At 32.7% G+C, this 144,179-nt stretch overlaps 11 protein-coding genes and 2 pseudogenes across 19 annotated transcripts; 7 read left to right on the top strand and 6 right to left on the bottom strand.

Moving 5' to 3' along the window:
- Positions 1 to 7,250: 7,250 nt before the first annotated feature.
- Positions 7,251 to 7,658, top strand: LOC123889371. The gene has a single exon (XM_045938675.1). It carries the CDS (start codon positions 7,251 to 7,253, stop codon positions 7,656 to 7,658), a length of 408 nt encoding a protein of 135 aa, XP_045794631.1.
- A 4,943-nt stretch (positions 7,659 to 12,601) lies between these two features.
- Positions 12,602 to 16,414, top strand: LOC123895777 (malate dehydrogenase). The gene is made up of 7 exons (XM_045946285.1): positions 12,602 to 12,806; positions 13,955 to 14,113; positions 14,244 to 14,419; positions 15,023 to 15,300; positions 15,423 to 15,558; positions 15,656 to 15,767; positions 16,055 to 16,414. Exons 1-7 carry the CDS (start codon positions 12,764 to 12,766, stop codon positions 16,147 to 16,149), a joined length of 999 nt encoding a protein of 332 aa, XP_045802241.1. The 5' UTR covers positions 12,602 to 12,763; the 3' UTR covers positions 16,150 to 16,414.
- Positions 16,415 to 20,018: 3,604 nt separating this feature from the next.
- Positions 20,019 to 23,398, bottom strand: LOC123895845 (transcription factor MYB15-like). Its single transcript, XM_045946342.1, has 3 exons — positions 23,022 to 23,398; positions 22,420 to 22,549; positions 20,019 to 21,191 (listed from the first exon to the last, which is right to left on the bottom strand). The coding sequence occupies exons 1-3, from the start codon at positions 23,152 to 23,154 to the stop codon at positions 20,657 to 20,659; spliced, it is 798 nt and encodes a 265-aa protein (XP_045802298.1). The 5' UTR covers positions 23,155 to 23,398; the 3' UTR covers positions 20,019 to 20,656.
- A 16,827-nt stretch (positions 23,399 to 40,225) lies between these two features.
- On the top strand, positions 40,226 to 44,343 carry LOC123897167 (actin-depolymerizing factor). The gene is made up of 3 exons (XM_045947694.1): positions 40,226 to 40,391; positions 41,632 to 41,897; positions 43,846 to 44,343. The coding sequence occupies exons 1-3, from the start codon at positions 40,365 to 40,367 to the stop codon at positions 43,994 to 43,996; spliced, it is 444 nt and encodes a 147-aa protein (XP_045803650.1). The 5' UTR covers positions 40,226 to 40,364; the 3' UTR covers positions 43,997 to 44,343.
- An 8,025-nt stretch (positions 44,344 to 52,368) lies between these two features.
- LOC123898475 (cryptochrome-1-like) lies at positions 52,369 to 57,403 on the top strand. Of its 4 annotated transcripts, none has more exons than XM_045949466.1 (5): positions 52,369 to 53,698; positions 53,909 to 54,130; positions 54,528 to 55,234; positions 56,123 to 56,771; positions 57,140 to 57,403. In XM_045949466.1, exons 1-5 carry the CDS (start codon positions 53,389 to 53,391, stop codon positions 57,148 to 57,150), a joined length of 1,899 nt encoding a protein of 632 aa, XP_045805422.1. In that variant the 5' UTR covers positions 52,369 to 53,388; the 3' UTR covers positions 57,151 to 57,403. The 4 variants fall into 4 exon arrangements, with proteins under 4 accessions (XP_045805422.1, XP_045805410.1, XP_045805418.1 ...); XM_045949462.1 differs by having other exon boundaries at positions 52,476 to 53,698; positions 54,525 to 55,234; XM_045949454.1 differs by having other exon boundaries at positions 52,371 to 53,698; positions 56,123 to 57,403.
- A 68-nt stretch (positions 57,404 to 57,471) lies between these two features.
- LOC123898499 (1-aminocyclopropane-1-carboxylate oxidase homolog 1-like) lies at positions 57,472 to 59,316 on the bottom strand. The gene is made up of 3 exons (XM_045949478.1): positions 58,665 to 59,316; positions 58,045 to 58,366; positions 57,472 to 57,934 (listed from the first exon to the last, which is right to left on the bottom strand). The coding sequence occupies exons 1-3, from the start codon at positions 59,198 to 59,200 to the stop codon at positions 57,677 to 57,679; spliced, it is 1,116 nt and encodes a 371-aa protein (XP_045805434.1). The 5' UTR covers positions 59,201 to 59,316; the 3' UTR covers positions 57,472 to 57,676.
- A 1,370-nt stretch (positions 59,317 to 60,686) lies between these two features.
- LOC123898525 (tRNA ligase 1-like) lies at positions 60,687 to 110,552 on the bottom strand. Of its 6 annotated transcripts, none has more exons than XR_006805335.1 (6): positions 110,270 to 110,552; positions 110,082 to 110,137; positions 109,606 to 109,755; positions 108,817 to 108,904; positions 108,447 to 108,568; positions 105,919 to 108,110 (listed from the first exon to the last, which is right to left on the bottom strand). XR_006805335.1 is itself a non-coding variant. In XM_045949528.1 (6 exons), exons 3-6 carry the CDS (start codon positions 109,642 to 109,644, stop codon positions 108,078 to 108,080), a joined length of 282 nt encoding a protein of 93 aa, XP_045805484.1. In that variant the 5' UTR covers positions 109,645 to 109,656; positions 110,082 to 110,137; positions 110,270 to 110,532; the 3' UTR covers positions 107,825 to 108,077. The 6 variants fall into 6 exon arrangements, 3 of the variants coding, with proteins under 3 accessions (XP_045805468.1, XP_045805477.1, XP_045805484.1); XR_006805336.1 differs by having other exon boundaries at positions 105,919 to 108,038; positions 110,270 to 110,542; XM_045949528.1 differs by having other exon boundaries at positions 107,825 to 108,110; positions 109,606 to 109,656; positions 110,270 to 110,532.
- Positions 88,183 to 91,535, bottom strand: LOC123898518 (serine/threonine-protein kinase Nek3-like). The gene is made up of 11 exons (XM_045949499.1): positions 91,174 to 91,535; positions 90,896 to 91,062; positions 90,100 to 90,166; positions 89,740 to 89,805; positions 89,507 to 89,553; positions 89,349 to 89,394; positions 89,153 to 89,233; positions 89,009 to 89,051; positions 88,883 to 88,932; positions 88,715 to 88,796; positions 88,183 to 88,416 (listed from the first exon to the last, which is right to left on the bottom strand). Exons 1-11 carry the CDS (start codon positions 91,339 to 91,341, stop codon positions 88,412 to 88,414), a joined length of 822 nt encoding a protein of 273 aa, XP_045805455.1. The 5' UTR covers positions 91,342 to 91,535; the 3' UTR covers positions 88,183 to 88,411.
- Positions 110,553 to 112,839: 2,287 nt separating the features above from the next.
- Positions 112,840 to 115,690, bottom strand: LOC123898509 (1-aminocyclopropane-1-carboxylate oxidase homolog 1-like). Its single transcript, XM_045949488.1, has 3 exons — positions 115,078 to 115,690; positions 114,058 to 114,379; positions 112,840 to 113,310 (listed from the first exon to the last, which is right to left on the bottom strand). The coding sequence occupies exons 1-3, from the start codon at positions 115,608 to 115,610 to the stop codon at positions 113,053 to 113,055; spliced, it is 1,113 nt and encodes a 370-aa protein (XP_045805444.1). The 5' UTR covers positions 115,611 to 115,690; the 3' UTR covers positions 112,840 to 113,052.
- Positions 115,691 to 116,513: 823 nt separating this feature from the next.
- LOC123902579 (probable aspartic proteinase GIP2) lies at positions 116,514 to 118,153 on the bottom strand. The gene has a single exon (XM_045952346.1). The coding sequence runs from the start codon at positions 118,000 to 118,002 to the stop codon at positions 116,683 to 116,685; it is 1,320 nt and encodes a 439-aa protein (XP_045808302.1). The 5' UTR covers positions 118,003 to 118,153; the 3' UTR covers positions 116,514 to 116,682.
- Positions 118,154 to 120,458: 2,305 nt separating this feature from the next.
- On the top strand, positions 120,459 to 121,500 carry LOC123889359 (annotated as a pseudogene).
- Positions 121,501 to 126,470: 4,970 nt separating this feature from the next.
- LOC123889356 lies at positions 126,471 to 127,510 on the top strand. Its single transcript, XM_045938646.1, has 2 exons — positions 126,471 to 127,007; positions 127,238 to 127,510. Exons 1-2 carry the CDS (start codon positions 126,471 to 126,473, stop codon positions 127,508 to 127,510), a joined length of 810 nt encoding a protein of 269 aa, XP_045794602.1.
- Positions 127,511 to 134,995: 7,485 nt separating this feature from the next.
- On the top strand, positions 134,996 to 137,945 carry LOC123889352 (annotated as a pseudogene).
- The last annotated feature ends 6,234 nt before the right edge of the window (positions 137,946 to 144,179 follow it).

Here is a 144,179-nt window from a genome sequence, read left to right as displayed (position 1 = left end):
AATAATTTTTACGGGACTATTTATACTCAAATATTTAATACGTGGACCTAAGTTTTTTTGGTGATTTTTATATGACCTATGTTTTTACTAATATATTAATAAGGTGGCCTATTTTTACATAATTTCTACATTATCTATATTTATATTCATACAATTTTTTACAAGATCTATGATTTTTGGTGATAGTTTTACCATTGTTTTTTTCTAATTTTTTAATCAAATAATTATAATATATCCTTTTTATTTTTTACTATTTTATGTTACCGAGGAGCGACAACGCCGCGACTCCCGTGCGAACGCACGGATGTCCTGCCAGTTATTATATTAAAAATAGCAAGCAGCAATGTAATGCTAAATTACACCTTTTTTTTTCGGCCCAATATTTCAACTTTTTTTATGTAAACAAAAGAGGGTAAACCCCAAGAAGAAAACTTTCTAGTCCCAATATGGATGACTTTTATTCTATTCAAAACTTATTGAAAGAATACTTACTTACATATGAAAAAAATCAATCTCTTAAATAATCATATATTATTACTTGAATTCTCTAACCATTTTTCAAATCTGTTGAGATTTGCAGGATTTTTTTTGAGTCTCTGATGGTGTCCAAATCTGTTGAGATTTGCAGGTTTCTTGTGTTTCTTGTTGACCTCTTCCGGGTCGGTGTTCACTGTTTTGAGGTGGTCTGCGAGCTGAGACTTGTCTGTCAGTTGCTGCCGCGTGTGTTAGCTCTGTCGTTGTATGGAATGTAGGGTGTCTTTGAGCGGGGACTTGTTGTCTGTCTAGGTTCTCATTCTACCGTCTTCTCATCAACATTTGCCTGAAGGAGCTGTTTTTTGGATTCTGATGGGCCGATCATTTTTTATTCGAGATTGGGAGTTAGAGTCGATCTAGTGGCAACTTTTGGGGCTGGGTTGGTGTCTTCCGGTGGCCTGAAATCTGAGGGGTGTCTTTCTGATTTTGGGTTTATGAGGTGGACCTCTATTAGGTAGTTACTTTTATGCCGGTCTTTGTTCGTGTTGTGCATAGACCTGGTTAATAATATATTTGCTGTTAAAAAAATTACTTGAATTTTGTTATGGAAGTGTAGTCCGGGAAAAAATACGACTGTAGGAAATTAAGTAAATATTCGGTTCAATCTCTGTTGCTAACATTTATCCTCGACCTCCTCTAATAATAAAGTAACATCTAAGGGTGGGTGTATTGGATTGGGATTTCATGGGATTTTAAAAGACTTTATTATGACAAAAAAATCTTGAGGTATTCAATCAAGACTTTTACAAAAGTTAAACAAATCTTGTGGTATTCAGTTAAGACAAACAATTTTTTTTTCAGGGCAACAAAATCCGTTGATATTCAATTGAGATTTTGTACTACTTTTAAAATGTCTACGGGTATTCAAAAGTCTACCAATTTTGATGAATTCTTCCTTGTAATGGATTTTGAGAGACTTTTTAGTTGAAAATACACTTGATAGACTTTTTCAACAATCTCACCAAAAGCCTTCAGACTTTTTTGAAGGCTCCAAGACTTTTTACTTTCATCATCACTATATCAAATTTCTTCTTCTTCTTTATTACTTTCTCGGTTCATCATCACTGGTTTTCTTCTTGTTTTCTTTTTGTTCACTTTTTCAACAATGTCACTAAAAGCCTTGAGACTTTTTAAACTCTCAAAAACTTTTTACTTTCATCATCATTGTACCAGTTTCTTCTTCTTCTTCTTCACCTATCAAATATGTTTTTTTGCAAAAAATATTTTAACAAATTCTACATCTTTTTTACAAACTTTTGATTCATTACAACTTTTTACAGCAAACGAATTTTTCGTCACATTCATCTGCTTCCGTCTCCCATCAATGGTAGTGGTGGTGACCTTTTTATTGGTGATTAAAAACATATACGTAAAAAAAAAAGGGTTTTTTATTTTTTTGTTTAAATATTTGCATTCCCAAAAAAATATAATTTGTTTTATTAAAATTTATTGATTCTTTTAAAATTTTCCAAATATATAAAAGTTTCCTAATATATAAAGTATTATGAAATCTTGATTGTAAAAAGTCTTTTGAAAAAAAATCTCTCAAAATTCATTCAAATCATGTGTTAAAAATCTTGATTGTAAAAAAGTCTTGTAAAAAAAATCTTTAAAATCTCACAAAATCAATATAGTCCAACAAAATATCATAAAATCATCAAGACTTTTTTTGCGAAAATTATCTCATAAAATCTCAATCCAATACACCCTCCTAACATTTGCCTATCAACGAAAAATATTTATTCAAATTTTATTCAAAAACATAAAATATATGGTGAGCACTCCGGTACACATATTATGTGGTCATGTACCGGTACACCGTTGAGGTGTATCATTTTAATTAGTCCACATGTAATAATAATTTAACATGTCATTTCAAGACTTATTTAATACAATTTTTTTAAATTACTCTTATAATTTAGAAAAATCTCAAAATAACACCCAAAATTATTGTATTTTTTTTTTTGACAAAAGGAATTATTGTAATTTAAAAATCTTAAAGAAACTTATTTCACTAATTTCAAAAGAAGGTCAAAACATTTCTTTGTCGTGTCTCTCTTCTCTGCTTTATGTTCTTCAAATTTGTCTCATTCCGATGGCGGCACCACCTTCTCCACGGCGTAGTTCTTATGCCATCATCTTCCGCCGCCGAAATAGTACTTTTTAGGGTTTGTCTTGTCTCTCTTCTCTGCTTTTTAATATTCTATTTTTAGGGTTTCAACATTTAGGAAAATTGATCTTCTTCTCTCTTCTTAGTTTCACTTGGAAGAGTGTGTAGTCCCCTCAAAGGTGTGTGCGGCGTGCGCTGGCTTAGCCGCTGTTTTTGAACAGAATTCCTACAAAGGACAATTTATGTCGGCGAAGAATTTTAAGCGCCGAAGATGCATTATGTCCAATTTTGAAGCAAACATGGAGATTCCTTTAAAAAAAAAAAACGGCTCAGAAACCTTTCTTTTTATGATATGAACCTTCTTCATCCTCCATTCGGTGTTGATTTCATGTGTTGCCTTAACTGCCGTATGGAAGCGGTTTTTTTTTTTTTTGGTGAAGGAAGGTTTTAATCATGAAGAGGGATCAGTTGACTCCAAGAATAAGTTACTCCAAATCATAATCCTAATTAATTGTAAATTATCCTCATGTGGGGGAGAAGTTCCTAATTTTATCTCTGTGCCGTCACTGAGAAAGAATAAAAGGGTTTGTTCCTTGATACAAGATGACATAGAATACATCAATAATTTTGTTTCAACTTTTAATCAAAAAGAAAATTTTCAAACTTTCTTTTAGTTGCATTTTTGTTTCGTGGAATTGAGATCGCAAGTATCACATAAAAGGAATTCAAGAACCCCCATCAAACTGCTTAGTTTTTCTTTTTTTTTTTGCGGAATAAAAATTGTACTCTCATAATGGTTAGTTTCAATTTAATATTTGCGAAAAAAAATTGTTGATATTATTATTTTTTTTTTTGTAGAGAGTTGATATTATTTATATTACACTTTAAAATTATATCGCAACAAATAAAGAAGGCACCGAACAAAAAATATGGAAGGTATGTGTAGCAGATTCTTATGGAGTTATGGTAGCAGTGCTTAACCCCTATTTTCATCTGGTTGACGACAAGAGAGAGAGAGAAGGAAAGAATAATTATCTAAGGTGAAAGAAAATAGTGACTATGTGAGGTAACTTTATAATTAATTAGAGTCATTAGATTAAAATGATATGAAAAGCTAGGATTTGGAGTAACTATTTAGAGTTACTTTTGTAGTCAATTAATCCCCCCTCTTTAATCATAGTTGAATGGAAGAAAATACACCAAACTTTGTTGTGTGAATTTTGTGGATTGATACATGATTATATATAGAAGGGTATTATTTTTTAAGAAAATTGAAAGTTGTTAATTTTTGTTTAGAAAGTTAGTATTTCTGAAGAAAATCAAAGTTGAGAGATCTTGTTGAATTTTGTTTACCGTGCCTGTGCGCGACGGCGGAATGGGGTTAGGTATGTTGTTTTAGGGTCTGTTTGGTTCGAAGTAGATGGAGGGGAGGTGAGGGGGTAATCTTGACAAAAAAATATTTCTTTTTATTAAATCATTTTTAAAAATTAAAAAAAAACGTTTTTTGTTCTTGAAAAAATTAATTAATTTTTTTAAAAAATATTCCCTCACAATTTAAAATATTCCCTTTACCAATTTAAATTTTTTTTTTAACCAATCAAATCTCTCTAATAATCGAGATTTGAGACTTTTTGTTTTTGTTTTTAAATTATTTTTTTTCAAGAATAAAAAACGTTTTTTTTTTTAAATGATTTAATAAAAAGAAAACTTTTTTGGTCAAAATTACTCCCTCCTCTCTCATCCATCTACTTCGAACCAAACAGGTTTACGCTCTTTCAGCTTTCTTTTTATTTTAACAAAATAAAAAAAAAGATTAATATAAAACAATAACCAACAGATTTATTTAACAAAATTACCATTTGTCTTGGTGGTCTAACGCCTCGATGACACACACATGATTCGATATCACTTAATTGGAATGACATATAGGATTCAAATTTTTGGCAATATAACAGCTCGATGTCAACTAGTTTGATCAAATTATCTCAAAAAACCTAATTATCAATAATAGATTATTAAGTCACTACCAATTCTATCGATAAGAACCAAAGAAATAAATTGACCAAATTGAAATGAAAAACGCTTAAAAATTTAAATGTTGACAATCTAATAGTTCAACATAGTTAGATTAACTATGACTCAAGAAACCTAGTTCATATGAAATGATTGTTAAGTCTCAACTAATAATGTTGATAGTGACTAAATAAATCAAAATTTCTAAATCAAACCATTCAACTTGAAACATAGTTCATATGTAAACTAAACCCAATAACACCTGAATGAGCCACTCACCCAAGAAACAGAAGGCCCAGAAAGACCAGACCAAAGCATTTGCCTGGTGCGTCAATGATACATCCTTACCTTAATCTTAAGTGAATGATGGCAAAAAATGTATCCACATGGGATATAAATTCCCTGAAAGGAGGAGCCATTAGCTCCATAGCATGAGATGAGAGTATTACGCCTATATATATCCCTCATTCTTTTCTAAAAAAATCATCACATTCTACTTACTTTCATTAATGAATTCAAATTTTCTCAACCAAGTCGTTCATATCACCTAATCGGACTAACAATAACCTATTAATTTAAATTTCGACAATCAAGCATGTCTAAAATAGAACAATATAAAAATTCGTTTACAAAACTTTTGTATTTTTTTGAACTCATTGTTTTTCGACAAACTTTTTATAATGTTTAATACGTATTTGTAAAATAATCATAAATACACATCAACACATGACTAAAATTGCATGCAAGAAAATTTATTAGGATGAAAACACGACTTTTTTATGAAGACAAAACATTAATTTAGTAATTTTGTATAGACTTAAAACTTATATAACCTTACAAAATGTTACGAATCACTGAAAATTAACAGTGTTAAAAAAATACACACACATATTAAAAATTAGTATAAGTTTTTTTTTGTACAAAAATAATTATTTTAATCAACCAATTTTTATTTTATTTTATATGCATTAATGATTAACCGGTAAATTAATATTAAACTTTATAAACCAATAATATTAATAAAAAAATTGAAAAAAACATAAGGATACACATTCAAATCCTATAAAAAAAAAAAGGATACACGTTCAAAAAATTGAAGGATACACGTTGAAAAAAAAACTTAATATGATTTAATATATTTAAATTTTAAATCTTGTTAAAAAAAAGTGAAAATATAGGTTGAAAGATTTGATACATGCTTTGATTTATTATGGAACATAATTGATGATTTTATTTATGTGAAGCATATATTTGCAAATATTAAAAAGTAGTGTTTAAAATAGAAAACTTAATAAAGAAATAAAATATGCATTAAATGCTTGCCATTTGTTAACCATCTCAGCAGTGTACCGGTACACGTCCACATAATATGTGTACCGAAGAATTCACCAAAATATATTACTTGTAATTTGCGTTGCAAGCATCAACTTTAGGGCGGGTTTTATCCAAAATAGCTTTCCTTAAAAAACTTAACTTGGCACACAAAGTTGTTTGCGTGCAGTCAATTATATATGCCAAAAAGCTTATATACATATGGATTATTACAAAACTGCATCGTTTAGATCATATCATATCATACTCGATATATAATGTTGATCATAGTATCATGATTCAATCAACAAATGATTGTGTTTAGTATTACTGAAATTGGAAGTGATTCAAAATGATTTGATCTGTTTAAATTTAAAAATCAATTCCCGTATTTGGATCGTTTCGTAAAAATTAGGATTTCAATCCATTGGCAAATTAACTTTTATAAACACCTTTTAAGATGGAGTATTTGTTTTATGATTTCAAAATTTATCTTTGGAATTATCTTTTCCAGGAATCCTATTATCGAGAATATCATTTCCATAGATTCGTCGGCTTATCGATTTGGATTGGGAAGTTGTAGTAAAATATTCGAATCGTGAAGCAAATGCGCGAATGCATTTTCAAACATTGGAAGTAGCATGAATAGATTGTTGTGTCTGTTTTGATACGTGTCCTATCGACATTAGACATATTTTCTTAGCGGATGTTGTGGGGATCACGATCCCTACACTAATTAATTTGTAATCTTTTTTTTTTGGGCCTAGCCCCTCTTTTTGCAAAAAAAAAAAAAAAATCATTTCCATAATTGCGTTTGGTAAATTTTTTATATTCATAGGAATCTTATTTTATTTTAAAGTGAATACGTACATGACCAATGTTCGAAGTCCGGTCTTCTATATTACATACTGAACTACGATCGCAGGGACAAATCGTGTAAATTTTATTCGTGGGAATAAATAACACATGAGAATAATTTTTTACCAAAAGAAAAATAACCGAAAATACCTAAATCAAATAGTCAAACTCATAATTGAGTATATTTCAAAAGGCATATAATTCACATTTAAAATGGTTTCATATTTCATATTGAAATCAATTTGTAATATAAACTTTCTAAATTTAAAAATATCATTTATAATTTCGTCAAAAAAAAAAAAAAAAGAAATCAAACTATATTATATAACTTTGGTATTTGGGAGCATCAAACCTTCTTTCACCATATCAACCATTTCAATTTTCAAGGCCTTCTCTTCTGCTTTCAATTGTTAATCTATCCCCTATGAGGCTAGCAAAGAACCTTCAACCTGCTAAGAAGGCGTTTAAAGCGACCTTTAAACGCCTTCTTGCAACCTTTCATTCCCTTCATCATCTAGTACCCTCTAAAGTTTCCAAAACATCACATGTTCATAGGCATAGCAAGAACACATCCGTCATAAACATCGATGACCTCTTTCCTGAGCATGCACAAATCGCTGACAAGGCTCGTGCACTAGACAAAACAAGCAGAAGCAATAGTGAAAACATAGATACTATTGAGGATGCATGGAAGATTGTTGTTGCTAAGACACCTCACCTTCAGGTGGATGATAGGGCAGAGGAGTTCATCAACAAGTTTTATGAAGATGTGAGGCTTCAGAAAGAGAGGTCCTTGATGGAGTATCAGGAAATGCTAGCAAGAAGTGCTTAAAAGGTTCACAGTGATTAATTAACATAGCATAGTTGTTTATGATTGCTTTTCTTGTCATTTATTGAGTGCAAGAATTTATAAATATTTTGGCTTTTGTAAGGGGATGATTTTTTTTCCCCTTTTATCCTTGTTTTTTATTTTCATTATATTTGCTCACAGGAAATATCTGATCAATTGTACATTAGTTATAATTTGATAAATAAAGTTTATACAAATTGGATTGAAAAGTAGAAGTCCACATTTTTTTTTGTTTCGGTTTCATGGCGGATGCCCTGCAACTCATCCAACCATTTGACCTTGCGCATCTGCTTAGACGCCGTACCATTCTTGTGTTCCAATGCAGCTTTGTTTAGAGGTAAGTTTGTAATAAGAGAAAGGAATTGTAGCTTTTCTACAGTCGGAGAAGTACAATTGAACGAACTTTGTTATCAAACGTTGTGTGTTCGTCGTTTACATTTATCATATCTTTATTCTTTTCAACTAGGGTTGCTGTCAGCTGTCCTAACAAGCTTTATGAGAAAAGCTGCAATTTCTAGGTAGAATTCAAATGCATAGTATCAAACAGACTCTTGATGAGTCGAGGAACCGATAATACAAAAGGAGTCATTGCAAATTGCAAATCAATATATACATTTACACATTATGAAACACCAACAACTAGTTGAAGAGCTAAACTAGTAATCTAGAAGTAGAACTATCATCATAGAAGTTTTGTTTTTCAACATTTTTTCAAACTCATTGCTACCACACCAAATGAAAAGAAACCTAATGCAGAAAATCTTGGGATCATCATGATGAATCTTTTTCATGTTATGGCTCGATCTCCTCAGGAGTGACCTGCAAAAACACGTGTCAAACAGAGAACACATGAGACTTTTTAAGGGCCTCGGCAAGTTTTTTCTGGTCCAGGGCCATGTCATCAGGTACATCAGTCCCCCAAGTAGCAAACCTTTTCTCCTCTGTTGCAGTTGGAGTATCTGCAATGCTGTTAGAACAGAAGCTCTAGTTCAAAAGAAAACAAATATGAAAAATACGAACAGAGAACACACGAGACTTGTTCAAGGAGTTCGGCCAATTGTGCCTACGTCTCTGACTGCAGAACATCAGCAATACCATTCTATTCTATTAATCAAGCTTAAGGTTTACAAATGACACTTTTTTTTAAATAATCTTGTGAGATATGAGAGCAGAGAAGAATGTTCTAAAAGTAGTTCAATAGGAAGACTTGCCTTCAGATGCTGCTTTACGATCGATATTTTGCCTACATTATATTTGTTGCCGCCTCAGCAGCTTCAATTCCTGCTGCACCAGTGCAGTAACTGTTTTTAATCGTTTGCGTACAACATTTGCAGCCTCATTGGTGATCCTTCCACCATGAACCCCATACACTTGTGTGATTATTAACGTACACATCCTCTTCATACTTGCTATTCCCCCATTTTGCTTATTATTTTTCTCCACAAGCTTCTTTAATTGCTGCTCTTTTAACTACTTCCTTCGAGCCTCGTTCCTTGCCTCATATCTTTCAATGACATGAGCATAGGTTTCTGTATCATATACTTGATGAGATTGACATTTGTTAAGTTGCATCCACCGACTTTCGGCTTTATTTGTTTTAAAGTTGTGGATCAGTGACACATAATGCAAAGTTATGCATGGAAGGCCTCGAAAGATAGGAGCGAAATGGACCAACAATCATATTGCTCCTGATGAGAAGATAGAAACATTTGAACTGGATTATGATGGTAAGCGAGATTGCTTCAAAGTTTAACAACAAAATCCACTTGCTTTTCACATGCTCCCTTCATAAGATGCATCAAATGCAAACCAGTAACAAAAGAATGTTGTAATCAATCGCAGCCGTCGGATTATAAACCAATGACCAAATATAAGTAAAATATAATACAAAAATTGTCCGTACATTAGAAACATAAGAATAGCATCCAGAGCATTACTCAACATACACAACTAACTTCAAAACACAAAATTAGACAAACAACAACACATGAAATATCAAAGGGTTCTTCAAATAGATGGTACATAAAAACTTTTTTGCATTAGACACTTATTCATGTTGATAGATGATAGCAACATTCAAGATTTCAGGTGGAAAATAGAATTTGAAACACTGAATGTGAACGGGAAAAAAATAGACGTGAAAACTACATTTAAGTCTATTTCAAAAAAGAGATTCCTAAAAAATATGAATTTTAGAAAATGGTTTCCAAAATTTATGAAAAAATTTGGAATTTCAGGGAGCTGATAGAAACATGGGGGGCAAAGAGAAAAATTCTAGTTGTAAGAATACGGATGAAATCATGATGATGATAATGCAACGGGCCTTAGACTTTTGGGTCTCTTCTAGGAGAGTACTATATGCACAATCTAATTTTGTAATGCACCCCATACGCATGTCATAAAATAATTTACATATTTGGGCATTCGGAGGAGTAGATACGCAGCCAACCATTTAACGGATTAGGATTTCCTACATTGAAATTCCCTATATTTTTTCTATAATTATACTATTATATTTAGAAAAATGCTACTTGTAGCGAAGGATAGCTTCACGAATGCACTGCGAAGGATGTGGCACCTGTTTTATGAGATAAAATTTCTTTGTCATGTTTCTCTCTCCTACGCTTTTCAATTTTTCAGTCTCTTCAATTACTTCAGTATTGCATACTTTCTAGTTTCTAGCGTAGAACATAGTTATGTATTTTTCTTTTACATAGTAGAACATAGGTTATCTTACTTACCAGGATAGCTTCACAATATATTTTTTAATTTTATAAAGTTATAAAATTTTGTTTTTTGTCTCTATAAAAAAAGACATGTTTTAGTCCTGCAAATTTTTTAGATATTTAGTTTTAGTCCCGGCAAAATTTTGTAGGACTAAAACATGTCATTTTTTTAGAGACCAAAAGATAAAGACAAAAGTGGTGAAAATCTCGACTTAAAAATTAAATTTTGTGTTACTTTTTTTTCTTCGAGAAACTTTTTATAATATTTTAAATATGTCTGCGATATAATAATTAAAAAATACGCATTGGTTTAACAATAAAGACTAAAACTGCGTGCATAATTTTGTAGGAACCAATAATATACTCCCTCCGTCCCAAAATATAAGAGCTAGTTTGATTAATGCACGTATGCCAACGCACAATTGTGATTGCTAATATCTTTAATTCCGTATTAGTAAAAATTATAAAAACTTGATATTTTGAAAATACTCGTCAAAACGAATCAAACAAGATCTTATATTCTAATATTTATATCTATATATTATTAAAAAAATACGGTTAAAACAAGATAAATGAATAGTGTCATTTAGTCAAATTAGCTCTTATAAAATAGGAAGGAGTATTTGATCCTAATTTTTATTTTCTATTTCCAACTTTTATTTTATTTTATTTTCAAAGTATACAGTGATAAGTTGATAGCAGTAGGGATGGTTCCTCTATTCTGGAAAATTTTGTTTTTTATTAAAAAACGTAATAATTCATGTAATTGTGTGTCTTTGTAAATAAAAGAATACTGACAAACAAAAAAAAGGCAACAATTCATGGTGCGCATTTAATTACTACGTTCGTGAAAATGTCGTGATGAAATTTTTTGCTGTATACAACACTACTGTTATATTTAGGGCATTGTTTTCTAGTAATAAGAGTGAATGAGGGAGAGGTGACATCCAACCAGACTTGGCCACACATGAGTATAAAATTTAAAGGATTTTTACTAATTTATTTATTTATAAAATATAATGTTTTACAAACTAAGTTAAATTCGTGTTAACATCCATCAACAATATCAATATATCAAAAAGTTATACAATATCAATGAACTAGAACTTCGACCCATGCGGTGCATGTGTCTAATTTTTTGCAGAGAGAGAAAATAATTAGGTTTAGGATTAGCTTATAGAAATAAACTTAGAATATAAGAGATATACACAAATTAATTATTTCTTAATAAGAGAAGATTTTTATAATTGCATAGGTTGATTACTTGTATATTTGTCAATAACAAATTTATCTGTTGACTCTTTATGTTTTTTATTTTTGATAATTTATCGGTTGACTCTTAGTTGCATTATAGAGCTAACTATAAATTAATGACACCAATCATTAGTTGATTCAGTGGTAATTGACGTTGAAATCACTCGATTTCAGAACTGACTTTCGAACCAGATTAAACTGGTGGCGAAAGAAAAAAAAATTAATGACATCCCAATAATATTATTATGACTATGATACACTGTGAAGCCTCGATACTCCAAAAATGGAAAAATATCGTGTCCGATACTTACTCGATACCGATATTCATCCGATATTTTCCGATACACGTATGGGAGAAGTATCGTATCAGAGAAGTATCGGCAATTAATATTATTTTTTAAAACAAAATATAACCAATACTTGTCGGATACTTATCCGATACGCGTATCGATCGAAAAAATATCAGGCAATTCGTATTTTCTCTTAAGTATTGAATGTTAGAGTATAATATTACCAATTATGTCTTTATTAGTTTTTTTCCTTGTCATGTCTTGAACTCTGGATCTCCAACTTTTTAACGCTTAATTCAACTAGTTTAACCAGTTGAGCTACCCATCCCACCCCTTTTTGGGTAGTACTTAACTTAATTAATATGTAATTGTAACTTTTTTTTTTATTTTGAGTAATTTGAATGTTAATTTTTATCATTATCAATTTGAGTTATGTTTATATATTGTGCATTTATATATTTAATTTTAAATTTAATTTTTAAATAACGTATCTCAGACGTATCGTATCGAGAATTTTAAAAAAAATTCCGTATCACCGTATCGATGTCGTATCGTATCCGTATATACATCCTAAAAGAATATTCTTTCTTGGCATGGTGGCACCCATCAGCAATCTCTATCTTATCTCCATTTAATAATACAGCAACCGAAAACGGTGTCGTTTCATGCCTTTCATGATGATGACTCACTCAACTAAGCGTAACATTGCATACTCCGTGAATATACTTATATTATTACTTTGTCTTCACACTTCTTCACCACACTAAACCTTTTCTCTTCAACCTTTGTTCTTCTTCATTTCTTCGATCTAAATCCAATGGCCAAAGACCCAGTTCGTGTTCTTGTCACTGGTGCTGCAGGTACTTTATTCATAAACAGCGCTCTTACTTCAAGTTTTCTGTTTTTTTTTTTTTTTTGTTTTTTATTTGCTTCCAGTTCTTATGTAACCGTTTTTTTTAATTGGTTTCATGATAACAAATTCTGGGTTTATCTCAAAATTATGTCTTTGTTTTGTTTTGAGGTTGTTTTATTCTGATATGCTCTCTGATCAGATCTGATACCATCATGTTTCATGTTTTAGATTGACTAGTTTTTATGTTTATTTTTTTTAATTGTTTTTGATTGGTTTTATTTAGAAATAGTAGAACTGTGTTTGGTTTATAATTGGATTAGGTACTAATAGCTTAAGTTGGTTTAACATTTGACAGTATTTCCTGATTTGATTTTCCCTATAGCTCTTGATTTCTTTTGTTATGTGCTAACTTTGTGATAAATTAAGAAATAACAAATTGTTGTAAGCAGTTCAAATATTTATAGAAAATTTAAATGCATTTCTTTTTCTATGGTTTTTGACCTCTTGTTTTGATGAGAGTTGTAGCAACTTGGAATCAAGATATTTCTTTGAAGTTGATATGCAAATGCATCTATTTGGCTTTCAATTGCACAATTCTTTCAAATTTTTGTTGTACTTGAAAATAAAAACTTTCTAAATTGAATCTCAGAACTTTTCGAATGCCTTTTTTGTTGAGTAGGGTATTCTCTTGAATGATGATTGGGTTTACAGATGATTTAATGCGATAACTGGGTTTACAAATGATTTAATGCGTGACATCCTATTTGATCTGTGTTTAGACACATAAATGACTTGTTTGGATTGACTTATTTGAATTTATCTACTAACATATACACTTGTAACTTGTAAGACTGTTTTAGAGAGCTTATAGAAACAACTTATGACATGTCATAAGTTTTTGGCAGGTTATTTCCATAAGCACTTTAGGATAGCTTATCAAAACAACTTATAACTAATATGAAAATAGTTTGACTTTACTTTCTTTTGATATAAAAATAGATTATAGTGCTTATGCTATAAGTGTTTAGTTAAGTTATTTATCCAATTACGGACATAATGTTGTTTTCTTTTCACAAAAGCAATTTTTGATTTCAATTTTCAACATAAAAATCCTTGGGGTACTTTTTGTATTGAAAAATGTTTTGCTAATTGTAGGACAAATTGGGTATGCTCTTGTCCCCATGATTGCTAGAGGAGTGATGCTGGGTGCTGACCAGCCTGTGATCCTCCACCTGCTTGATATTCAACCTGCAGCCGAATCACTGAACGGTGTTAAAATGGAGTTGGTGGATGCTGCATTTCCTCTTCTTAAAGGTTTGAGTTTTCCTCCTTGCTATTTGTTACATGAATTCTTGGACAACGATCTTTCTGGCTTGAAGTTGGTTTGTTTTGGTTGATGAATGCTTCCAAAGATTAAAGTTATTATGAAAATTATTTGTTTCAGGAGTTGTTGCGACAACTGATGTGGTTGAGGCATGCACTGGGGTCAATATTGCCGTTATGGTTGGTGGGTTCCCTAGAAAAGAAGGTATGGAGAGGAAAGATGTGATGTCAAAAAATGTCTCTATTTACAAGTCCCAGGCTTCTGCCCTTGAAAAACATGCTGCTGCAAATTTGAAGGTGATCTGTTAAATCTGAATCCTCAGGCTTTTCTAGTTCTGCCACATTTTATGTCAAAATAATGTTCCATTGTATATCCCCCACCCTTTTCATATTGTCATGATTTCCGTCATATGTGGCACTGACACTCCAGGTTATGTATGACATGTGTCTGCGTATGACACCAATAAGATACCGACACATGTGGTTATATTAAATCACTTAAATTTTCTCAAACTATTATCGGCGTCTACGTGTCAGTGTTGTTGTCGTGTCTGGTATCTTTGTTTGTCGTGTCTGGTATCACTGATTTTATTTTAATGCTAATGAAAAAGTGATTTGGGTTTAAAAGCATTCGGAAAACCTATGGGATTTGGTTGAGTTTATCATGTGCTAGAGGTTGAAATTACACTTAAATAAGCTGGCATCTTGTTTGATAGGTTCCACCTAGTTCATTTGTGTATTTGAATCGTGTATGTTGAAGTCCTTGTGATTCCATTCTGATGAAATCTGTTTCTTTTCTTTACAGAAAATGAGTAGTTCTTTTTTACATATTTCTCGAAACATGAATCACACCTTATGTATTTCCTGGAATATTTACATTTCTTTGGTCTCATGATGCAGGTTCTTGTTGTTGCCAACCCAGCAAACACCAATGCATTGATCTTGAAGGAATATGCTCCATCCATTCCTGAGAAAAACATTTCTGCTTTGACTAGATTGGACCATAACAGGGCACTCGGTCAAATTTCAGAAAGACTGAACGTTGAAGTTTCTGATGTGAAAAATGTTATAATCTGGGGAAATCATTCATCAACTCAGTACCCTGATGTCAACCATGCAACCGTTAAAACCTCTTCTGCGGAAAAGCCTGTCCGTGAACTCGTAGCTGATGATGCCTGGTAAGCATGTCGAAGAACAAACACCAAACTGGCAATTTAAACTAGTTTTAAGTATCTTTTTTCTTTTTTTTTTCCTTTCATTTTGCATTTACTGAAGTATTGATGTAATTTTCATCGACAAGGTTGAATGGGGAATTCATAACTACCGTCCAACAACGAGGTGCTGCAATCATTAAAGCTAGAAAGCTTTCAAGTGCACTATCTGCCGCTAGTGCTGCTTGTGACCACATTAGAGATTGGGTTCTTGGAACTCCTGAGGTTGGTTATGTCTTGTTCAATCTTTCATTCAAATTCTTTACGATAATTTTCTTCAACTAAGGTTTATGTTTATCTTTTCATTGCAATACATCGTCAGGGAACTTGGGTGTCGATGGGAGTTTATTCTGATGGATCTTACAATGTACCAGCTGGACTGATCTATTCATTCCCTGTCACAACTCGCAATGGCGAATGGCAAATAGTTCAAGGTAAAGATTTTGATAAATTATTACGGACCTTGATTGGGTGCAGTCAACCCATGACTGCACATGCAGTCAGTGAGATCAAGACCGTTCGATTGAGATCGGGCGATTTATATTTAAAGATCAGAATTTTTATATTTTAAAATATTTAAATTGCATTTAAATCTGAGCCGTTTAATTTTAATCAGACGGCTCTAATGCACTGACTGCATCATAGCGACTGCACTGAATCCCCATTTCTGTGCGGGGTATGTATGATGTATCTAATGTAATTTCTCTAATGCTTTACGCAGGACTTTCAATTGATGAGTTTTCAAGGAAAAAATTGGACTTGACAGCAGAAGAGCTTTCTGAGGAGAAGGCTTTGGCTTACTCATGCCTCTCTTAGACTGCTTGTTTCCTTATGCAGTGTCAATGGAGGTTCCATTGTTTGTCAATTCTCAATTTTGAATAATGTTGCTCTAAGATATTGAGAAACTATTGATGGATGGTTTTGCCTTTTATGCAAATCATCACTTGTATTGTAATTTCTATCTCTAGTCATTTTATTAGGATGTTTGAGCATATGTCATTTGAGTCAGAATTCATGACATCATTTGTTAAGTTTTTCTTATGGATAAAGATTATAAAATCTCATTCACTTGAGGTGTCAATTCAGTGGTAAGAGCTTAGCTTTTTAACCTCAAGGTACCAAGTTCGAATTTCTTCCGAAATAGTCGCAAAATGGTTATTTGTGTCACTAGAGTTAATAAAAATTTCCCACTTCTCCAGTTTAATTATTATTTTTTTTATAATCAAATCTAATGCAATTTATAGGCTATTTGATATTTTATCATGCTATTTTATTTTTACATATAAAATAGTTAAGACACAAATTGATAAATATGTAAATTGTGCATACATTTTTATCAAGTCAGTATATACTGTTATGTCAAGAAAAAAGATCATATGATATACAGTGCATAATATTATATACACTTTAGTTGTATTATTACTTCATAAAGTCACAAGATTAGTCAACAACATGAATATGAGAGTTCATAAACTGTGAACTCCACTTCTTCGAACAATTGAGGTGTATGTCACTCCTTTAAAGACTTTTTTTTTTAAGCACTCCTTTATAAAGACTTATGCATTGTATATGTGTGCATAATATTCAATGAAAAGTGACATCTCTTGGCGATATATCACTCATTCGTAGGAAAACTAAAACTAGCAACATATTTAATGGTTGGGTTGTTGTGATATTTGTGTGACTTTGCAAGGGAATGGGTTTTCAAGCAGTGTTTAGGTCGACTCATGCGTACTCTTGCCAAAGGAAAATTCTATGGTACAAAAATATTTGAACAGTACACATGAATCAACTTAAAAAGTAGAGATAAAAAATCATAACGAAAAAATATTTGAAAGTTTAAAATTTGCTAAAACAATTTAAAAGTATTAAAAAAATTAAAATATTTATAGAAACAAAAACTTAAACTACAGTTTTGTTTTAAGAGCAAACTAGCACAAGATGTGCAAAGTGAAATTTTCTCATCCCACCCACTCACTTTCTCCCCTACCCCCCTAAAAATTTGGAAAACGTTTTCTGAATTTTTTATAGTGTAAATTTTACACTAAAAAACAGTTCGGAACGTATTTTCCGAATTTTTTTAGTTGAGCTAGGAGGTAGGGGAGAAATATTGAGGTGAGTTGAGAAATTTTCGTGCAAAGTTGCTCCAAAAGCAACATACAATTAGAAGGATACGCTTTGATGTACACCTTTGCTAGTAACCTATGTTCTTTTTGGTTGAAAGAAAGAGGGCTACCCCAAAAATGAAAAAGAACTATAAAGTAATATAAATATTTTTAGGCATATAATGTAAGTTCTGAAAATATTATTAAAAAGAATTTAAAAAGAAGCTAAAATTTGTTAACCAATCAATAATTTTATTTTTAGTAAACTGTCAAATATCACCCTGAAATTTCAAAATTCGTCAAATACCCTCCCGAAATTTGAAAATAGGCAAATACCCTCCTGAAATTATAAAACGTCAATCAAATTACCCCCCTGACGTGGACTCTAACTGGTAATGTCAGGGGGCAATTTGATTGACTTTTTATAATTTCAGGAGGGTATTTGCCTATTTTCAAATTTCAGGGGGGGTATTTGATGAATTTTAAAATTTGAGGGGGGTATTTGATAGTTTACTCATTTTATTTCCTTACCAAGGTGGACGAATTACCACTGCTTTTTACTTTCCTAGTGATTGTCGTCTACCGAAGTTTTTGAGTCGCTTTCCACTTGAAGATGATGGAAAATGAAAACCTTGTCTCCAAGCAAGTTGCATTATCAAGTAGATTCCCCATATTTTAGATTAAAAAGATCACAAGATCCAATTTTGTGAGAGTTCTCATCTATCATGAGTCCCAAAGACACCACAACAACCAACTAGACCCAAAGAATTCTTGTATAATTTGCCACAATTAAGCTTAACCCACCCCCTCTTAAGGTTTTTCTTGCCAATAAAAAATTATGTCGCAACAATGAGTGTAATTGACTAATTGTTTATGTCTTCAGCCATCTTGAAAAGGATATAAGTTATCTGAGTCTGATGCTAAAAGAAAAGTATGTAATAAAAAATAAGAAAATTATAATCTCAATCTCTTGAGAAAGTAACCTAGAATTTTTTATTTTTTTTGAAAGTTTAGTTGTAAAAATTTATTTTTCATACATATCTCGCCGTAAAAAAAGTAAATATCTACACAATTAATTTTACGGTATTAAAATAAAGTTTTGAAAAATTTAATGTATAATCCGACAACAAGCTAGATCTAACATAAGGGGTGTGTTTGATTTGTTAAAGGGTAAGTACTGGATAGAACAGTACAAGACAGAACAGCACAACACATGACAGAACAGCACAGAACAAACTTTTGGGATATTGAACATTTTTTTGTCTTATACGATATTTTGTTAATAAAATGGTATTTTGACATTTTAGACAACTTGTACTGCGGATAAAAAGTTGAGTTATGGTTTAGTGAGGGACAAAAAATTCTGTTTTTGTCCTGTCCATTGCCTCCCAGTTTGTCCAGTTCCTGAAACAGTTTTACAATCAAACACAGGACAACAGGACAACTACAGTTATCCTGTCTAGTCCTTTATTTTTTAGCAGATCAAACGGACCCAAGGATTATAAGCATTTCACAGTCACTAGAGATCTTAACATGACTCGGGTTTGTCACATAACTCATTAGAGATAATTTAATTTTACTTGGAATATCTTGGTTGTCTCTGCCTGAAAACCATTGATATTATAAGCATTTCACAGTCACTAAACTAATTAACTTTACATAGTAATTGACGCAGTTTTTGTGAGTATGCTGCAGTTGCACTCAATTGTTCACTACTAAATTAATCAATTACTAATTAACTCCATGTGATTCAATCTGATACTGTTAAACTACTACTATTTAATTGACTAATTTAATTATAAATTTTCTATTTAGTACAGCGGTTGAAAATTATTGTGGTCCAGAATGTACTGCCACATCCACTTGTTTTTTTTAATATGAACAGTTACCATGGCTGCTCAAGCCTCAAAGTTTTACTTTCCGTCATCATCAAATCATTTAGCAAGTTGCAATTTAACAATTCAACAACGTTTGTAGTGGACTTTTTCAAATTTCATCATCCATTGGAGCGCATGCAATTATTCTTTTTCTTTTCATGCACATTATAACCTTGTATATTACATTATACTTTTTGTAAGAGACATTGGACCAATAAAATTTGATGTATCTAATTCATTGAATCAACAAAAATTGATGTATTTATAGTATATAATACTACGTATATACAAGCAACTGAGATTTAAGTCTAGCAAAATGAGTTAGATTTTTATAACAGAATGAAACCAAGTTTGAATTCTAACCGAGAGATGTCTATATTTAGTGTATATTCTCCTTCGATTTTATGGGTTGAATTGATTTTTTTTAAAGTATAATAATTAATTTTTCCTTAAAAATAATTTATTGTTCAAGTCATTTTTATATAAATGTATTCAAATATGGATAATTTTATTTTTGATTCAATTTTAGTCAAAGTCAATTTTAAAGAATCAATTTTTTTTCCACTACAAAACCAAACATACACTTAGTATCTGACACGTTTCGAATCCTATTATGATAGTGTGTGGAAAAACAAAAAATAAACATGTCTATATTATAATATATTACATTTCATGAAAGATATGAGTTTTTATATGAAATCTGAAGGGCATAATAATTCTGAATACTTTCACATACTAAGTTTAGTACATCATTTATTGGTATTACAATCAAAATCTAACCTAAAATCCTAGTTAAACATTAATTTATAAAACCACCAAAAATGTTAGAGACTTTTGCCACAATATACATACCCAAAAAAAAAAAAAAAGTTTCACTTGTAGTCCCTTTTCTACATCATTAGCCCAATACTCTGCTGCTGATTTAGCTCATGATGCTAGAGACAATGTGATATTAATACATCCTTTCTTTCCTTGTAACATTCAAATTGAAGTTACCATGGGCAATGAAAGACGATTCGGTTGATAAATATACGACTCATATCATACAAAATGTAGATTTGAATCTCATTGTCCACGTGAGAATCTCGATAGTCAACATTTATCTCTATTTGAGCCGTTAGACCTGCATAAAAGTGTGTTTAGTTTGAGGGAAGAAAACAGAGAATAAAAGAAAACACAAAAACTAATAAATGAACGTGGACTAGACCCTAGTCCAAATTCATTCGTCAGTTTTCGTATTTTCCTTTTTACCCTTCTTCCTTCCCTCAAACCAAACAACTTGAAGGGTCTGGTACCCAACTCGTCTAAACTTGAAATTGTCAACTTTTTTTTTAGAAAAATTCAGAACTCTGGCAATTCTATTTGATCTCCAGTCCTAATGAATATATCATACCAAAAATCCATGCCATCATCTAAGTTAGAATTATAATCATCATGATTCTGTGGGAAAATTTCATTAGAGTTACTTAAAGGGCATTGAAGTGGCATTATCTCATTTGAGATATTCAAAGAACTTGATTTCATATCAGTTGAAGTTTCATCCAATGCTGCTTCTGTCCAAAAACTCTCATCAATTTCAGGCATTGTTTCCTCTTCCATAGACTCAATATCTTCACTTTTTACCTCTATTTTTTCGCCAACCGTGACCGACGAAAAATCACTAGAACTAGTAGTGCATGCAGAAGCTGATTCAGATTGTGTTATTGTGCTTGAATTTGAATCAGAACGTTTGATTTTTTGTTTTGTGATCACCTTTTTCTTAGCTTCTGAGTTTGTTTGATTTGTTTTCAACAGTTTCTTCTTCAAATGCGTGTGCCACACATTTTTTATTTCATTGTCCGTTCTTCCTGGTAATTTTGCTGCAATTGCCGACCACCTAAAAATAAAGATCAAATTTTCATTCATTAATGTGTTTATTTATTTATTTATGAAAATAAACTATAATGTCACGAGATTCGCATTGTGTTTTGTTTATTGTACTAATGAATAATGATGATTCAGAAAACAACAAAATTTGATACTGTCTTAATAGATTACACTGACAGAGTGAATCTCATGAATATATAGGTGCATGTGCCATAAACTGCCACTCTAAGGCACATCACAGATCTAATCAAGATTCTTGAATTTACAAACTCACATTTTTTATGCAAATTATTTACTGATCTAATGTTATTATATAGACTAATTTTTTTTAATACTCCACTAGTTACTATTTTAGTTACATGTAATTATATAAACTAATTTCTGTCGTCATTTAGCAGTGATAAATTTCTATCAAAAAATCTATTAAGTACACAACATGCATTTTTCAATTCAACCGAATTATTTTTTATTTTTATATGCAGGAGTCGGATATTAAAATTCGGACCGGATACTTAATAGATCAGATATCTTACTACCTAGAACTCATTGTTGGTTCCAATAGTGACCTACTTAATCATACTGTTTGTATTATTTCATGATGAATCATTATTGATGATACATAGTAGTAATTAATTATTGGCTTATAGAATTGTGTGTCATGTTATAGTTGTATGTTTTGGATGCATCAATTTTTCCTTTAGTCTTTATATTACCACTTGCACCAATGGTGGGATCACACCTAGTTTTTAAAGCACAATATAAAGGCACTATACTTGAATGAACTCCATCATAGAGATTACTAAATATTTTGTTAACACAACTTTTTGATTTTAATTTTGTTCCAAGTTGACAAATTAATAATGCCTATGGCCCCCACTACTTTAAAGATATTTTTTTTTTCATTGATCCTTTAAAAAAAAAATTATTTGAATAGGTCCCTTAAAAAAAAATCCGAATAGGTCCCTTGAAGATATCTCAGTTAATCAGTTTGCTCCCTTAAAGATATCTCTGTTAATCAGTTTGGTCCTCGAAAAAATGGACGAAAATGACCAAACTAATTAATGGAGATGTCTTTAAGGGACCTATTCAGACATTTTTTTCTTTAAAGGATCAATGTCAAACAAAAAATTTATTTAAGGAACTATTTTACTAATTAAGCATAAATTAAAATATATACAATCATTAATCACCCATTTATAATATTATATTGGATCTAAGGAAAGGAAATCAGTGAATACCTGTTCCCAAGCATTTCATGGAGCTTAATGATATTTTCCTCTTCTTCATTTGTGAAATTTCCTCTCTTGATATCAGGTCTCAAATAGTTAATCCACCTAAGTCTGCAGCTTTTTCCACACCTTAACAAGCCTGAAAAAAAATTATCAAAAATATCAATACATATGACATTACCAAATCATCCAAAAATGCAAGGCTAGTCATACAATTATTTTTCTACACAGACCATCTTCTCACACTAATTTTTTTTTAATAAATTAAGTTATACAAATGTAGTAGGATGTTTGCTGAATTAAAACTTGTAAAATTTTTGTGCTAGATTGTGTAATGTAAAAAAATGATGAAAAATAAATGTTTAAAATTTAAATAAAAAAATTGGAAGTAGCATGATGACCGGAAATTTCACTTTTTAGGTAAATAAACAGGGTGTCTCGGGTTTAAATCCTGCGTATATAATGCAATGTCCCTAGTAATTGAGCTAAGCTCGTAGGACATACTTACATGGAAGATTTTTCTTAAGATTGCCCAAATGTGATTTTTTATTTTATGAAATGTTACTTAAATATAAGATTATTCTTAAAATAGATAGATGGATTGCAAGTACCTGCTAGCTTTGGGAGAGCACGCCAGTTGCCATGACCATGTTTTTGGATGTAAGATGTAAGGATTTGATCTTCCTCAAGAGACCAAGGACCTCTCTTCAATCCCATTTTTTCACAACATGGAGCTCTTACCATCTTGTTTTTATGGTAATAACAACAATAACAATATAGTATGGAAGAAGAATGCACTATAGTATCACTCTCTTCCTAGTAGTTAGCTAAGGTTTTAATTCTCTCTCCTTCTTCAACTTCATTTCCAAAGACATATGCTGGCTATTTATCCTAGGATATTCCGCAGCCATGACTAGAATAGTCCAACAAAATTAATAAAATAATATATAGAAAAAAAAAACATTTTTCTGTTCTTATTCAAACTTTTTAGCAGTTTCCGCGAAAGAGCTCTTTCTCTCAAATACTACACACAAAAACAATGGAAAATAAATTATTAATGTTAAATATGTATTTCGTTGATATAAAATTAGTAAATTTTGATTTTTGTTCCTATAAAGAAATATCACATGTTATTGTCTATACAAAAAAGTTTGTTTTATTTTTAGTCTTTAATAGACAAAATTTTTGTTAGGGTTAATCGTTAAGTACCACATCGCCTAGTTTCTTAAATAAAGAAGGAGGTTAAAAAATAATTAACTGAGAAGTCTCACATTGCTTAGAGTGGTGAAATAAGGGGGAGACCAACGCTATATAATGGACCTAAGTTCTTTATTTTTAGATGCATCAGTCAGTAGCACTTTAAGCTGATTTTTGACTTTTTATTTTTCTCTTGTACTCTTGTGTTTGAGTATGGTGACTGATGAGATGTAGTTAGGTGTTAGCTTTGGAGAGTGTGAGTATATTGTGTGCCGTGGGAAGGTTGAGGGTAGTCTACGTGTTGTAACAATTTTCACATAGTGATATTCTCTGGTTGTCGGTTTAGACAACGGTCGTGATTTTTTCTTCGATTTTGGAGTTTCCATATTATATTCTTGTATTGTTGATTGTATTCTTTTATTTTCTCTATGTCTATTATTTTCCCAAGAATTTTAACATGTTTTCGACATGTTTTAAACATAATATCGACTTATAAATAGCATATAACATTGACATTAAAATAAACATTAATTTATTTATAAACCGAAAATAAAAAAAGGGTAAAACAAGAAACAAACAATTTCACACCCATAACCAAAAAAATTGGAACAAACTATTTCCAACACAAACAAATTAAAACTCTAGAAATATACTTTCACGTGTTAATCATATTATTAGTTCTTTTTTTTTGAAATTGTGGTATAAATTAATAACAAATATATGGCATCATGTTGGAATGTGTATAATTACATGTGAAATAGGTGTTTATTCTATTTTTTTTTTAAAAAGTAGGCTTTAATGCACTTTTGATCCCCCTATTTTGAAAAATCTGAACTTTTGATCCCCCTATTTTAAAAGCCAACTTTTTGATCCCCGTATTCTGAAAAACCTAAACTTTTGATCCCCCTATTTTAAAAGTCAACCTTTTGATCCCCTATTTTGAAAAACCTGAAGTTTTGATCCCCTATTTTAGATTTTTCTGAATTTTAGTCATCGAACTCAATTTGGTCAAATTTTTGCTGATGTGTCAACAATTGGTATCAGATGACGATTAACCCGGATAAATTCGAAGTGGCAAGGTTCAACGGAACGAGAAATTTCGGATTATGGCAGAGAAGGGTTAAGGATTTGTTGGCTCAACAGAGTTTACAGAAGGCGTTGCGCGAAACGAAGCCGACAGACATGGATGATACGGATTGGGCAGAGATGAACGAAAACAGTAAAATTAACCTCTAGACACACACACGCACACGCACACGCACACACGCGCACGTACACGCACACGCACACGCACACGCACACGCGCACGCACACGCACACGCACACACACACGCATACAAATATATATATAAAAATAATAATAAATCAGTAAATTACCCAAAAAAGTTAACGATTGAAAACAAAGTCAATGAACGATTGAGAGGAAGCGAACAAAGACGAAGGATGTTAATACGAGCGTGATTATTTGTGTTTCTGATTTCTTAGGGTGTCATGATTTGGGAACCGGCACAGAAATGTTTTGTCAACATGGAAACTGCCACGTCATTAATGAGTTTGACACATCAACAAAAAACTTACGGAATTGAGTTGTGAGACTAAAATTCAGAAAAATCTAAAATAGGGGGATCAAAAGTTCATATTTTTCAAAATAGGGGATCAAAAAGTTGGCTTCTAAAATAGGGGATCAAAAGTTCATATGTTTTTCAAAATAGGGGGATCAAAAGTGCATTAAAGCCAAAAAAATAATATTAAATATACAGAGGCCTCTATATACTTAGGCTTTTAAATAGGCTATAGTCATGCCACAAAAGAGAGCCTTTAATAGACCGTATGGGCCAGACTAAAGTTTAATTTTTTTTGGTAGGCCAGACTCAGGTGTATCAAAGTTTGACTTGACTTATTCTCAACTCTACTCACTTATTGAAAAAGGTGTAACTTTCTAATTGTATACTTCCACACATTAGTTTCAACAACCTATAAAAGGGACTAACAAAAAAAGATGTACACATTCTCATTTTGAGAAAGAAAAAAAAAACCTCAAAAATACTTGAAACCTTATTGACTCGAGCATTGGATTGTCTTTGCAGATACACCTCCCTCACTCCAACAAAGGACAATATATATCACACAACAGCGCGTCACACCTACTCCTGCAACCACCAAAGTCTGACTCGACCTGTTCTCAACCCTACTCACTTGTTGGAAAAGACATAACTTTCTAATCGTATACTTCCATACATTAGTTTCAACAATCTATAAAACGGACTAACAAAAAAGGTGTACACATTCTCATTTTGAGAAAATAACCTCAAAAATACTTGAAACTTTATTGACTCGAGCATTGGATTACTTTTGGAGTTTTGCCGGAGCTTGTAGCATTTTCTGGTTCTACTATTTCTCTCGGCTCTCCGTTGGGTTGTTGGGTCTCGTTGTGGTGGTGGTGATAGATCTAAGTTTTGGACGGATCTATGAGTGGTGGGTTTTAATTCAAGTGGTATGGGTGGGGGTGATATGGTGTTAGTTCTAGTTGGGTGGGTTGTTGTTCTGGTTTCCATGGTTTTGGTTCATCCGTGAGGTTTTGGTTTGGTTGGGAGATGATGTGATGTGATAAGGTTGGTGGTTGGATCTGTTGGTGCCAGTATGTGGTTGATGTCGTGTGTGATTGATTGGTTTTCCTTTGATACATGATTCTCTGACCGTTTTTAAATATGTTGAGATTTGCATAACTCTTTTTGAGTCGCTGATGGTTTCCAAGTCTGTTGAGATTTGCAGGTCTCGTTGTATCTAGTTGACCTTAATTGCTCCGATGTTGACTGTCTTGGAGGTGATCTACGAGCTGAGACTAATCTGCCTAGGTTCTCATTCTACCGGTGTCCCATCAACTTTTGACTCAATGAGCTGTTTTCTGGATTTTGATGGGCCGATTAATTTTGATTCGAGATCGGAAGTTAGTATCTAGTGGCATCTTTATGGGTCGGGTTGTTGTTTGATCTGGTAGTCTGCAAGCTAAGGAGTGTCTTTTCTAAGTGTGAGATCAGAAGTAGGCTTCTATCAGGTGGTGTCTGTTGTAATATTTTCATTGGTGTTCCGCTTGTATACGACGCCTTTGTTTTGTAGCCCCTTACGGGTCTCTGTTCGTCTTATGCGGAGACTTGTTTATTTATAATATATATTTGCCGTTTAAAAAAAAAATCATAATAACTGAAGAAAATACATATAGATTACCCACCAACGTCTTAATATTGCCCATGGGAGTTGAATAATTAACAATTTTGTTTGTATTAACGAGAGAGACTTGTGACTTATAATTAACAATTTCATAATCCATCACATTGTTAAATGATTATGGACAATGGACATACTATTGTCATTGTGTCTATTTTCTATACGTCATACTTGAGTAAGTGTATTAGCTAAAAGACGAGTAATACTACAACTAATACTAGTACATATTATTCAAAAAGAATATTACTTGAATAGTCTTTTTTTTTTTAAAACTATGAGCAGCCAAATCAATAGTTGTTAAAATAAATAATTGGGCAAATATGATATTTCTTATATATGTGTGATTTTTGTTAGGTATCAAAATGGAGCTGAAGTTGCAAAATTATTGGAAACAAATAATATAGTGTGCTTTTTTAAAGATATTTATGTACTAGTATAAATAAATGCTAATATAGTCACGTAAATATACAGTTCGGTTGGTCCCGTAACTTAGCTCAGTTGATAAGAACATCACATATATTATGCAAGAGTCGAGGTTCAAACTCCGAACATTTCAATTATTTTAAGATGAAATTTTTAGGTTACTAGACAAAAAAAAATACAATTCGGTTGATAGTCGTATATATAGACACAAGGTTCAAATTTGAACTCGAGATTTTATACCTCTGCATTTAAAATGCATGGATTTAGTCACTAAATTAACAATTAGATCAACAAAAAAATAATGTTAATAATTAGTTATTGATATTTCTTTTTCATTGGAGTCTAAACTCTGAACTTTTAAATCATTCGATAATTGAACCATTATTCTTTACTATAGCTAGTCAAACAAACTGTTTTTGTATGTAAGGTCTTCTTTATCTACTTAGACAATGACTTTTTTTAATGATGTTCATTGTTTATGATCTCTTGGTCAAGCACACATGATAACAGTAAATCAGGTCTAAGATTTTTAATGGTTCCTTTTATTCTTAATTAGAGCAAATAAAACTACAAATAGGGTGAAGCAGGTTTTATAATTAGTTTATATTGATATATTTTTACATCATTTTCATTTATTTATGATAAAATAAATGAAATTAAAAATGATTTATGAAATTAATTAATTTTTTCTTATAATTATGTAAAATTATTTTAATTTTTATTTATGATTTCTTAATATAAAAATAGAAACTTAATTATCAGCAAGGTGAAGGTGCTAGCTAGTGTAGTAATTAAGAATTAAGATGGGAACATTTTATGATAAGCATAACCTTTGAGCACCGTGATGTATACTCAAGGCTTCAATTCTTTTCATTGGCTATAAGAGAGAGTTTCAATTCTTTTTGTTGACTATAAATTTTTTTTCTCGCTAACGGGTGCTTCAGAGACACTATTTAAACATTTTTTTATATAAATTATTTATTCAAAAAGTAAAACATTTTATTTTTCAATGTGCTGACTTCACATATTTTCATAAAAATTTGATATTTAAGAACTTATTATTTAAGATGTTTAAAAAGTGTGCTAGGAGTACTCGTTAGTATTTTTTATTTTCTTTTTATCAAGTTACCATAATTTATATGAAGGATAAGGGGAGATTCTCAATTCGAACTTCGGTTTATGTTTATTATATTATAATATTTTTACTAATTAAACTATGTTTACGGAGATTTTTATTAACTATATCTACTACATTATTTAATCACATTAAAACTAATGTTGGATTCCAATATTTTATTGGAATAAATGTCGACACCGGGACTTGAAGATGAAAAAAGTAAAAAATGATGGAGAAAATAATATTAAAATTATGTTATAATATAGATCAAATACGTTAATTATGTAATAAAATTTTTAAAAAATTATTTATATTTTATACAAGAAAGGTGTTGATTATCTCTAAAGATATCTTACGTTCAAAAAAAAATGTCTAAAGATATCTTTTTCATAGGACTAAGGGTAGGACTAATAATTAATCAATCTCACAAGCTTTCTTGTCTCACTACAGTTTCTCTGCACAGTGATTTAGGTGCAGTTCTCATGTACAAACTTCGTGTATTAATTTGGTGCTAGCTGAGTCACATTCATTGGATTAAACTACACACGATTCTTCACTTTTAAGTTTTAATCCAAAACACAAATATAATACATAGTTACTTCGTTTTAAAATGTAAGTCACTTTGGCATTTTTGCGCATATTAAGAAATTGCTAACTTTTGTAAATGTTTTAAAAATTATAATTTTTTTCTTTTACCCTTCACGTGACATTTAAAAGCTTTGTAAAAGGAGAAAAAAAGACTTAATAGTAATTTCTCTTTTCTCTCATTGATATGCGTAAAAGCATGATATGAGAAAGGTAAAACAAAATATGGAAAAAGAGAATAAAAATGGTAATTTAGGAATCAACAATAATTATATATTGATATTGTAAAACGACTTATATTTTGGTACAATTTTTTTTCCAAAATGATTTATATTTTGAAACGAAAGGAGTATTACTTAGTAGACTTAAAAAGTGTTTTTTATAGCTTTTAGTCTAACATTTTTAACTAAATAGGAATCTAAAAGAGTCTTACATAACCTTTAATCGTAGGTACTTATAGGCCGGTTTGACTTATTCCTATTTTAAAGGCAAATGTACTTTCATGTTTTTAAATAAATTTTCCCATGCATATATCTAATATTTTAAGAATCACATATCCTCCACACAAAATTAACTTTTTTGCCAGAATACACCTACTTTTATTTATGAAAGTGTGTTTTAGCAAGTTATAATAAAAAATGGTTAAATACACCTTAAGGACTTAAGGTGAATGTTGCTAAAACACTCCTTTAATATGTTCAAGTTTCAATAGCTAAAAATTAATCTCTTGTTATAAAATTTAAAATTTTTGTAAGAGATATTTTTATAACTTCTTAAATATGGATTGCGAAAAATCTTTTTGCAAAAGTTCAAAAAATACACATGATTTGACTTAAAAGTATAAATCATTTCTTATACAAAAAGTAGGATAAAAAATATTGATTTAAAACATTTGAAGGGTTAATGGGTTATTATTTAAAAAAATATTAAAGGGCCGAAAAATATAAATAGATATACTTATAAAACTTAAGGCCCCGTTTGACCCTACTTCTTTTCTACTTCTCCTTATTGAAAAAAGTATTTCGACGTTAAAATTATTGAAAAACTACTTGAAATTATCAATATTATAAGAAATTAATGTTGAATGATATCTAGCTATTTTATGTATTGAGAAAAATATGATTGAATATATTGATGCGAACACCATTATTGGTGACTTTGCATTTAGAAATACTCGTAGAAATTGTTTTGTATGAGTATTTGTATATTAAATTTGTATACTATTTATTAGTTAGGGACCTAATTGTATGTTCATCCATAGGCCACTTACAACCACATTAACGGCCCTATGTGTCAATACATGCTTTAAAATTTATGTGCAATCATTATTATAATATTATTATCTCATATTTTTATTAAAGTATTTGCGGCAGACTCCAACACAAAATCTAACCCGTCCCATCATTGTGTGCGTGTTAGAAGTCCCACATTGACTAGAGATATGGTAAAGATAGTCTTTATAAGTGTAGTGCAAACCTCAACTCTCAAGCTAACTTTTGTGGTTGAGTATAGGCCTCCCGAATTCTAATATGGTACCAGAGCCTATCCTAAATCCATTTGTTGTTTGTTGTGGAGATCTCTCATATTTGGGCCATCCGTTGTTGTTGATTTCACGTTCCAGCTTGTTCAGTTCTGGACGTGAGGGGGTGTATTAGAAGTCCTACATTGGCTAGAGATATGATAAAGATAACCTTTATAAGTGTAGTACAAATCTCAACTCTCAAGTTAGCTTTTGTGGTTGAGTATATACCTCCCAAATTATAATAGTGCGTGTGTATTAAGAAAGTTGATTGTATAATTTTGCATGCAGTATAAAGATCGAGATCGAGATGCTTGGTTTGTGCATGTAGTATGTAATTGTGGGCAATCAAGACAACATTGAGGTTGTCAGATAAGACGACATGAGTATGAAAAGAAATTTGATCATGTTTTGATAGGAGAGACATGCATAGGCAAGTTCTAACATGCACAAGTGTACTATATGGTGCATGGTGTACAAGTTAGTGTTTTCATTATATCGAATACAAATTTTATAAAATTCACCGTTTGATTGAAAGTTTATATCATATAGATCATCTATAAAAAAATTTAAAAAATTTAAAAATCATTTGATATGTTATTGAGATTCGTAAAGATTAACAGTATTTAATAAAAATTTATAAACCGTTAATTTTAACGGGTCTCAATAACATATCAAATGATTTTCAATTTTTTCAAATTTTTTTTTCAATTTTTAATAAGAATTTCTTTGTAGTATAATAAGTTAAAGGCGTGACATTTCTTCACCTCAATGTTAGCTAGAACGAGCAACTAGAAACGACTTGTTAAAATTTCAGGGCAAGTCATTAAGTTTGTTCTAATAGTGAGAAATTTAGGTAGTATTCAATTATTATTTTTTTTATGATATTTAGGTAGTATTCATCAGATACTGGATTCAATTCTCTGCTCTACTGTAAAAAAAAAAAAAAAAAAAAAAAAACTCAATACAATAATGTATGACCCGACCCTAGCTTAGATAAACAAAAAACGTATACAATTCTAATCTAGTAAACTTTTTCATCTGAGTAGTTGGTAGTGAATTACCTATTTTTCCCCAAAATTAAGATAAATAGTATATTATATATACTTTCCATTGAAACCAAAAACTTCTAAATTGTTCAACAACATATACAGTCTGAATATTTGAATCTTGTACTAAATTCAACTTCCATCCCATCTGATTATGACTTAGTAGTACATACATTCCCCATTTCCACCACTTGTTTGTCCCTAATTTTGTTGGTTAATATTCTTCACATGCTATCGTAAATTTTTCCTCTCTTTTGGGGTCTAGTTATTATTAGTTTCAAATTTCATCAACGATCTGTCTGTTCATTAATAATACGATAAAGTCTTCGTAACAAGATTTTGAAGATTTGTGTGAATTGGGTTTCTCTGCGTTTTTTATTTCATCTCTGTTGAAACATACTCGCTGGAACCGGGTTAACGCATAACATTTCATGGTATATACAATTCGTCACCTGATCAAGCGGTATCATTATTTTTCTACTTCCTCTAAGTAGCAAGCGGCAGGTGTTTATGGTTATTGATCTATACTCTTTTTCCCTTCTAGGTTTTATCCCACTGGGTTTTACTAGGAAGGTTTTTTAACGAGGTAGATCTTTTTTTGTTTTGCCGCTGAAACAATTATTCTCTGAACCCTTTTTAATTTTCTGTTATGAACATTCCTTCCTTTCTCTCAATCTTCATCGTCGGTTGATTAGCCAAACGAGAGTTTAAAGTCCTAGTCTGGTTTCTCTGGCAACGGAGATTCCCTCGGCTAGGGACCAGTTTTGGCGAAGCAACTGTACGGCGAAGGGTTTAGCTGAAGGATAGGGGACGGTGTTTAGAAGTGGAAATTTTAAGCAACATCAAGGGTTTTATAACAATCACTTTTATTTTGATCTTTTGGTCTGTGTTTGATGCTGGGGTTTGTGTTTTTCACATTGTAAACCAATTTTTGTTCCCAACATTATGGGAAATGAGAATGAGCAAGATTGGAACTTTGTTACAAACAGAAATCAAAGAAGAAGAGAGCATAATTTACCTAAAATCGATATAGCAACGAACGGAAGACAACATATGGAGAAAGATGTAACGCAAACATCTTATTTCTTTTCTGATTTTCCGGAAAGTTTCGGTGCGAAAGCAATGTACAACATATTTCAAAAATATGGAGATATTGTGGAGGTTGTAATTCCGGCTAAAAGAGACAAAGGCGGTAGACGTTTCGGATTTGCTAGATTTGAAAACGTTTACGATGTTAGGAGATTCGAATACGAATTGGATGGAATAATCATTGGAAGGGACAAAATTTCTGTCAACATCTCTCGTTTTCAGAGATCGGAAAGACATCATGATCATAACAAAGAAGAGTCGATTAATAAGGATCATGGGGGAAGAAGAGATGGTCAATACAATGGTAAGAATGGGGCGCATAACCATGCTGCAAGTAATAGGGGGGAGCCTAGATCATATGCACATGCAGTCAAGAAAAACACTCAGGGTATAAATAACGCAAGACCAATCAATCAAGGATTGAGAAGAGTGAGTTACCAAGCTGAAAGTGTTGATTTAAAAAAACTAAAAGGAGCTTTTGTGGGGATAGTGGATAAGCCAGGGATGTCTTATAACATTCAAGAGCAATTCCATAGACAATGTTACTTTGGGATCAAAATTACACCTCTAGGTGCCAATATGGTGTTAATGGAAGAGCAGGAAGAGGGAGAGTTACAGGCTTTGTTGTTGGAGGCAAAAAGTTGGTTGGATCAATGGTTTAGTCAAGTAAAACCATGGGAACCCGAATTGGTGGATAACGAGAGACTGTTGTGGGTACGCGTGTATGGCATTCCAGCACACGCGTGGCATGTAAATTTCTTTGATTTGATTTGCAAACCATACGGTACTTTTATTAATGCAGATGACGGAACCACGAAGAAGAATACGATGGATGTTGCTAGGTTGTTGATGAGGAGAAAAGGACAGAGGGTTGTCGATGATTCTTTCGAGGCTATTGTGAATGGTGTCGTATTTCCTATAAGAATTGTTGAGGATTCTTATGGCCCTATGCGTATAGTTTTACCAGCAAATGATCATCATGAAGGTCGGGTTGTTTCTGACGACAACTCAGATGAAGAAGACGGCCTTGTTAACACAGAGGCTGCAATTTTCATGGAGGATCAGCAAGCTCACGATGATGAGGAGAGAGAATTTGATAGGGAGTCAGTGCAGTCTTTGGCATTGATTGAGTTTGAAAATTCAAAAGGGATTCGCATATTTGAGGACAACACAGTTTTGGATGGCTCTCAAGCAGGAGAGGAAATAGTGGAAACTGTTATGCCTTCTCATAATATGTTGTTATCAAAAGAAGATTTGTTCTTTACAAATGTAGAGAGGATTGCAAACAACGACGAGCCTCCACTTAATCGAACAGTTTTTTCTAGCACAGGAAATATGGCTGAAAATAGAGGCGCGTTTAGTGATTCTGAATTGTTGGGAGAAGTGGGGCATAAGAAACCCAAATCTTTACTTAAGAAATCTGTCGTGACTGAAGTGCCGAAGAGAGGTGTGGATACCAGCACTGTTAGCAAACATGCGCCTGAATCTCTCAAGAAAAGATCGCTCTATCTTAATAATAATAATAATAATGTTGCGTCAAAAATTCATCACAATTTGGTGGCTAGTAACAACATGGGCTTGTCGAAAACTGTGATTTCAAACAATACCAGTTCCAATGCTTTGTCAGGTGCAGCAACCATTCATGATAAACCAGTTACTTGTGTTCGTAATCCTATAGGGAGGGTGAAGAAGCCAAAAGTAGCAGCAACAAATTCAATCTCATCTGCAGGAGCAGTTCTATGTTGTAGCTCAATACAATCATCAGACATAAGGAATTGCAATAAGCAAATTTTGAAACGGAGAGACAATGATGTAACGTCAAAAATTTGGAAGGGTGCCAAAGGTTTGGGGATAGGAGAAGGTGCGGATGAAGATGAATGTACTCGGCGCATCCAAAACAATGAAAAAAGAGACGAGGAAGGCAGAAATAGAAGGGCGCAACAAAAAAAGGTGAATAAATGAAGATGGTTTCTTTGAACATGAGAGGCTGGGGGGGGAGCGCAAAACGGAGGAGATTGAGTCAATTTCTCAAAAAAGGTACGTTTGACATTTGCTTGATTCAAGAAACAAAGAGAGAAAATTTTGATGATGTCTCTATCCATAATTTATGGGGACATCAGGATGTTTTTTGGGTGGCACAAAAATCAGATGGCTTGTCTGGTGGTTTATTAACAATTTGGAATTCTAATTTGTTCAAATTGTTACATACTTTTTATGGGTTTGGTTTTGTCGGTATCTGTGTTGATTGGGAGGGTTTGAAGGTGCATATTGTTAATGTGTACTCACCGTGTAGTATTTCTGGTAAAAGAAAACTTTGGGAGGATCTTTTGAATTTGAAGAGAGAATGTGGCGGTGAATGGTGCATCGGAGGCGATTTTAATGCTGTCCTTCATACTTCGGAAAGAAGAGGTAGAAGTGCTGATAGTCGATTGGCAGAAACTAATAATTTCAAACAGTTTGTAGATGATATGGAGGTTGTAGATGTACCAGTTTTGGGCAAAAAAATTTCATGGTTCAGTCATGATGGTTTATCTATGAGCAGACTTGATAGGTTTTTGATGACAGATGGCTTTATAGGGAAGAGTGGTATCACAGGTCAATGGATTGGCGACCGTGACATATCCGATCATTGCCCAGTGTGGACTCTTTGTTCGCAAAATAATTGGGGCCCTAAACCCTTCAGGGTGGTGAACGGTTGGTTAGAGCATCCCGACTTCAAAATTTCGTGGATTCTTCATGGAAGAGTTACAATGTTAAAGGTAAAAAGGCATTTGTCTTGAAAGAAAAATTAAAGATGCTGAAAGAGAGCTTGAAGAGTTGGAACAAAGAGGTGTTTGGTATTCTTGACCTCAACATTGAGAAGACGGTCAAGGATATTAATGATTTTGAAAGTCTTATGGAGAATAATGATGGTGATTTGGACTATTTAAAGAGGGAGGGTCTGAACAAAGATTTTTGGAACCAACTTAATTACAAGGACAATCTTCTTAAACAAAAATCAAGAACGAAGTGGTTAAAAGAAGGTGATTCTAACTCTAGATTTTTCCATCAATCTATTAAAGGTAGGAGGAGACGTAATCAATTGGTGGCCCTTAGAGATGGTGATCATTGGGTGCAAGGAGTCGATGAAATAAAAAAATTCGTGAAACATTTCTTTGTCAACAACTTCACCGAGGAGTGGAGTAATCGACCTCACCTTGATGGAATTTCCTTTCCTACTTTATCGTTGAATGATAATTTATTTCTTATGGCTCCCTTTTCCGTGGATGAGGTCCGTGATGTTGTGTGGAATAGTGATGGTAATAAATGTCCTGGCCCTGATGGTTTTAATTTCAATTTTTTGAAAGCTTGTTGGGATACTTTGAAAGGTGACATTATGGACTTCGTTCATGATTTTCATAGTAATGCTATTCTTCCAAAAGCAATAACAGCATCGTTCTTGGCTTTGATACCAAAGAAAGATAATCCTCAGACATTGTATGATTATAGGCCTATCTGTTTAGTAGGTAGTTTGTACAAAATCATTTCAAAAGTCTTAGCAACAAGATTAAAGAAAGTGTTAGGAAACTTGATATCTAAGTGTCAGTCGGCGTTCCTCCCAAACAGGCAAATTCTGGATGGGGTGTTGGTTGTGAATGAATTGATCGATTTGGCAAAGAGAAAGAAGGATAAATGTTTGTTACTGAAAGTGGATTTCGAAAGGGCTTATGATACGGTGAATTGGGATTATTTGGGCTATATGATGAAACGTATGGGTTTTTCGCAAGGATGGATGAAATGGATGAGAGCTTGTGTTTTTAATAGCTCGATGTCAGTTTTAGTTAACGGGAGTCCTACAGAAGATTTCTCGGTTGGCAAAGGATTGAGGCAAGGTGATCCGCTCTCCCCTTTCCTTTTCTTAATAGCAGCTGAAGGACTCACACGTTTGATGCAGAAAGCAGTGGATATCGGTAGTTTTCACAGTTACAAGGTAAGTGATGAACTTCAATTTCACACATTGCAATTTGCGGATGATACTATTATGATAGGAGAGGGTAATTGGGACAACCTATGGACTTTAAAAACTGTGTTGCGCAGCTTTGAGTTAGTGTCAGGTCTGAAAGTCAATTTTTTTAAAAGCAAATTGTACGGTATCAATCTTGAAGATTCTTTTTTAGAAGCTGCATCTTCTTTCCTTCACTGTGAAGTGGATTCCATTCCATTCCGCTTTTTAGGAATTCCAGTTGGAGCCAACCCAAGGAGAAAGATAACTTGGAATCCTATTGTGGAATCTATGAGAAATCGTCTTAATAGTTGGAATAGTCGTAATCTATCAATTGGTGGAAGAGTTACTCTCATAAATTCGGTGTTATCGAGTTTACCACTTTATTTTTTCTCTTTTTTCAAAGCCCCGGTTTGTGTTTTAAAAGAATTGGTTAATATCCAAAGAAAATTTTTGTGGGGAGGGAGTTCGGAGAACAAGAAGATTTGTTGGGTGAGTTGGGATACTATATGTCTCCCTAAAGAAAAAGGAGGGTTGGGCATCAAGAATCTTAATTTATTTAATCAAGCCTTACTTAGCAAATGGAAATGGAGAGGGATTTGTGAACCAAATTCTAGTTGGTCCAAGTTGCTTGCTTATAGATATGGCTCTTTGTATTCAAATTTCTTGGATCAGGTGGTTAGCGTAGGTAGAGGACAATCGATTTGGTGGCGTGATTTATTGAAGATAGGCAGACAAGATAATGGCGAATGGTTCCGATCAAATATAAGTAACGTGCTGGGACAAGGGAATGCAATTCGATTTTGGAAAGACAAGTGGTATGGACCTGATTGTTTGAGGGATTTATATCCAGCTTTATATATTAAAACTTCTATGCCAAATTGTTTAGTAGCAGACACAGGTTTTGAACATAATGGAAAATGGTTTTGGAATATTTGTTGGGCTGAAACATTGTCTTCAACCGAGTCAGAAGAAGCAGAAGAGTTATTGTATTTGTTGGCCGATATTAGTCCTAAGCAGGACAAAATGGATAGCATGAGATGGATACCAGATCATAACGGTAATTTTTCTGTGAATTCGGCATATCAATTCCTTCTAAATAGTGTTGAATCAATTATAGTAGATGAGAATGTTGTGCATGCTTTGAATCAGTTATGGGTGAATGATGTTCCATCAAAAGTAAATGTTTTTGGATGGAGGTTATTATTAGAAAGATTACCGACCCGTATGGCTTTAGTGAGGAAAGGGATTATTGTTAATCATCGTGAATGGTGTTGCGCTTTTTGTTATAGAGAAGAGGAAGACATTAATCATTTGTTTTTTAATTGCTCTTTCTCACTACGTGTTTGGAATAATATTTTTAAGTGGATGAAAGTGACTTATATAAATTTTGAGGAGGTTTGGAGCCACTTCAACAGTTTTGGGGCTTTGGTGAAGACTAATAAAAATGCTAAAGGCCGCCATCTAATTTGGTTAGCTACCACGTGGAGTTTATGGCGTGCTCGAAACAACACAATGTTTAGAGGAGTTGTTGCTAATGTGTCAGTCATAGTGGATCAGATTATTTTTATTACGTGGTTTTGGTTTATAGGTCGTATAGGGAACAATTCTTGTTATAAGTTCTCTGATTGGTGTATTGATCCATTAGCCTGCCTCCATAGTATATAATGGAGGTTCTCCGAATTGTAAGGGTTGAGTACACCTTATACTCCTTATAATTCAATTATTTGCTTATCAAAAAAAAAAAACGATAAAGTCTTCGTAAATTGTTTTCGTCCACATAAGTTGGTTGGTAGAAACATTATATTTAATATGTAGGATAATAGTTTGAATCTTAGTACCTCACTTATTTATTTTAAAAAATTAATATATGGAAATAGTCTATGGTTATTTCCGGAGTTTTTTTTTATCAAGTAGTCTAATAGTTTTTTTTTTGTCAAAAAAAAAAACTATCAGACTACTTGATAAAAAAAAAACCCCGGAAATAACCATAGACTATTTTCACATATTAATTTTTTAACCACTTAAGCAGTTAGTTAGTTCATAGAAAATTTTCAATTATCATTTCATTTGGCATTTTTCCTTCGTCTAGCGTTTTTTTTTTGTTTTGTTTATAATGAACTGGTGATCGAATTCAAAACCTATAGCGTATTACTCAAATCCCTTACCACTGGATCAAACCTATTAATTTAGTGTTTTTGTTGCATGCATAACATTCCTTTCCGATTAATATGACGAATGTAATGCACATATATGACAAAACTCGTCAGAAATCATTTTGATAAAAGATAATAAAATAATACATATAATGCTCTTATATAAAGCTAGCAAAAGATTAACTAACAAAATATCTAGTTAACAAATTAACTAATTGAAACTTAACATTTACTATTCTTAATTTCTTATCTGTCTCCCTCAAATTCAAGATAAGTGAATTCTTAACTTGAGTTTCAGTTACAACGCTAAACTCAAATAAAGAAACCAAAAAAGAAAATTACATAGAAATTTTTCTCTTTCCATCACACGTTTTTCGGAATATGTTTTTTGAAGTTTTTCTAGTTTAAATTCGGAAAACACATTCCAAAATTTATTTTCAAAGAATTTTTTTTTTCAGAAAACGCATTTCGAAATATTTATCCAAAGAAAAAATGAAAATCCGGAACACGAGATGAAAAGAGAAAAATGCATTACATAGGAAGGCTTCTGCACATGAGGCCCATGTCTAATACGAAAAATAATCTGCTCAACATGAAGCCCAAAATGTAAGTGGGGTCCAAAGAAGTAAGAGCTTCAAACAAAATGCTAACACCCTAATCCCGACTAATATTTTAAATAAAATATAATAGTTAATTAAGTGCTACATAAGATGTCACACATTCAATACTAATCAAAATAAATTAAATTTAAAACATCACAATAGAAGGGTGGAAATGGTAGCTTAGCTGGTTAAGTTAGTGGAGCTAATGGTTAAGGAATAAGAGGTATAAGAAGTTCGCCCTCGCTCCCATGAGCTTAATTCAGTTGATAGTGACATCGCACTATATGTGCAAGAGTCTAGGTTCGAACCCTGAATACTCCACTTATTCACCTTTCAGGTGATTTTCTAGCCACTACGACTACTTGACCAAAAAAAAAAAAAGAAGTTTGCCCTCTAGTATTACACTATCAGAGCGACCCGAATAATAAAACTGAATGAAAAAAGACGAAGATAGTCGTCTAATGCCATCTTTCGCAACCAAACAACTTAAACTAGTCATCTACCGGTGAAGATAGTCGTCTAATCATCTCATGTATTTAATTGTGTATTTTATTGACTCATCATATCATATTGATACTATGTACTATGTCACTTTGCCAAAACTAGTAGTGTTAAAATTTCATTTTAATCTATACGTGGTAAATATTTGGACTCTTAATAATTTGATTTTGGATTTGGTCACTGAACGATGCGTACAGAGAAACATTTGTTAGAATAAGTCAATTCTTTAGATGGATTTCAGTTATCTCGAAAGATATTTTTGATTTACCAAAATAAAATTGCAGTTAAGTCTATTTTATATATTTTGTTTTTGCGAAGGAAAGTCTATTTTACTTTATATTCTTAATACACAATTATTTTATTTTATTTTTTTTAACCATTTTTTCTGCCTTGGTGTGGTGGCTTTGCATTTTCCCTTTTTCAGTCTCCACACAATTTCCTCTCTCTACAAATCCGTATAATTTCTTGACTTTTCACACTGTAGCTGCTGCTGCTGCTGCTGCATAGCTATGGCTTTCAGAATGGGTGTCGGAGGGGTAACTTCCACTTTCGTTCTATCATCATCTATGCCTATTTTTTTTATTTTCACCTTTTCTGGTTTTTCCCCCCAAAGAATGTGCTATTATATTTGTTTGATTTCATCGAATGTTGTTATTTTTCTTACGCCCTGTTTTTGTCTGATTTGGTTGGTTCCATGGCTGATTTTGTTACACTCAGACATTGATTTGATGTTGATCTTAACTATAGACAATTCTAAAAGATATTCTGATGCTGTTTGTTTCTCACTTCTTTTTTTATCAAAAGGATTTTTTGTAATATTTCAATAAATTTTTCTCAGTGATATTGCTTATGTTTTCAGTGCTATGTTTGATTGGTTATTATTAAGCTTAGAAATGAAAAAAAAAAATTAGATCTTTTCAAGAAATTAGACGAGAACATATGCTGTCAAATGAAAACTTATGAGGTATTTCAATTTTCCTCATGCATGTAGTTGTTTTGAGTTACAAGTAGCTTTAGGGATGCCTATCTTTGCACTCTTTCTACGGTATCAGAAACTTGTGAAGCACATACACTGGACATGACACTGACACTGGCACGTAGACACCAGTAGCAAATTGATAAAAGTAGAAGTGATTGAATGTAATTACATGTATCGGTTTCGTGTCACTGACACAGACAACTGCCGAACAATAGACACTTCTTTGATCTGAAGTGTTGGTGCTATACTCTGAAGCATGAACACTCCTTGGATTATGTGTGTCCCGATGCCGGCGACACGACACTGACACTTATGATTACATTGAATTATGTCATTTTCTTAAATTATTATTGGTGTTGACGTGGCAACTTCCGTGTCAAGTCCGGTGTCCATGTCTGTGTCCGTGCTTCGTAGGTGCTACATAGCCTAAAACTTTTTCTTAAGCAAGAAAAGTAGACATTTGTTGTCAACTTTGGCATATTTTTTTTCACACTTTCTGCATGCATATTTTGTGATCTGGACTAAGATATATCTCATGCCTTGTGTGTATATTCCAGTCTCCCCTTTTGGATTGATGATGTAGTCTTCTTTTCTTGACATAGAGAGCTTTTGAAATAAAAAAAAAAATTATTTTATGCAAAATTGTATGCTATGCTAAATATGATGTTTCTGATTGCTGGGATCCATTACATTGAAAGGATTTTATTAATCTTTTTTGTGGGGTGATTTGATTATATTGACTTGAAAAGAAAAAAAGATTGGAATTTCCATGTAATTAATATGTAGCTTTGTTGTAGGGAAATGCATCTTCTGGCATGGGTGTTGCTGAGCATAGCGTAACCACATTCCAGGAATTGCAGAGGAAGAAAGTACATCGCTATGTGATTTTCAAAATTGACGAGAAAAAGAAGGAGGTTGTGGTTGAAAAAACCGGAGGCCCTGCTGAAAGCTATGATGATTTTACTGCATCCTTGCCTGAAAATGATTGCCGATACGCTGTCTTTGACTTTGATTTCGTGACTGCTGAAAACTGCCAAAAGAGCAAAATCTTTTTTATTGCATGGTCAGTTACTTAGTTTCTTTTATATTCATAGAAGTTCTATATTAACTTGTTCAATTTTCATACATTGGTTTTTGTATTCAGGGTGTTACGTATATATGTAAATCTATGAAGCACTAACACGAACACCAGACACAACACTGACATGTTGACACTGGTTACAGTTTAAGAAATTAAATTTATTGAATGCAATCACATGTGTTAGTGTCATGTCGATGTCCAACATCAACACGTGTCTGACACCATACACGCCTTTGATCTGAAGTATCGATGCTACATAAGTGCATATTCCGTTCTGCTGTTGCATGCTTGCATTCACGTCTTAAAACACTGATTTATTTTATAAACTAGGACAAAAATATGAAAGAGGGCATTGTAATGATACAATTCTCTAACATAATATCTTGATTTCATTCCTCTTATTCACTGTCATAGCATAGTTAATCTATTCTTAATAATGCTTATTCTTAATCTTCTTGTTAAGGTCTATCTAGATACATATGATGTCAATAGCGCGCTATAGGGGTGTAGCGTAGGGGTGAGGCCCTTAACTGCTCACGCCACAGGCCCACGAAGCGCTATTGTGTATAGTGGCGATAGCGGGCGCTATAGCGGTGAAAAGCGGTGCAATCCTGGTACCTTAGCGGTTTGATCGCCCCTATTGAAATTTTGGGGAAATTTATCGAAACCCTATTTTTTTTTTTTCATTTGTTGAAGATATCTTGGTATTTTCACACCCTTTGAGTTACCTAATATTGTAACCCACAGTTATATGGTCCACTTGTGTCCGCTTTTCCTTCTTCCTCTCTTCGTGCTGCCATTGTTCCTTCATCTTGCTCTTGTGCGTGTTCTTCTTCTCTCTTTCGTTCTCTGCCATCGTTGTTCCTTGCTCTTTATGATGGAATGTTATTTTGATATCATTTAGAACTTATTTTGATGAGAAATGACAAAGTTGATTATAACTATTAAGTATGACGGTCCCTTTAATTTTGTGTATTTTTCTATTTTTGAGTATTCATGTATCTTGTTGGAATTTATGTTTACTTTGTACATTGTTATTTAGTGTTCACAATAGCGGCCATCCCACTATACGCTATAGCATTTTTGGGGGTCGGCGCTACGCACCACTATCTGAGATTAACAACATAAGTGTTCTGACAAATCCTTAAATATGAATCTTTGAGTGTACTTCCGACCCTGACTTCTTTATATAATCTATTAAGTTTTATTAGAGATAGCAAACATGTTACTAGTTTATTTGGGTATCTGGCAAGCTATATTTCAAATGGAGGGGAAGTGGTACTTGAAATGTTAATATGTGATTAAGAAAAATTGAACTTCAATTACTATAGTACCTTACCTTATTGAACTTGGGACTACATGTTAGATATTAAGCATATTCTCAAAAATCACTTCAAATTCCTGATTCTTTATAAAAAAAATACCTTAAATTAATTAAAAGAATGTTAGATTTTTGATAAAAGGTATTACAGTATTACTAAGTGCTTGATAAGCAGACTGCATTCCAGAATTTGCTCATAAATCCACTTTGTTTTCCCGGAAATAACTTATTTTATAAAACATTACTTATGTGACTTCTATCTGATACCTCTCGATTCAGAGAGGAAATGCGCATGTAACAATTTGACTCTCCCCATCTCGAATTCTACTAATTTGATATGGGACTGGTTGTGAAGGGAAGCTTTGTGGGAGAAAGGAGGAAAAGGTCAGGCTAGTCATACATAATACATTCAATCCCTTCTACTTTCTTAATTTTTCTGTTGATTATTCTTTGGGAATTGTAATTGTAATTAACGTAATTGCGTCAGGCATGGTTGCAAGATTGACAGTTTTGACAAAACATTGATTCATAATCTTATTCACTGTTATAACTTGACAAAATTTCCGTTGCCTGCATTTTGCTCGAGTTTATGAATGAATTATTTTACAGGTCTCCTTCCGTAGCTCGCATCCGCCCTAAGATGCTTTATGCAACATCAAAGGACAGATTCAGAAGGGAGCTGCAGGGAATCCATTACGAGATTCAAGCAACCGACCCAACCGAGATGGAACTCGAAGTCCTCATAGACCGCGCAAACTGAAAGGACCGTCCATGTCTAAGTAATGTAGTTAGTATATCTTAGACCTCAAGAAATATTGTTGACTATGCCCTTTAAGTATTAGTATGGTCTTATCTTCTCTGATACATTTAATATAAAATAGCTTAGTTTAAGTAAATAACATATACACCTCTGAAAGCTGATATGGGTTCTTGTCTAAGAAAAACCCTCTGCAGAGGAATTTGAGCTGTTCCTTATTGCCATGATGCTTCTCAGGTGGAATTAATATGCTTATTTATGGATATTGAAATTTAATCTTTGTCAATGGAGGCATTTGGTGTGTCTAATATATTTATTCGCCTGTTTGTTGGTGTATGAAATTTGTTTCAGATTTTTCTTTAAGCTATTTGAGTGGTAAATAAAGTCCCGCATCGTTAATATAAAGCATTGTAATAGTGTTTATAAGAGGCGATATTGCTTAGAGTGTTACATGGATTGAGACGATGTGGATGGGCCCGTGCCAAGTGCTGGGCTCAGGAAAGTCCCCGGGCCCATACTGCAGAAACGCAGGCCTGGAAACAGGTAATCTTTGAGCTGGGGCTGGTTCACACTTTCGGGTGTGTGGGCTGAGACATGTGTGGAGCCTATGCCAGTCCCGCCAAAGTAAATTGGCCGACAATATACAGTCATTCACATGGTCCGTAACGGACTAACAGAACGGGGCTTACGTCTGTGATCCAAATAATTTTTTTTTTTTAACTTAGTCAATTTTTTTTTTTGTTGGTGATAAGTCCAATTTCTATTTAATCAAAACCCTCGATTCTTTTATACCCCCTGAATTTCCGTTTTTGTCCTTGGGGTGTACTGCGATTTATACGAACCGAAATAATATGACATGCTGATAAATTTCGGTAACCACTTACCGAAATCTGAGACATTTCGGTTCGCAGGTACCGAAACAATTATTTCGGTAAACTGCTACTGAAAATGGCCTAATTCCAGCGACCAACGTATCGAAATTTATCACATTTCGGTTCGCAGGTACCGAACAAGCTGACGTTCGTTTTCTGTGTATCGAAAACGCTAATGTTCGGTTCGCAGTTACCGAAATGGTCTAATATTTGACTTCGGTGAATATAAACCGAAGTTTTTTTGACAAAAACGTTTCAAACCGCAAGGGGCAAAATTAAATTTTTGGGGGTATAAAAGAAATGAGGGGGTCGGGAGAGAAAACATAAAATAATATATTTTAGGGGTGAGGGTGAGCAAGGGACTAGTTAGAATGTGATATAATCAACTCTTTTTTTTTTGAGGTTGTGATATAATCAACTCTATTCTAGATATTGATTGGGAAATTTTGAAGATTTTAAATGTCTCCTCTAATTTGAACGGATCCGATTTATGGGTCAATTACATCAGTTTTATTTAAGATGAAATTTAGTTGACTTGAAATATAATATAAAATATTATGAAAACAAAGTATGTACATTTCAATTTGTTTATTATTAAAATACTTTTTAAAAAAAATTATATCATAATCAAAAATAATTTATATTTTTATAAGTAAAAATTAATCCGTGTAAAGTTGAGAACTATAGTCTAGTGGTGAGGGATTTATGTAATATACATGAAGTCCTAGATTCGATTTTCATTGTCAACATTGTAAACAAAAAAAATTAATCCGTACATTGCACCGTAACTTATCCTAGTTAGATTCACCAAAAAAAAAAAACTTATTCTAGTTAGTAATTAAAACAAAAACTTGCAAGCGGTAACTTTATTATTCCATTAACAATTTATTCATAATTTCCATACACAACAAACAAAGCCTAAGGGACTTTGTCTAGTGACATGCATATGGTTACATTACTTAAACTTGATGATGAGGTCCACCTTTGGATCAGTAGTCACATTTATCATAGCAAAAATCAGTTGCATCAAGGCAACGACACTGTGGAGGAAAAGATAATGTGCAAATGCAACCTTTGCAAGCTGAGTGACATGTTTCTCCAATATCACCACATCGACATATTGGAGGGACTGATTTTGTGCAAAAGCAGCTATTACAGCAAGCTGTGGTTGTCGATTTGATGTGGTATTTAGTATCATCACCTTTGGAATTGGAGAGCACCTGCTTGATGAAGGATTCTCGGTCGAAACGAGCATCGACAGTTGCGGTGAAGCCTAAGAGAAAAACCATCAAAGCTAACTTCACCATTGCCTTCTTGTTCAACTCCATTCTTTTGCTATGTATTTTTTTTCGTATGAATTGGCATGCAGCTACGTACATGTACATGTCTATTTATAGAGTGCTAATCTAGGGTTATATAGGTCTTTTTCTAACGGTTTCCATTCCATTCGTGTCCTATATTTTATTTATGGACAAAACTTACATACAGTTCTATAAGTGCTGTTTTTACTGTTCCCCAATATATAAGCGACACGTGTACCATGTATACCCTCATCCTAACTCCGTTAACATTATTTAGAAATTATTTAGAAATCACAGGCTGCAAATTTACTTCACCACCGCAAGCCTTAGCCAGAAAGAACACATTCGTTCGCCGCAATTGAAGTGTTTTTCACCATGGCATGTTGCTTGAAGCCACCGATTTCCAGTGAGTCCCCAACCTCCATGGTTGAAATTTAAAAAACAAAACCTCTCATCCTCTCCACGGTTCACCCAATAGCCAAGCTCAACGGTGGTTCTCCAATCATAGAATCAAAGCTTGACCAGAAATTGATTATGAGTAGGAGTGTCAAATATATGGGTTGCTCCTCCATTAAAAGATGAACTTCAGCAACCCTTTATTTTCCAAAAAGAAGAGAATTTATATCAAATCGATATGAAATTGTTGGAAATTTTCCTCCATAACTTTGCTTTAATTATAGTTAATTATAAAAATTAAATATCGAAAATCAAACCAAAACTATAGAAAAACAGTGACATTAGAAAAGTGGGGATGGGGTCCTTCATTGAAATAGAGACACAGAGTATGAATTTGTGTTGAAGAAAAGGGTAACGCGGAGAGAACGGCGAAGTGGAATAAAGGAAAACGGAATAAGTTTAACGGCGTTACCCAGATTATATATTAATATATATTAATACACGTGTCACTTATATATTGGGGAACAGTAAAAACAGCACTTATAGAACTGTATATAAGTTTTGTCCTTTATTTATTTTGGGTTTGCATTACATTAAGTTGATCCTCGTGTCATATATATTTTGTTGTTTATTAATCAAGGGTAAATAGGGTTTTACCCCCTGCAAAATAGGCCAGTTTTGCGTTACCCCCCTACAATTTTTTTTTTGTGATTACCCCCTGTAAAATGAAGATTCCATCATTTACCCCCCTCAATCGACAACATGGATGTTGACTGGACAAAATTGATGACGTGGGATGCATGTGTGACTTTTCATTCATTTTTTATTAAAGTTATTGTGCCACGTAGATAAATAACTTAATATAATTATTAATTTTTCAAAAAGAAAACGAAATTAAAAAAAATTGTTAATAGAATTTATTTATAAACATTCTTGTTCTTCTTCTTCTCGGTGTAATCACAAATCAAATCTCACACAATCAACAAAATCTTCTTACCCAAATTTCTCTCAAATTTCACATCTTATTAACAACCCTAAATTATTTCTCTTCTATAACCACAACTATACGATACAAAAAAAAATTCTTTTTCTTTGTATTCATTGCAAGTTTGCAACTGATAATTGTATCAAGCATTAGCTTGAAATTGCATATTATTTAAAAGGATATTACCTCATATACAAATACAACTCTTAATTTTCCTGGTGCTGCGTCATTTATTGCATCTTCAATTTCTCTTGGTTTAATATCCTTCTTCCAAGTGTCTGTGCAAAACGAAGACTAGATTAGGGAGAAAGGTTCAACCAAATCTGACAAATTGCGATAAAAGAACCATCAAATTTCTCAACCTCAATACCCATGTTAGCTTTTAAATTTTTTGTTACTTTGGCTTAGTTTTGTATCGTATAGTTGTGGTTATAGAAGAGAAATAATTTAGGGTTGTTAATAAGATGTGAAATTTGAGAGAAATTTGGGTAACAAGATTTTGTTGATTGTGTGGGATTGAATTTGTGATTACACCGAGAAGAAGAAGAACAAGAATGTTTATAAATAAATTCTATTAACAAATTTTTTTTAATTTCTTTTTCTTTTTGAAAAAATAATAATTATATTAAGTTATTTATCTACGTGGCACAATAACTTTAATAAAAAATGAATGAAAAGCCACACATGCATCCCACATCATCAATTTTGTCCAGTCAACATCCATGTTGTCGACTGAGGGGGTAAATGATGGAATCTTCATTTTACAGGGGGTAATCACAAAAAAAAAAAAAATTGCAGGGGGTAACGCAAAACTGGCCTATTTTGTGGGGGGTAAAACCCTATTTACCCTTAATCCAAAGATTAACACGTATATAGGGTCTACTTTTTAAAATTAACACGTAGATAGTATTTTGTTTTGATAGATAGTATTTTCCGTTTGTACCAAAAAAAAAAGATAGTATTTATGTACCAAAAAATAAAATAAAATAGTACTTTCCGTAAAAGAAACAAACAAGAAAAAGATAGATAGTATATTTATTTAAAATAAAATGAGCTTGGATCCTCGGTAAGGAAGAATAATTTGGCCTCAAATCTTTATATACATTTCTCGCATTTTAACAATAGTTCTTTCATTTCAATTTTTTTAAAAAAAACATTATAATTAATTGTTTTTGGTTCCCAAATTTTGCTTATTTTCTAACAATAGTCACTATATTTCAACAAAATCTACATTTTGCTTATTTTAATTATTTTTTAGATGGAAAGCTGAAGATGCAAGAAGAGATTGAAGCTCAGAAGTTAAGGCAAGAAGCTATGGCAGAAGATCATAAGCAGGGCCTGTTTTGGGCCAGGGCAAACAGGGCCCGAGCCCAGGGCCTCCAAATTTTGGAGGCCTTAATATTATTCTTTTTCAGGCTCATCATGTAAAGTCTCAACACCAAAATAATGCTTGCTATAGTGGTTGGCGTGCCTAACCTAAAGTCTCAACACCAAGAGGAAGAATTCAACTCTCACCTATGGTACTTTTGTTTTTCTTATTTTAATTAATTTATAATGAACATTTCATAAGCTATTTTTAAAAATGTTTCCTTTTTCAAAATTGTGAGTTTTTTCAATAAATAAAATCATTCTATAACATAGGCGAAAAAAAATACTCTATAACTTACAAATAACTTCACTATTTTACTTTTTCTTAAAAAAAGTACATTTTATTATTTTTCTGAAGATAAAGAATTAATTTATGAAATTAAGTTGCAATTTTTATTAAAAACACTATCAATTTTTAATGATATTAGCTTGAAGTTGTATTTTGTTATTATTGATTTGAAAGTGATTTTTTTTTTTACATTGTTGATGTTTACATTTTAAATAAAAGATTACTCTTTTTTAAAAATTATCGGTCCATTTTTAATGATATATCCCTTAATTTTTTATATTTATCGATTTAATTTCAACACTGTGGAATGACCCTCTTTTTATATTAGTTATGACTATTTTTGATATTGTTGATACTATTTACAATTTAAATAAATAATGTTCTTTTTTCAATTTTTTTTATTAAGGATCCATTTTTGTTATCTGTCCCGGGCCTCCAAAATCTCGGAACCGACCCTAATCATAAGGATATCAAGGAGAATCTGCAAGTCAAGAGAATATAGAGTCAAAGCTTGATTTTATCCTAGCCATCCTTAAACCCAAAACCTAGGATCTTCTTATGTCTGTGCACAATTTTTTTATGCTATATGTCTTGAACTTATTTCTCTTACTTCTTTGTTTATTTTGTTTGCTTATTTTTGTTGATGACAAAAGGGGGATTAAGAGTTATTAATTGAATGAATGAAATTTTTACACATAAAAATTATTGTGTTAAGAAAACTGAAACTATCTCTAGTCTTATTTAACGGTTTTCTTATAAGTTCTGATGATTTTATATGCAAGGAGAATATATTATATATTTGAAATAAATTTTTGCATATATAATTTTGAGAAAGTTTGCAACCTTCTCTTAAGTTTATTGGACTCGGGGAGAGAGCTTGCAAACCTCTGTCTCTGAAAGCCAAAATATGAAAATTTAATTCAAGTTACATAATTAATTCTTAAATTGATCTTAAGAATAGCTTTCAAACCTAATATTCAGAAATATCAGAAGAAAGACAAGCCATAAACAAGTTCTGATGGTTATTAGAAGCAAGTTTCGATCAAACGTTAGAAGACTTCAGAAGTTAACTATCAGTATCTGAAGATTGTCTTACATGCCAGAAATGTTTCAGAATGCGTCAGTCAATGATTGAAGAATTATTCTCTGATGATTTATCAGTACAAATGATTGAAGGATAATCATAGTATATCATCCTTATAGTTTAAGGATGAAAGGAATGACTCATTGTACTTTGTTAGTGGAATTATCTTTCCACTTGAAGCAAGATTTCAAAACGCCGCAAAATCATACTACGATTCTAGTTGGCAGCCTTATCTTCATCAACGGTCATTCACAAATGGAGCGTCTCAAATTGTCTATATATACAAGACACATTTGTTGAAGACTGACTACTGCATCAATTGCAAATTTTGATATTACAAGCACATGCTCTGAACATCTGATACTCATCTTAGCTAAGAGCACTCAGAATTCTATTTCATCTTCTTGTCTTAGAATTAAGTGTTTGAATCTTAAGTGCTTTTGTATTGTCATCTATCTATCTATCTTAAATTTCTTTAAGTTAGAAGTCTCTTGTTTAATGCTTGAGCTTTTGGAAGTCTTTTGTTTTTTGTAACTCGAGCATTGTGTAGAAGTCTCTTGCTTTGTGCTTGAGTATTTGTAATCTTTGTGATTGTTTTTAGTGAACTCCCTTGGAAGTGCAAGGAGACTGGAGTACTCTCAATTTGTGAGGGGAATCAGTATAAAACTCTCATGTTCATCTCTCCTCTCTAGCTCCTTATTATTGTGTTTTAAATCTATTGAATCCGCTGCACAAAAACCTCTTAAACACTGTTCAAAAACATAAAGTTTAAAAATTCCAAAAACACAATTCAACCCCCCTTCTTGTATTTTTCACACCTTCACCGAGACTCTATTTATAGACTTTTTCTGCTTAACTTTCACGCACCATCGTAACACAATGGATCCCATCGTGGCACAATGGGCCTTCCTTGTTCTGCAAGTTCTTAACAACCAATTTTCCTTCTTGAATGACCATTTATTAAAAGGTGTAAATTAAAAGATATAACTATAAAATTGAGAACTTGCAGACCAAAATTAACAAAATTAACAATAGTATGTATGATCAATGAACAAAATTATACTGAAAATAAAATATAATATTGTTAAATATAATACATTTACAATTAAAACCGTCTATTATCCATTTCTTGAAGATGAGCTAAAATAATATCATTGTCAATTGTTCCAAAAACATTTCTTTCTATATAAGTTACATAGCGGACCCTTCACTAAATTCATAGATGAAAAAACATGTTTCACGCTTGCAGTTGCTACCGGCAAGACTAAAGCTAACTTTAAAAGTTTATAAACTATACCGAATGTGTTGTACTTATTTGTTTCCACAAGCTTTGCACAAAGATCTAGAAGTCCTTTTAACTTTGCAAAATTTGAGTAAGATCGAACATCTCTTACATAAGTCCAAAGTTGATGTCGCACCACTACTTCTGGTACATCTACAAAATGATTTGGATAAAGCTCAATCATCCTCAATAATTTTTTGACATCTAAAGCTGCAAATGACGATAAGGGACTCAAACATGAAACACACTGTAAAACTTTAGTATTCTCTTCATCAAACCTAGCATTGAGCTCATGCAACTGCAAATCTAAAACACTAAACAAACAATCATGCTTATAATGATGCAAATTAGAAATACTAGAAACACTAAAAGTTGTAGACATTGTATACAAGATACGAGTCAAGTTTTAAAATTTTACGTTTTATTCTAAACATTGTATGTATCCTAAATTCTTAGATCGATTAAATTATATAGTATGTGTAATGTGGCTATATATGTACATTAATATTGCTCATACTATTCTATAGAAGGAATTAAAGGAAAAAATGAGTAGCTCTTACACACTAGGCCAAGTAAGTAAAAAAAACTCTACACAAGGCCTTAACATGTGTGCGCCCCTGATTGTTATAGCAAGTTTTTTCATGTTTGACCAGTTTACTTGAAATAATTTTGACATATTAAAATCCTCATTCCCCACTTGGATAATCCAATAAATTCATAGTATAATCCAATAAAAGTTTCAAATTAAATTAGCCAGAGATCGAAATAATTTTCAGTACTAAAATAGTAACTTAGAGTACCATATTAAAATGACAGTTCATTCAATTATTTGCAGAAAATAGTAGCACCAAAATCACCTCCACAGTTAAATAACGTACAACTTTTATTTGGTGAAATTTCATCCACATTTATGAAATTATTATGGAAGCTCCTCCTAGCATCCCTTAGTAGTGACATGTTACATGTTCTTATCCTTTTGTCTTTTTTTAGCAAATATCATAATAATCATATGTGTCTGTCCCCACTATCATCACTATACACTCCTTCTCCTGCCCATGTGATCATTTCCACGTCATCATCATACACTAATCACACCCTCACAACTCACTCAATCACTTTTACCACCTCACCTCCATGCCTACATACACTGTATGTTACCTCCACCTTTTCTTTGATAAGATTTTGGTGCTTTCTTGTCTATCTATATTTTCATCTAAACTTTGATTGATAGGGTTGTGATTGTCATTTTGTCAATACCAATTATTTTAGTTCTCAAGTTTTGATGCTTGAGTTTGAAGAACTTTGCAGTTAGCTCTAGATGCTTGTAGATAATGTTCTTTATTGTTTATGATTGTGCTTGTGCCTTTTTTGTTAATATTCTGTACTCAATTATGTTTCTGAATTAGGAATTATTTTTATTTTATTTTTGTATTTTTAATTTGATGCCTTCAAATTTGTGAAAGTGACATGTGGGCTGAGTTGGTTTTGATTTGGATAACTTCCATAATCAGATAGCAAATTGGTATGCAAGTTGGATTTCAAGATAAGCTATAACTATTTCTTAGGTCTATTTTTAGCACTGGTTTCATGTTCTTATTCTGTGATTCTATAGATATCTTTTTTTTTTACTTTTTGACAAAATTTCAGATCCAATCTTTGTAGTCAATTATTAGGTATTAATCTTCATTCTTCAGATATTTTATGTTAGAGAGAAAAGAGAAAAACCATTTTGAATTTTTGAGGTGAAGTTTAGTTATTCTATTATATAAAGTTTAGAGCTTTGGCTATGCAATAAAATTTGAAGGCTAGATATACAATATGGGAAGCAATAGAACTATTGTTTGGTTTAGAAGGGACCTTAGAATTGAGGACAATCCAGCACTAGCTGCTGCTGCTAGGGATGGTTCTGTATTACCTGTGTTTATATGGTGTCCTAAAGAAGAAGGACAATTTTATCCAGGAAGGGTTTCAAGATGGTGGTTGAAACAGTCTCTAGCTCACTTGGATCAGTCTCTGAAATCTCTTGGAGCTAGACTTGTGTTTATCAAAACTGATAGTACTCTTAATGCTCTTTTGGAGTGTATAAATGCGATTCAAGCTACGAAAGTTGTGTTTAACCATCTCTATGGTAAGTAGTGCTGTTTATAAGGTAGTTTCTACGACATTAGACTTCCGTGTTAAATGTTTTTGCTAATTTTGATTCTTGTTTGGTTCGCCTTAATATTTTGGATCTTGAAAAGTTGAAGAATCTAGCAGGGTTTTTCTAAGAATATAGCGGATAGTATGAAATTCAATGCTAATCAGCTGACCTACATTTATACCATGATTGTTTTATCAGATCCTGTTTCGCTTGTTCGAGACCACAACATCAAAGAAAAACTAGTTGAACTTGGCTTATCTGTGAAAAGCTACAATGGAGATCTGTTGTATGAGCCGTGGGAAATATATGATGAGAAGGGACATGCTTTTACAACCTTTGATCGTTTTTGGCAGAAATGCTTGCACAAACAAACGGAACCTGTTTCACTTATTCCTCCGTGGCAATTAGTTCCAGCTGAAGGTATGCACATTATCATGATTTTATTGTTTCCCCGATCATAATATGATTGTTGGCATCAGGTTTTTGCTAGAGTATCACTGATAGCTCTGATTGTTAAGAGTTCCACATTCGATGAGATAAAACCTGAAAATGTATTTATAAGTGATGGATAGTCCTCACCTTACATCCGCTGATGGCTTAATGGATCTTGGATATACTCTGATACCATCTTAGAATTAGGGTTGGGCTAACTCAACCCTTACAAAATTGGCTTGTATGGTGAGGTTGAGGTATGTCTCCCACTTATAAACACATGTTTAGGTCTTATCTTATTATTTCGAATATTTCAACACTGATGCAATATCATTAAGGAAACTAGCAGCAATTTGATCAAATTCTCTTATGTTGTGGGTAGCAGGAAACCTTGAGAAATGTTCAATAGAGGACCTAGGTCTCGAAAATGAATTAGAAAAACCAAGCAATGCATTACTACGACGAGCATGGTCTCCAGGTTGGACCAATGCTGACAAGGCTTTAACAGAATTTATGGACAAGCAACTACTTCATTACTCCGAGAATAGACAAAGGGTTGGCGGAGACTCCACTTCACTCTTGTCCCCATATCTTCATTTCGGAGAGTTGAGTGTGAGGAAAGTTTTTCAAATGGCACGTATGAAGCAGATATTGTGGGGAAATGAAGGCAACAGTGTTGGCGAAGAAAGTGTAAGTCTTTTCCTCAGGGCAATTGGATTTCGAGAGTATTCGCGCTATCTTTGTTTCAATTTTCCATTCACTCATGAGAGAGCACTTCTTGGGCACTTGAGTTTTTTCCCTTGGAATGCCGATCCTTCTAACTTTAAGACTTGGAGACAAGGTAGGACCGGCTATCCTCTAGTTGATGCAGGAATGAGAGAACTTTGGGCTACAGGATGGATGCATAACCGAATAAGAGTAATTGTTTCTAGTTTCGCTGTGAAAATGTTGCTTCTACCTTGGAAATGGGGAATGAAGTATTTCTGGGACACACTTTTGGATGCAGACCTTGAATGTGATATACTAGGGTGGCAGTATATCTCAGGATGCTTACCAGATGGTCATGAGCTTGAGCGCTTGGATGATCCCGAGGTTTGTCCTTGTTTTCTTTCGTTTAACGGTTTCAATTTGTGCATCAATCAGATGTGATTCTAATTTGTGTTTAACACATATTATTTGATGTTCTGATTCATGTATTAGTAGCCATACCAGTTTGTATTTTAAAATTTTGTTTTTGACTATTTCTCTTATTCAATACTCACAGATTTTTTTATTCTATTTTCCTTTCAAAAGCTCCCGAGTCTTTAGCATGACTATAGAGATCTCTTACAATAAGATGCATTCCCCTCTTAAGGCCGTGTTTGGAGAAATAACTTAATCAAGCGTTTATAGCATAAGTGCTTATGTATAAGCTATTTCTATAACAAAAAATAAAGTCAAACTATTTTCATATAAGCTATAAACTATTTTTCACAAGCTATCCAATCCAACCCCAAAAGAGGCAAATAATGCGTCTAAAGAGAAGTCTGATGATTCTTTGTCTGATTCAATAGAAGATTCACAAGATGATACTGTAGTTTCTACTGAGAAGAAAGAAGAAACTCAGTTGAACAAATTTGTTCAAGATAATTGTGTGACTTCTGATGGGCTTGAATCTGGGGACGTTGAAGCACAAGGAGCTGTTGAGTAACAGCATAGTGACTGATGCAGTAGAGAATTGAGGGCCTATGAAAATAAGCTAAAAACTTGTGGTCATGTCATTGATTGTTTGCATAAGCTCTCACAAGTGCTTATGGTAGTAATTAAGCTTAAATAAGTCAATCGAAACAGGCCTTAAGTGAGAGTGGTATTACTTTCTCTTATATAGAAAACAAGTTTTATTCGGCTTCTCCATTGGACTAAATTCCACCAGAAATATCCTAACAATAATAGTTAAAAAATACTGCAACTTCTCTAATTTTGGTCTCACTTTTGTGACAGATTTTAGGAGCTAAATTTGATCCAGAAGGTGAATATGTAAGACAATGGCTGCCCGAGTTAGCAAGAATGCCGACCGAGTGGATCCATCATCCTTGGAATGCACCGCAAAGTGTACTTAGAGCATCAGGAGTTGAGTTAGGTCAAAACTATCCAAATCCAATGATTGATATAGATTTGGCCCGAGAAAAACTAACTCAAGCCATATTCAAGATGTGGGAAATTCAAGCAGCATCAAAAGCTTCTAGCTCCGATGCAAGGGATGAAGTCGTCGTTGACAGTGAATATCAAGACATTCCAAAAGTCCTTGTCCTTAAGGACAAGGCTCCGTGTGCTACTATTTCGGCTAATGATCAAAAGGTGCCGGCACTTCAGGTTCAGGATCCTAAGAATGACCTACCTATTAGGAAAAGAACAAAATGTATGGCAGAGAAGAGAAAGAACAAGGAAAGTTCAGAAAATCATGAGAAAGATAGTAAGGTTTCAAGCAGTGACCAAGACACTAGCTCTACAGCTGACTCTTCTGCATGTAAGAAGCAGTGTAGTACAAGCACCTATTCATTTTCTGTTCCACAACAGTGTTCGTCATCTTCAAATCTTAAATGGTTATGGCAAGAACAGATTGACATGGAGCAAAGTTCAGGGAAAGATGGTAAGCATTCTTATATTTCCAAAGGAGAAAGAAAAGAGAAGAAAATATAATCTCACCTATGAAGCACATAACGGACACTGACACGTTGATGTTGATAATAATATAAGAAAATGACATAATTCAGTGTAATCATAAGTGTCGTTGTCCTACACCGGGACACACCTAATCCGAGGAGTGTCCGTGCTTCATAGAATCTCACTCAGATATAATCTTTAGAGTAGTTGTTTAAATAAGTGTTTGTGGTACTAGTACCTGTAATCAAACTAAATCTCTAGAGCAATGAAGATTTTCATTTACACTCGTTTTTACTCTTTGTTGGATTTGTATGCTACTAGTACTAATAATAAGAATTTGCATTTCCCATGCAGGGACAACATGAGGTTAGTTCTGTCCTTATTTATAAATCCAGTAGCAGCTGCAATGCTCATAAAAAATGGTGCCATAAATGAAGTGTATGCTGTTTTCTGTGGCTATATTCTTAATAAAATGGTTTTGAAATCCAATTGAAACAATAGCCAACATTGTATATTATTATTTACTTTTTTGAATGGGAACTTCATTTGTATTCTGACAGTCTTTTGTATAAAAACTCCATAAACTGATTTACTACACAATAAATTATTTTCACTAGGCATAAGTCGGGGTGCCTTTACCTTGAACACGACACTGACACATAGACACACCGGTAAAGAAATAGAAGTGATAAAATGTAATCATATATATTGCCGGTGTAAGACACCAACATGTGTCAGACACTAGACATGCTTTTTGGTGATACATGACTTGATACTGATTATTCATATAATTCATTAAACTACATACTGAAAATCATAGTACAAAATGCAAGGTTAAATCCAACACCATAATAATCAAATACTGCTCCAATTCAGTTCTTAATATCTTCCTCATAACTTGAAAGGATGCAAGGCCGAGTTTCCATCAAGGCCTTTTTCAAAATAATGTGCAAAGACTTCTTTCACAGTAGTGTCCCTATAGATTGGTGGATTTTCTTCTGATAACAATTCCTTTATTGGACCAACTACATTGGATGTAACCTCCTCTAATGACGGGTTTATAAAGAAGCTTGCTATGGATATTCTAGGGCCTATATTCTTGGTTATAACACGGTGATAAACACTTGTGAACATATCATTTGTTATAAGCTGCAAAGGAGATTGATAAATGTAATCATTAAAAAATCACAACCATGAATCTTATGTTACAAGAAACTGCAGAAAGATTGATTATTATACAAACAAAGATAAACACTTACCTGCATAGAATCACCAATGTTTACAACAAGAGAACCATGCAATGGAGGAACATCAACCCATTGATTCTGATGAAGAACTTGAAGACCACCAATCTGGTCTTGTAGAAGAATTGTTAAGAAGTCACTATCAGTGTGCTTTGAAATTCCCGTAGTTAATTCAGGTTCAGGGCATGCAGGATAGTAGTGACCCAAAAGAAATTGTCCATATGGTGAGATTAATTCTTTAAGGTAAGAATGATCAAGTCCTAATGCTTCTGAGAATAGTTCAAAGATTGTAAAGCCTAAAGCCCTCACATTCTTTGAATATTCAATGACAATGTCTCTGTCAATACATAATCATCCCATCAAAGACAAGGAAAAAAACTTTGATAATAAGTTTACCAAGTCAACGCAGATGTGGACAATTACTCACATGTCACGTCAACCTGTCTTGCACATGTGGACAATAACTCATATGTCACGTCAGTATGTCTTGCCACATATGATGGTGTGACATGTGAGTCATTGTCCACGTGTGCGATGACTTGGTCAAAATTAGTGGGGGTCAACCTTCTAAGGATAAATTTGATCAAATTCAAAATCTAAAATGATATCAAATCCAATCCAAAAAGAAAACTTACCTACAAACATGTGGCATTTCTTCTGGTTTGGGAGGATCAGGACTTACAAAAAAAGCAATAGTGTCCCTCCAGTTAGCAGCAGGGGCCCTAAAAAGGGTACCGTTAGAGAAATATCTAACTTTCTTACTTACATCCCTTGTATAGAACGGTTTCCTTTCATCAGCTTCTTGTTCATGAAACTTACGGATTCCACTAATCATCTCATCCAAGACACTAACCGGAATACCGTGATTAATCACTTGGAAAAATCCCCATTCCTTGCATGCATTTCGAATCTTGTTGAGTACCTCAACATGTATACATGGATCAGTACTGTTTATATCTTGAAAGTCTATGATGGGGACACTAAACTTGGAAGATGAATCAGTTTCATGAGTAGAGTTCAAGTTCAATTTGGAAGAATGGAACATGTGTGGAATCTTTGTCACACCAGATTCTATGAGACCTTTCACACCAGCTTTTGATTCTTCAAAGGCTGAAACTTCAGCTATTCTGTCATATGTGGAAGTGGAACTATTATTTGCTATTGTGTCCATGAAGAGAAAGTAGCAGAAAATACAATGTTCTATGTTTGTGCTCTTAATCTGAAGTCAATGATGATAATTAATGCTCAAGTTGGTTTCTGTAAGAGCAGCTTAACTTAATATATAGGAAGATTGGAAAGTGAAAAACTAAAATATGGCTGCCAAGTGGGAAAACAGGCTGATTTTATATTTTGGGTCATGTTAAACAGTATTCCGAGTGCCGAGACATTTGTCAAGTATATTTAAAAGTAAAATTAAGGATAACATTAATAATAGAAATACATATTTGTAAGATATGAAATGCACAAGTTTTAGGATAAAATTTTCTTATTAATATGCTTAAGTAGTGAAGTAGTATTTTTTCTATATTTTATAGGAAAATGCTAAACAGTGTCTCAGGGCACTAGTTAAACATGTTAATAAAGAAATTTGTGTATTCAATGTCTTAAAATTGTAGAAAGTTGTCTTTCCACCATTAATTTTCTCTTCAATTTCATTTTATGGTATGCTTAACAAGTGCCCTGACATATCCTATTTTATATTCCAATAATGACGTGTTTAATTTTAATGATAACACAAGTCATCGATAACAATGTTTACAAATGTGTTTAGCCACATTTTATTCCTCCGTTGCTGAGTCAATGCGTAATTGTACCGCTTTCCTTTCTTTTTTCCAGTCTACCTTTCAGTTGTTGGCAATCAACACCAAACGGCTGCATTTATTGCTAACCCGGAATGTTGAGGCTTTTTTTTTTTTGGTAGAGAGGAATGTTGAGGCTTTAATATTGAATATTAGGGGTGCTCAAATCCAAACCAATCCAAATAAAAACCGAAAACCGATCCAAAAAAACCGAAAACCGGAAAAAACCGAAGTTTTTTGGATGTGTTTGGATGTTCTTTTGTGAAAACCGCTGGATCGGATCGGATTTTGGATTGATTTCTTAAAACCGATCCAAACCGAACCAAACCGCATACATATATTTTAATATTTATTTATCTTTTTATTAGTATAAATATATATATATTGCATTAACTTTTTTTTCATTTTAAATTTTGTTAATACTATATGTTAGTTTAATTTAATCTATTTTTTTTTACTTTTTATATGTTTCGAATATAATTGGTAATTGTCATTCCAAAATATTAATTTTCAATATATTATATGTTATATTTTACATCAAACTTAATATTTTATGTCCAAAAAAAATCAAACTTAATATTTATTTTGTCAAAAATGTCAAACTATTATTTTGTAACGTTTTTTATAATATTTATATTTATTAAAAAAAATTACAATTTATAATTTGGATATCCAAAAACCGATCCAAATTAAACCGCATAATATTGGATCGGATCGGATTTTTTTTATTTATCATCCAAAACCGAACCAAACCGCAAATGAATTTATTTTTGGATCGGATGAGTTTTTGCCTCAAAACCGATCCAAACCGAACCGCGAGCACCCCTATTGAATATTGATATCTATTTTGCTATAAGGGTTACGCTTCACGATTATACGCCATTAAAATATTCAAAAGACATTACATTGACTTTTACCATCTCATCACAGTATGTAGTTGGAAAAAAAAAGAGTATGCCAAACTTCATCCGACGGTATGCACACACAAGACATTGAAGTCAATGGTTAATGTGAATCGGAATCGGATCCAATGGAGTACTAGTCATTAACTGTGCAGTCAAGGTGAAGTCAATATTTGGTAGTCGTCTGATCAAATTTGGATGGTACTGATCTTTGATTCAGTTTTATTTTTCCAAAATATTAAATATTTTTACTTTAAAATTTAAACCATCTGATCTCAATCAAACAACCCAGATCTCACTGACTGCATGCAGTCATAGCTTTTGACTGCACTCAATCCAGATCTGAATCGGAATCACATCCAATGGAGTATTTTTTATTTTTTTTGGTGCAATGGAGAGAAATAAAAGGAAAAGAAAACAAAAGCAATTAACGATAGAAACAAGTCCCACTTGCATCAGCAAGTAGGAGCAGATTTACTCCCACAGGTAGGCTTGCCATAATGGAGAAAGCGTCATTGTTGCGAGCTCCAAGCTTTGCTAGTTAGTCTGTACAATGATGCCACTCGTCAACAGATTCGATAATCAATTTGATAGCGGCCTTGGAGTCGGAATAGCAACACAACTCTTTAATGTTAACTGCCAAGCTAGGAGAAGACCATGGTAAGTAAAGAGCCTTGAGTTCAACATTGCAGGATGTTGGAAAAGCCAATGTTCCCTGAGATATCATGGATCTATTTTTCTATCGGGTCATTCTATTTCATAGAATTTAAAACAAAGTAGGTAGCAGAATTTCTATTTTCATTAGAATAAGAGTCACAATACCATCATCATCCCATTTATCGAACCGTATAGGTTCAGATACCATATATTTTCCATCAGATACATTCTAGTTTTTCCATCAGGGTCAATCTATTTTTTCCATCGGGTCATTCTATTATATAGAAATTAAAACAAAGTAGTCTTTCTGTTTTCATTCGATTAAGGGTCACATTACCATCATCCTACCATTTATCGAACCGTATAGGTTCAAATACCATATATTTTCCATCAGGTACATTTTATTTTTTCCATCAGGGTCATTCTTCTTTTTCCATCGGGTAATTCTATTATATTTTTTTGAAGAAGTTAAATTAGCCCACACAAATTGGCACCAGAGAGAATCGAACCTCCGACCTCAAGAGGAGCACACTCCTAGGTCCCAAGCCAATACCAATGCACCAACCCAAGTGGGTTGGATAATTCTATTATATAGAATTAAAAACAAAGTAGTCTTTCTGTTTTCATTCGATTAAGAGTCAAAGTACCACCATCCTACCATTTATCGAACCGTATAGGTTCAAATACCATATATTTTCCACCAGGGACATTCTATTTTTTTCATGAGGGTTATTCTATTTTTTCCATCGGGTCATTCTATATTAGAGAATTTAAAACAAAGTAGGCTTTTTGTAACGACCCAAAATTTAGTATTCGTTATTTAATTATTTTATTACGCGAGGGCGTGATTTATGATTAAATGATTAAGCGGCGAATAATCATTTAGCGAGAACGTAAGTTAATGAGCGAGAAGTTATGTTGATTGGGCCTTGGGGCGTGTAAGTGGTTATTGGGCTTAGCCAATTGGGCTTTGATCCATGAGAATAGAGAGAGCTATAAGTAGCAAGTCAAACCATGAATAGTCTCATAATTCATGTTTCATGAGAAAGGAAGATTGAGAGCTTAGCTAGGGCAAGGAGCTCATGAGGGAGAGGGAGAGCTCGTGGGAGAGAAAGAGAAGAGCAAGCTCGAGGAATCGTCGAACTAAGGTACGAGAGTTAGATTACATATTCGTGAGTGATTCGAAAGAGGGGAGGATGTCGATTCCTCCATTCCCAAACTCTTTCCACTCTATTTTCTTGTGGGTTTTGTGGGTGATTTTCTTAATGGAAAATGGATTCTTTTGATCCTAACATGTGTAGTGAACTCATGGTAGATGAGGTAAACAACTTTGGGGAGTTGAAAGTGGGTATATGTAGATGTTTGATCAATGATTTGCATGTTTATGCAACTTTGCTTATTTTGCAAGAAATTGGCATGATTTTGATTGTTAGAGGTATTTGGATGTTTGGAAGGGATGATTAATGTTCCTTGATACCATATATGTTTGAAATGGCTGTTTATATGAATTTATAACATGTTTGGATGAATTTTTGAGTTGATTCAAGGTTAAACCGCCTTAGAAACTCAAGAACAGATATTTTCTTTCTGGTGTAGTTCGCTAAGCGACCAGGAGTTCGCTTTAGCGAACAGGTTCGCTGAAGCTCGCCGAAGCTCGCTATGAGCAGGTGATTCTCTGGTGAGGTTCGCCATGTCTCGCTAAGCCCTCGCTTAGCGAAGGCCTCTGTGACAGCAATTTTTGCTGATGTTTGTAAGTGTAGTTAGGCACTTGTAACATGGTTTAAGGGTATCCTTACATGATTGTTGATACATGTTGATACTGTTAATACTTATTGTTAATCGTTATATGATTGATAAACGTGTATGCAATAAGTTGTAGCTTAAAGTGAGCAATGTGATGTTTTAGCAATAATTTGCAATGTTAAGGAAATGATGTGTGTTTTATAACATAAGTGTAAATGAAACCTTGTGTGTATAAAATGAGTATGCAGATAATTATCATGTGAATAATTATGATTGGAGTGATAGGATATTGTGTTATCCTAATGTGTTAGATGTTGGAATTGTGTTTCCGCATTCATAATGAGTAGCTTCGAGCTAGAAATATCATATTGATGATATGTGCAAACATACATGCATTCATGTATATATATATGTTGAATTGGAAACTTGGGTTCCAATAGATTTAAATGGATTTTTGAGTCCATAAGGAAGCCGAGGATCGGATTAGATGAATCCATAAGATCTAGAGCTGCTATCCAGCAGGATATAAAACTGTTTAACTTATCCATGAGGGATATGAAGGTTTGGTAAGTTCCGAACAATCCAGCAGGATATAAAACTGTTTAACTTATCCATGAGGGATATGAAGGTTTGGTAAGTTCCGAACAATCCAGCAAGATGTAAAACTGTTTAACTTATCCATGAGGGGTAAAAGGCAATTGGTACCACATGCATTAGTCGTGTCTAGGGATGACATGACATTGGATAATTGGCATTAGATGCATTAGGGTAAATGCACATGTATTTGATAATTGTTATGTGACAATATCCGATTGGATTGTAATGTGTTTTCCGTATGTGTTAAGCTTTGGTATTTACTAATTGTTTAATACTGTGATTGTTGCCATGATTTGGTATGTGAGTAGAGTCCGTCATGACTATAAAATGAACAAGTGTAGAGTCCGTCATGACTATAAAATGAACAAGTGTAGAGTCCGTCATGACTATAAAATGAACAGGTGTAGAGTCCGTCATGACTATAAAATGAACACTTTGTTAGTGTCCGAGAAGACGTGAAACTATATGATTGGTGTGTTTGTAAATGAATGATTAATTGGTAGTCGTATTTGACGATGTATGTGCGTGAGTTAGAAATGCATGATAGCGTGTGAAGTGTGTAGTATACTACTCACACTTATATTTATGTTTATGTTTTCTAACTCTCTGCTTTGTGTTAATTGCTGGACCTTTGGGGGTCCAGGTTGACAGGTTATGTGTTAGCCTCGTCCGAGTGCAATGGTGAAGCTCTGCTCTGATTGAGACACGGGAAAAAGGGGTTTTTATATGTATATGCATGTAGTCCTCTTAGTACACTCTGTTGGTCTTAAGCTTTCATTTGAAAAGTATCCGTTTTGTATAACTAATAACGCATCGTTCGATGCGAGGTTTTGTTTTTAGTTCATTCGAATATTTTACTAGATAAATGTATTAGTATTATCTTTGAATGGAGTTTGTGATATTCAAACCAACGCTTTATAAATCAGATTTTCAATTTTTCCGCTGCGTATTTTCGAAAAAGATTTTATAAAGGCAGAGATAATTAAATAACGGGTTTGGGTGTTACAAAGTGGTATCAGAGCAGTTGTCTTCGGACTGTGAGGTTATGTGTCAATCAGAGCCGTTCTGTGCAGTCAGATCGAGTGAGCGTGTATGCCAGTTGTGTCTGTCTTTTCTTGTTGTGTGTACTTGATGCGATTGATACTTATCATTGTTATAAGTTATCAAGTCAAGTAGTGGTTGAGTATTTTTATGCTTAAAGTTTTAAAAAAAAATTGTGTGGTTTGAACTTTTGGTTTGTAGATGCTTATTGCTAATAGTTGATGATCCGACATGATGTAAAACTGTATTGTCAATGATCCAGCATGATGTAAAACTGCATGTGATGAAGATTTTGTTGAAAACATAAGATTATTTTCTTTTGAGTAAGTGAAAATGAATTTTTCACTAGAGTGAGAAAGGAGTAGGATGTAAGTAGATCCTAATGTGTGTTGTTATATGTTTGTTTATAACATGTGGTAGATTGATTACTAGTACTTAGTGTGGTTCTTTAATTGAACTATGTGAATGTATTCTCATGATGAGAACTTGTTTTAGAACATGCTATGTTTTATACATGTTTGAGTAGGTGTTGTAAGTATGCGGGCAAGTGAAATGTAATGCATGTACTTGACTCGATGTCTTGTGTACATGGATGTTTTGTTGTCTTACACATATTTTAGTTATAAATATATGTATTGACATGTTGTTGTGTTTATGTATGCTAGTTGTTACGTAGGTTGTTACATTAGCATAGATGGGAATAGTGTGTTTATGTATTTTGTAGTGGTGTGTATGTCAAGAGGACTGCACCGGGGTTTTGAGTAGATGCTTAGATATCTTACCTTATGTTTACCCTTTGCATACGACATGCATGTGAATGCTGTCGGTATTAGATTTCTCTTGGGAGGAATAGATTTGGAATCGATAGGACGGTTAGGTGCTTACACCGGATGTTCTAGTGGAAGTGTAAAGGTGGGTTTGAGATAAGTGGGGGAGAAGATTTTGTCTCTCCAAGATGTTTCGAACGCGAGAAGTAAGGACGAATAGAGATGTTCTTGAAGTGGATTGTTTAAGATTGAGTAGCATTGTTCGAAGTGGAGTTCTTATTTGGAGAATACTTTGGAGGAAGTATCAGATGATCATTTCGGAGTAAGTCGGAATGAAGTTGTTTAGCCGTAGGGAGAATGTGGCCATTGGGGAACGATGGAGCAGATTGAATGTTAAGTGAACACCGTTGCTGGGAAACGGAGAAGACGGGTGCGTCGAGGGTAAGAAAACCTAGTGATGATCATACGACGAGTATGCGAATGGTGGATACCTTGAGGGTTAAGTTAAGAGGGAGATTGATGTCAAGGATGGAAGGTGTGGTTAGGGAACTGAAAACCCGATTACAATAAGTGGGACTGGTGGTGTTTCTAGCGGAACTCGTAGCAAGAATGTTCCATTGTTTGGTTGTCTTTCACTTGATGGTTCATCCTCAAAGGGGAGGAAGAGTGATAAAGATGGAAGCTTTGTTGATGAAAAGTTTTCAGAGGAATCTGATGAGAGTTGTGTTGGAATCAACAAGACGGAGATCATGGTTGTTTGGAAATCAACTTTTGATAGTAGCTGAGATTTAAATACAGAATTACTAGGTGATCAAGAAGAGCCTAGGAAGGATTTATAAAGGTTGAGTATGTTTGAACCGAGTGGTCATTTCTTGGAAGGATTTGAGAAGCTAAGTGCGAAGTGTTACCTTTGGATGTTTGGGGATAAGAAAGTTAGCCTTTAGAAACGTGTCGAGCACGAGTATTAGAGAGACGTAAGAAAGTGACTTATGTCAAGTAAGAATTTGCGGAAAGGACTATCTCACACATAAGTGATTGTTGTGTTTGGAAAATGTGTGTTGAGAATTTAGAAGTGATGCTTGAAGTAAGTATCAGAGATGTTTTGTAGCAATTGGAAACTAAGTGATGTTGGGAACATCGTATATGTTGGAGTAGTATAGTAATACTAGGTGGTAAGGAAATAAAATATTTTGGATATTTTCATCATGGACGATGAAATGATAGTTAGTCGACGAGTGACTTAAGGTAATATTTTGGATAAAAGTACCTCGACGGAAAAGTGACATTGGAAATGTCGTGTTAAGGAACCTAGAAATTTGGATAAGAGATTGTTTGGAAAATAAAACAGTTATGATGGGGTTTGACGCAACGATTTGGGAATTGCGAAGGAAAAGAATTTGACGGTTGGAGATAATATATTTTTGGAATGTGTTAAGAACTTTGAGAAGTTGGACAACAAATGAGTGTAGAAGTTGTGCTACCGAATGAATGGTTGGAGTGAGATTCGACGCAGTTAAGAACTTATGGAATTTGAAAAGTTGTGAAGTATGCAACGGAAGGGTCTTTCGGAGTATTTTGGGTTAAGTGGTTTTGTTTTGGAGTGGTGCTGCGAGTACCGTAAGATGTTAAGTTGAAATTTTAAGTAGTTTGATAAGAATGATTTATACCGTTGTCACGATTATTGACTATCTATCGACAAATCGAGGGATTAGCTATCCTTGATCTATTGTTGGTAGTAAACTTCATTGTGTAGATTGGAATAAACTGATTTTGTCAGACTTGGTTTGTTTGGAATTTGAATGATTGTTGGTGTGAATCCGGAAGAAGTGTTATTTTGACCGGAGATGGTATAAAGGAATACCGAGGGAAGTAAAATGATTCGGAAAAGTGACGTATAGGATTGTTTTGCCGCCATCATGGGCGAATTTGCATGAAGTGTTTTGTATGTTTTGGTTAAGGTAGTATGAGGAAACCCATTGGTTAGAATGTAAGTTGGAATTAGAAAGTCGGATGAGAGAGTTCATCCGAGGTTGTTCTTAGTTGAGCCATTTTCGAGGGCGAAAATATTTTAAGTGGGGGAGAATTGTAACGACCCAAAATTTAGTATTCGTTATTTAATTATTTTATTACGCGAGGGCGTGATTTATGATTAAATGATTAAGCGGCGAATAATCATTTAGCGAGAACGTAAGTTAATGAGCGAGAAGTTATGTTGATTGGGCCTTGGGGCGTGTAAGTGGTTATTGGGCTTAGCCAATTGGGCTTTGATCCATGAGAATAGAGAGAGCTATAAGTAGCAAGTCAAACCATGAATAGTCTCATAATTCATGTTTCATGAGAAAGGAAGATTGAGAGCTTAGCTAGGGCAAGGAGCTCATGAGGGAGAGGGAGAGCTCGTGGGAGAGAAAGAGAAGAGCAAGCTCGAGGAATCGTCGAACTAAGGTACGAGAGTTAGATTACATATTCGTGAGTGATTCGAAAGAGGGGAGGATGTCGATTCCTCCATTCCCAAACTCTTTCCACTCTATTTTCTTGTGGGTTTTGTGGGTGATTTTCTTAATGGAAAATGGATTCTTTTGATCCTAACATGTGTAGTGAACTCATGGTAGATGAGGTAAACAACTTTGGGGAGTTGAAAGTGGGTATATGTAGATGTTTGATCAATGATTTGCATGTTTATGCAACTTTGCTTATTTTGCAAGAAATTGGCATGATTTTGATTGTTAGAGGTATTTGGATGTTTGGAAGGGATGATTAATGTTCCTTGATACCATATATGTTTGAAATGGCTGTTTATATGAATTTATAACATGTTTGGATGAATTTTTGAGTTGATTCAAGGTTAAACCGCCTTAGAAACTCAAGAACAGATATTTTCTTTCTGGTGTAGTTCGCTAAACGACCAGGAGTTCGCTGTAGCGAACAGGTTCGCTGAAGCTCGCCGAAGCTCGCTATGAGCAGGTGATTCTCTGGTGAGGTTCGCCATGTCTCGCTAAGCCCTCGCTTAGCGAAGGCCTCTGTGACAGCAATTTTTGCTGATGTTTGTAAGTGTAGTTAGGCACTTGTAACATGGTTTAAGGGTATCCTTACATGATTGTTGATACATGTTGATACTGTTAATACTTATTGTTAATCGTTATATGATTGATAAACGTGTATGCAATAAGTTGTAGCTTAAAGTGAGCAATGTGATGTTTTAGCAATAATTTGCAATGTTAAGGAAATGATGTGTGTTTTATAACATAAGTGTAAATGAAACCTTGTGTGTATAAAATGAGTATGCAGATAATTATCATGTGAATAATTATGATTGGAGTGATAGGATATTGTGTTATCCTAATGTGTTAGATGTTGGAATTGTGTTTCCGCATTCATAATGAGTAGCTTCGAGCTAGAAATATCATATTGATGATATGTGCAAACATACATGCATTCATGTATATATATATGTTGAATTGGAAACTTGGGTTCCAATAGATTTAAATGGATTTTTGAGTCCATAAGGAAGCCGAGGATCGGATTAGATGAATCCATAAGATCTAGAGCTGCTATCCAGCAGGATATAAAACTGTTTAACTTATCCATGAGGGATATGAAGGTTTGGTAAGTTCCGAACAATCCAGCAGGATATAAAACTGTTTAACTTATCCATGAGGGATATGAAGGTTTGGTAAGTTCCGAACAATCCAGCAAGATGTAAAACTGTTTAACTTATCCATGAGGGGTAAAAGGCAATTGGTACCACATGCATTAGTCGTGTCTAGGGATGACATGACATTGGATAATTGGCATTAGATGCATTAGGGTAAATGCACATGTATTTGATAATTGTTATGTGACAATATCCGATTGGATTGTAATGTGTTTTCCGTATGTGTTAAGCTTTGGTATTTACTAATTGTTTAATACTGTGATTGTTGCCATGATTTGGTATGTGAGTAGAGTCCGTCATGACTATAAAATGAACAAGTGTAGAGTCCGTCATGACTATAAAATGAACAAGTGTAGAGTCCGTCATGACTATAAAATGAACAAGTGTAGAGTCCGTCATGACTATAAAATGAACAGGTGTAGAGTCCGTCATGACTATAAAATGAACACTTTGTTAGTGTCCGAGAAGACGTGAAACTATATGATTGGTGTGTTTGTAAATGAATGATTAATTGGTAGTCGTATTTGACGATGTATGTGCGTGAGTTAGAAATGCATGATAGCGTGTGAAGTGTGTAGTATACTACTCACACTTATATTTATGTTTATGTTTTCTAACTCTCTGCTTTGTGTTAATTGCCGGACCTTTGGGGGTCCAGGTTGACAGGTTATGTGTTAGCCTCGTCCGAGTGCAATGGTGAAGCTCTGCTCTGATTGAGACACGGGAAAAAGGGGTTTTTATATGTATATGCATGTAGTCCTCTTAGTACACTCTGTTGGTCTTAAGCTTTCATTTGAAAAGTATCCGTTTTGTATAACTAATAACGCATCGTTCGATGCGAGGTTTTGTTTTTAGTTCATTCGAATATTTTACTAGATAAATGTATTAGTATTATCTTTGAATGGAGTTTGTGATATTCAAACCAGCGCTTTATAAATCAGATTTTCAATTTTTCCGCTGCGTATTTTCGAAAAAGATTTTATAAAGGCAGAGATAATTAAATAACGGGTTTGGGTGTTACACTTTTTATTTTCATTTCATTAAGGGTCACAATATCATCATCCACCCATTTATCGAACCGTATAGGTTCAAATACCATATATTTTCCATCAGGGACATTCTATTTATTCCATCAGGGTCATTCTATTTATTCCATCGGGTCATTCTATTTAATAGAATTTAAAACAAAGTAGGCTTCCTATTTTCATTCGATCAAGTGTCATAGTACAATCATATATTTTCCATCGGGTCATTCTATTTTTTAGAATTTAAAACAAAGTAGGCTTTCTATTTTCATTCCATTAAGGGTCACAGTATCATCATCCTCCAATTTATCGAACCGTAAATGTTCAAATACCATATGTTTTCCATCAGGGACATTCTATTTTTTCCATCAGGGTCATTCAATTTTTTCCATCGGGTCATTCTATTTCATAGAATTTAAAACAAAGTAGGCTTTTTATTTTCATTCGATTAAGTGTCACAATACAATCATATATTTTCCATCAGGGACATTTTATTTTTTCCATTGGGTCATTCTATTTTTTAGAATTTAAAACAAAGTAGTCTTTCTATTTTCATTCTATTAAAGGTTACAGTACCATCATCATACCATTTATCAAACAGTATATGTTCAAATACCATATATTTTCCATCAGGGACATTATATTTTTTCCATAAGGGTTATTCTATTTTTTCCATCGGGTCATTCTATTTCATAGAATTTATAACTGTACAGGTTCACATACCATATATTTTCCATCAGCGACATTTTATTTTTTCCATCAGGGTCATGTTATTTTTCCATCGGGTCATTTGATTTCATAGAATTTAAAACATAGCAGGCAGCATGCTATCTATTTTCATTCGATTAAGAGTCACAGTTTCATCATCATCCCATTTATTGAACCGTATAGGTTCAAATACCATATATTTTCCATTAGGGACATTCTATTTTTACCATCAGGGTCATTCTATTTTTTTCATCGGGTCATTCTATTTCATAGAATTTAAAACAAAGTAGACTTTCTATTTTCATTCGATTAAATGTCACAGTACAATCATATAATTTCCATCAGGGACATTTTATTTTTTCCATATTGGGTCATTCTATTTTTTAGAATTTAAAACAAATCAGTCTTTCTATTTTCATTCTATTAAAGGTCACAGTACCATCATACCATTTATCGAACGGTATAGGTTCAAATACCATATATTTTCCATCAGGGACATTATATTTTTTTCATAAGGGTTATTCTATTTTTTCCATCGGGTCATTCTATTTCATAGAATTTATAACAGTACAGGTTCACATACCATATATTTTCCATCAGCGACATCTTATTTTTTTCCATCAGGGTCATGCTATTTTTCCATCGGGTCATTTGATTTCATAGAATTTAAAACAAAGTAGGCAGCAGACTATCTATTTTCATTCGATTAAGAGTCACAGTTCCATCATCATCCCATTTATTGAACCGTATAGGTTCAAATACCATATATTTTCCATCAGTGACATTATATTTTTTCCATAAGGGTTATTCTATTTTTTCCATCGGGTCATTCTATTTCATAGAATTTATAACTGTACAGGTTCACATACCATATATTTTCCATCAGTGACATTTTATTTTTTCCATCAGGGTCATGCTATTTTTCCATCGGGTCATTTGATTTCATAGAATTTAAAACAAAGTAGGCAGCATGCTATCTATTTTCATTCGATTAAGAGTCACAGTTCCATCATCATCCCATTTATTGAACCGTATAGGTTGAAATACCATAGATTTTCCATCAGGGACATTCTATTTTTTCCATCAGGGTCATTCTATTTTTTTCATCGGGTCATTCTATTTCATAGAATTTAAAACAAAGTAGGCTTTCTATTTTCATTCTAAGTGTCACAGTACAATCATATATTTGCCATCAGGGACATTTTATTTTTTCCATTGGGTCATTCTATTTTTTAGAATTTAAAACAAAGTAGTCTTTCTATTTTCATTCTATTCTATTAAAGGTCACAGTACCATCATACCATTTATCGAACAGTATAGGTTCAAATACCATATATTTTCCATCAGGGACATTATATTTTTTCCATAAGGGTTATTCTATTTTTTCCATCGGGTCATTCTATTTCATAGAATTTATAACTGTACAGGTTCACATACCATATATTTTCCATCAGCGACATTTTATTTTTTCCATCAGGGTCATGCTATTTTTCCATCGGGTCATTTGATTTCATAGAATTTAAAACAAAGTAGGCAGCATGCTATCTATTTTCATTCGATTAAGAGTCACAGTTCCATCATCATCCCATTTATTGAACCGTATAGGTTCAAATACCATATATTTTCCATCAGGGACATTCTATTTTTACCATCAGGGTCATTCTATTTTTTTCATCGGGTCATTCTATTTCATAGAATTTAAAACAAAGTAGACTTTCTATTTTCATTCGATTAAATGTCACAGTACAATCATATAATTTCCATCAGGGACATTTTATTTTTTCCATATTGGATCATTCTATTTTTTAGAATTTAAAACAAATCAGTCTTTCTATTTTCATTCTATTAAAGGTCACAGTACCATCATACCATTTATCGAACGGTATAGGTTCAAATACCATATATTTTCCATCAGGGACATTATATTTTTTTCATAAGGGTTATTCTATTTTTTCCATCGGGTCATTCTATTTCATAGAATTTATAACAGTACAGGTTCACATACCATATATTTTCCATCAGCGACATCTTATTTTTTTCCATCAGGGTCATGCTATTTTTCCATCGGGTCATTTGATTTCATAGAATTTAAAACAAAGTAGGCAGCAGACTATCTATTTTCATTCGATTAAGAGTCACAGTTCCATCATCATCCCATTTATTGAACCGTATAGGTTCAAATACCATATATTTTCCATCAGTGACATTATATTTTTTCCATAAGGGTTATTCTATTTTTTCCATCGGGTCATTCTATTTCATAGAATTTATAACTGTACAGGTTCACATACCATATATTTTCCATCAGTGACATTTTATTTTTTCCATCAGGGTCATGCTATTTTTCCATCGGGTCATTTGATTTCATAGAATTTAAAACAAAGTAGGCAGCATGCTATCTATTTTCATTCGATTAAGAGTCACAGTTCCATCATCATCCCATTTATTGAACCGTATAGGTTGAAATACCATAGATTTTCCATTAGGGACATTCTATTTTTTCCATCAGGGTCATTCTATTTTTTTCATCGGGTCATTCTATTTCATAGAATTTAAAACAAAGTAGGCTTTCTATTTTCATTCTAAGTGTCACAGTACAATCATATATTTTCCATCAGGGACATTTTATTTTTTCCATTGGGTCATTCTATTTTTTAGAATTTAAAACAAAGTAGTCTTTCTATTTTCATTCTATTCTATTAAAGGTCACAGTACCATCATACCATTTATCGAACAGTATAGGTTCAAATACCATATATTTTCCATCAGGGACATTATATTTTTTCCATAAGGGTTATTCTATTTTTTCCATCGGGTCATTCTATTTCATAGAATTTATAATTGTACAGGTTCACATACCATATATTTTCCATCAGCGACATTTTATTTTTTCCATCAGGGTCATGCTATTTTTCCATCGGGTCATTTGATTTCATATAATTTAAAACAAAGTAGGCAGCAGGCTATCTATTTCCAGTCGATTAAGAGTCACAGTTCTATCATCATCCCATTTATTGAACCGTATATATTCAAATACCATATATTTTCCATCGGGTCATTCTATTTCATAGAATTTATAACTGAACTGGTTCACATAACATATATTCTCCATCAGCGACATTTTATTTTTTCCATCAGGGTCATGCTATTTTTCCATCGGGTCATTTGATTTCATAGAATTTAAAACAAAGTAGGCAGCAGACTATCTATTTTCATTCGATTAAGAGTCACAGTTCCATCATCATCCCATTTATTGAACCGTATAGGTTCAAATACCATATATTTTCCATCAGGGACATTATATTTTTTCCATCAGGGTCATTCTATTTTTTTTTCGGGTCATTCTATTTCATAGAATTTATAACTGTACAGGCTCACATACCATATATTTTCCATCGGCGACATTTTATTTCTTCCATTAGGGTTATGCTATTTTTCCATCGGGTCATTTGATTTCATAGAATTTAAAACAAAGTAGGCAGCATGCTATCTATTTTCATTCGATTAAGAGTCACAGTTACATCATCATCCCATTTATTGAACCGTATAGGTTCAAATACCATAGATTTTCCATCAGAGACATTCTATTTTTTCCATCAGGGTCATTCTATTTTTTTCATCGGGTCATTCTATTTCATAGAATTTAAAACAAAGTAGGCTTTCTATTTTCATTTGATTAAGTGTCACAGTACAATCATATAATTTCCACCCGGGACATTTTATTTTTTCCATTGGGTCATTCTATTTTTTAGAATTTAAAACAAAGTAGTCTTTCTATTTTCATTCTATTCTATTAAAGGTCACAGTACCATCATACCATTTATCGAACAGTATAGGTTCAAATACTATATATTTTCCATCAGGGACATTATTTTTTTTTCATAAGGGTTATTCTATTTTTTCCATCGGGTCATTCTATTTCATAGAATTTATAACTGTACAGGTTCACATACCATATATTTTCCATCAGTGACATTTTATTTTTTTCCATCAGGGTCATGCTATTTTTCCATCGGGTCATTTGATTTCATAGAATTTAAAACAAAGTAGGCAGCATGCTATCTATTTTCATTCGATTAAGAGTCACAGTTCCATCATCATCCCATTTATTGAACCGTATAGGTTGAAATACCATAGATTTTCCATCAGGGACATTCTATTTTTTCCATCAGGGTCATTCTATTTTTTTCATCGGGTCATTCTATTTCATAGAATTTAAAACAAAGTAGGCTTTCTATTTTCATTCTAAGTGTCACAGTACAATCATATATTTGCCATCAGGGACATTTTATTTTTTCCATTGGGTCATTCTATTTTTTAGAATTTAAAACAAAGTAGTCTTTCTATTTTCATTCTATTCTATTAAAGGTCACAGTACCATCATACCATTTATCGAACAGTATAGGTTCAAATACCATATATTTTCCATCAGGGACATTATATTTTTTCCATAAGGGTTATTCTATTTTTTCCATCGGGTCATTCTATTTCATAGAATTTATAACTGTACAGGTTCACATACCATATATTTTCCATCAGCGACATTTTATTTTTTCCATCAGGGTCATGCTATTTTTCCATCGGGTCATTTGATTTCATAGAATTTAAAACAAAGTAGGCAGCATGCTATCTATTTTCATTCGATTAAGAGTCACAGTTCCATCATCATCCCATTTATTGAACCGTATAGGTTCAAATACCATATATTTTCCATCAGGGACATTCTATTTTTACCATCAGGGTCATTCTATTTTTTTCATCGGGTCATTCTATTTCATAGAATTTAAAACAAAGTAGACTTTCTATTTTCATTCGATTAAATGTCACAGTACAATCATATAATTTCCATCAGGGACATTTTATTTTTTCCATATTGGATCATTCTATTTTTTAGAATTTAAAACAAATCAGTCTTTCTATTTTCATTCTATTAAAGGTCACAGTACCATCATACCATTTATCGAACGGTATAGGTTCAAATACCATATATTTTCCATCAGGGACATTATATTTTTTTCATAAGGGTTATTCTATTTTTTCCATCGGGTCATTCTATTTCATAGAATTTATAACAGTACAGGTTCACATACCATATATTTTCCATCAGCGACATCTTATTTTTTTCCATCAGGGTCATGCTATTTTTCCATCGGGTCATTTGATTTCATAGAATTTAAAACAAAGTAGGCAGCAGACTATCTATTTTCATTCGATTAAGAGTCACAGTTCCATCATCATCCCATTTATTGAACCGTATAGGTTCAAATACCATATATTTTCCATCAGTGACATTATATTTTTTCCATAAGGGTTATTCTATTTTTTCCATCGGGTCATTCTATTTCATAGAATTTATAACTGTACAGGTTCACATACCATATATTTTCCATCAGTGACATTTTATTTTTTCCATCAGGGTCATGCTATTTTTCCATCGGGTCATTTGATTTCATAGAATTTAAAACAAAGTAGGCAGCATGCTATCTATTTTCATTCGATTAAGAGTCACAGTTCCATCATCATCCCATTTATTGAACCGTATAGGTTGAAATACCATAGATTTTCCATTAGGGACATTCTATTTTTTCCATCAGGGTCATTCTATTTTTTTCATCGGGTCATTCTATTTCATAGAATTTAAAACAAAGTAGGCTTTCTATTTTCATTCTAAGTGTCACAGTACAATCATATATTTTCCATCAGGGACATTTTATTTTTTCCATTGGGTCATTCTATTTTTTAGAATTTAAAACAAAGTAGTCTTTCTATTTTCATTCTATTCTATTAAAGGTCACAGTACCATCATACCATTTATCGAACAGTATAGGTTCAAATACCATATATTTTCCATCAGGGACATTATATTTTTTCCATAAGGGTTATTCTATTTTTTCCATCGGGTCATTCTATTTCATAGAATTTATAACAGTACAGGTTCACATACCATATATTTTCCATCAGCGACATCTTATTTTTTTCCATCAGGGTCATGCTATTTTTCCATCGGGTCATTTGATTTCATAGAATTTAAAACAAAGTAGGCAGCAGACTATCTATTTTCATTCGATTAAGAGTCACAGTTCCATCATCATCCCATTTATTGAACCGTATAGGTTCAAATACCATATATTTTCCATCAGGGACATTATATTTTTTCCATCAGGGTCATTCTATTTTTTTTTCGGGTCATTCTATTTCATAGAATTTATAACTGTACAGGCTCACATACCATATATTTTCCATCGGCGACATTTTATTTCTTCCATTAGGGTTATGCTATTTTTCCATCGGGTCATTTGATTTCATAGAATTTAAAACAAAGTAGGCAGCATGCTATCTATTTTCATTCGATTAAGAGTCACAGTTACATCATCATCCCATTTATTGAACCGTATAGGTTCAAATACCATAGATTTTCCATCAGAGACATTCTATTTTTTCCATCAGGGTCATTCTATTTTTTTCATCGGGTCATTCTATTTCATAGAATTTAAAACAAAGTAGGCTTTCTATTTTCATTTGATTAAGTGTCACAGTACAATCATATAATTTCCACCCGGGACATTTTATTTTTTCCATTGGGTCATTCTATTTTTTAGAATTTAAAACAAAGTAGTCTTTCTATTTTCATTCTATTCTATTAAAGGTCACAGTACCATCATACCATTTATCGAACATTATAGGTTCAAATACTATATATTTTCCATCAGGGACATTATTTTTTTTTCATAAGGGTTATTCTATTTTTTCCATCGGGTCATTCTATTTCATAGAATTTATAACTGTACAGGTTCACATACCATATATTTTCCATCAGTGACATTTTATTTTTTCCATCAGGGTCATGCTATTTTTCCATCGGGTCATTTGATTTCATAGAATTTAAAACAAAGTAGGCAGCATGCTATCTATTTTCATTCGATTAAGAGTCACAGTTCCATCATCATCCCATTTATTGAACCGTATAGGTTGAAATACCATAGATTTTCCATCAGGGACATTCTATTTTTTCCATCAGGGTCATTCTATTTTTTTCATCGGGTCATTCTATTTCATAGAATTTAAAACAAAGTAGGCTTTCTATTTTCATTCTAAGTGTCACAGTACAATCATATATTTGCCATCAGGGACATTTTATTTTTTCCATTGGGTCATTCTATTTTTTAGAATTTAAAACAAAGTAGTCTTTCTATTTTCATTCTATTCTATTAAAGGTCACAGTACCATCATACCATTTATCGAACAGTATAGGTTCAAATACCATATATTTTCCATCAGGGACATTATATTTTTTCCATAAGGGTTATTCTATTTTTTCCATCGGGTCATTCTATTTCATAGAATTTATAACTGTACAGGCTCACATACCATATATTTTCCATCGGCGACATTTTATTTCTTCCATTAGGGTTATGCTATTTTTGCATCGGGTCATTTGATTTCATAGAATTTAGAACAAAGTAGGCAGCATGCTATCTATTTTCATTCGATTAAGAGTCACAGTTACATCATCATCCCATTTATTGAACCGTATAGGTTCAAATACCATAGATTTTCCATCAGAGACATTCTATTTTTTGCATCAGGGTCATTCTATTTTTTTCATCGGGTCATTCTATTTCATAGAATTTAAAACAAAGTAGGCTTTCGATTTTCATTTGATTAAGTGTCACAGTACAATCATATAATTTCCACCCGGGACATTTTATTTTTTCCATTGGGTCATTCTATTTTTTAGAATTTAAAACAAAGTAGTCTTTCTATTTTCATTCTATTCTATTAAAGGTCACAGTACCATCATACCATTTATCGAACAGTATAGGTTCAAATACTATATATTTTCCATCAGGGACATTATTTTTTTTTCATAAGGGTTATTCTATTTTTTCCATCGGGTCATTCTATTTCATAGAATTTATAACTGTACAGGTTCACATACCATATATTTTCCATCAGTGACATTTTATTTTTTCCATCAGGGTCATGCTATTTTTCCATCGGGTCATTTGATTTCATAGAATTTAAAACAAAGTAGGCAGCATGCTATCTATTTTCATATGATTAAGAGTCACAGTTCCATCATCATCCCATTTATTGAACCGTATAGGTTGAAATACCATAGATTTTCCATCAGGGACATTCTATTTTTTCCATCAGGGTCATTCTATTTTTTTCATCGGGTCATTCTATTTCATAGAATTTAAAACAAAGTAGGCTTTCTATTTTCATTCTAAGTGTCACAGTACAATCATATATTTGCCATCAGGGACATTTTATTTTTTCCATTGGGTCATTCTATTTTTTAGAATTTAAAACAAAGTAGTCTTTCTATTTTCATTCTATTCTATTAAAGGTCACAGTACCATCATACCATTTATCGAACAGTATAGGTTCAAATACCATATATTTTCCATCAGGGACATTATATTTTTTCCATAAGGGTTATTCTATTTTTTCCATCGGGTCATTCTATTTCATAGAATTTATAACTGTACAGGTTCACATACCATATATTTTCCATCAGCGACATTTTATTTTTTCCATCAGGGTCATGCTATTTTTCCATCGGGTCATTTGATTTCATAGAATTTAAAACAAAGTAGGCAGCATGCTATCTATTTTCATTCGATTAAGAGTCACAGTTCCATCATCATCCCATTTATTGAACCGTATAGGTTCAAATACCATATATTTTCCATCAGGGACATTCTATTTTTACCATCAGGGTCATTCTATTTTTTTCATCGGGTCATTCTATTTCATAGAATTTAAAACAAAGTAGACTTTCTATTTTCATTCGATTAAATGTCACAGTACAATCATATAATTTCCATCAGGGACATTTTATTTTTTCCATATTGGATCATTCTATTTTTTAGAATTTAAAACAAATCAGTCTTTCTATTTTCATTCTATTAAAGGTCACAGTACCATCATACCATTTATCGAACGGTATAGGTTCAAATACCATATATTTTCCATCAGGGACATTATATTTTTTTCATAAGGGTTATTCTATTTTTTCCATCGGGTCATTCTATTTCATAGAATTTATAACAGTACAGGTTCACATACCATATATTTTCCATCAGCGACATCTTATTTTTTTCCATCAGGGTCATGCTATTTTTCCATCGGGTCATTTGATTTCATAGAATTTAAAACAAAGTAGGTAGCAGACTATCTATTTTCATTCGATTAAGAGTCACAGTTCCATCATCATCCCATTTATTGAACCGTATAGGTTCAAATACCATATATTTTCCATCAGTGACATTATATTTTTTCCATAAGGGTTATTCTATTTTTTCCATCGGGTCATTCTATTTCATAGAATTTATAACTGTACAGGTTCACATACCATATATTTTCCATCAGTGACATTTTATTTTTTCCATCAGGGTCATGCTATTTTTCCATCGGGTCATTTGATTTCATAGAATTTAAAACAAAGTAGGCAGCATGCTATCTATTTTCATTCGATTAAGAGTCACAGTTCCATCATCATCCCATTTATTGAACCGTATAGGTTGAAATACCATAGATTTTCCATTAGGGACATTCTATTTTTTCCATCAGGGTCATTCTATTTTTTTCATCGGGTCATTCTATTTCATAGAATTTAAAACAAAGTAGGCTTTCTATTTTCATTCTAAGTGTCACAGTACAATCATATATTTTCCATCAGGGACATTTTATTTTTTCCATTGGGTCATTCTATTTTTTAGAATTTAAAACAAAGTAGTCTTTCTATTTTCATTCTATTCTATTAAAGGTCACAGTACCATCATACCATTTATCGAACAGTATAGGTTCAAATACCATATATTTTCCATCAGGGACATTATATTTTTTCCATAAGGGTTATTCTATTTTTTCCATCGGGTCATTCTATTTCATAGAATTTATAATTGTACAGGTTCACATACCATATATTTTCCATCAGCGACATTTTATTTTTTCCATCAGGGTCATGCTATTTTTCCATCGGGTCATTTGATTTCATATAATTTAAAACAAAGTAGGCAGCAGGCTATCTATTTCCAGTCGATTAAGAGTCACAGTTCTATCATCATCCCATTTATTGAACCGTATATATTCAAATACCATATATTTTCCATCGGGTCATTCTATTTCATAGAATTTATAACTGAACTGGTTCACATAACATATATTCTCCATCAGCGACATTTTATTTTTTCCATCAGGGTCATGCTATTTTTCCATCGGGTCATTTGATTTCATAGAATTTAAAACAAAGTAGGCAGCAGACTATCTATTTTCGTTCGATTAAGAGTCACAGTTCCATCATCATCCCATTTATTGAACCGTATAGGTTCAAATACCATATATTTTCCATCAGGAACATTATATTTTTTCCATCAGGGTCATTCTATTTTTTTTTCGGGTCATTCTATTTCATAGAATTTATAACTGTACAGGCTCACATACCATATATTTTCCATCGGCGACATTTTATTTCTTCCATTAGGGTTATGCTATTTTTCCATCGGGTCATTTGATTTCATAGAATTTAAAACAAAGTAGGCAGCATGCTATATATTTTCATTCGATTAAGAGTCACAGTTACATCATCATCCCATTTATTGAACCGTATAGGTTCAAATACCATAGATTTTCCATCAGAGACATTCTATTTTTTCCATCAGGGTCATTCTATTTTTTTCATCGGGTCATTCTATTTCATAGAATTTAAAACAAAGTAGGCTTTCTATTTTCATTTGATTAAGTGTCACAGTACAATCATATAATTTCCACCCGGGACATTTTATTTTTTCCATTGGGTCATTCTATTTTTTAGAATTTAAAACAAAGTAGTCTTTCTATTTTCATTCTATTCTATTAAAGGTCACAGTACCATCATACCATTTATCGAACAATATAGGTTCAAATACTATATATTTTCCATCAGGGACATTATTTTTTTTTCATAAGGGTTATTCTATTTTTTCCATCGGGTCATTCTATTTCATAGATTTTATAACTGTACTGGTTCACATAACATATATTTTCCATCAGCGACATTTTATTTTGTCCATCAGGGTTATGCTATTTTTCCATCGGGTCATTTGATTTCATATAATTTAAAACAAAGTATGCAGCAGGCTATCTATTTTCAGTCGATTAAGAGTCACAGTTCTATCATCATCCCATTTATTGAACCGTATATGTTCAAATACCATATATTTTCCATCAGGGACATTATATTTTTTTCCATAAGGGTTATTCTATTTTTTCCATCGGGTCATTCTATTTCATAGAATTTATAACTGTACAGGTTCACATACCATATATTTTCCATCAGCGACATTTTATTTCTTCCATCAGGGTCAAGCTATTTTTCCATCGGGTCATTTGATTTCATAGAATTTAAAACAAAGTAGGCAGCATGCTATCTATTTTCATTCGATTAAGAGTCACAGTTCCATCATCATCCCATTTATTGAATCGTATAGGTTGAAATACCATAGATTTTCCATCAGGGACATTCTATTTTTTCCATCAGGGTCATTCTATTTTTTTCATCGGGTCATTCTATTTCATAGAATTTAAAACAAAGTAGGCTTTCTATTTTCATTCTAAGTGTCACAGTACAATCATATATTTGCCATCAGGGACATTTTATTTTTTCCATTGGGTCATTCTATTTTTTAGAATTTAAAACAAAGTAGTCTTTCTTTTTTTTTTTTTTTGGTAGAGACAAAGTAGTCTTTCTATTTTCATTCTATTCTATTAAAGGTCACAGTACCATCATACCATTTATCGAACAGTATAGGTTCAAATACCATATATTTTCCATCAGGGACATTATATTTTTTCCATAAGGGTTATTCTATTTTTTCCATCGGGTCATTCTATTTCATAGAATTTATAACTGTACAGGTTCACATACCATATATTTTCCATCAGCGACATTTTATTTTTTCCATCAGGGTCATGCTATTTTTCCATCGGGTCATTTGATTTCATAGAATTTAAAACAAAGTAGGCAGCATGCTATCTATTTTCATTCGATTAAGAGTCACAGTTCCATCATCATCCCATTTATTGAACCGTATAGGTTCAAATACCATATATTTTCCATCAGGGACATTCTATTTTTACCATCAGGGTCATTCTATTTTTTTCATCGGGTCATTCTATTTCATAGAATTTAAAACAAAGTAGACTTTCTATTTTCATTCGATTAAATGTCACAGTACAATCATATAATTTCCATCAGGGACATTTTATTTTTTCCATATTGGATCATTCTATTTTTTAGAATTTAAAACAAATCAGTCTTTCTATTTTCATTCTATTAAAGGTCACAGTACCATCATACCATTTATCGAACGGTATAGGTTCAAATACCATATATTTTCTGTTGGTGTTTTGATTGGCTACATTTTGCAAAAGCCAACCAGCCAAAGAAGAAGCTTTTGAGGAGGAAGACTATTTCCTCTAGTGATTCAGAGTTTGAGGAAGACCAACATGCTACTGCATCGCCTGCAACATCCTCAAAGAAGTCTGTGAAGAAAAAGAGGATCCCTCAAGATGTATCCCCTGTACCCATTGACAACATTTCCTTTCATCGTTTTGAAAATGTTGACAGGTGGAAATTTGTGATAAAAAGAAGGCTTGTTGTGGAAAGGAATTTAAGTGAAGTTTTTTTTACAATGCCAAAAGCTTGTTGATTTGATCAATGCAGCTGGATTGATGAAAACTGCAACTGGGCTCCAACTACTCATTCCAATACTGTGGCTACAGGTTTGGCTAGGTTTATATATGTTGTAGGGACCAGATCACCTTTTGCCTTTGGTTCTTATATTCTTGATGAAACTGTTTTGCATGGTAAGTCATGTATTGTGAAGATGCCTATAGTCTTTCCTACACTGATGTGTGACATTATTCTGGCTCAACATCCTGACCTTTGTACTAAGGCTGGTGTTCCTAGTAAGAGAGGTTGTGATTTGTCTTTTGATTTTAGATTGTTTGAGGGTACACATGCTGCAGACTGTGCTGCATCATCTGTCAATCAGTCAAACTGATGTTTTGCCTAGGAAGCAAATGACTGTTGACCTCAAGGTGTTTTCCAATGTCAGTCCTGGTGTTCTCGATGATAATACAGGTGGTAATACTGAGGTAGAGGAGGAGGACTCTGATGCAAGTCCTTCTATGTGCCCTGCTTATGCTTTATTTGCATGTCCTTTTGGATTTTAATTTGTGGGCTACGCCCTGAAGCTCTCTAGTTTGTAACATGTACAATCCATGTATTTTGGCTCCGATAATCCAGGTTTTCTATGCCCTGATGGTCTGTAATGTGCACTTTATGAGTTCTTATGCTCTGATTCTCTCTGCACTCTATGTTTCTCTATGATCTGATAACTCTGTGGAAGTTCTGCTCCTACTGTGTGATACTGACTTTATTTGTCAGAATTTATGGCTAAAAAGGGGGAGTAATATCTGTTGTGCATGGTGTGATGAAGAATGCTATAACATCTAGTATAGCATGTTGTTTTATGATGCATATGTTGAGGGGGAGTGAAGTTTATGCATGTTTTGAGGAGGAGTGAATTTACGCATGTATTGAGGGGGAGTAGAATTTATTTTTCTACTACTTATGACATGCATGTCTGAAGTGTTCATATAGGAATTTATTTTTCCTATTTTCTGTGGCGTTGCTTAATTATTAAGGAGTTTGTTTCTCCGATCTTGAATCCACTATGTGAGAGTTTATTTCTCTCTATCTGTACTTTGAGGCTAAGATGTGTTATGTTCCGCTGTTGCATGCCTCTGATGCTTACGTGCTAGCTATCTTTTCATCTGATGAATTTCTTACCTTCTTTCTTAGTTGTGTGCTTATGTTGACTCGAAGGAAAGTTTAAATAGCTTAGCATCGTTCTACTTTCTTTCCTAGTTGTGTGCTTACGGTGACTCGAAGGAAAGTTTAGACTGTATCTCTCTATGCACTGGCCTAAGGTTGTTTTAGCCAAAATTTGCCAAAGGGGGAGATTGTTGGTGTTTTGATTGGCTACATTTTGCAAAAGTCAACCAGCCAGATGCTGGACTGAGATGCTGTAGCATTATAGTACAGCATACTGAAGCTCTGTTTTCGTGCAGAATTTTTATTTCAAATCTGAGTCAAGATTTGCTCCAATTATATATTCAGGCACGTGCGTCTGGGCAAAACGAGCCTTGCTCAGCAAGTTTTATTGAAGTCGGCTGAAGGAATGTTATTTAAAACAAAAATATAATTATATTATATTTTTAGCGTTTTTTTTGTTTGGTACAACATGAATTATATTTCTGGAAATAATTTAGGGTTGGCCACAATTCCTACAGCTGTACATGTCTGAAGACCTAACTTGGACATCAAGACAATTGAAGACTATAAATATGTGAAGCCTCAAGCTATTCTACTCATGTATTCTAAACCGTGTTGTTTACAAAGTGTGAGTTTTTAAGGTTTAGAGTTTGTGTCTTTTGTCAGCCTTTCTTGTGTCAATTTGATGCAAGTTTAGGACTGTGTTTTGGTTGTTAATTGTAAGCTACTCCTAAGCTTTGAAGCATGGAGTTAGTGTGTGTGATTCACTCATAAGCTTTTAAGCAAGAGTGTGGTCTAGTTTCTAGGAGAGTGTCTCCATCTTGATTATTATTATTGACAGCAACATGGTACGTGTTGTTAGAGGGAATTTGGGACGGGGTCTCATTATCTAAGAGGTTCTTAGATAGGATTGCACGGGTAGTGTCTAGGTGATAAGTCAAGTACCGGGTGTTGGTCGAGGGCTTTGAACTAGAGCTATTATAGTGGATTCATTCCTGGATTGGTATCCCCCAGAGTAGGTGACGTTGCACTGAACTGGGTTAACAACTATCTGTCTTATTTATTATTCTGCAGTTTATTTATTTATTTTCTGTGTTCTGCGACTGTCTTGCTGCAACGTATGCTATAGCATCTTGTGCAGCATTGTGTTCACTGCGTGCCAGATTTCAATTGGCATCAGAGCAGGCACCCTTTCTGGTTATAGGGTGAGCTCCAGGGAGAATGTCTGGCAACATGGACAAAGAAGGAGGGCTTGTAAGCAGACCACCGCTTCTCGTTGGTGTCTCCAACTATGATTATTGGAAATCACGCATGATTGCTTTCCTAAAATCTATGGATAGCAAAACATGGAAAGTTGTTCTGAAAGGATGGGACCCCCCTGTGGTCATGGACAAAGATGGAAAGCCAACACTTGAACTAAAAGCTGAGGAGGACTGGTCTAAAGAAGAAGATGAGCTTGCTTTGGGAAACTCAAAAGCATTATATGCATTATACAATGGGGTAGACAAACACATCTTCAAGCTGATCAAAAAATGTGTCTCAGCAAAGGAAGCTTGGAAGATTCTTGAAACTGTTCATGAAGGTACTCCTCAGGTAAAGATGTCTAAATTACAGATCCTTACTACTCAGTTTGAAAATTTACGTATGAAGGATGAGGAAACAATCCAAGATTTTCATATGACTATTCTAGATTATGATAATCAATTTGATTCTTTGGGGGAGAAAATTCCCGAAGAAAAGTTAGTAAGAAAAATGCTCAGATCTCTTCCAAAGAAATTTGATATGAAAGTCACAGCTATGGAAGAAGCCAAAAACATATCTCAGATGAAGCTGGATGAACTGGTTGGATCACTCCAAACTTATGAAAGTGCTGCAAATGGAAGAAGTGAAAAGAAAAATAAGAGCATTGCTTTTTCATCCAAAAATGATGAAGAAGATCTGGAGGAGGATGAAGAATCTAATGAAAGTATCTATGAAGCTATGGAGTTGCTGGGAAAACAGTTCAACAAAGTTCTAAAACAAATGGACAAAAGACCCAGACCAAATTCTAAGAATGATGCTCCAGGCACTATGCGCAGCATTGTGAATCAAGGAAAACCTAAGAGTGATGAAAAGTCAAGCTTAAACAAGAATATTCAATGTCATGAATGCGAGGGATATGGTCACATCAGACCTGAATGTCCAACATATCAGAAAAGAACGAAGAAAGGACTAACTGTCAGTTGGTCTGATGATGATGACTCAGAAGATGATACAACATCTGTGACTGCCAAACATATCTCAGTCTTAACAGGTACTATTACATCTGATACAGAATCTTGTGATGGAGAGTTAACCTACGAAGAACTTGCTGATTCTTACAGAGAACTCTGCCTCAAGAGTGGAGAAATATGCAGAGTCATTGAGAAACAAAAGGTAACCATCAATCAATTGAAGGCAGAAAAATTTGAAAATATTTCAAAGATGGATGAGCTCCAGAAGAAGGTAAATTATCTATCCTCTGATCTTGATGAAGCTAAGGAAGTCATTGAAAAATTAAATGCTGACATTTGGCGTTTGAGAAAATTCTCTGACATGCTGTATAAAGATGATGATCATCTTGATAAACTTCATAAAGCTGATGGTCAACTAGAAGAAATCTTAGAGAAAAATGTTCTAAAGCCTAAAAATATTGGGCTTAGTTATGAGAATGTCAACAAACACAAAGGTTACAGCTCAGATCTCATGTACATGCATCCAAAAGAAACTCATAAGCGAAAGATGCCTCAACAGATGCTACAGCATCATAACCAGCATCCCTTGTCAAAGAACAAAAGAAAACATCACTCACTAGTGCAGAAAGGAGATACAACTACTGGCCAAACAGACTTTCCACTACTGGCCGCGGCCAGTAGTAAATGCAGTCGACGTTGTAAGTACACACTTTCCACGTCGGGTATTTTTATACCCGTCGTGGTATGTGTAGTTTCTTCTGTAATTATTATTTAAAATTATGGGGATTCCACGTCGGTTTTTACAAATACCCGTAGTGGTATGTATGAGATTCCACTACGGGTATTTACAATATCCGTAGTGGTATGTATGGTTTCCAGTTTTTTTTTTTTTAAGAATTGGGGATTCCACTACGGGTATTTACAAATACCCGTAGTGGTATGTATAAGATTCCACTACGGGTATTTACACATATCCGTAGTGGTATGTATGGTTTCAAGTTTTTTTTTTAAAGAAATGGGGATTCCACTACGGGTCATTACCTTTACCCGTAGTGGTATGCTTAGTTTTCACGTCTGTTTATTATAAATATCAGTAGTGGTATGTTAGTTTTTTTTTTTTTTTTCGTTTTTTTGTAGCTTCCTGTGCATTAATTATATCGTCTACATTTTCCGGCGCATAAATTATACAACATAATTTCAAGTCACTGGTAGCTAATAACGCACAACAAAATTACTAGTAGCTAATAACGCACAACAAAATTGACATAATTTCGAATATTATTTTCCACAAGTCATTGTCAATTCCTAATTAACAAGCTAGCAAAGTTTCATACTCTACAAGCAGCAGAGTTTCATCATCCTCCTCCTCCTCCTCTTAGTGTTCTACTCCTCTGTTGAAGTTGAAGCATCAGGACTCTGGTCAACACTCCTAGCCTTTCCCATCAGAATATCAAGCTACACAAAGCAGTAATATCAAATAATCACTTACATGTTATTAGCAAATTGAACAATTAAGTGATAATCTATAGATCATAGGAAAATGAAAGATGTACAAACCGCAAAAATTAGTATGGGCTCAGAAAATCATTAACAAGAAAAGAATCAAAATTAATACTTATAACTACAATGCAATAATACAATTTCTACTTCATGAACAAGAAAATCATTAACAAGAAGAAACAAGAAGAAAATCAATAAACCAATACTAATAGATAGTTTATGGAGAACAAATCATCATAACACAAGTACTAACCCAAGGACCAAATATCTGATTTAGAACCATAAGGTATATCAGCAAGGAGCTCAGGGCACATGTAGCTAGGAGTTCCCACAACCTACATTACAAGAAAATGATTAATTGATGATTAAATGTAATCAATATCAGGAAGGTAGATTCATTCAAGCATTACACATTTCTTACAGAGGAAGCAAGATCATCAGAAGTCAACATTTTGGCAAGTCCAAAATCACCTGCTTCATCATTGATCACTTGTAAGCAAAATTTCAATGATCTATACCTTACTTAAAGAACCATAGAATAACTTACCGAGACGTATGTCACGATCTTTCGTCAAGAAGATATTTGAACACTGATGGAATCATGTGATTTTCTCATTAGTATATAGCTTAATAAGATTTAGTTGGAAAAAGAAATACCCCTTCTGTGTACAAAGATAAATCTGTGACGAACCTTGACATCACGATGAAGAATGTGATTCATGTGCAGGTAGTCAAGTGCCATTAGAAGTTGAACGAGCCATCTGCAAAGTTTCTGAAAACAAATTTTCCTTTTCAGAATTTAAATGCAATAATTCAAATGATATCCTTATTCTTGTCAAGAATTAAAATATCAGCAATGAGAAAAAAGAAAAGAAAAAAAAAATAACCTCCTCCGGAAACAGAACACCGTTAGTCTTCTTTATAGCTTCCGCCCTGGGTTACATAATAATGTATTTCAAATATTTTCAAACTCCAATTTACAAAAGCTGAAAGAAAATCGAACTATAAAATGCACCACATTAGAAGGCAGAGAAAATAGACTTACATATCTCCACCCTCACAATAACCTATAATAATGCAGACATAGCAACCCTGAGAAGGAAGAAGCCAAAGATCAATACTTGAAACATCTCAAAATTTTTTATGATTAAAAAAAGAAAGACCTTCCAGCCAATCTTACAATTGAAGCTTGTTTCAGCAAGCTTATAGTAGAAGCCATTCTTATTCTTATAATTAACCAAAAGATGGAAGACATGTAAACAATAAGAAGCAAAATACCTTTTCTACCCATGAATCTTTATACTCCACAATAAATGGGTTTCGTAATTTAGATATAAGCTCCATCTATACAGGCCACAAGAAACACGTTAGAATTATCCTGAATCATATATCCCACAAATAATTTCACATCATGCGATGGGGTTGACATAAACTGTCATGAAGTTTACTGCTTAATTTATTTAAATATTAAGGTTAGAAACCTATCTTTAGACCCTTCAAAATTTAGCAAATGAAATTTCTCAAGAACAACAAAAGTGCACCACAAATCATGCAATATGCAGAGGAGAATATTTATACAGAAAACAACACAAGATAATACATCAGTCCATTAGTTGAATCACTATTAAAAGCCCCAACCTCCTGGTGTGCAGATCTGCGAGACCGCTCAGTTTGGCGGGCAAGTCTAATCTTCTTAAGCACATATCTACATAATCAAAACACATAAATTAAAAAAAGCAATACTAATAATGATATACATGATATCATACATCGTAATTTAAGGAAGAAGAACAAAAGGTAAGGTAGGCTCCATTCTCACTTTTTCTTCTCATGTTATGTCTCACAAGAAGTGCATAACCAAAAGCACCTTTTCCAATTTGCTATATTTTAGAAGAAACTGCCCAAGGTAACCAACAGTAAAGCACCCTTCAATCCAGAATATGATAAACTGAGAAATATAGAAACCGCTTCTTGTTTACAATATGACATCCTCCCAACATTAACATAAGGGTAACAAATAAAGTTACAACTCAACAAGATTTAGGCAAGCATTAAGGCCCTGTTTGGATAAACCACTCAATTAACCGCTTATGCTATAAGCCTATAAGTAAGCACTTTCATATAAGTACTTATGCATAAACTATTTCTATAACAAAAGACAAAATAAAGTCAAACTATTTTCAAAGTTATAAACTGTTTTCATAAGTTATCTTAGAGAGCCTATGAAAATAAGCTGAAAATAAGTTATGATATTTAGTTGTTTCGATTAGCTCACTCAAACAATATCACAAGTGTTCATACAAGTAGATAAGCTAAAACAAGTCAATTCAATCAGACCCTACATATAATTCTAGTTGATAGTGTGATTAGTTCATGATATATTCATCTTAGACAGATTCATGCGCAGTAAGCCATAAAGTGAGAAAGAACTTACAGCTTTAGCAACAGTAATCCAATGGAAAGAACGGAAGAAATCATCATTCTGAGAAGGAACATAGTCATGGTTCCAATACGTAATATCATTAAACGTAGCACTAGTCTCCCAAGAATCAGAGCTTTCACCGGATTTTTTAGACGAATTTTTCTTTCCCAGAACAAAACCTACATAACATAGCAATCATCACAATCATATTCAGAAAGAAGACTTTAAAAGAAAGTGAGAAAAATGAGATACGAACCAGAGTAGTTAGGAGGAAGAGGAAGAGTAGTAACCTTCGAGTAACCTTCTCCGACGACGCCGGTGGGTTTAGGTTTGAAATAGTGAGAAACTTCGGTGGGACCGTCGTGCTTGATACAGCAGGGAAGTAGATGAACACGGCCGCTCAGATCCTCAATGCCGTCTCGCTTTAGATCTATCGTCGCCTCACCGCCCTTTTCCATTGCTTTAGATCTAGGGTTTGGAGAATGAAACCGAATCAAAACGAATGAAAACGAAGAGATTGGAGAATGATTGAAGAAATTGGGAATGATTGGATTCAATGAAGATGGCGATTCAATGGAAATTGGGATTTTTAGGGATTTGGCGATTTGGGAATGAAGATACGCGTTCTCGTTTTTGGCTTCGCGTAAGGGATGAATGAAGATGAACAAATTAATAACACTAATAGGGATTCCACTACGGGTGAATCCTAGATCGGTAGTGAAATACAATTAAAACAAATTTTGATGTAATTACAACATTGCCACCGTGTCTACTTTTCACTACTGATTTAAGAAAGCCAGTAGTGAAATCCCTTGTCTATGAACTTTTCACTACCGGTATTAAAATATCAGTAGTGGAATCCTTTGGTCAAATGTATTTCACTACTGGTATTCACATATCAGTAGTGGTATCTCTAAACCAAAAGTCATTTTTCTACTAGTGACTCTTGGATATGTCACTACTGTGGTAGAAAAGGGCATATAAGACCTTTTTGTTACAAATTGTTTGGATACCCTAACAGGCATCATCAGCCTAAACCAGTTTCCACAACTGTCTCCACTCAACAAGAATGGAAACCTAAAGGTAAGAATGTGAAGACCAGTGATGGTACTGAACTTGAGAAGAAGATTACTGCTCTGGTTGCTCACACATCACTTAGAGCTTCATCAAGGGAAGACTGGTATTTCGATAGTGGTTGTTCAAGACACATGACCGGAATTGGAAAATTTCTTGTTGATTTAAAGTCTTACTCAACTAGTTTTGTAACTTGTGGTAATGGTACTAAAGGAGAAATTGTTGGTATAGGGGAGCTCAACAGTAATAGCTTGCCTAAACTAAGCAATGGTTTGTTAGTAAAAGGATTGACTGCAAATTTAATAAGCATCAGTCAATTATGCGACCAAGGGATGAAGGTAAACTTCACCAAGTCTGAATGTTTGGTTACAAATGATGAAGGTGAAATTTTGATGAGGGGCGTCAGATCAAAAGACAACTGCTACTTATGGGTTCCCCAAGGAGAGGCAAATGTGTCGACATGCTTAATCACGAAAGAAGATGAAATAAAATTGTGGCACCAAAAACTTGGTCATCTCAACCTAAGAAGCATGAAGAAAGCTATACCTGAAGAAGCCATCAAGGGCTTGCCAAATCTCAAGATCGAAGAAGGAAGCATTTGTGGTGAATGTCAAATTGGAAAACAAACCAAGAAGCCACATCCAAAGCTGCAGCATCTTACCACTACCAGAGTTCTTGAGCTTCTACACATGGATTTGATGGAACCTACGCAAACTGAAAGCTTAGGAGGAAAAAGGTATGCCTATGTTGTTGTAAATGATTTCTCTAGATATACCTGGATAAATTTTATTGGAAAGAAATCAGAGACCTTTGACGTATTCAAAGATCTATGTATTCTACTTCAAAGAGAGAAAAACAATGTTGTGTTAAGGATCAGAAGTGATCATGGAAAGGAGTTTGAAAACTCTAGATTCTCTGACTTTTGTGCCTCTGAAGGCATCATCCATGAATTTTCATCTCTCATTACACCACAACAAAATGGTGTAGTAGAAAGAAAGAATAGAATTATACAAGAGTCTGCAAGAGTAATGTTACATGCAAAGAAACTCTCTCATGGTTTTTGGGCAGAAACTATGAACACTGCTTGTCATATTCATAATCGTGTCACCTTGAGATCTGGAACTACATCTACTCTGTATGAATTGTGGAAAGGTAGAAAACCTACTGTTAAGTACTTTCATGTGTTTGGAAGTAAATGTTATATCTTGTCTGATAGAGAACCAAGAACTAAAATGGATCCTAAAAGTGATGAAGGCATATTCTTGGGATACTCAACAAATAGCAGAGCCTACAGAGTATATAACTACAGAACCAAAACCATGATGGAATCTATAAATGTAGTAAAAGATGATATTTCAAGTGAAGTTGTGAAAGATGATACAGAAGATGCTACAGCATCTATCCCAGGTAGTATAGATTCTGAAACTATTGAGGAATTCAAGAATGATACAGAGATTAGTACACTTGAACCAATCTTTGCTACTTCAAAGAAAGGGTCATCCATTCGTACTCAAAAGAATCATCCTACAGATCTGATTATTGGTAATCCTAATCATGGAATTACTACTAGAAGGACACTTGACTTAGTTCCTAATGCTTGTTTTGTTTCTATGTTTGAACCAAAAAAAGTGATGGAAGCCCTCACTGATGAGTTTTGGATAAATGCTATGCAAGAAGAGCTAAATCAGTTCAAGAAGAATGAAGTTTGGGACTTAGTTCCTAGACCAGAAAATACTAATGTGATTGGTACCAAGTGGGTCTACAAGAACAAGTCTATGCTAGAGGGGTATTGTGATGCTGATTGGGCAGGTTGTGCAGATGATAGAAAAGGCACCTCAGGAGCTTGTTTCTTTTTAGGCAACAATCTTATATCTTGGTTCAGCAAGAAACAAAATTGTGTATCTTTATCTACAGCTGAATCAGAGTACATAGCTGCTGGTAGTAGCTGCTCCCAGCTATTATGGATGAAACAAATGTTGTTGGAGTACAATGTGGTACAAGATGCTATGGCATTGTACTGTGATAACCTTAGTGCAATCAATATTTCAAAGAATCCTATCCAACATAGTAGGACGAAGCATATTGATATTAGGCACCATTTTATCGGAGATCTAGTTGAAGAAGGTATTGTGACTCTTGAGCATATTTCAACTGAAGAACAATTGGCTGATATTTTTACTAAGGCTCTAGATGCGGTCCAATTTGAAAAATTGCGAGGCAAACTTGGGATTTGCCTATCTGAAGAGTTATAGCAATTATTGCAAGTGTGGCGTGCAGTTTTCTCTCCAACTTATTTAGTAATGCACGCTGTTATGGGTAATGTTGAAACATCTGAAGATTTGCTAAGAATTGTGTGTTTGTTGATGATAAGGATGTTTCTTGTGGTGAGAAAGTATTTGTCAGAGAAAGTTATGTGGTGTTCTCCCCTGTTGTGTTTAACATTTGTTGGTAATGATATTAGCGCTCCAACTGAGGTCAAAGATGACTTTGTGTTGGAACATGTCAAGAAGAGTGTTCCTGAGAAAGATGCTGCACATGATGCTACAACATCTGCAGCACGGGAAAATTTGGATAACATCGTGATACCCGAGTCTCCAGATGATGTTATTGTTCCTGACAAAGAAAAGGGTTCTGAAGCAACTACTACTGATAATGTTTTTGTTCATGATATCTATGTGATCCCTTATGTTGATGATAGTGGTAAAACTATGTCTGTTCCTTTGAATGTTGATGAATCTGCTGAGAAAGATTCAAATGTTATTTATGTGGACAATCTCAACCTTACTGAGAGGACTCCTGCTTCTAGTACTAGGAGGTTAAGGAGCAATGCTGGTAAAGGTGTAGCTGTTTCTAATGTTCCTGTCAAGACCGCCAAGGAAAAGAAAATCTATGGTCTTAAAAGACAGTGGAGTAAGATTACTAGGCCCTCTGAGCCAAAGAAGAAGCTTTTGAGGAGGAAGACTATTTCCTCTAGTGATTCAGAGTTTGAGGAAGACCAACATGCTACTGCATCGCCTGCAACATCCTCAAAGAAGTCTGTGAAGAAAAAGAGGATCCCTCAAGATGTATCCCCTGTACCCATTGACAACATTTCCTTTCATCGTTTTGAAAATGTTGACAGGTGGAAATTTGTGATAAAAAGAAGGCTTGTTGTGGAAAGGAATTTAAGTGAAGTTTTTTTTACAATGCCAAAAGCTTGTTGATTTGATCAATGCAGCTGGATTGATGAAAACTGCAACTGGGCTCCAACTACTCATTCCAATACTGTGGCTACAGGTTTGGCTAGGTTTATATATGTTGTAGGGACCAGATCACCTTTTGCCTTTGGTTCTTATATTCTTGATGAAACTGTTTTGCATGGTAAGTCATGTATTGTGAAGATGCCTATAGTCTTTCCTACATTGATGTGTGACATTATTCTGGCTCAACATCCTGACCTTTGTACTAAGGCTGGTGTTCCTAGTAAGAGAGGTTGTGATTTGTCTTTTGATTTTAGACTGTTTGAGGGTACACATGTTGCAGACTGTGCTGCATCATCTGTCAATCAGTCAAACTGATGTTTTGCCTAGGAAGCAAATGACTGTTGACCTCAAGGTGTTTTCCAATGTCAGTCCTGGTGTTCTCGATGATAATACAGGTGGTAATACTGAGGTAGAGGAGGAGGACTCTGATGCAAGTCCTTCTATGTGCCCTGCTTATGCTTTATTTGCATGTCCTTTTGGATTTTAATTTGTGGGCTACGCCCTGATGCTCTCTAGTTTGTAACATGTACAATCCATGTATTTTGGCTCCGATAATCCAGGTTTTCTATGCCCTGATGGTCTGTAATGTGCACTTTATGAGTTCTTATGCTCTGATTCTCTCTGCACTCTATGTTTCTCTATGATCTGATAACTCTGTGGAAGTTCTGCTCCTACTGTGTGATACCGACTTTATTTGTCAGAATTTATGGCTAAAAAGGGGGAGTAATATCTGTTGTGCATGGTGTGATGAAGAATGCTATAACATCTAGTATAGCATGTTGTTTTATGATGCATATGTTGAGGGGGAGTGAAGTTTATGCATGTTTTGAGGAGGAGTGAATTTACGCATGTATTGAGGGGGAGTAGAATTTATTTTTCTACTACTTATGACATGCATGTCTGAAGTGTTCATATAGGAATTTATTTTTCCTATTTTCTGTGGCGTTGCTTAATTATTAAGGAGTTTGTTTCTCCGATCTTGAATCCACTATGTGAGAGTTTATTTCTCTCTATCTGTACTTTGAGGCTAAGATGTGTTATGTTCCGCTGTTGCATGCCTCTGATGCTTACGTGCTAGCTATCTTTTCATCTGATGAATTTCTTACCTTCTTTCTTAGTTGTGTGCTTATGTTGACTCGAAGGAAAGTTTAAATAGCTTAGCATCGTTCTACTTTCTTTCCTAGTTGTGTGCTTACGGTGACTCGAAGGAAAGTTTAGACTGTATCTCTCTATGCACTGGCCTAAGGTTGTTTTAGCCAAAATTTGCCAAAGGGGGAGATTGTTGGTGTTTTGATTGGCTACATTTTGCAAAAGCCAACCAGCCAGATGCTGGACTGAGATGCTGTAGCATTATAGTACAGCATACTGAAGCTCTGTTTTCGTGCAGAATTTTTATTTCAAATCTGAGTCAAGATTTGCTCCAATTATATATTCAGGCACGTGCGTCTGGGCAAAACGAGCCTTGCTCAGCAAGTTTTATTGAAGTCGGCTGAAGGAATGTTATTTAAAACAAAAATATAATTATATTATATTTTTAGCGTTTTTTTTGTTTGGTACAACATGAATTATATTTCTGGAAATAATTTAGGGTTGGCCACAATTCCTACAGCTGTACATGTCTGAAGACCTAACTTGGACATCAAGACAATTGAAGACTATAAATATGTGAAGCCTCAAGCTATTCTACTCATGTATTCTAAACCGTGTTGTTTACAAAGTGTGAGTTTTTAAGGTTTAGAGTTTGTGTCTTTTGTCAGCCTTTCTTGTGTCAATTTGATGCAAGTTTAGGACTGTGTTTTGGTTGTTAATTGTAAGCTACTCCTAAGCTTTGAAGCATGGAGTTAGTGTGTGTGATTCACTCATAAGCTTTTAAGCAAGAGTGTGGTCTAGTTTCTAGGAGAGTGTCTCCATCTTGATTATTATTATTGACAGCAACATGGTACGTGTTGTTAGAGGGAATTTGGGACGGGGTCTCATTATCTAAGAGGTTCTTAGATAGGATTGCACGGGTAGTGTCTAGGTGATAAGTCAAGTACCGGGTGTTGGTCGAGGGCTTTGAACTAGAGCTATTATAGTGGATTCATTCCTGGATTGGTATCCCCCAGAGTAGGTGACGTTGCACTGAACTGGGTTAACAACTATCTGTCTTATTTATTATTCTGCAGTTTATTTATTTATTTTCTGTGTTCTGCGACTGTCTTGCTGCAACGTATGCTATAGCATCTTGTGCAGCATTGTGTTCACTGCGTGCCGGATTTCATTTTCCATCAGGGACATTATATTTTTTTCATAAGGGTTATTCTATTTTTTCCATCGGGTCATTCTATTTCATAGAATTTATAACAGTACAGGTTCACATACCATATATTTTCCATCAGCGACATCTTATTTTTTTCCATCAGGGTCATGCTATTTTTCCATCGGGTCATTTGATTTCATAGAATTTAAAACAAAGTAGGCAGCAGACTATCTATTTTCATTCGATTAAGAGTCACAGTTCCATCATCATCCCATTTATTGAACCGTATAGGTTCAAATACCATATATTTTCCATCAGTGACATTATATTTTTTCCATAAGGGTTATTCTATTTTTTCCATCGGGTCATTCTATTTCATAGAATTTATAACTGTACAGGTTCACATACCATATATTTTCCATCAGTGACATTTTATTTTTTCCATCAGGGTCATGCTATTTTTCCATCGGGTCATTTGATTTCATAGAATTTAAAACAAAGTAGGCAGCATGCTATCTATTTTCATTCGATTAAGAGTCACAGTTCCATCATCATCCCATTTATTGAACCGTATAGGTTGAAATACCATAGATTTTCCATTAGGGACATTCTATTTTTTCCATCAGGGTCATTCTATTTTTTTCATCGGGTCATTCTATTTCATAGAATTTAAAACAAAGTAGGCTTTCTATTTTCATTCTAAGTGTCACAGTACAATCATATATTTTCCATCAGGGACATTTTATTTTTTCCATTGGGTCATTCTATTTTTTAGAATTTAAAACAAAGTAGTCTTTCTATTTTCATTCTATTCTATTAAAGGTCACAGTACCATCATACCATTTATCGAACAGTATAGGTTCAAATACCATATATTTTCCATCAGGGACATTATATTTTTTCCATAAGGGTTATTCTATTTTTTCCATCGGGTCATTCTATTTCATAGAATTTATAATTGTACAGGTTCACATACCATATATTTTCCATCAGCGACATTTTATTTTTTCCATCAGGGTCATGCTATTTTTCCATCGGGTCATCTGATTTCATATAATTTAAAACAAAGTAGGCAGCAGGCTATCTATTTCCAGTCGATTAAGAGTCACAGTTCTATCATCATCCCATTTATTGAACCGTATATATTCAAATACCATATATTTTCCATCGGGTTATTCTATTTCATAGAATTTATAACTGAACTGGTTCACATAACATATATTCTCCATCAGCGACATTTTATTTTTTCCATCAGGGTCATGCTATTTTTCCATCGGATCATTTGATTTCATAGAATTTAAAACAAAGTAGGCAGCAGACTATCTATTTTCATTCGATTAAGAGTCACAGTTCCATCATCATCCCATTTATTGAACCGTATAGGTTCAAATACCATATATTTTCCATCAGGGACATTATATTTTTTCCATCAGGGTCATTCTTTTTTTTTTTCGGGTCATTCTATTTCATAGAATTTATAACTGTACAGGCTCACATACCATATATTTTCCATCGGCGACATTTTATTTCTTCCATTAGGGTTATGCTATTTTTCCATCGGGTCATTTGATTTCATAGAATTTAAAACAAAGTAGGCAGCATGCTATCTGTTAGAATATAGAAAATATTATATTATTTGTTGAGAAAATATCTCTATGATTTGGTTTGTTTATTCTTAGCCCTATAATAAAGGGATTTAGTTTAGATTTAAGTTTATTCACTTGGTTATAAATACCAAGGTAGTCATACTATTTTATTCATGTAAATAGTAATGTAAATATTGTAATTAGGGTTATTGACATCATTATCAATAATATTTTATTGTTCCTTATTATTTCCTCCTATTCTTTTCACCTAAATTCCCCAAATTTCAACATGGTATCAGAGCCATGGTATCCACCTTGAAACATAATTCCGCTGCAATTTTCCCCGAGATTTAACTCTCGATTATTCTTCGTTTTACTTACCTTTTTGTTCATATATGCTTTACTTAACCTTTTTTTTCATATAAACCCTAGCCGTCATTAGAATTTATTTTTATTTTGTTCCACACCTTTGTGGTTCTTGTTTACCCATTTGCTTTCTTTTCTAACCCTTATTGATATGTTACTTAACACATGCAGTCACATGCCAATTTTCCATGAATCCTTTACCTTTAACCACCGTTTTTTCCCAAGATTGATCATCAGTCTCTCTTGATCTTGTTTTGGTGGCCTAATTACCTGTTTTGTGATACCTTAATCTGCGGGCATACCCCGTTTGTGATCCCTTAATCCGCGGGCATACCCCGTTTGTGATCCCTTAATTTGCGGGCATACCCCGTTTGTTATCCCTTAATCCGCGGGCATACCCCGTTTGTGATCCCTTAATCCGCGGGCATACCTCGTTTGTGATACCTTAATCCGCGGGCATACCCCGTTTGTTTTCCCTTAATCCGCGGGCATACCCCGTTTGTGATACGTTAATCCGCGGGCATACCCCGTTTGTGATACTTTAATATGCGGACATTTTTACTTAATTTGATATGGATTCATCTCTTCGGTCGCTGCTTTACTACTTCTTTGATTGCTGCTCTTTATGGCTTGATATCAATGGATTTAATTTATTTTTAGGGTTAATTTTGTAACAAGCTTAAAGCTTAGTAAGCTTTAGCTTGAGGGGGAGTGTTAGAATATAGAAAATATTATATTATTTGTTGAGAAAATATCTCTATGATTTGGTTTGTTTATTCTTAGCCCTATAATAAAGGGATTTAGTTTAGATTTAAGTTTATTCACTTGGTTATAAATACCAAGGTAGTCATACTATTTTATTCATGTAAATAGTAATGTAAATATTGTAATTAGGGTTATTGACATCATTATCAATAATATTTTATTGTTCCTTATTATTTCCTCCTATTCTTTTCACCTAAATTCCCCAAATTTCAACACTATCTATTTTCATTCGATTAAGAGTCACAGTTACATCATCATCCCATTTATTGAACCGTATAGGTTCAAATACCATAGATTTTCCATCAGAGACATTCTATTTTTTCCATCAGGGTCATTCTATTTTTTTCATCGAGTCATTCTATTTCATAGAATTTAAAACAAAGTAGGCTTTCTATTTTCATTTGATTAAGTGTCACAGTACAATCATATAATTTCCACCCGGGACATTTTATTTTTTCCATTGGGTCATTCTATTTTTTAGAATTTAAAACAAAGTAGTCTTTCTATTTTCATTCTATTCTATTAAAGGTCACAGTACCATCATACCATTTATCGAACAGTATAGGTTCAAATACTATATATTTTCCATCAGGGACATTATTTTTTTTTCATAAGGGTTATTCTATTTTTTCCATCGGGTCATTCTATTTCATAGATTTTATAACTGTACTGGTTCACATAACATATATTTTCCATCAGCGACATTTTATTTTTTCCATCAGGGTTATGCTATTTTTCCATCGGGTCATTTGATTTCATATAATTTAAAACAAAGTATGCAGCAGGCTATCTATTTTCAGTCGATTAAGAGTCACAGTTCTATCATCATCCCATTTATTGAACCGTATATGTTCAAATACCATATATTTTCCATCAGGGACATTATATTTTTTTCCATAAGGGTTATTCTATTTTTTCCATCGGGTCATTCTATTTCATAGAATTTATAACTGTACAGGTTCACATACCATATATTTTCCATCAGCGACATTTTATTTCTTCCATCAGGGTCAAGCTATTTTTCCATCGGGTCATTTGATTTCATAGAATTTAAAACAAAGTAGGCAGCATGCTATCTATTTTCATTCGATTAAGAGTCACAGTTCCATCATCATCCCATTTATTGAATCGTATAGGTTGAAATACCATAGATTTTCCATCAGGGACATTCTATTTTTTCCATCAGGGTCATTCTATTTTTTTCATCGGGTCATTCTATTTCATAGAATTTAAAACAAAGTAGGCTTTCTATTTTCATTCTAAGTGTCACAGTACAATCATATATTTGCCATCAGGGACATTTTATTTTTTCCATTGGGTCATTCTATTTTTTAGAATTTAAAACAAAGTAGTCTTTCTATTTTCATTCTATTCTATTAAAGGTCACAGTACCATCATACCATTTATCGAACAGTATAGGTTCAAATACCATATATTTTCCATCAGGGACATTATATTTTTTCCATAAGGGTTATTCTATTTTTTCCATCGGGTCATTCTATTTCATAGAATTTATAACTGTACAGGTTCACATACCATATATTTTCCATCAGCGACATTTTATTTTTTCCATCAGGGTCATGCTATTTTTCCATCGGGTCATTTGATTTCATAGAATTTAAAACAAAGTAGGCAGCATGCTATCTATTTTCATTCGATTAAGAGTCACAGTTCCATCATCATCCCATTTATTGAACCGTATAGGTTGAAATACCATAGATTTTCCATTAGGGACATTCTATTTTTTCCATCAGGGTCATTCTATTTTTTTCATCGGGTCATTCTATTTCATAGAATTTAAAACAAAGTAGGCTTTCTATTTTCATTCTAAGTGTCACAGTACAATCATATATTTTCCATCAGGGACATTTTATTTTTTCCATTGGGTCATTCTATTTTTTAGAATTTAAAACAAAGTAGTCTTTCTATTTTCATTCTATTCTATTAAAGGTCACAGTACCATCATACCATTTATCGAACAGTATAGGTTCAAATACCATATATTTACCATCAGGGACATTATATTTTTTCCATAAGGGTTATTCTATTTTTTCCATCGGGTCATTCTATTTCATAGAATTTATAATTGTACAGGTTCACATACCATATATTTTCCATCAGCGACATTTTATTTTTTCCATCAGGGTCATGCTATTTTTCCATCGGGTCATCTGATTTCATATAATTTAAAACAAAGTAGGCAGCAGGCTATCTATTTCCAGTCGATTAAGAGTCACAGTTCTATCATCATCCCATTTATTGAACCGTATATATTCAAATACCATATATTTTCCATCGGGTTATTCTATTTCATAGAATTTATAACTGAACTGGTTCACATAACATATATTCTCCATCAGCGACATTTTATTTTTTCCATCAGGGTCATGCTATTTTTCCATCGGATCATTTGATTTCATAGAATTTAAAACAAAGTAGGCAGCAGACTATCTATTTTCATTCGATTAAGAGTCACAGTTCCATCATCATCCCATTTATTGAACCGTATAGGTTCAAATACCATATATTTTCCATCAGGGACATTATATTTTTTCCATCAGGGTCATTCTATTTTTTTTTCGGGTCATTCTATTTCATAGAATTTATAACTGTACAGGCTCACATACCATATATTTTCCATCGGCGACATTTTATTTCTTCCATTAGGGTTATGCTATTTTTCCATCGGGTCATTTGATTTCATAGAATTTAAAACAAAGTAGGCAGCATGCTATCTATTTTCATTCGATTAAGAGTCACAGTTACATCATCATCCCATTTATTGAACCGTATAGGTTCAAATACCATAGATTTTCCATCAGAGACATTCTATTTTTTCCATCAGGGTCATTCTATTTTTTTCATCGGGTCATTCTATTTCATAGAATTTAAAACAAAGTAGGCTTTCTATTTTCATTTGATTAAGTGTCACGGTACAATCATATAATTTCCACCCGGGACATTTTATTTTTTCCATTGGGTCATTCTATTTTTTAGAATTTAAAACAAAGTAGTCTTTCTATTTTCATTCTATTCTATTAAAGGTCACAGTACCATCATACCATTTATCGAACAGTATAGGTTCAAATACTATATATTTTCCATCAGGGACATTATTTTTTTTTCATAAGGGTTATTCTATTTTTTCCATCGGGTCATTCTATTTCATAGATTTTATAACTGTACTGGTTCACATAACATATATTTTCCATCAGCGACATTTTATTTTTTCCATCAGGGTTATGCTATTTTTCCATCGGGTCATTTGATTTCATATAATTTAAAACAAAGTATGCAGCAGGCTATCTATTTTCAGTCGATTAAGAGTCACAGTTCTATCATCATCCCATTTATTGAACCGTATATGTTCAAATACCATATATTTTCCATCAGGGACATTATATTTTTTTCCATAAGGGTTATTCTATTTTTTCCATCGGGTCATTCTATTTCATAGAATTTATAACTGTACAGGTTCACATACCATATATTTTCCATCAGCGACATTTTATTTCTTCCATCAGGGTCAAGCTATTTTTCCATCGGGTCATTTGATTTCATAGAATTTAAAACAAAGTAGGCAGCATGCTATCTATTTTCATTCGATTAAGAGTCACAGTTCCATCATCATCCCATTTATTGAATCGTATAGGTTGAAATACCATAGATTTTCCATCAGGGACATTCTATTTTTTCCATCAGGGTCATTCTATTTTTTTCATCGGGTCATTCTATTTCATAGAATTTAAAACAAAGTAGGCTTTCTATTTTCATTCTAAGTGTCACAGTACAATCATATATTTGCCATCAGGGACATTTTATTTTTTCCATTGGGTCATTCTATTTTTTAGAATTTAAAACAAAGTAGTCTTTCTATTTTCATTCTATTCTATTAAAGGTCACAGTACCATCATACCATTTATCGAACAGTATAGGTTCAAATACCATATATTTTCCATCAGGGACATTATATTTTTTCCATAAGGGTTATTCTATTTTTTCCATCGGGTCATTCTATTTCATAGAATTTATAACTGTACAGGTTCACATACCATATATTTTCCATCAGCGACATTTTATTTTTTCCATCAGGGTCATGCTATTTTTCCATCGGGTCATTTGATTTCATAGAATTTAAAACAAAGTAGGCAGCATGCTATCTATTTTCATTCGATTAAGAGTCACAGTTCCATCATCATCCCATTTATTGAACCGTATAGGTTCAAATACCATATATTTTCCATCAGGGACATTCTATTTTTACCATCAGGGTCATTCTATTTTTTTCATCGGGTCATTCTATTTCATAGAATTTAAAACAAAGTAGACTTTCTATTTTCATTCGATTAAATGTCACAGTACAATCATATAATTTCCATCAGGGACATTTTATTTTTTCCATATTGGATCATTCTATTTTTTTGAATTTAAAACAAATCAGTCTTTCTATTTTCATTCTATTAAAGGTCACAGTACCATCATACCATTTATCGAACGGTATAGGTTCAAATACCATATATTTTCCATCAGGGACATTATATTTTTTTCATAAGGGTTATTCTATTTTTTCCATCGGGTCATTCTATTTCATAGAATTTAAAACAAAGTAGGCTTTCTATTTTCATTTGATTAAGTGTCACAGTACAATCATATAATTTCCACCCGGGACATTATATTTTTTCCATTGGGTCATTCTATTTTTTAGAATTTAAAACAAAGTAGTCTTTCTATTTTCATTCTATTCTATTAAAGGTCACAGTACCATCATACCATTTATCGAACAGTATAGGTTCAAATACTATATATTTTCCATCAGGGACATTATATTTTTTTCATAAGGGTTATTCTATTTTTTCCATCGGGTCATTCTATTTCATAGATTTTATAACTGTACTGGTTCACATAACATTATTTTCCATCAGCGACATTTTATTTTTTCCATCAGGGTTATGCTATTTTTCCATCGGGTCATTTGATTTCATATAATTTAAAACAAAGTATGCAGCAGGCTATCTATTTTCAGTCGATTAAGAGTCACAGTTCTATCATCATCCCATTTATTGAACCGTATATGTTCAAATACCATATATTTTCCATCAGGGACATTATATTTTTTTCCATAAGGGTTATTCTATTTTTTCCATCGGGTCATTCTATTTCATAGAATTTATAACTGTACAGGTTCACATACCATATATTTTCCATCAGCGACATTTTATTTCTTCCATCAGGGTCAAGCTATTTTTCCATCGGGTCATTTGATTTCATAGAATTTAAAACAAAGTAGGGCGCATGCTATCTATTTTCATTCGATTAAGAGTCACAGTTCCATCATCATCCCATTTATTGAACCGTATAGGTTCAAATACCATATATTTTCCATCAGGGACATTATATTTTTTCCATCAGGGTAATTCTATTTTTTTCATCGGGTCATTCTATTTCGTAGAATTTAAAACAAAGTAGGCTTTCTATTTTCATTCGATTAAGTGTCACAGTACAATCATATATTTTCCATCAGGGACATTTTATTTTTTCCATTGGGTCATTCTATTTTTTAGAATTTAAAACAAAGTAGTCTTTCTATTTTCATTCTATTAAAGGTCACAGTACCATCATAGCATTTATCGAACAGTATAGGTTCAAATACCATATATTTTCCATCAGAGACATTATATTTTTCCCATAAGGGTTATTCTATTTTTTCCATCGGGTCATTCTATTTCATAGAATTTATAACCGTACAGGTTCACATACCATAAATTTTCCATCAGGGTCATGCTATTTTTCCATCAGGTCATTTGATTTCATATAATTTAAAACAAGGTAGGCAGCAGGCTATCTATTTTCATTCGATTAAGAGTCACAGTTCTATCATCATCCCATTTATTGAACCGTATATGTTCAAATACCATATATTTTCCATCAGGGACATTATATTTTTTCCATAAGGGTTATTCTATTTTTCCTTCGGGTCATTCTATTTCATAGAATTTATAACTGTACAGGCTCACATACCATATATTTTCCATCTGCGACATTTTATTTCTTCCATTAGGGTTATGCTATTTTTCCATCGGGTCATTTGATTTCATAGAATTTAAAACAAAGTAGGCAGCATGCTATCTATTTTCATTCGATTAAGAGTCACAGTTCCATCATCATCCCATTTATTGAACCGTGTAGGTTCAAATACCATATATTTTCCATCAGAGACATTCTATTTTTTCCATCAGGGTCATTCAATTTTTTCCATCGGGTCATTCTATTTCATAGAATTTAAAACAAAGTAGGCTTTCTATTTTCATTCGATTAAGTGTCACAGTACAATCATATATTTTCCATGAGGGATATTTTATTTTTTCATTGGGTCAATCTATTTTTTAGAATTTAAAACAAGGTAGTCTTTCTATTTTCATTCTATTAAAGGTCACAGTACCATCATCATACCATTTATCGAACAGTATAGGTTCAAATACCATATATTTTCCATCAGGGAGATTATATTTTTTTCATAAGGGTTATTCTATTTTTTCCATCGGGTCATTCTATTTCATAGAATTTATAACTGTACAGGTTCACATACCATATATTTTCCATCAGCGACATTTCATTTTTTTCCATCAGGGTCATGCTATTTTTCCATCGGGTCATTTGATTTCATAGAATTTAAAACAAAGTAGGCAGCAGGCTATCTATTTTCATTTGATTAAGAGTCACAGTTCCATCATCATCCCATTTATTGAACCGTATCGGTTCAAATGTCATATATTTTCCATTAGGTACATTCTATTTTTTCCATCAGGGTCATTCTATTTCATAGATTTTAAAACAAAGTAGGCTTTCTATTTTCATTCGATTAAGTGTCACAATACAATCATATATTTTCCATCAGGGACATTTTGTTTTTTCCTCTGGGTCATTCTATTTTTTAGAATTTAAAACAAAGTAGTCTTTCTATTTTCATTCTATTAAAGGTCACAGTACCATCATCATACCATTTATCGAACAGTATAGGTTCAAATACCATATATTTTCCATCAGGGACATTATATTTTTTCCATAAGGGTTATTCTATTTTTTCCATCGGGTCATTCTATTTCATAAAATTTATAACTGTATAGGTTCACATACCATATATTTTCCATCAGCGAAATTTTATTTTTTCCATCAGGGTCATGCTATTTTTCCATCGGGTCGTTTGATTTCATAGAATTTAAAACAAAGTAGGCAGCAGGCTATCTATTTTCATTCGATTAAGAGTCACAGTTCCATCATCATCCCATTTATTGAACCGTATAGGTTCAAATACCATATATTTTCCATTAGGTACATTCTATTTTTTCCATCAGGGTCATTCTTCTTTTTCCCTCCGGTCATTTTATTATATAGAATTTAAAACAAAGTAGTCTTTCTATTTTCATTCGATTAAGGGTCACGGTACGATCATCCTACCATTTATCGAACCGTATAGGTTCTAATACCATATATTTTCCATTTGGGACATTCTATTTTTTCCATCGGGTCATTCTATTTTATAGAATTTAAAATAAAGTAGGCTTTCTATTTTCATTCCATTAAGGGTCACATTATCATCATCATCCCATTTATCGAAACGTATAGGTTCAAATACCATATATTTTCCATCAGGGACATTCTATTTTTTCCATCAGGGTCATTCTATTTTTTCCATCAGGTCAGTCTATTTCATTAAATTTAAAACAAAGTAGGCTTTCTATTTTTATTTTTTAAAAAAAATCATTGTCTATCAAATTCCATTTCATCATATATGTGGAGCATGAGACACAATGTCAAGTTAAATAAATAGTGCTAACTTAACATTCAAACCTGGTATAGATACGTCCACAATTTCATCAAGATCCCTGCATACAGAAGTTGCAGTACCTTCCTCGCATTAGGCTTCATAGGCAGCAATGAAGGAAGAGGCTGATTTTCTACATTTACATAAAGGTTCTCAATCAAAAAGTTTTATTATTATATTATATTTTATTATATATTACTATATAGAAAAAAAAAAAACTGATCTCACAGACCAGAAATCTCTAAGAACTTAATAAATAGAATACCAATCCATCAGATTTTAATCACATAATAATTACACATTTCATAAAACAATAGGTATTCAGTGTTTCTAAATCTAATGCAACACTAATTCATTTCAGTTTATCAAATTATTTGAAGATAGCTGGTTTAAAAGAAATTATATCATACTTGAGTCATTTATAGAAGTTGAATAATAAAGAACGCCTATTTAAATACTAAATGTTCACCTTGTTGAGAACAACCACACGTGATTTGTTGGTAATCGCCATTTTATGCAAAAAGAGATTATCGCGAGTAGAATAGAACTTTGGCTTTCCATTGCCCAATTCAGTAACTGCTGTAGCCACTACTGCTCAGAGAAAGAAATGCCAATGAATATATGATAGGAAATAATACTACATCATACAATTCCAAAAACAAATTTAAGTCTATTTTATACATAAAATTTGGGCTAATTTTGTTGACACGGTAAAAGTCATCCTTTTGTAGATAACAATATGAATTTTACTTTCCAATTTGTAATGTATTTTGAAATTTGGAATGTGTTTTTCAAATGAATCTAAAAACACTATACTATTTAAAATAACATGAATTTACCATAGTCTTCATGAGGACGCTGTCCATGGTCTCCAAGAACAGCAGCTACTAATTCCATTGATATGCACATATGCTTTCTATGGTTTCTCTGAAAGAGAAGAAAATAGTAAAGTTCACTTCTTCAGCTTGAACACAACTAATGATAAATTAAATGAAGGTAGTAATAGAATACTACAGTATATCAATTTATAGTTATACAGTGAATTCAATTAACAGCCACATGAACTGGAAAGTGTGTTGGGAACTGGGAAGGGGAGAATGACTTCTGTCAAAATGATCATAAACCATGTATTGAAAAGCTGTCATATTATTCATAAGCTAATCATTTACACACTTTAATCATCAGCCATGCAGGTGGTCAGAAATAAAAACAGGCATAATCAACAAAAAAAAGAGGTTACATAAAGTGGAATAATGAAGTAAATGCATTCAGAAATCATTCTGATAATTTCATGCTATATGCCATTTGCTGATGACCATCAATCATAACAAAGGAGAGAAAACATTAATTGCAAAGTAAATAGAAAGAGGGAACATAAAAAAAGACATAATCTCTTGTGAGCATACAAATTTCCAAAACTGTTTTTTGAATAAGATCCACACTCATGAACCGCATACATAAAAAGAGAGCCAGAGTGTTTAAGTGAAACACACAAATCAATAAAATCAAGTCCACCACTGAAACAATCCAATCAAAGTTCGTCTAACTAGTATGCAGTTAATCCCAACAACAACAACAAAAAACTAGTTACAAAATTGTATGCAAATACAACACTACAACTACCATACCTCTAATGTAGCCAAACCTTTTGATACCAACTCAATCATCCTTGACCTTGTACTGATAAGTAAAAGCTTCAAGAAGGTGTTGAAACAAAATTGCCTTACCACCCAACACTCTGGTGAAGGAAGTTTAAGTATGTAGTCTTTAGTGTCAAACTGAGAAGAGTAAATAGAAAGTATTGGTTAAGAGAAAATGTGAAACAATTATTAAATACACATATGTTTATTAGAAATGTTTCAAGAAACAAGAGATTTACAAAGAGTTAACCATCATCTATGTAAACAGGTTATTCAAAAAACAGAAAAAACTCCCAATCTATTCTTAAGCTTCAACTTCAATCATCTTTAGATTTCAAGATATCATCAACAAGATTTAATTTTCTCTTAATTTTTGGTTATTATAATATGGCCATCTTATTTTCTCTTAATTTTTGATTTTTTGAAACTACAAACAAAGCAAACAAATTTGTGCTCGTACGTACCCAAGAAACAAGATGTAGTTTTGGAACTACAAACACCCAAAGCTGTTGCCAAAAACCTAACATTTGAACAAGAAAATACACAGCAAAAAAATAGGGTAAACATCCATGTTCGAAGAATTGATAATTGATTTTTGAAATTACCAAGAATTGATAGAAAAAGAAAAGGGGAAAAGGGATAATGACTTCACCAAAATTAAATTCGTCTGATTTCTTCGCAAGCGGTGAGAGATTGAGCGATTTCTTTCGTGATTCGTGACGGTGGCAAGTTGATTCATTGAATCCTGTTCGTGACGGTGGACGGTGGAGCTTGAGAGAGGCGGTGAATTCGTGACGGTGGCAAGTTGATTCATTGAATCCTGTCCGTCACGGTGGGGAAAGGAGCTTGAGAGAGGCGGTGAATTGGACTAGGGTTACATTGTGTTTCTCTCTCTTCTCTTCTCTTAAAATTAAAACCAAGTCCCAACGGAAACTATTTTTTGTATCGTATACTAATAGTAGTATATACTACCGTTTGGCCGCTTATGCATCGTAAATTAAATTTTATGATATTTTATAAGTTTATACTAGTAAAAATTGTAATTTTATAAGTCAATTTATCATAAACTAACATGACAAATTTATAATAATATATAAAAATTGCATAAGTTGTTTGCATAAACTCTAAATAAGAGGAAAAAAGTCAGGCCAAACAAACCCTAAATAGTTATTTGCTTTAGTTAGTTTTTTAATTTTAGCGAAGATAAAAAACAACATAATGAAAACAAATAGAAACCTAAAAGTTTTTAAAAACGTTTAAATATATAAAAAGTATATACTACTAAATAATATTTAAATATATAAAAAATTAATTAAAAACATTTTGATCCGATTGAACCTTGGTCCAATCGATTGAACTTTGAACCCGTAAACATACCAATTCAATGACCAGTCTGATTGCGTTGGAATGAAAACAAATAGAAACCAAAAATACTTAGATGAGATGACGCGGATCCCTTCTAATCTTAAATAAGGTTCTGGTGTTTGTGCTTCATAGCTTTCATGAGATAAAGCTTCACTCTAAAACTGTTAATTCCGTCCTACTATTACTGTGTCGTAGTTAGTTAGTCATAGGACTCATAACTGTTACGGTAGATAGTTAAACTTCACTTGGTTGACCGTAACTAAAATTGGGTTAAGTAACCGATGGCGAACTCTATAAATATTTGTAGGTATCGTTTGGCCTAGCTTTTTTTCATTTTCTTTTTAACCGTCTTCTCATTGCGCACGTTGAACCTCATCGTGGGTACGATGGTGCGTTGCTTTATTTCATTTTTGCCATTTTTTTGTGCTTTTTCCACTTTTCTTGTTTCTGGTCCTTGTGTCTTCACTTTTCTCGATATTTGATTGCTTTTAGTCTTTAATTACTATAAAAACTATACTAATCTACTACTAAAAAAATCATATAATTGACTGTCATCACCGTTACACGCCCAAACCAGAGATCGAATCGAAGATCTTGGTTGAATTAGGAGAGACCCGTGTCATCTCAGCGTTCGGACTCAAGACAAAAAAAATAATGTGACATACCTCATTTCTTCCTTCTTCATCAAGCTTCCTCCACCCGTCATGTTCATGGAAACAAAAAATGGTGACTATTTGTGTGTTCCTCTTGATGAGAGCTTTCATATGAACATGATAGTTTTCCAAAATGTGCAACTTTGGTGAGTCTCCTCGTTCCTTCTCCGTGGTAATGATAATTTTTTTGCTTCGATACGTCCATTTTCTTTTCTTCCTATTCATATTTCTTCTTACATGTTTTGAGTTTTCCCATTTGCTTTCATTTGTCTATCTTCTTCTTCTTCTTCTTCAATGTGATTAGTATCTTTCTTTTATTTTAATTTAATTGCTCAATTTATACTTCAAAACTTAAAAAGACCAATTTTTATTTGAGACTCTAAGCCATCTTTCTTATAAATCCAACTGGGTATTTTTGTAGATCATGTTTAATCAATGTACTTATTTTTATTAGGTTTAAATAAGTGATTAATTCCTGCAATTGTAGTACATTAGTATCTGCATTTTGAAAAAATTTGCTTTAGGTTCAAACAGTCAGTCTACCATTTAAAAAAGAGAAGTCAAAGTAATAGTTCACTACATAAGTACCACTACTCTTATTAAGCTCAAATCGAATCAAAGCTCGACAACATGTTCGTGCAATCTTCTTGGTTCTTTAACACGATCACTCTGCTCCAAATGTTTTTTAGCTCTCTAATTCTGCATAGAATAGAACAAACTATTTAACGTTTAAATGTTGCATCTTCATTTTCTAAGGGAAAACCCAGCACTTCTCCTTGCTTGCATACTCTACATAAAATTCCTCTACTTTTTCCACAAATTCGAATTCCATATTTTTAAAATCTTCGTCCATCAAATCTTTCATGTTTTGATCTACCACTCAGGTTAAAAGCTCTATACTATATTAAATTTTAATTAAAATATAATCTCACACAGATAAAATATTTAGAGCAGTAGTTTGAATAAGTGTTTGAGTAAGTACTTGTACTCAAACTAAATCTCTAGAGCAATATGCAGATTTTGATTTACACTCTTTTTTACTCTATGTTGGATTTGTATGCTACTAGTACTCTCTGAGTCTTTTGTATAAAAAAACTCAATAAACTGATTTACTACACAATAAGTTATTCTCACTTCACTAGGCATTAGTCAGGTACCGGTGTCTTTATCTTTAACACGACACTGACACATAAACACGACACACTGGTAACAACTAACAAAATAGAATTTATATAATGTAATCATATTTATTGCTGGTGATGGAAACCAACATGTTTTAGAATTTAGACACCAGACACACCGTTGAATATAAAGTGTTGGTGCCACATTGCTTGATACTGAATATTCATATAATACAAGACTAAATCCAACACCATAACGATTAAATACTGCTCCAATTCAATTCTTAATATCTTCCTCACAACCTGAAATGCTGCAAGTAAGAGTTTCCATCAAGGCCTTTTTCATAATAATGTGCTATGACTTCTTTCACAGTAGTGTCCCTATAGATTGGTGGATTTTCTTCTGATAACAATTCCTTTATCGGACCAACAACCTTGGATTTAACCACTTCTAATGATGGGTTTACAAAGAAGTTTGCTATGGAGATTCTAGGGCCTATATTCTTGGTTATAACCCGGTGATAAACACTTGTGAACATGTCATTTGTTAGAAGCTGCAAAGGAGATTAATAAATGTAATCATTAAAAAATCACAACAATAAATCTCTTGTCACAAAGAAAGTGCAGAAATTAATGTTGATCAAGAAGACATGGAAGACAAACTGATACATCAGGAGAGGGAACATGGTGATCACAAATAGCTTGAATCACAAGAAATCAAAACTCTAAGCTTACACTTACGGTTATAACCGACTTTGGTGCAGTTAGATGAGTTTGTTAAAATCCAATGCTTTAGGCCTAGTTACTTATCATGTACTCTATGTGAAGCTTAGTTCATAACTGTAAGTAACTGCTCAGATTTTGCAATAATCAATTTGCTCTTCTCATTTTCTCTCAATTTTCATTTCTCAACAATAAGCATTTACATTTAATCTTAGAATTGAGAGTTGTGTCTAACCCAACCCTACAAAACCTGCTTGTAAGGCGAGGATGACCCTCACTTATAAACACAAATTCTGGCCATCTCGCAAGCGATGTGGACTTCTTAACACACCCCCTCGCGCCCAGCACAGCTGGGTTTGGGGGGCGAATATAAATGGTGGATGGCCCGATAGCGGAAACTTGATAATAGATGGCCCAGCGAATTGTGGAGAGGCTCTGATTCCATTTTAGATTTGAGAGCTGGGTCTAACTCAACCCTACAAAACCGGCTTGTAAGGTGAGGATTTCCCTCACTTATAAACACACATTCGGTCCATCTCGCAAGCGACGTGGAATTCTTAACATTTAACATCACTTACCTGCATAACATTACCAATGTTTACAACAAGAGAACCATGCAGTGGACGAACATCAACCCATTGATTCTGATGAAGAACTTGAAGACCACCAATCTGGTCTTGTAGAAGAATTGTCAAGAAGTCACTATCAGTGTGCTTCGAAATTCCCAATGTTACTTCAGGTTCAGGGCATGCAGGATAGTAGTGACCCAAAAGAAATTGTCCATATGGTGAGATTAATTCTTTAAGGTAAGAAGGATCAAGGCCTAATGCTTCTGAGAATAGCTCAAAGATTGTAAAGGCTAAAGTCCTTACTTTCTTTGAATATTCAATCACAATGTCTCTGCCATTTCATAATCATCTCATCAAAGACAAGGAAAAAAACATTGATAAGCTTTACAACTTTACACAATTTTATGTGAAGTGCCGTTTAAGCTATTGCACACACATTTATTTATCATTATTTCCTGTCATATAAGGTAAGAAAAATAATTGTTGTTGACTAAAATGTCCTTGAGTAGTAGGAATTAGGTGGAATAATGACTAATTTATATAGAGTAGTTGAAATACAAATGAATAAGGGTATTCTTTGAAAAAGTAATTAATACTTCTTTAATATTCTATAAGCTAAAGTGAAATAGTTTAAAACAAACAAGACTAAATTGCATTTTTAGCCCCTTAACTTTCACAAACTTGCAATTTTGGCTCATAACATTCATAATGACACTTTTTGCCCCCTAACTTTTGCCCTTTTTGCACCCCACTGATTTTGACCAAGTCAACGCACACGTGGACATTGACTCACATGTCACGTCGTCATGTCTTACACACGTGGACAATGACTCATATGCCTCGTCAGTATGTCTATGTTGACGTGTGCGTTGGAAAAATCAAAGTCTCGCGTTTAAAAGGGTTATGATTTGAAGAAACTAGAAAAAAGTTAACAAAACGACACTTTCTCACCTTATGAGTCAGTTTTCTAAAGATAAATTTGATCAAATTCAAACCTAAGATGGTATCAGACCCGATCCGAAAACTTACCTGCATACATGTGGTATTTCTTCTGGTTTGGGAGGATCAGGACTTACAAAAATAGCAATTGAGTCCCTCCAGTTAGCAGCAGGGTCCCTAAAAAGGCTACCATTAGAGAAATATCTAACTTTCTTACTAGCATCCCTTGTATAGAATGGTTTCCTTTCAACAGCTTCTTGTTCATTAAACCTACGGATTCCACTAATCATCTCATCCAAAACACTAACCGGAATACCGTGATTAATCACTTGGAAAAATCCCCATTCCTTGCATGCACTTCGAATCTTGTTGAGTACCTCAACATGTATACATGGATTAGTGTTTATATCTTGAAGGTCTATGATGGGGACACTAAACTTGGAAGATGAGTCAGTTTCATGAGTAGAGTTCAAGTTCAATTTGGGAGAATGGAACATGTGTGGAATCTTTGTCACACCAGATTCTAAGAGACCTTTCACACCAGCTTTTGATTCTTCAAAGGCTTTCACTTCTGCTATTCTGTCATATGTGGAAGTGGAACTGTTATTTTCCTCTAACTCCATGATGAGAAAGAAGTAGAAAATACAATGTTCTAAGTTTGTTCACTAACTCTAAAGTCAATGATGATAATGCTTAAGTTGGTTTCTGTAAGAGCAGCTCAACTTAAAATATATAAGATTGGGAAGTGAAACACTAAAATATAGCCACCAAGATGAGAAAACAGGCACATTTTATATTTTTTATTCCAAATGATCACATGTTTAATTTAATGATAATAAATCATATACTACATTTTTAGTAATAATAATAACAAGCAATGGGGTATACACATAAATGTTTAAGTATAGATAACGACCATGTGTAATTCGCTATCACATTAGTCCTTGAATTGGTTTTAGGTAGTCAATTTAGTCTTCAAATATATTTTTTGTTGGTCAATTTAGTCGATAAAATTACTATCAAATGATATATTGGGGATATATTTGCAATTTCGATGCATTCAGGGATCAATATGACAATAAGTTACACTTAAGGAATCAAAGGGGGTGGTTTTCCTGTTTAATTATTATCACCAGTCCTTTTCCAATGTTTTTTCAAACATAGATTACCAATTCAATTGAGGACTTGTGCAGTGTTGAACAACATGAATTTATGATAATACTGACTGAACACTGTTTTTCTTTTTCATTCTTCTGAATTGAAAATTATCTCATTCCTGTGTTTTTCAATTTAAGTGTTCCTTCAATTCAATTTTAGGATATCTATGCTATTGTTGTTAGTAAATCAGTGCAATAATTCTCTACCAAAAAAATTAAAAAATCAGTGCAATAATTTCATAACTCAGCCTATGTTTGGTCTCATGATGGATATATCAAAATCACGGCGGATCACCGTAATTCTGTAATACTCACCGTAATACCAAAGATACATTCACTAGTCACTATGGTAGGATAAAAACCAAGCAATTCAAAATGTAAGATGCATTTATCTATTTATACTAGTCTTTATTTTGCAAGCAAATAAACTAAATTTTGGGAGGTTAATACATCAACAAAACCTCACTTATTTCACAACCTACTTTACACACATAGATATCACATATAGTATTATTAATTTGAACATCACAATCAAGTTCTAAATAGAGGATGTAAAATTAAAGTTTCCACAATTATCATGCTCCAAAAACAGTGATCTAAAACCAAGCCTTGAAGTAGCCAAATCAAACTGCAACAAATTATTCTCCAATTGATGTGCACCAATAATGATTGAAGTCATTGGTTTAGAACCACCAACCACAAAACCAACTTGAGAATCTTTAGCAAAATCAGATCCAGCATCAACAAAACCCAAACAAATCACATTTTTATCATAAATAGAAACCATTGAATTAGCTCCAATAATATTCCAAACCACATCATTCTGCAACACTAGATCAATAGAAGGAACATCTGGTCCAATTCTAGAAGAACTAATACTATGTGTATCAAAACATGTTCCAAATGGTGCTACTGGTGTAACAGTTGAAACTCCTAATGTTTTCACAAATGCATCAGAAACAGCTTTATAGATTGAAGTTTCCAATATAGTGTAAGGATTAACAGTACTAATCTTGGTTCCACCAAATCCATTTTTGTCTATAGATAAAAGGGTTGTGTTCAAGTTTACATTTTTATCAGAAATTCTAATAGATTTCACACCTATGAAATACTCAACTGATTTTTCACCTAAGAAAGAACTTGGAGCAGTGCTAACAGGGTTTGTTAAAAGTGGTGTAAAGATAAGAACTTTGGATTCATCAAAGTTCAATAGATAAGGTCCATCACCAAAGAAAAGAACACCATTTGAAGTACCTAAACAAATTGCAAACTTATTTTTGAAGCTAAAAGCTGATGAAAACTGTGAAGGAAATGACACTTTAGTCCTTCCAAGACCAGCTATACCTTTGACACCTTTAGCAAGACCCTTTTGAACAACATTTGAACCACAAATGAACAAGAAGTTAGGAACAGAAACAAATCTACCAGAATAGTTTCCATTTGTGGATTGAACTGAAACAATATCTGAATGTATGTCACCAAATGTTGAAACACCTGTTACTGTATTGGTAGGTGAATGGCCACAGATGTTTTGGTCACTGCAACTGTGTGAGTTGAAGAGTGAGCATTGAGATGAAGCACAAAGAACTGGTTTTGAAGTTGATGAGACATAGCCCTTTTCACAGTTGACCCAAAAATAGCCACCACCAAGATCTAGAGTTAGATTTATTTGGACTAGTGGTGTTCTTTGTTTGATTTGAGTTGTGTATTGAATTGTAGATGAAGAAGTGTCTTTGTTTATGGGAAGAACTAGTGCTTTTGGTCTGAAAGAGGTTTGTGCTATGGAGAATGAGATGATTAAAGTGAGAGAGGTTAAAAGGGTGAAGAGTTTAGCTGAGGGAACCATTGGAACAAACATGAAATTGATGAGGGGCAGCAGAGGAAAATGTAGATGAGAGAGAGCTTTGGAAAACGTGTGATATAATTATGAGAAAGAAAGAAGGAAATGTAGTAAGTTTATAGCTATCAACCAGAAAGATACGACACGGACACAACGACATAGTTAATATAAAAATATAGGATACTGATACCATTATATATTTATAAAGGATCTAAATTGAGAATCAAATATATACACGTGCATCTTAGCTGACCAAGTTATTTTATTATAAAAAGTTTTAAAACAATATACGATAGTATTTGACCTTTATTTATCTATTTACATTAAAAAGCTAAAAATATCTCTCATTGATTAATATTATTGTTTCAACACATAAACATGTCTAATATGTGTCTAACGAAAGTATAAGCAAAGAAAAAAAAAATTTAAGCACTTGTTCGACGTGTGTTGTACGGATGTCTTATAGGTGTCGGATATCAATCCAAGGAACGGCGGAGTAAAAAAAATGATATTTTTTAGATGTATGTCTGAACTATTCGGCACATGTCGTATGAATGTCATACATGTATGAGGATACTAACGCGTGTCAGATATCGTAATCATAGAGGTGTCTCACTTTCATAGGTTATAGTATAAGTTTGTTGTGCTAGACTTTTCTTGTACGACCTTCAGCACATAGATCATTAATGGAGGAGTCAACAATAGCAACTTAGTTGAGAGCTAATCTTGTATGGTGGCCGATCAAATCCATAGCGTTTAAACACAACAAATCGATTTAACATTTTTGAAAATGAGTGTCTCTTTGCGTATGTGTGGAAACACTAAAAATTTAGTTCTATGATCATAGAAAACTTGCTCGTGGATGAACCTTATCACGGTTCTCGGTTGTAATAAATCAAATAATTTTTACACAATTTTGCATATAAATTGTTGATTATAAATCAAATGGTTCATATTAATGCAATTATAAAATCATTAAATAATTTCGACCACACATTTTAAATTAGACGGTCATAATCGTTACGACGTCCCAAATCCAAAATCCAAATAATAGTCATACATATAAAGTTACGTGCATTCACTGAGAAGATACATAAATTAAGGTTCAAGGTAGTAATTCAATTCAACCATGGCTTTATCTTTTAATCTAATTTCTACATTCAATTCTCAGTGCCACCGAATGACCCAAAAAGAAGTAAATTAGACGTAACTATTGCACATGCATCAACTCAAGTTGCTATTTTTGACTCCTCAAATTAATAATCTGTGTGCAGAAAACCGTGTATATAGCAAGAAAAGTCTCACATAACATCTATATATAGCAACATTGGATTAATTCAATTCACCATATGTTCTGATAGTAAAAGAATAACAGATTAATAAACCAATGCGAAAAATAAAATTTATATAATTGACCTCAAGCCATTGTTATATATGTTACAGTAATGTGAAAGTAAAGAATCAGCTTGGTTGGTTTAGTGGAGTTGACTTACATCCTTGGAGTATGCTTATCTCAAGATCTTAGGTTTGATTACCTCTGGTGCCAATTTTGGTGGGCTAGTTCAAACAGAGAAAAAAAAAAAAACTCTGGCTTTAAATGAGCTCCGCTAGTGGACAGTGAAATTGGTTCTTTCGGATTAGTCAGTCTTATGATTGGTTATCGAGTTTTCAAAAAAAAAAGTGAAAGTATTGTCTTTGAGTCTTTCACACTCTTAATCTCTACTATAAAATGGTGTGTATATTCTCAATAGTGGAATGAAAGCAAACTTAAAACTAAAGACTATTTTTTATTCTACCATCAAGAATTCATAAGTCGTCATTACCACCCAAATAGTGACCATTAAACTTGAGACCCTCTAAAATCAAAACTATCAAAATCTATGGACCACTTAAATGTGAGTTTTTACTAATAATCAATATATAGACAAAACCGTTATATTTTTACATTCTCCCACTTGGTCCATAGGTCTAAATATTGGCCTAAATTGAGTCATCATACCTTCCTTAAGAAACAAACACATGAATCATAACGATAGTTCTTCTAAAAGCAAGTATTTTCATCTATGTATTACGACATGTATAGTTTCTCAAGTATATATACCTAATGTGGTAATAAAACTTAATGAATAAACCATATGTTTATTCTTGGTCCAAAATGAAATATATTTTCTCAAAACTAAAGTGCGCATGAAAAAATACCGTAATATATAAGAGTTTTATTAATAAACTGTACGCATACAATTTTAAAGTGGACGCAAGTTCTATTTTCTCTGATCCTTAAATTTTAGTGGTGACGTACCTTTAGTCAAAGAGTTGGCGATCATTAAATTAGTGTTAATGTGCTCAATGACCTCTGCTTTATCTTTAACTTTTTTTTAATGACCAAGTACTTAATGCGTTATATTTTTACAAACATTTCCTAAATTTCTTTCTCATAATAATATCACACGTTTCTCTTTGTTTATTGTTCTGTTATGCTTGTTTCAATGGCTCCCTCAGCTAAACACTTGATATTTTTATCTTTCCTTTCTTTAATCATCTCATTGTCCATAGCTCAAACCTCTTTCAGACCAAAAGCACTTGTTCTTCCCATAACCAAAGATGTTTCCTCCTCTATAACTCAAATCAAACAAAGAACACCACTTGTGCCAGTTAATCTAACTCTTGATATTGGTGGTGGCTACTTTTGGGTGAACTGTGAAAAGGGTTGTCTCATCCACCTCAAAACAAGTTCTTTGTGCTTCATCTCAATGCTTACTCTTCGATTCACAATTATATCTTCTTCCACCCCTAAGAGCTACAATGAATCAAAGAACTCTGAACTTCCCTAATAGTCGACTAAGAATTCATTCAGACATTGTTTCAGTTCAATCCACTGATGGAAACAATCCAACTAGAATTGTTTCTGTTCCTAATTTTCTCTTCATATGTGGTTCAAATATTGTACAAAAGGGTCTTTCTAATCTATTAGAGTTTCTGATAAAAATGTAAACTTGAACACAACCCTTTTATCTATAAACAAAAATGGATTTGGTGGAACCAAAATTAGTACTGTTAACCCTTACACCATAATGGAAACATTAATCTATAAAGCTGTTGGTGATGCATTTTGAAAAATTAGGAGTTCCAACTGTTACACCAGTAGCACCATTTGAAACTTGTTTTGCAAGTAAAGATATAAGTTTTTCCAGAATGAGACCTGGTGTACCTTCTATTGATTTGGTTTTGCATAGTGAGAATGTGGTTTGGAATATTATTGGGGCTAATGCAATGGTTTCTCTTGATAATAATGTGATTTTTTTGGGCTTTGTGGATGCTGGATCAGATTTTGCTAAAGCTTCTCAAGTTGGTTTTGTTGTTGGTGGTTCTAAACCAATGACTTCAATTACTATTGGTGCACATCAATTGGAGAATAATTTGTTGCAATTTGATTTGGCTACTTCAAGACTTGGTTTTAGATCACTCTTTTTGGAGCATGATAATTGTAACAACTTTAATTTTACATCCTCTGTTTAGAACTTCATTATTCTGGTTTATGTGAAATCTATAGTTAGTGAATATGTGAGCTGCTATTGATGTATAGCCTCCAAAGTTTAATTTCTTTTTGCAAAATAAATACTAGTATAAATAGATACGAAAATGCTAACAAGTGTTCTAGAGAGATAATGGTTAAGGAGGAGTAGTTATATTGTCTCAAAAATTGTGTAGTCAACTTTAATCTTAATAAAAAGTTTGTTTCAATATGGCCCAAATAGATAAATGTATCTTAAATTTTGAATTACTTTTTATTTGGTTTTTTAGTAGTTTAGTGACAAAAAACTTATATAGTTTTTAATATGAAAAAATGTAGAATTTTGAATTCGAACTTAAGTCATTGCATATCAACATGTTTCTATAACTATCAACTGAATTGTAGTTATTAGATTGTTTTTTTACTTGATTTTTATTCTACTTTCTTTTTTTTTTTTTACTTAATTTTATTCTACCTTATTGTGAGTCATAATATTATCAAAGTGATCCACCGACAACTATAGCATAGATATCCTAAAATTTGAATGCACATTTAAAGTGAAATTTTTCCTGTTGATACAAAATGAGACAGCAATACTTTTTTTTGGGTACATTGAGACAGCAATTGCCAATTATATGCAAATTTTGGTGAGCACTCCGGTACACATATTATGTGGATGTGTACCGGTACATTGTTGATGTGTATAATTTTAATTGGTCCACATATAATGATAATTTAACAAATCATTTCAAGACTTCTTTAAATAGAAGTTTTCTAAATTACTCTTTTAATTACAAAAATTTCAAATTGGGGATTATTGTAATTTAGAAACCTTAAAACATGTTTCAATAATTTCAAACGAAAGTCAAAATTCCTTAAACATGTCTCTTTCTCTCTTTTGTGTCTTTGTTCTCCTTTCTTTAATTTTGGATACTTATTTTTAGGGTTTTAATATGCGTATATTTTTTTTTAATCAATTTCTTTTATTTTTTGAAAGTATAGCACCCCTTGAATTCATTCTGATGCCTTTCTTTAAGAACAAAAAATTCTGATGTCTTTCTTTCAATTCCTCTTAAAGTTCATATTTTTTTTTTCATATCTCAATTTCATGGTTTTTCAATTTTTGGGTGTTGGATTTTTTTGTTTTAGGTTATTAGGGTTCATAGAAAATTGTTCTTATCTTTGTTTTTGCTAGTGGGGTTACAGTGAAACACAAAACTGAAGACTTTTGGAACCGAAAATTAGAGAGAATAGAAATATCATTATAAATTTGAAGTGGGCAAGTGGCTTGGTTTTAAGACAAAAATTTGAGAATAGAAACCGTATAATTTGTCATGATAATACATTTTCTTCAATACACTGTATTCTGTTGTGTGAATTTGTATGATTGATACTATGATTATATATTAAACGGTTGCATTTTTTAAGAAAATAAAAGTTAAAAGATGTGGTTAATTTTTATTTAGAAGGGTAGTATTTCTAAAGAAAAAAATTGAAGATGTTATTGATTTTTGCTTAGAATTGTAGTATTTTAAAGGAAAAAAAATCAAAGTTAAAAGATTTTATTGATTTTTGTTTATTTTGCGCGACGGCGGAATGACATTAGGGATCTTGTTTTAGTATTGAGTTTATGCTTTATTTATTTTTTTGACGCAAGGTTTATGCTTTTTTTTAACAATATAAAACAAAACATTAATATAATATAATATAATATAATATAATATAATATAATAACAAACAAATTTAATTTACAAAATATCATTTGTCTTGTTGGTAAGTTATATATTTTGTTAATTTACGGTCATGGGTTCTAATCCCTCATGGGACAATTTTTATTTTACTTTTTTAAAAATAAATTTTTAATAAATTATTTTTGAGCTTATAAAAAATAACTTTTGCAAATAAATAATGATTAAGGGTCCGTTTGGATTAGCTTATTTTTGAGTTTATGCAAGCAGTTTATGCAATTTTTATGTATTATTATAAGTTTGTTAAGGTGGTTTATGATAAAATAGCTTATAAAAATACAATTTTCACTAGTGTGAACTTATAAAATAACATAAAACATAATTTATATTGCATAAGCTGTTTGCATATGCTCAAAAATAAGCTAATCCAAACGGGACCTAAATCTCAACTAACTGAACCGACTAAAATAACAAAAAAAAAAAAGCTAATTGGACTAACAGTTACTTAAGAATCCCTCGTGGAAACCCACTTAGGTTGGTTTAGTGGTGTTGACTTGGGTCCTTGGAGTATGCTCCTCTCAAGGTGTTAGGTTCGATTCCCTCGTGTGCCAATTTCGGTGGAATAGTCCATACAGAGCAAAAAAAAAAACTATGGCTTTATATGGGGCCCCGCAAGTGGGCGGTGAAATTGGTCGTTTCGGATTAGTCGGTCCTAGAATCAGATACCGAGTTTTTTTTATAAAAAAGAATCCCTCGTAGATCAAATTTATTCTCAAACAATCCAATATCACTTAATTGGAATGACGCACATAGGATTCAAACTTTCGGCAAGATAATGGTTCAATATCAACTGGTTGGATTTCCTGTGACTCAAAAAACTTAGTTCATATATGACCTGACTATTAAGTCTTAACTCTCAACTAATAATGCCGACTGTGATTAAAGAAATCAAAATTTATAGACCAAACTCTTCAACTTGAAACATAGTTCATATGCAAAACCTAACTAATTATACCTATTTTTAATTAAGGAATTCAATTTTTCTCAATCAAGTCATTCAATATAACCTAATAACCTAATTGAAGTAACAAATACTTATGAATTTAAATTTCGACAATCAAACATTTCTTTATTGATATAAAAATTTCATTTACAAAAACTTTAGTATTTTTTAAAATGAGATGAATTAAATATGAATTTAATAAATAAAAAAAACAAGATAAAAGTAACGAATACTTTGACCTAAAAATTAAATTTTGAGCTCCTAATTTTTGGACAAACTTTTTATAATGCTCTATACATATTTTGCAAAATCATCATAAATACGCATCGACTTAACAACATGATTAAAATTACATGCATACTAGGTTTGCTCTAGTATGTTAGAGGTCGTTGGATCGATCCTAAGCTCTATTGTAAATATAAAAAAAATTACATGCATAAATATTTTGTGGAGATGAAAACATGACATTTTTTATGAAGAAAAAAAATTAAATTCAGTAACTTTACAGCGATAAAATACTACGAATCACTAAAAATTAACAATTAATATTACGCAAAATTAACAAAATTATTATTTTTTGTACAAAAAAATAAATGTATTTTAATATTTGTATTAATGGTTAAACGACAAATAAATATTAATCTTTATAAACTAATAATATTAAAATATTATTTTAAAAGGTAATAATATAGAAATATTAAAATCATCCACTCATAATAATAATTAAAAAATTTGTTAAAGTCATACGTTTCTTTCTTTAGAAAATACACAATACTAAAATCATATTATTTTATAGGATATTATAATAATTAAAAAAAATTGGAGTAAATATTAAAATATTTGAATCTTGTTAAAAAAAAAAGTGAAAATTTGGGTTGGAAGATTTGATACATGCTTTGATTTATTGTGGAATATGATTGATGATTATATTTATGTGATGGATATATTTGCAAATTTTAAAAAGTAGTGTTTAATATAAAAAATTTAATAAAGAAACAAAATCTGCATTAAATGTTTTCGATTTGTTAAACACATAAGCAATGTACCAATACATTGCCACATAATATGTGTACCGAAGAATTCACCTAAAAAAAATCATAGATGGAAACAAAATAAAACAATCTATACGCATAAAAGTAGCAACAAATGAGATGAATACGATCAACTCAATAATCTCACTAAAATTTTATATAAAAAAAAAATATAAAAAGAATATAATAAAAAATACAATAAAAAAATGATATGCTTAAAAATAAGAATAAAATAGATCATAGGAATATAAAAATAAGAATAAAATAGTCGAATTTTCCTAATCAATGTTTTATTATTTATTAGAAAATATACACGGGACAATTATTTGTGACAGATACATTAAAAATTGAATAATTCGTCATTGATAATTATAATCAAATTTATCAATTTAATAAGTTTTACAAAAAAATAGTACAATAGTTTCACTTATATTTTAACAATAGTATATAGTAACAAATTTTTAAATATTTTACTCTACATATATTTTCTACTATAATATAATGACAAACTTAAATATCAAATAAAATTCAATGACTCGTGCGAATGCACGAGTCTTTAAACTAGTTTGACTATAAAATTCTCGTGAAATTGATATTGGTGGTGGCTTTGTGGGTGGGTAGGGGATGTGTGTCACTTTGGGGCTAGGGTAATAAGTTAAGCCTAATTGGAAGAATATTTATCCCAATTTGTTTGAGTTTCTTGTGTAATATGGATTCGACATATATATATATATATATATATATATATATATATATATATATATATATATATATATATATATATATATATATATTATTAATCTAATCAAGTACTCCGTATATAGTTGGGTATTTGATGATTCTTTGTTTTTCAATTGTAAATGGACTTGGTACATGAGCCTAGACGATGTTAAGGGTTCGTTTGGTGCGCAGGATAGGATAGTGACAGGATAGGATATGCAACAAGATAGTGATAGGATAAGATATCAGCAGGATAACAGTTATTCTCTGTTATCATATTCTGTGTTTGGTGCACACAGGATAACAAACATGATAACTATTATATTATATTTTTAATACATACTTGTTCATATCAATATGATAAGATACACAACATATTTAAATGACAAAATTACTCTTGTAAAACAATTGTTATTTTTTAAAAATTATATTGTAATACTTTGAATTTTATAAATAAAAATATAAATAAGTAATCAAATAAATTTAAATTTTAAATACAAATCATGAGAAAATAAACAAATTAAGTTTTTTATATGAATCATGATCAAATAAGTCCACTCTCTCCTTTTCTTTTCTTGATTGTAGCTGAAGGTCTCACTGGCCTTATGCATAGTGCAGTGGACAGAAGCCTTTTTCATGGTTACAAGGTTAGTAACAATATTTCTTTCCATACTCTCCAATTTGCTGATGATACTATTTTTGTGGGAGAAGGTAATTGGGATAATCTTTGGACTATAAAAACTGTTTTGCGGAGTTTTGAGATTGTGTCTGGTTTGAAAGTTAATTTTTACAAGAGTAAGCTTTACGGAATTAATCTTGAGGACCAGTTTTTACGAGCTTCTTCTTCCTTCTTGCATTGTGAAGTGGAGTCTATTCCTTTTCGTTTTCTTGGTATTCCGGTAGGAGCTAATCCTAGAAGAAGAGCCACTTGGTTACCTATTTTAGAATCCATGAAAAAAAGACTTTGTGTTTGGAACGGTCGTAACCTTTCTATAGGAGGTAGGGTTACTCTCATTAATTCTGTTCTTTCAAGTCTACCTCTTTATTTTTTTTCTTTCTACAAGGCACCGGTTTGTGTGATAAATAAGTTGATTAGTATCCAAAGAAATTTTTTGTGGGGCGGTGGAACAGATAATAAAAAAGTGTGTTGGGTGAGTTGGGACCGCATATGTCAACCAAAGGACAAAGGAGGATTGGGTATAAAAAATCTGGGGCTCTTTAATTCCTCACTTTTATGCAAGTGGGAGTGGAGATGCTTGGAGGAAATGATAACGTCATGGAAAGAACTTTTGAATTTTAGATATATGGATCTTTCACTACAAATCTTTTGCATGGAAAAGGGACGGAGGGGCTTAAACATTCTTCAATTTGGTGGCGAGACATTTTGAAATTGGGTGGCGGGGGGGAAGGTAATTGGTTTGGTAATAATGTTAGTATCGTACTCGGAGATGGGAAAGACATAAGTTTTTGGAATGAAAGATGGATTGGAATGGAGCCTTTTTGTGACTTGTATCCCGCTTTGTTCGTAAAAACAGTTCATCAAAATGCCACTATTTCGACCATGGGGACATAGGATAATAATATTTGGTCGTGGAAGCTTGATTGGACAGACCTGCTTACCGAAACAGAAACTGTAGCAGCTGCATAATTATTTTTACTATTGGAATAGGTGCAGCCTTGCAGGAACATTGCTGATAGACGCCGGTGGATCCCGAACACGGCGGGTATTTTTTCAGTTCAATCCGCTTATGCGGTTCTGCTGAAGAGAGTTAACTTGGTGGAAATTGAGCCAAAAACATTGTCAGCTTTGAAGGATCTTTGGAATAATAATGTTCCGACGAAAGTTAGCATTTTTGGTTGGAGGTTGTTATTAGATAAATTACCAACAAGGGAGACTCTTTTCAATAGAGGTATTATCACCAATAATTATGAGAGATGTTGTATTTTCTGCTTTAGGGAGGTGGAGGATTCTCAACATATTTTTTTCAATTGTCAAGTGACTCAACAAGTGTGGCATAACATATTTAGGTGGATGGACAGAAACTGCTTATCTTTTGAAGATATCCCTCAACATTTTATTTTGTTTGGAGACATTGCAAGAAGTAAACTTAGCAAAGGATTCCGACATGTTATTTGGTTAGCGACGACATGGAGCATATGGCGTATGCGCAATAATATATTGTTTAAAGGTGAACATGTTAATATAGCTACTTTAGTGGACCAAATTATTTATATTTCTTGGTTTTGGTTCATAGGCCGAGGTAGTGATGTTAATGTTGTTTTCTCAGAATGGTGCAATAATCCATTAGCTTGCTTTGATTGTATTTAATGTGATTATTCTTGAATTGTAAGGGTTGAGTGCCCCATGTACTCCTTATAATTCAAATTTTACTTATCAAAAAAAAAAATGATCAAATAAATAACTCAATTATACATGTTAGATAAGTTAAATAAATATATGATATATCTCATATGTAAATAATAAAACTACCATTGCAAAAGAATTATATTTAAGTTGTTATTAAATTTAAATTAATATTCCTATTTTGCAATTTTTTAATAATTATTTTACTTTAAAATATTGTAATTTTAGGAGAATTTTGATTTTTTAGATTATATAAATTACAAAATTACCCTTGTGAGAAAATCACATATATATATTTAAAAATTAATTATTTTATTATTAATTTACTATCAAATTATTTTATTATTTATATTTTATTAATTTTCAATTTTTTATTTTAAAATATATTTTATAGAATAAATCAACAATTTTTTCTTCTTATCTTATCCTGCTAGTAATTCAGCTCAAATTCAGGATAAGGATTTTAACTAGAGAAACAAGATAGGATAAGCTTCAGGATTAACTTATCATATCTTGTTGTGTCACCAAACACTGGATTGAGACATGATATGATACAATTATCCTATCATGTGCACCAAACGGACCCTAAAGGTAAAAGAAGAAGAAAGACGTAAAGGGAAGGATTGAAATCAGTTGATAATCGGAGAGTTTTTTCTATCATCACACTTTATATATGTTAACTAATATTAATCTAGAGTATTTTCATATGATGACTTTGTATGTCGTTGTACATCACACTTTCATAATATTAATCTAGAGTATTTTTTTATATGGAGTATGTTATTGATTTTCTTGTGATTTACATAGTTAGGTATAAAACTGTTGACGGTATCTAATTATTGATACTTGATGGTTGAAACATTTGCCATAGGAATAATGTAGTTAACTAGTTATTATATCTTTTATTTATAGACTGGTAAAAAAGCGAAATGCAATTTCTAAACCTGGAAGCGTAGTGCACCGACGACTAAGAATGAGAATAAGGCCAAGAAAGATTCCAACAACCCAAAAAGAATTCCATATGCACTTCCATTATCTTCATATTTGTATCCATGTGTTTACCATTTCTATTATATATCCTTTCTTTCATTGTGAGGATTTTAGAAAGACTTTTAAGGCAGAAAATACTAATGTGAAGGTCATATAAGCCATAAGTTTACAATTGAAAATCGTGATGTATCTTTTTTAATATGCATCTAAAAATATTTATCGTGTTCTTTGATTGAAGGTTGGAAAAGCCGGAGGAGAGAAATGGAAATCTTTGATTAAGCTGGAGGAGAGTAAAAGAAATCTTCAATACATAGTGGTAGAATTTGAATATTTATTAAGTTTTTTTATGCTTTCAAAGATAAATTTAACCAATATTTTTGTAAGTAGAAGTAGTTTATCAACGGAAAGAAATTAACACTTCTATACTAAATTCAACTGCATTAATATATTTGTAGTATTGACTTCTTTATATTGAAGAGGAATTTATTCTGTTGAAAAATATTTTTATTCTGTCTTATTCTAACTATTTATTTTAAATAAAAAGAAAGAAGCTCCATATGAAGCCAAAATACTAAAAAGGAAAGTTGATAATGAAAAACTTTTGAATGTTTATAATAACAAGGTAAGCATATTTTGTGTTTCTAATTTTAGGTGAGGCATACTCTACCCTTTTATAAATTAAGGATACATGTCCATTAACCAATAAGAACAAGTTACATGAGTGAATTTACATGTGGTACCCACAAGAAACTTGTTCATATAAATATTAGATGAAATAATATGGTTTAGTGTATGTATTTATGGAAATGATTTTCTTTTTTTATCAAGCAAATGCATCATGTTAAGTTAGTTTATTTGGTTTTGTATTATTATATAATATTGTCTAATAAAATAAAGAAATAAAATTATGTTAGTTTCTTTGCTTTTGAGTATGTTGTATAAATTTATTTAATTTTAAGTTGTTTGAAAAATAGAGAGCTACGTATAATTAATAGTTTGTATGAAAAAATGATAGTTTAAAAAATTGATTGCAAAGAATACATCGAAAAATACGATAATATGGAAATGTATTGTTTGAAAAAAAAAACATTATGAAACGATCAACTCAATCGAACCAAATCGGTTAGTTTGGTTCAACTTCATTTATGAAAAACTCTAAACATCGAACCAAACTGAAACAATGAAGATCTCATCAATTCGGACAGTTTTTTGACAAAAAAAAGAGTCCAAATAGAACCAATTACACCCCTAATGATATATATTTATCTCTTTTTGTGTGGTTTCAATTTATTTTTTTTTAGTTTTTTTTGTTGGTATGACTTGGTATTTCTAATATATATAATATCCATTCTCACACATAATATACATGAATCCATCATTCATATTTAGTACATAAAAAGTTAACGTGATTTGTTATGACATATATATACTTGTGGGGTTGTGGATTTAGTTGATGGTGTTATTAGTGTTAGAAATGCATGACTTCAAGAATCATGTTAATATATGAGAATAAGAGAGAATCAATTGTTTACGATTTATCCAATATTTAAAATTAATTTTATAATTTAAACTTAATATATAATTATTATTTAATTCTTTCTATAACTGTAGCAATCATATAACTTAAAATTCTAAATCAAAGGTAAACTTAATTTGATGTTTGCAAATATAAAATAAATAAATGAAAAAAATAAATAAATAAAAAACTCAAGAGATGGACTTGATAGCTTAAAAAACATCCTTCACTATATATATAGGGACTTTTGATGAAGAGACGATACTACAATTTTTAGCCTCCCAAAAGTTATTTCCTTCAATTTTTTGTTCAAATCACCTATAAAACTTTTTAAAAGCGAAATAATATTACTTGCAGGTGATGCCATTTAGTCATATTAAGTTCTAAATCGGTCGCTAAAGGCGAGTTTTATAGTAGTGTAAGGAATTTGAAGACAAAGCACAAACCAGGTGAAATATTAGAAGAAAAAAATAATTAAATTTTTCAAGATGGACGCTCTCTGTGAAAATCGCACCATGACAACGGTTTGTTGGGTCTTGAGGGGGTCCGGGGGATCATCACATCGGGCCTTGAACAATTATATAAGTGAGTTGGACACCACACTTTAACCCAAAACCTTAAGGTGTTAGGTTTATGGGTCCTTTCACTTATAAATCATTCAACATTCATTGTTTCATCCGATGTGGGACTCAACTCACACTTGAAATACCAACACGGTTCGATCGTGGCGCAACCGTTAGTAGGAATTCAGTTACCACGTGGAAAAAAATCATAAATCATGGCGCGATTTGAAGAATAGTGGCGCCATTTTGCTTGATTTTGAAATCTATAAAAGGATGTCTTCAACTCAGAATACAAGGAAACAATTTTAGAGAGCAGAAAATGGCGAGGAGCATTCCATAGACAAAATATCGATCAAGGTTTTCACCATTGGAGACATATTGAAGCCTGTTATTCATCGTCATTTTATATATAACTCTCAAAACTCTATTGTGATATTAGTTATTGTTATGAATAGCTAATTTACTCGAGGTTAGGAATACTAGATGATTCTTTCTGAAACTATTTCACATGTAACGAGTATCTAGTTTATGCAATAAAAACTATTAGTTATCCAAATAATTTTGTGTTTAATATTTTTTTTTATCTGGCCAATATTGAATTAAGGGTGCTGTTAACATGTGCATACATGGCACATGTTAATGTATCTATAATTAGAAATTTGCATTTAATATTACAAAAAAATTTAATGCTTAAAAGATATAATACACATGTTTCGAGAGAATATTTCTATAATTATATTCTTAACATGTGCCTTAGATGCACATGTTAACATTTGCCTTGAATTAACGATAAAGTTTGTACACTTTCCAAATAGCCATCAGCGTGCAAAATAATCATTGTTCTGGTCATTTTGAAAATTGCATAAAAACTGCACCGACAAACAAACATTTACAAAATAAATTATCCTCCACCTAAAACACCTGGGAACTAAACACAATCACCGGATACTAGTCCAACTCTCAAAAAGACCCAATAGAGGATACTAGTCCAACTCTTCCTACAAATGTTGATTCAACTTAGTGAGGCGCCCCCAAAAGATCCAATAGAGGTATCAAAGCTTTGGTTCATCTTGATAGGGTAGCGGGCGAATTTGAGTTAAGATGTGGTGTTCAACTCACTTGCGTGATAATTAATTACATAGATTAATCCCTTAAGGTAATTGAGATATGTTTAAGGGTTTGATCTTTGCAAAGAAATACTTTTACATATGCACCGGTTAGGGGTCAAAATTTCGACCAAATGGTTAAGGACCCAAACGTCGACTACTTGTGCTACATAACGTATAGGAAATCTTGATTCATTAATGTTGATGTTAATACTAAAAATTCTAATTAAATAAATATTGAATGTGAGTGTGTTTTTTAACTAAAAATAAGGTATTCATTAATCAATCGGTATATTACATCAGAAACGAACGACACAAGTTCAATGTCGCTAAAACTGAAAAATGATGAACTTGCAAAGAAACTCAAAACATCCAAGTTAATGACATAAAACTACAAAATTGATAAAATCAAAGTGACGGAATACTCAAGCCTCTCAATCTTAAGTGTTAATGCCTAAGTCATCATTAGATGAGTCGTGTAATAGATCTAAGTTGATTTGTCAATTTAGACCAAACAAACACCATAAAAACACACTACGCCACACCAAAAATGATGAATAAAACAAAAATACCCAATCAGAAGATGCAACTTAATTGTACATATTTATTTAGCATCCATTATAATCTAAAAAGTCTATATTTGAAAATAATTAAACCCTGAATAGAATAGATAGATAATTTTTTAATTCAGAAATAAAATTATCATTTCCAATCACAAAAATAAAATAATTAAAATATATTAAAAAAATATTTTTTTTTTTGAAGAAGCTAAATTAGCCCACCCAAATTGGCGCCAGAGAGAATCGAACCTCAGACCTCAAGAGGAGCACACTCCCAGGTCCCAAGCCAATACCAATGCACCAACCCAAGTGGGTCTATATTAAAAAAATATTATGTTAAATTAAAATTTGAAATTAATTAAGAAAGATAAATTTGGAGTTATCGGAGTTTGTTGAGATATTTTTTCAACAACTTTGATCTTTTAAACAAATTAACTATTAATATGCCAAGGGTTTAACAAGTTTGCTGGTTTGAACTTGCTGGTCCTATATGGACCCACAGTATGTGAAGAAGAAGACACAGTCCTAGAAGTTGGATTGTGTTTTTTTTTTTTTGATACATCCACTTCTTTTTGGTACATAATAAGTTGGATATATTGTATTTGAGTTTGATGCTACTAGCCAAGGGTCAATACTTGACATGGACAAATATGAAAATCATGCAAAGGGTTGAGATTAATGCATCTGATCTGAGAATCCTTGATCCCTTTCTCTCTTACCCTAGTATTCTTGGTCGTGACAATACTATTGTTCTTAATTTGGAGGTGCACTACATACATCATATGAGTTTGTTTTTGTTTTTTTTTTTTTTATATTGTATAAAGAAAATTAAATTGGTTTTGTTTTGTGTTTCTAATTTTATTTTTATGATTCATTGTGTTTCAGCTTATCAAGGCAATTATCACTGCTGAAGAGGTTAGTCAACAATTCTTTCAACGTTTGAAAATGTTGATTGATGATTGTGAATCAATTTCTTTTGGTTAAGAATTTAATGTGGATACACCTTCATCTAAAGTGATATATACAAAATTAATCAAGTCATTGAACTCAAGTGTTTGATGAGTTTTTTTACGCTGATCATTCAAAATATCCCAATTTAGTTTTTAAAAGAAACAATTTTTAGTGAATTTTATTTACTTATCGTCACATAATTTGAGTTTGGGCATCTTAAAATAACTACAAAACATTGTTATATGTTATATTTTTATGACTTAATTACATTTTTGTATCTATTTTATCACATTTATGAAAATAGTCCCTCTCTTTTCTTTTTTCTTTTTTTGACACTAAAATAGTCCCTCTCTTAAATTTAAGCTTTTTGGTCATTCTATTAGCACAATAAAAAATGTTTGATTTTAAGCCTATTTTTATTGGATTACTTGCTAAGTGTTGGGTTTGAAAGACTTCCTTCGTATATATCTTGGAAAGAAAAAAATAAACTATGAAGCATAGACATGGATACCGGACACAACACTGACACACGTTTAATATTGATAATAATTTTAGAAAATGACATAGTTCAAAATCATGTGTCCGCCTCATTCGAGGAGGTAGCAAGTATAAGGTTTAGAGTCCACATTATTGCTTGAAAAAATGGACGTTGAACACTTTATAAATGAGAGTGTCTATAAACTAACTCAATACCTTAATATTGGATAAAAGATATGGTGTCCAACTTATTTATATGGTTTTTGACTCTATGGATGATCCCGGCCTCTCCTAATGAGTTATGACCCAGTATTTCTAATTTTTTTTTTTAGGCTACTCAGTTTGAAAACCATAGATTTATTGTGCAATGAGTAATCAGGACTAAATGCAATGCACAAACCTCAACTGTCATATACCAGAATATGACTGCATGATTTAGTTTATTAATTTAGTAACAAAGGTCATGCCGGTTCGATCTCTGGCCCAGTTTGTAAAACATTGCTATAGAGTCTACTGCAATAGATTTTACTATGCTCTCTAACCAAGAAGATGGTAAAGAGTATCTTGGTGATTGACACGATGCTGAAGCTGCTGAAGAAGATTGTATGTTAGATTAAACTATGTTGAACTGTGTAAAATAACAGTTGACTGTGATTTTTCCTCTCAGAAATTTGTTTTCCTTTTGAATCACCTAATGTCATTTCTAATGAATTTATTAGAAATTGGAAATTCAGAATTGGTTCTTCTCAGACATTGATTTTCGTTCTGTATTTGAATGGTATAAAATATACAGTTAGAGTCACCGTTTGAGTTCCGTGCGATGGAGGTAGCTTTAGAAGACATTTATAGTTTTCTCGCTGCACACACAACTGAGTTGGAGACGGATGCTTATCTTGCATTAGATGAACTTCCTTCCAAGGTACAAACATAACTTGTGAGTCCTCTTATCCTGGCCCCTACTGTTTAGAATAAGCTAAAAATAAGAACTTCATTATAAGTCGTTGAGGAAAGGAGGTTTTTCTTTCTCTCCTTCAGTTCAGATATTTATGAGTTATGAGTTATGCAATGACAAGGCTTACTGCTCGGGTTCAAAAGGTCTATATGTTGTTGCGGATGACAGGAAAATAAATAACCGAAAGCGTGTAATCATTGAATTAAGGAATTAAAAACATAACTAATCTAAAATACTAAGAAAAAAAGTCTCTGATCACAGTACCCCTTCCCAACAAATACATCATTCTTTGTCATTACTATCTTATCAGATTTGAATGACACTTTAATCCCTACTTTATTCAACAGGGCTACCGAAATCAAATTGATCCTAATAGTAGTCACATGTAGCACATCACTTAAAGCCAATGACTTCCCATAAGTGAGCTTAAAAAATACTTTGCCTTTGCCGTTAACCACAACGGTTCTAGAATCACCAAGATAAACTTGATCTTCATCATCCCCACAGAAGTGTAGGAGGTAAAGGCAGCACTTTAGATGATAAGAAAAATGACGATGATGAAGTGAATCTTGTTACTGATGTGAGAAAATGGGTGGTAGACTCAGGGGCTACAGACATCTGCGCAAATAGAGCTGCCTTTACCGCTTACACTTCTGTGGTGGACGAAGAAGATCAAGTTTATCTTGGTGATTCTAGAACCGCTGTGGTTAACGGCATACACAAAGTATTTCTCAAGCTCACTTCCGAGAAGACATTGGCTTTAAGTAATGTGCTACATGTGTCTACCATCAGAACCAATTTGATTTTTGTAGAACTGTTAAATAAAGTAGGGGGGGGTAAAAGTGTCATTCAAATATGATAAGATAGTAACGACAAAGAATGATGCATTTGTTAGGAAGGGTTAGTGTGATCAGACACTTTTTGTTCTTAGTATTTAGTATTTCAAATTAGTTGTTTTTCATTCCTTAGTTTAGTGATTACATTCCAGCTATCTGCAACAACAATCTATTGCACAACTCCCCAGAGTACAACCGGTTTTTTCACGATGATAAACGTGCCGCAACAATTTAAGGATTTTTACAGCTTGTGCTTCAAGATGGCTATGTTATAGTGTTGTGGAATAGCAAAATTGTAACAAATTGCTATTTTTCTGCAATACACAGTTTTGTGCAAAGTGTTGAATAAACTGCTATTTTTCGTGATTCGCGCGATTGATAACCTGATGTTCATTGATCATTTGACTATGAAATTTGACTTACATTAAGTAGGATTATCAACATCTTAATAACCTATATGAAAAATTATCCAATCCAATGTCAAGAACTTTGCTATCTTAGAATCAGGTAGTGTTTTGTTTAGATGGGAACTTAAGGAGCCTTGACATTCTTTGTGCTGAATATTATCATCTAGATTAGTTATAAATGAAATACAAATATATTCCTTCCTCCATCTGGCATCGCAGGTTCTTGTTATCTGCTACAGGTCAGAGATGAGCTTGCACAATTGCTGGATGATGACGATGATATATATGGCTGTCCTATACTTGTCGAGGAAGGCAGGTTCAACATCGCCAGTTAGTGGTGGATCAGGTGCTGCAAATTGGTTTTCTGCCTCTCCAACAATAGGATCAAAGATATCCAGAGCAAGTATTGTAACAGGTCGTTTCAATGAAAATGATGTTGAAGAGATCGAAATGTTACTTGAGGTTATTACATTTTTTTTTTACCTCAAAAAATATTTAGAATGAATCTTCTATATTTTTTAATGAAAAATAACTGTTATAATGTGTTTAACTCATTTTTGCAGGCTTATTTCATGCAAATTGATGAAACGTTAAACAAATTATAATGACAGTATAAGTATCACGTCCACGTGAATATTACATTTTCACATTATACTTGAACTCTGAATTCTCCGTTTATAGTAGCTTTACCTCATATATAGAGGATGATGATATCATATTTAATCTAATTACTTTCCTTTTTCTTTTCATTAAAGCTGCGAGAGTATATTGATGATACTGAAGATTACATTAACATTTCAAGTACGTAACTAGCAGTCTATTTAATTTACTGTTAGTAACCATAAGTATTTATTGAATTACATGTAATATGAATAAATATTTGTGTTCTGTTCTTCCATTTCGCAGCTTGGCAATCATCGTAATCGGCTTATTAAGGTACCTTTTATGTTTTTGCATCATGCATGTCATCTATAAAATGTATTTTACTTGGAGTTTGCTAAACCTTTGAATTTTTGTATGCAGTTAGAGCTCTTTCTTAACCTTTGGAACTGTTTGCCTAACTTTCTTCTCTCTGGTGGCTGGTATTTTCGGCATGAACATCCCATATACTTGGAACTCTATTGATACCATCACATATTTAATTAACATAAGGCTCGACCATCTTTTGGAATTTCTCTTAATTCGAGTAGTTGTCCTTTTTCATCCATTCATACATTTTGTCGTTTGGGGATCAACCTTATTTGGGATGAATAACCTACGGATTGAGTTACCCTTATTAGTTTAAATGTTACCTTTTACCGACTTTCATTCACATATACTTATTTCATGTATTGCACAAGTTTTGCTTTTGCAGTTTTGCTCAATGATCATCACAATTCAAAATCCATTTGGGGCTTGAAAAGAGTGCCGATAAGCTCAATGCAAGTTTCATATTTATGGTTGCACGTTAGGTTTTAGATTGCTTTTAACAAATGAATGAATTTATATATCAAGAAAAAGAGCATAATCTAAATACTAGACTATTTTGCATGCTCTTATATATGGTCAAAATCATTCTGTGCATAACTTGCATTTAGTAAAATTAGGAAATAGGACTAACTTATCAAACATTCAAACTTAATTTTACAACAAAAAAGTTTCATGTCATTTTCCCCACATCAAGCCTATATTATAGTTTCAAGGCCTAAGTTTCAAAAGATTTTCAACAATTTAAAACATTGTGGAGTTTGAGTTTTATTCGAAGTATAAAAACAAAAGGGAAATAGAAGATAAGAACCCTCTATGCTTGAACTGGACATTGTCCTCCATGTTTAAAGACATAAGAAAACAAAAAGAAGATTGTTATAGGTACTCTTATTTGGTGTGCTTGGAAGTTTTCTTGCACTTGAAGTCACTCTTTTATTTGAAGTTGTCAATATCTTTTGTACAAGGGTTATAATTTGTCTTTCTTCTTTGTTTGATCATTGATGCTTTGGAATTTGGGATTGGGTGGGTTTGATATTTTTTGGTTGGTAGATGGTATGGTTATGAGATATGAAGATGTATGAGAGGTGATGGATGCGGTTTAGATGCATGGGACCGGCGGATGAGGGTAATTTATATATATTCCTGTGATTTTTGGTGGTTTACATGGAAATGGTAGGGCTTGGGATGGGTGTATGGGGTTAAGGCGGGTTAATTTTCTATTTTTGAGTTCCGAGGTGACATGGTCGTGTGTCCCTCCTTGGCACGGGTGTTTGAGCTACAGGAATAGCGCAGGATGAAAAATGTTGACTTTCTTGCTCTATGTGACACCTCACACGGTCATATCTATATCACACACGGCCATGTCAGCACCAGTTGTTGAACGAAATTGTTTTTTCTTGTATTTTTTCATCACAGACTGACTTCGATAAGTGCATATACCTTTGGATATCTGAAAATCATATTTATTTAATTGCAAAAGGCATAAAACATTAGTAACAATAATGATGGGTTGCCTCACATATTAAGTGTGCTTGTTTAAAGTTGTTGTCTTGACTTTTTTACTCCTTATACTAAGGTGTTTATTCCTCTTCCTTTCTTTTTTCAGAAATTTTCCTTGTTCTTCTAATCAACTTCGTAGGTTCACAGAAATCTTCATTTGCCATAGTACCTTTTAGATTGTCATGCCACACAAACCATTTTCCTTCCTTTACTCTCTTGCAAATTTCAAAAGGTCTAAACCATTTCACTTTAGTTTGGGAATTTGATCTTAACTAAATGATTAAATATAAAGATCAATTTGACAATTGAAAAGAGTCAAAGATTTTTAAAAAAATATTCATAATCTTTAGATTTTTTTTGAGATCGTCCTGCAAAATCATATCCTAATTTAGTGATTTAATGAAAAATTATTCATATACTACTCCGTCCCATAATATAAGAAAAAAAAAAATTCACACTTATTAAGAAAAGTAAAATATGATAATTTCAAGGTTGACTTTTTGTGTGTTTGTTGAAATAAGTTTCATGGGAAGATGTAAAAATAGTTTTTATTGGTTATTGATTATGGAAAAAAGAAGAGAGAGAGTAAATTAAGTAAAAGTTTATCTTGAAAATGATAAAAGTTAGTTTTTTTTGTTTATAATTTGGGACATGAAAAAGTGATTTTTTTTGCTTATAATATGAGACGGAGGGAGTATTCTTATTGGGAATTGAGAATGTAAGTGAGTTTAGGTGATGAATAAATGTGACACTCAAAATTAATAAACTCTTATTTTTGTTTGATAAGTTGCTTAGTGGTTAGACCCACAGAATTTCTAACTCCTACCCTTTCAATAATGGGCTTGTGTGTTTAAGCTTTAAAAATAGATTTTTTCTTTGTAATTTTGAAAATAGATTTTGTAAAATTGTTTTTTAAAATATTACAAGTTTTTTTATATTCATTTTGTTTAAATTGAAACACTAATTTTGACATCATATAATATAAACATATATTATTGAATATTAAAACATAGTCAAAATCGCAATTTTTTTTCAAAAATGAGTTTTATAAAAATCTATTTAAAATAGCTTCAAAATTACGTGATTTTTTGAAATTTTAATATCCAAAAATGTTTCAATAAAATGATAAAATACCTAAAATAATATTTTTTTTTAAGAATAATAATTATTCAAACCAAATTTTCATTTGAAACTTTCATAAAAAATTTATTTAATATTTTTTTACACAAAATTATATAACACGAAAAAATCCATTTAAAAAAAATCAAAACAAACAAGTCCTTATTAGTCCAAATTCATCCATTAAAATCCGTAATTTTATTTTCTTCCTCTTTCTTTCTGCTCAACCAAACGGACCCTAATACCCCACAACCCCCCCCACCACCCCACCCCACCCACGTCAAACAATGTGGTTTCTAATCACAGGATAGGTATTGGTTCAAACAGGGTAGGCATTTTTCATATTTTAATCTACCACGAAGAGATTTTGGGTATGTTTGGTAAAAATAAGCTATAAGCTAGCTGATAGCTGATAAGCTAGCTGATAGCTGAAAAGCTAGCTTATAGTTGATAACTGAAAAACTAGCTTATTGAAATTAAAGTGTTTGGTAAAATTAGCTTTTAAAGTGGTTATTAAATATAAAATTACATAATTGATAGTGGGTAATTTTTTTTTTAGAGTGGGTAGTTATTAAATTGAAGGGTAAAAATAGAATAAAGTGTAAAAAGCTATAAGCTATAAGCTCAAATGCTACTTGAAATAGCATCTAAAAAAAAGCTATAAGCTAGTACAAAAAGCTTGTTACCAAACACCTCTAATTTTTTGAAACAAGCTTATAAGCTCATATAATAAGCTATAAGCTAGCTTATTTGTGTTACCAAACAGAGGCTAACTAATTTCATTTACGCAGAAAATGACATATCAATAAATTATCTACAATTTTTCTTAAAATAATATATGCTTGATTACTTGGCAATCCCTTCTCATGTAAAAGCTGTCATGTGTCAAGGATTTGTTTGCTTGTTGAATTGATGATCTCACTATATTACAAGATAGTATTTTGTCGACAGAATTGAACACCTTCTTAGTACTTCCTTCCTTCAACTTTTTCTTTTGTAATATACAAATACAGTACATGATATATAATATGACATCAAATTAAAGTTCACAATTAAGTTAAATTAAAGTTCACTTGTCATTTTCTTTTCCTTTTTTTAATAATGAGTTCACTTGTCATTTTCAAGGATTAGGAACTAGGATATTGACTTACTCTATTAATAGTCGTCATCAATAATCCCGTATAAAGAGCAAAAATAAAGGTAGATATTTATTGTACTTAAATTCTTATACCAAATTTCGAATTCCGATCATGACATCCAACCTAATAATTTCAATATTTTTGTATGGGTTGAGCTATAATTTATGGACTAAACTCAATCGTTTTAAATTGATAAAGATTGAACTCAAAAATAAAAATTACAAGAACTAAAACAAATATATATATATATATATATATATATATATATATATATAGTCAGGATCCGTTGACACCAACTAGTTTGACACCAAATGTTACACCTCTCAATAACGTTTTAACCGATATAAATTTTATAAAATCCACCGTTGGATTGAAAGTTTACATCATATAGATCATTTGTGTAAAATTTCAGACAAATCCAAAATCATTTGATATGCTATTGAGACACATAAAGATTAACGGCATTTAAAAAAATACAAAAACCGTTAATTTTGATGTATCTCAATAACATATCAAATGATTTTGGATTTATTTGAAATTTTACACAAATGATCTATATGATGTAAACTTTCAATCCAACGGTGGATTTTATAAAATTTATATCGATTAAAACGTTATTGAGAGGTATAACATTTGGTGTCAAACTAGTTGGTGTCAACGGATCCTGACTCATATATATATATATATTCAAACTTTACAATTATATTTATATATATCCAAAATAATTACACATTAATAAAATGTAAACAGGTAACAAGCTGGGCTATTAGTCCAATCTGAATGACAAAGTCAATCCTTTTGATAATCACATCCATAGACCTAGGAGAGACAACATTATTATGCATGACTCTTTGAACTCTTTTCAAAAGATCAACAACATCTGGTGCTAAGAAGTCAAAGGTGTCAAACGTGAAAGGTATAACAGCATGTTAATTGTCAAAACACACGTTTTCAAGTTTGGCCACTTTTCTTGCAGCTCCGAGGGCCGCTTGACCCACAATAAAATCTCATGTTCTCAATCTTACAAGTGGGGAAACTTCAGTCAAGTCCACATAATCATGCTTCCCTCCTATCCAACCGTGAACAAGAACATCTGCAAGTCTAAGTTTCGATCTCCCTTCTCGTGGGTTAGTCAAAAAGTTTACAGGCGCCTCTTTCTTCACAGATACACCTGCGTGCTTAAAAATGTCACAAAGAACATCCCTGACAAAGTCATGCCTATATTTGAAGTCTAGAAGCTCCTTACAATGAACAACATGCTCCCCAAATTGACCTAGACACGCTTTACGGAAAACATGGCAAACCTCATCAATAGGAAATATATAGGAATCATGAGGCGGTATATGAGAATAGTGTGGTACTCTACCGGTGACATATGTTGTCCTAACCCATCAATGAGGATAGCTAAAAGATAATCTTGAGCATGAGATGCTTGCAAACACCCAAAAACTGCTTTCTGCCTAATTGTCATGTCAAAATTGACTTCCATATGGTAAACAATTTTACTAAAAATGTCACTCGCCAAAACATGTTGGGCTTTTTGGGGGACGGTGTCCTTGCTAGCAAAATTGCTAATGTCAAAAGTCGGAAACATATCACGGAGACCATCTAAGGCAATGTTAAAATCGTAGTCCATACCATATATTCCACTATCTCTGAAAAGATGATCTTGCAATACCCAAATTTGTGCCCTGTAAGCCACAAAAGCATACGATGCAACCTCAATTGTTGAGTACAAACTCAATCTTTATATTAAAAAAAGGATAAATGGCTGTTTATTCTCTACAAAGTTAGCGAAATTTCATTTATCTCTGCGTAATTTTTTTGTTTACCCCCTGAAATGTGAAGATTCTCTCATTTTGCCGCCTAGGTGGCCAACTGGACGTCTGACTGTGCATTATTGATGACGTGACATGCACACATGAAAAAATATTTAATTTTTATTTATTTTTAATTCTACGTGGCATGCACACATGGAAAAAAATTAAATTTTATTTATTTAATTCGATTATTTTTAATTCCACGTGTAAATGTCACGTCATAAGAAATGCACAGTCAAACGTTTAGTTGTCCAATCAGGAGGTAAAATAAAATAATATTCACATTACACGGAGGTAAATAGGAAAAAAATTGCGCAGAAAATAAATGAAATTTCGCTAATTTTGCTGGAGATAACAACCATTTACCCTTAAAAAGAATTAAGTTAAAAAGAAAAAACAAAACGGTAGCTCTCCGATAAAATCCAAATAAGATTGGAACAAATAAGATCGGTGATTCAAAAATAAAGAATAAACCCATATCAGGTGAACCAAACAACTTTATGCTTTTGGAAATAAAAAAAAGAAAACAAATTTTTATATCTTTTTGGTCAAAAAGAAAACCAAACTTTAGGAAAAAATTTATATACAATTCTTTACGTGCTGTTCAAACTGTTCTCCAATAAAATTATTACAAGTGGATTATTTAATTCAGGTCAAACTCATGTTAAACTTTTTCCCGTTAACTCTCTTCTCCATTAATCTAACACTCTCACCCAATTTCATCTTTTTCCAATTTTAATTCTACCCATCGGGTCACCGTCACTACTTAGTATCTCAAATTGCAATTAAATTTTATACCCAATTTGTTCTAATTAATAAAACCATTACCGTTCCTCAAAATTCATCCACGTGTTTGATTTTTCCAATTGATTAAATTTGATTAAGGGCCATCTATACATCCATATGCGTCTCTGACATATCACCAAATCAGGCAGAGAAGTAATACTATCAATTAATACCAAAACTTTATTTATA

This window comes from Trifolium pratense, linkage group LG1 (genome assembly GCF_020283565.1).
Source record: "Trifolium pratense cultivar HEN17-A07 linkage group LG1, ARS_RC_1.1, whole genome shotgun sequence".
Taxonomy (NCBI): Eukaryota; Viridiplantae; Streptophyta; class Magnoliopsida; order Fabales; family Fabaceae; genus Trifolium; species Trifolium pratense.
The sequence above is the reverse complement of the archived record's forward strand: the minus strand, read 5'-3'. Positions and strand labels throughout refer to the sequence as shown.

What these genes read in the sequence shown, in the direction of transcription:
- LOC123898499 (XM_045949478.1), bottom strand. Translation starts at nt 59,200, where the DNA reads ATGGACACAATAGCAAATAATAGTTCCACTTCCACATATGACAGAATA. An exon ending in GAAATGCCACATGTTTGTAG is followed by an intron (nt 58,367 to 58,664) that starts GTAAGTTTTCTT and finishes ATGTATTGACAG; the next exon opens with AGACATTGTCATTGAATATT. An exon ending in ACATTGGTGATTCTATGCAG is followed by an intron (nt 57,935 to 58,044) that starts GTAAGTGTTTAT and finishes TCTCCTTTGCAG; the next exon opens with CTTATAACAAATGATATGTT.
- LOC123897167 (XM_045947694.1), top strand. Translation starts at nt 40,365, where the DNA reads ATGGCTTTCAGAATGGGTGTCGGAGGG. An exon ending in TCAGAATGGGTGTCGGAGGG is followed by an intron (nt 40,392 to 41,631) that starts GTAACTTCCACT and finishes GCTTTGTTGTAG; the next exon opens with GGAAATGCATCTTCTGGCAT. An exon ending in AAAATCTTTTTTATTGCATG is followed by an intron (nt 41,898 to 43,845) that starts GTCAGTTACTTA and finishes ATTATTTTACAG; the next exon opens with GTCTCCTTCCGTAGCTCGCA.
- LOC123902579 (XM_045952346.1), bottom strand. Translation starts at nt 118,002, where the DNA reads ATGTTTGTTCCAATGGTTCCCTCAGCTAAACTCTTCACCCTTTTAACC.
- LOC123898475 (XM_045949446.1), top strand. Translation starts at nt 53,389, where the DNA reads ATGGGAAGCAATAGAACTATTGTTTGGTTTAGAAGGGACCTTAGAATT. An exon ending in TGTGTTTAACCATCTCTATG is followed by an intron (nt 53,699 to 53,908) that starts GTAAGTAGTGCT and finishes TTGTTTTATCAG; the next exon opens with ATCCTGTTTCGCTTGTTCGA. An exon ending in GCAATTAGTTCCAGCTGAAG is followed by an intron (nt 54,131 to 54,524) that starts GTATGCACATTA and finishes TGTTGTGGGTAG; the next exon opens with CAGGAAACCTTGAGAAATGT.
- LOC123895845 (XM_045946342.1), bottom strand. Translation starts at nt 23,154, where the DNA reads ATGGTAAGAGCTCCATGTTGTGAAAAAATGGGATTGAAGAGAGGTCCT. An exon ending in TGCTCTCCCAAAGCTAGCAG is followed by an intron (nt 22,550 to 23,021) that starts GTACTTGCAATC and finishes ATTTTTTTTCAG; the next exon opens with GCTTGTTAAGGTGTGGAAAA. An exon ending in CATGAAATGCTTGGGAACAG is followed by an intron (nt 21,192 to 22,419) that starts GTATTCACTGAT and finishes CTTTATTTTTAG; the next exon opens with GTGGTCGGCAATTGCAGCAA.
- LOC123889356 (XM_045938646.1), top strand. Translation starts at nt 126,471, where the DNA reads ATGAATCATGATCAAATAAGTCCACTCTCTCCTTTTCTTTTCTTGATT. An exon ending in TTTCTTTCTACAAGGCACCG is followed by an intron (nt 127,008 to 127,237) that starts GTTTGTGTGATA and finishes TTTGAATTTTAG; the next exon opens with ATATATGGATCTTTCACTAC.
- LOC123889371 (XM_045938675.1), top strand. Translation starts at nt 7,251, where the DNA reads ATGAGGCTAGCAAAGAACCTTCAACCTGCTAAGAAGGCGTTTAAAGCG.
- LOC123895777 (XM_045946285.1), top strand. Translation starts at nt 12,764, where the DNA reads ATGGCCAAAGACCCAGTTCGTGTTCTTGTCACTGGTGCTGCAG. An exon ending in TCTTGTCACTGGTGCTGCAG is followed by an intron (nt 12,807 to 13,954) that starts GTACTTTATTCA and finishes TGCTAATTGTAG; the next exon opens with GACAAATTGGGTATGCTCTT. An exon ending in CGAATGGCAAATAGTTCAAG is followed by an intron (nt 15,768 to 16,054) that starts GTAAAGATTTTG and finishes TGCTTTACGCAG; the next exon opens with GACTTTCAATTGATGAGTTT.
- LOC123898518 (XM_045949499.1), bottom strand. Translation starts at nt 91,341, where the DNA reads ATGGAAAAGGGCGGTGAGGCGACGATAGATCTAAAGCGAGACGGCATT. An exon ending in TTCTTCATCGTGATGTCAAG is followed by an intron (nt 89,052 to 89,152) that starts GTTCGTCACAGA and finishes TGATTCCATCAG; the next exon opens with TGTTCAAATATCTTCTTGAC. An exon ending in AGATCGTGACATACGTCTCG is followed by an intron (nt 88,933 to 89,008) that starts GTAAGTTATTCT and finishes ATGATGAAGCAG; the next exon opens with GTGATTTTGGACTTGCCAAA.
- LOC123898509 (XM_045949488.1), bottom strand. Translation starts at nt 115,610, where the DNA reads ATGGAGTTAGAGGAAAATAACAGTTCCACTTCCACATATGACAGAATA. An exon ending in GAAATACCACATGTATGCAG is followed by an intron (nt 114,380 to 115,077) that starts GTAAGTTTTCGG and finishes ATGAAATGGCAG; the next exon opens with AGACATTGTGATTGAATATT. An exon ending in ACATTGGTAATGTTATGCAG is followed by an intron (nt 113,311 to 114,057) that starts GTAAGTGATGTT and finishes TCTCCTTTGCAG; the next exon opens with CTTCTAACAAATGACATGTT.
- LOC123898525 (XM_045949512.1), bottom strand. Translation starts at nt 109,104, where the DNA reads ATGGTTTATGATCATTTTGACAGAAGTCATTCTCCCCTTCCCAGTTCC. An exon ending in GCGTCCTCATGAAGACTATG is followed by an intron (nt 108,569 to 108,816) that starts GTAAATTCATGT and finishes TTCTCTGAGCAG; the next exon opens with TAGTGGCTACAGCAGTTACT. An exon ending in GTGTGGTTGTTCTCAACAAG is followed by an intron (nt 108,111 to 108,446) that starts GTGAACATTTAG and finishes ATGTAAATGTAG; the next exon opens with AAAATCAGCCTCTTCCTTCA.